At 38.3% G+C, this 144179-nt stretch overlaps 1 protein-coding gene and 4 long non-coding RNA genes across 8 annotated transcripts; 3 read left to right on the top strand and 2 right to left on the bottom strand.

The window, feature by feature from the left end:
• Positions 1 to 9621: 9621 nt before the first annotated feature.
• On the bottom strand, positions 9622 to 11989 carry LOC145789650 (uncharacterized). The gene is made up of 2 exons (XR_014327794.1): positions 11770 to 11989; positions 9622 to 9882 (listed from the first exon to the last, which is right to left on the bottom strand). It is a non-coding gene; the product is annotated as an uncharacterized LOC145789650 (long non-coding RNA).
• A 44281-nt stretch (positions 11990 to 56270) lies between these two features.
• On the top strand, positions 56271 to 140904 carry LOC145823752 (uncharacterized). 4 transcript variants are annotated; one of them, XR_014365887.1, is made up of 4 exons: positions 56271 to 56421; positions 102273 to 102387; positions 104597 to 104689; positions 140528 to 140904. It is a non-coding gene; the product is annotated as an uncharacterized LOC145823752 (long non-coding RNA). The 4 variants fall into 4 exon arrangements; XR_014365885.1 differs by lacking the exon at positions 56271 to 56421 and adding an exon at positions 83941 to 84553; XR_014365886.1 differs by lacking the exon at positions 56271 to 56421 and adding an exon at positions 87058 to 87516.
• LOC114285350 (uncharacterized) lies at positions 63295 to 65412 on the top strand. The gene is made up of 2 exons (XR_003637227.2): positions 63295 to 64844; positions 64929 to 65412. It is a non-coding gene; the product is annotated as an uncharacterized LOC114285350 (long non-coding RNA).
• On the bottom strand, positions 77125 to 79222 carry LOC145823762 (uncharacterized). Its single transcript, XR_014365888.1, has 2 exons — positions 78421 to 79222; positions 77125 to 77384 (listed from the first exon to the last, which is right to left on the bottom strand). It is a non-coding gene; the product is annotated as an uncharacterized LOC145823762 (long non-coding RNA).
• Positions 121520 to 124185, top strand: LOC145790792 (uncharacterized). Its single transcript, XM_082869520.1, has 5 exons — positions 121520 to 122182; positions 122311 to 122472; positions 122566 to 123159; positions 123242 to 123340; positions 123549 to 124185. Exons 1-5 carry the CDS (start codon positions 121520 to 121522, stop codon positions 123990 to 123992), a joined length of 1962 nt encoding a protein of 653 aa, XP_082725646.1. The 3' UTR covers positions 123993 to 124185.
• Positions 140905 to 144179: the final 3275 nt, after the last annotated feature.

Below are 144179 nucleotides of genomic sequence, written 5' to 3'. Positions count from 1 at the left end.
GTTTGGGAGGAGATAGGGGATGGACTCCACTAATACAGCAAATCTGTGTATCATTTGAAATATGAAAATGTTGAAGTATGGAAGTGTTTTAATATGAGTTATATTCTCATGTGAATTGTGAAGTATGTGTTATAGTCTCATTGCATTGTTTGGCTAGGTTCTAAGCCATAATTATGAATCGAGACGGTATAAGTGAAGGAAACTTAAATGAAAAGTAGATGTACTTGATGTTGAATTAAAACGTGTTGTAAGTTGGTTTATAAGTGTCAACCATATATCAAATGCTATTGTTTTAGTTGTTTCTCATACTTGGTTTAGTATATCTCTACTTGGCATTGGCTCACCCTATATGGGACATCATTTTCAGGTTCAGGTGATATGCCACCTCCAAGGATGTAGCTAGGGAGGTTGTAAAAGCTGAAGGCTTACTTTTGTGACTATTTTGTGTATTGCATGTATATCAAGCCAAGGGCTTATTTTGTGTAAAGAGTTAGAACTCCATTTTTGTTGAACCCAAGTGTTGACTTGGAAAGTTGTAAGACTGTAGGGCATTTACTTTTGTTGTCAACATGTAATATCTCTTGTAAGAATACTCTGATGTTGGGAATATGATATCTCTTTCTTGTATCACGAATGTATGATTATGGGTTTATTTTTGAGGGTGTTACAGCTTGTGTGATGGATTTCAAGGGGAATTGGGAGCGACACCTACCGTTGGTAGAGTTCACATACAACAAGAGTTTCCAGGCTTGCATTGACATGGCTCCATTCAAAGCACTGTATGGTCGGCCATGCAGATCACCAATTTGTTGGACTGAAGTTAGAGAAGCGAGCCTATTGGGCCCAGAGATCGTGCAAGAAACTACAAAAAATGTGAAACTTATTCGACAAAGATTAGTGGCAGCTCAAGATCGTCAGAAGAGTTATGCAGATAAGAGGAGAAGACCTCTAACTTTGGCTGTCGGTGATCATGTTGTCATGAAAATTCAGCCCCGCCGAGGGATCATCCGTTTTGGAAAGAAAGGAAAATTATCACCTTGATATATCGGACCCGTCGAGATACTTCAAGAAAATTGAAGAGGTTGCGTACAAATTGGCTTTACCCCCATAGTTGGCTGGAGTACATAATGTTTTCCATGTTTCTATGCTGCGGAAATATATAATGCACCCTTCTCACATCATCAACTGGGAAGAAATCCAACTCAATAAAGATGCTACCTTTGAGGAGGGACCAGTAGCAATTATGGACAGACAAGAAAAGAACTTGCGAGGGAACATAATTCACCTTTTTAAGATACTCTGGCATCACCATGGTATTGAAGAGTTCACCTGGGAACATGAAGACGCGATGTGTGCAAATTATCCACAACTATTTGAGACGTAAGGTATGATTTAATTTCGATGACGAAATATATTTAAGGGGGATAGGTTGTAGAGACCCTAAGTTTATAGCGATCCCGGTTTTTCCCATTTGGTTGTTGTATTCTGGACTTAGGTTCCGTGGTGTTGGTTATTGCATATATCTTGTGTTCATCCTTTAATTCCGTGAATTCGAGTTTTGGGATGTGTTGGTCAGGTTTGTTACAAGTTGGTAGTGAGTTTGAACCTATAGGTGATGCCCATAATTTTGTTCCTTCGCTCGAGCGAGGCTTTTGTCGCTCGAGCAAGCTTGGTGTTTTAGATCCTTCGCTCGAGCCAGGGTTCCTTCGCTCGAGCGAGAGTTGGGTGTTGCATCTGGTGGCTCGAGCGAGAAGTCTTGTGCTCGAGCTTGCGACTGTGTCTGGTTCTGGACCTGAGAGTTGTATTTCTTGGCTCGAGCGAGCGAGCTATTCTTTGCTCGACCGTGTTTCTGGTTGCAGACTTGAAGCTTCGGATTGTTGGCTCGAGCGAGGCTTTCTACGCTCGAGCGAGTTATCTTTGTGTCTGGTCGCTCGAGCGACCAATCCTTCGCTTGAGCGAGCCTCCGTTATATCAGTACGCAGCAGCAGTCCCCTTCATCACTTTTTGATTTCCTTTTCTCCCTCAAACCCTAGATCCGACCTCTCTCTCTCTCTCTCTCTATACATCTTCTCTCTAGGGTTTCATCTATTTCTAGAGTGTTTCTACCCTAGTCTCTTTGTAAAAAAAGATAGAGGGTGGTGTGGGCTTCACTTTAATCTAAAAATTTGTGGATTTGAAGCACCTTGAGTTTCACCTCTCTTCTCCATTCGGTCTCTCCATTTGAGGTAGGGATAACCTACTCTAATCTATGAGTCTTGACATAAATTTTAGTCACTTTGATTAGTTGGTGTTGTTTGGTAATTTTGGAAAAGTTAGGGTTTGATTTGTAATTTATAAAAGAGGGGTTCTTCATGTATGAGTCAAACATGTGTTAAAGACTTGAAATTGGGAGTTGTTTATGAATTATGAGTGAAATATGAGCCTTGGGCGCAATCTTGTGAATAAGGGGAAAATGTCATAATTACATTGAATAATTAATTTGGGAAAATGTGAAATTGGGTTGAGGATAATGAAATTGGGAATTGTGGAAGTAAATGGTGTAGTTGGATAATTTAATCACTCACCTATGAAAATGTCAATATTTTATCTGTTGATAAATTTATTATCTATTTAGAGATAACTGCTTTGGGCTATCGGTTGAGGATAGTCTTGATTGTTGTAAACACTGTATGTTGATTAGAGAAAACTGAAACTAATCGAACGTGTTGTGTCATTGAATATGACGGTTGAAATAATACAGCAAATATGTGTATTGATTGATTATTGTATGTGATGAAGTGCTTAAATACATTATATATGTATATTTGTTAGGGAAGAGATAGGGGATGTACTCCAGTGTGTAGGAGGAGATAGGGGATGTACTCCACACACATATGTGTTCATATACTTTAACACATTGTTTTTGTATTTTTGTTTGGGAGGAGATGGGAGATGTACTCCACATGTGCTTATATGTATCTTTGTTTGGGAGGAGATGGGGGATGTACTCCATAGGTGATTATATGTTTGAATACATTGTATATGTATATTTATTTGGGAGGGGATGGGGAATGTACTCCATAGATAAGTAAGCTGGCCGGAGTGTCCGGGGTAAAAGTCCCGATACTTTATAATTGAAGTACAGGAATGAAGTTGTCAATTGAAGTAGTAACTACGTGAGATGTAGTCTCATTTTGAATTGTAGGAAACAGAGATGTTCATAAGTCGAGTTGTAGTCTCACTTAAATTGTTTGGGTTAGATAGTGAACCATATCTAGGAATTGAATTGGATAAATAAGGGAGGTGGATGGAAACATAGATGTAATTGTTGTTGGGCTATGAGAAGGGTGTGAATTGGTTTACACGTGTTAATCACTTGTCAAATGATAATGTTTGAGTTATTTCTCATATTGGGTTTAGTATATCTCTACTGGGCTTTGGCTCACCCTACTTGGGACACCATTTTCAGGTACCGGAGACGTGCCAAATTCAAGATCTTTGCTTAGGAAGTTTTCGGAATTGAAGACTCAATTTTGTTATTTGTTTTATTGATTTTATGTAAATCCAAGCCGAGGGCTTTACCTGTAAAAGAGTTAGAACTCTTCTTTTGTGTAACCAAGTAACAACTTGGAAAGATGTAAGCCCGTAAGGCATTCTATTATTTTTGTAAACATTTGTAACTTATATGAAATATACTCTTTTGTAATATTAACTCTGATGTATGTATGGAGATGTGATCTATCTATCATGTATATAGAACTGTTGGGTGTTGGGATTATGTATTATTTTGAGGGCGTTACAAAGTTTTTTGTAATTACACTTGAAACCCTGAGCCTTAGGTTAATAGCATTTTAGCCCTAGTTCTGTAAAAGTCTGTGTAAGGGCCCAAATAAAGAATAATTTTTCCGTGTATTACCAAATTTGGAAATACCCTAAAACTTGGTTTTATTTATTTTACCTCCTAATTTCTAAATTAACTCACACATTTTATTTCTATTTCTATTTTTTGTTTTGTTTTGTTGTTCTTTCATTTATTGTTTATTTGAATAGGATACTATTATTTATTTGAATATGTACATAGTTTAAAATATATATATATATATATATAATATTTTGGTGGAAAAGTTGGTTGGATAACAACAAACAAAAAAATAAAAAATATCTAAATATTTAGCTTTCCCTAGTAATTAAGCTAGGATCCCTTATACTCTATAAATTGAGAGCTTGTCCCAAATTCACTCTCACGTTTTCAACAACCCAAGGAGAGGGTGAGAGAGGGAGAGTTGGCTTAAGAGAAGTAGAGAAGTAAGAAGAAAAAAAAAAGAAGAGAAAAAGAAGGAATCAAAAGTGATTCAGGAAGGTGAAGGTAAGAACATCCCTCTCCCTTATCTACTCCAATCCTTTCACCATCTCATCCTATTGTCTAGTATGCCTCTTGTGTTACAAATTAATGGTAAATAGGGTTTTTGGTGTATGTGAAAGTGTGGGTATGATATAGTGTCATTGTCTTGCAAATTTGTGAAATTAGGCACTGCTGCAACTTCTCCAATTTAAAAAGAAATATCAAATCTATCTAATTCTCAAATCTGAATTTATTGTAGGATATTTTGTGTGTTTAGAGCTTGTGATAATTTTATTAGCTCCTAATTGTGTGTTTTTAGGGCTTGGATAATTTGTTCAAAAATCTGGTCCTGAGTCTCTGAAAAATAGTCCACTTTTAGCAATTTTATAAACTTCTAGAAAAATCATCTCGTGTTGATTCTTTTGTCAAAATTTAGAACTCTGAGTCCTCTTTCCAACAGATTTTATTTGAGTGAAAACCATTAGGTAGATTGAGAGAAAAGCTAGGTTTCCCAAAGGGTGACAAATCTGGACAGGTTTTCGAATATAGTTTGTAGATGAATTTTTGGAGGTGCTGTTGGCCGTCCCTTTTGAGGTCCATCAATGCCACTGATAGGTAAATAATCGAAAGGTGGGCATAGGTGTTAAGGTGTGCAAAGCAGTAGAAGGAGGAGTTCTGAATAGTCCGGTGTTCAATCCTTGTGGTTGGGTAGAAGGATCTCTTTGGGGGGATTCTAGATGTCTAGTCTAACTACTAATCCATAGATCCTTGTTGGAAGATTGTATGTTATGTTACTTGATTTGTTCTGTGTATGGTTGATTGATTGGTAGAAGATATGGGGGTGTGTGTGTTTTTACTGGGCATTCCAAGCTCGTGGCGTGTCATGCCAGGTGAGGAAGCAACTTACGACGGGGAAGGTTATCCCGAAGACAATCAAGATGAAGTGTTGGAGCCGTGGTTCACTTGAAAATTTGGATTAGTAGTTTGTTTTTGTTTTCCCTTTTCTTTTATCTTTTGGCTTGACAGTGTTTTGTAAACCTCTAGTGGAACTCAAATTAGTTATCCATGCTATAACTCTGCTTATATGTGTATATTAAAATATTGTGGTTGTCTCTCTTATTTGAGTTGTACTTTACATATATTCATTTACGGTCTCAAATTTTGGGGCATGACACTTTTATATTTTAGCTAGTATCTTTTTTTTATATACACATTGCTTCAAACTCTCAGTTCTAAAATTCTATTTCATTAAAATATTATTTTTTATTCTTTTATCTTTTTCAAACCAGTGCACTAGAGTAGCTATAGCGATCCCGGGTTTTTCCCTTTATGTACAGTATTCCGGACTTAGGTTCCGTGGTGTTGATTGTTGTTTATATCTTGTTTTCGTCCTTCAATACTTTGTATTTGAGTTATAGGATGTGTTGGGCAGGTTTGTTACAGGTTGGGTGTGATTGGGAGCAAATGGTTGCTGCCCAAAATTTTGGTCCTTCGCTCGAGCGATCTTTTTGTCACTCGAGCGAGCTCTTTGTCGCTCGAGCGAGCTCTTTGATTTAGATCCTTCGCTCGAGCCAGGGTTTCTTCACTCGAGCGAGAGTTGAGTGTTGTGTCTGGTGGCTCGAGCCAGGGCGTCTTCGCTCGAGCGTGCGTCTACGTTTGGGTTTGGACCTGAGAGTTGCATTTCTTGGCTCGAGCGAGCTTTCCTTCGCTCGAGCGAGCGAGGTGTATGTTTTGAGTTTCTTCGCTCGAGCGAGCATTCTGTCGCTCAAGCGTGCTTCTGGGTTACAGACCTGAAGCTTCGAATTGTTGGCTCGAGCGAGACTTTCTTCGCTCAAGCGAGGGTTCTTTGTGTCTGGTCGCTCGAGCGACCAATCCTTCGCTCGAGCGAGCCTGTGTTATATCAGTAGACAGCAGCGAGATTACACTTCACTTTTTCATCCCTTTTGATTTCAAAACCCTAGATTCAGCTCCCTCTCTCTCTACACTTAACTTCTCTCTAGGGATTTATCTATTTTTAGTGTGTTGCTACCCTAAGTTCTTTGTAAGAAAGGTAGAGGGTGTTGAGGGCTTCCTTTTAATTTAAAAAATAATGGATTTGGAGCACTTTGGTTTTTCCTCATCTACTCCTTTGAGCTTCTATTTTCGAGGTAGGGATACCCTACTCCATCTTATGAGTTTTGTCTTTAATTTTAGTCATTTTGATTAGTTGGTGATGTTGGGTAATTTTGGGAAAAGTTGGGATTGTTGTGTAATTTATAAAAGAGAGGTTTTCAAATAATAAAACTCATATGTGTGTAAGACATTGAGAAATGGAATTATTGTTGTGTTATTGATGAAAATGAACCTTAGGGTTAATTTTGTAAATTAAGGAAAAATGCCCTAGTTATGTGATTAATTAATTTGAATAATTAATTTGTGGGAATATGAAATTGAGTTGGATATTATGAAATTGGAGAATTATAAAGTTGATTGGTGGAGTTGGATAATTTAATCACTCACCAATGAAATTGTTGATATTATATTTGTTGATGCATTTATTATCTGTTTAGAAATGACTGCTTTGGGCTATCGGTGGAGGATAGGCTTGATTGTTGTAGACATTGCATGTTGATTAGGGAAAATCGAAACTAATCATATTGAATATGTCAATGAATATGACGGTTGAAATAATACATCAAATATGTGTATTGATTAATCCTTGTATATGATAATTGTTTATGTACTTGGAATATGTGTATTGTGTGGGAGGAGATAGGGGATGTACTCCATGGTTTGAGGGAAGATAGGGGATGGACTCTCAAACCTGTTTGGGAGGAGATAGGGGATGGACTCCATAGATACATCAAATACGTGTATCAGATTGAAGTGTTAATACAGCAAATATGTGTATTGAATGGAAGTGATAATACAGCGAATATGTGTATTATTTGAAGTATTGGATGTGTATTAATATGAGTCGCGATCTCATTTGAATTGTAAAGTATGGAAATATTATAACCTGAGACATAGTCTCACTGAATGATTGGCCAGGTTCTGAGCCATGTTTATGAAATGATTGGGTAAGTAAGGGAAAGTGGAATATAACATGGACATGATTGTTATGAGACTGTATAGTGATATAAACTGATTATTAAGTGTTAACCATCCATCAAATGCTATTGTTTTAGTCATTGCTTATAATTGGTTTAGTATATCTCTACTGGGCTGTGGCTCACCCTTTATGGGACATCATTTTCAGGTCCAGGTGATATGCCACCTCCAAGGACATAGCTTGGGAGATTCTAGGAGTTGAAGACTCTTTGTTATTTTGTTATCTTTTGTTATATTACATGTACATTCAAGCCACGGGCTTTATATGATATGAGTTAGTACTCTCTTTTGTGTAACCAAGTGTTGGCTTGGAAAATTGTAAGCCGTTGGACATTTACTTTTGTTGTCAACATGTAATACATTTGTAAGGAATACTCTGGTGAATGGAATTAAGTTTTGTTTACTTATGTCTATGCATGTCTATAATGTGGGTTTCTAAGTATTATTTTGAGGGCGTTACAGTAGCAGAATCACCCGGCCATAGGTTTTGTGACTTGGCTAGATTTTATTTCGGACGTCGGGGGGACGATCGGCCGTAGCATTTTGGCCTAGTTTCGCTTTAGTTCAGTTCTACTTCGCACCGACATCAACTAATACATGATTGAGAGAGAGAGAGAGAGAGAGAGAGAGAGAGAGAGAGAGCCTGATGAACTTGCAAGATGGTGAGAATGAAATTTGTGAGATGGCTCTGGTTAGTGTTGACAATAATGGTGGTATGAGAGATGGTGTTATTGTTGGCGGGAGAAAGAAGCGCGGGAAAGAAAATAAAATAAAAAATAAATTAACCTATGAACAGTGTCTCGCTTAATCAGGTGAGACACTATAGCAAAGTCAAAATGAATGGTTGCTATAGAGAGTCTGATGGAGCACGTATTTATGGCTTTTGCTCTCTACAATAGTTTAAACGCCATTGTAGAGAGCCTGATGTGGATGCTCGTACACTCACCTCTTTCTGATAATTATAAGGATATCTTATAATTTTAATAATTACAAAAACTATTCCTACTTTTAAAACTATTATTAAAATTTCTTTATCGTTAATCTTCTATTAATTTATTTAACAGAATATGATGATATCATGCTGACGTCATATACTACAAGTAAAAAATTTCAAAATTATCCTTATTTATTCAAATAGTAAATTTCATTCACCTCTTTTGAGGTTTTACAAAAAATTAATAAAGACCCACATTATTTTAGTAATGTTAAATAAAATTATTAAATTCTATACAATATTTAAAAAAATTCTAAATTGTTAAGACAAACATATATATATATATATATAGTAGAATAACCAAACATAATCTTATCCCAAAAAAATAAAAAAAAATAAAAAATAGAGTTAATAAACTGATAACCATTAAACCTTATACTAGATTAAATACAATCATTTATTTGAAAATTACGAAACAAAGTATAAAAGATGTTTTATTTTTTAAAAAGGCCACCAATTTTAAAAATAATTATATTGAGAAATTAGAGTTTTAATAAAAAATTTAAAATACATATAGGTATTTGATTCTTTGTCGTACGAAAAATACATATTTGGAGAAATTATCCCTCTCTTTTCATTTTATTTATTTTATTTCTTTCATTTTTTTCTATTTTTTTTCTCATTCATTTTTTATAGTGTCACTGTAGAAAATAGCAACACCATATAATTTATTATTTTTATCATTATTTGTTCTATTCTCTCTATTTTTTCCTCAATTTTTCTCTTTCATCCATGTTACCTAGTGTCACCCAATATCATAGCAACTTACGAAGCATGAATTTTTCTTTCGTTTTGTAAACATATTTGTGTATTAATTTTTTTTTGAAGAAAAATAAACATAATAACATTTCATGTTTATAATAAAAAAAATTGACTTACAAAAATTACCAAATGTTACCTCATAAAACTTTTAAAAATAAATATAAAAGTAAAAAAAATATTTAATCACGTTACAATAAATTAAAATTAAAATTAGATGATGGGAAATGAAAGATAAAAAATTATTTGAGAATAATAAACTATTTAAATTTGTCATTCTTACATCTAATTAAAATAGAAATTTACTTGAAGAAATAAATTATTTGAAAATAATAAAATGCTTAAATAATTTGTTATTTATTACATCTAAAATCTATGCCTTCATCTTTGTTTCTTTCATTTAAATTATTTTTATTAAATTAAATGACACGCCCCACATTTTATTACTCGGAGTCCATTACCAAATTCATTAAGTTTATTCAATTACAGAGATAACATGCAGAAACTCTTTACAACATTTGTAAGAATAAATAAAGATTCTCTCATCCGAAAATGCAACATGTACATAACTAAATAAATCGCCCGCAGGCTTACATCTTTAACACTAAAAGAAAGGGTTTAACCCTTTTACATCAATGGCATTCCACCTACAAATAAAAGGCCCCGTGCCCAACACATAAAGGAGATCCTCAATCTTGAAACCCCTCTCGACGTTTACCTGTAAAAGGAGTGGGATGAACATAAAGTCCAGTAGGGGATCTCAACATGATCCTAAACAATAGCAACATACAGATAGCTATGATCATGAATGCATCAAATCATATCATATACATAATGTGACGGTTTATACAGAAATATACTTATATAGGAACTTTTCTCAAAAACATTATTTTCATTCAACAACATTAGCAATTTACTTTTCTTTCTTCATGTTACTCGTTATGAGAAATAACTAAAATAATAGCATTTGTTATATGGTTGACATATAAACCAACTTACAACACCTTTCAATTCAACATCAAGCACATCCATTTTTCATTTCAGTTTCCTTCACTTATACAGTTTTGATTCATAACTATGGCTCAAAACCTGGTCAAACAATTCAATGAGACTATAACACATATTAAAACACTTGCATACTTCACAATTTACATGAGAATATAACTCATATTAAAACACTTCCATACTTCAACACTTTCATATTTCAAGTGATACACAGATTTGCTGTATCAGTAGAGCCCATCCCCTATCTCCTCCCAAACAGGTTTGAGAGTCCATCCCCTATCTCCTCTCAAACCATGGACACATATACAATGTATTAAAGCATATAATCACACGTATGGAGTACATCCCCTATCTCCTCCCAAACAATAAACATATACAATGTAATAAGCATATAATCACACGTATGGAGCACATCCCCTATCTCCTCTCAAACAAAGGTACATATACAATGTATTAAGGCAAATATGCACATATGGAGTACATCCCCTATCTCCTCCCAAACAATATACATATACAATGTAAAAAAACATATAATCACACGTATGGAGTACATCCCCTATCTCCTCCCAAACAAAGGTACATATACAATGTATTAAGGCAAATATGCACATATAGAGTACATCCCCTATCTCCTCCTAAACAATATACATATACAATGTATTAAACTCTTTATCTTGTACTATGATCAATAAAGGCACATATTCAATGTGTTCTTCCCACTATCATATTCAATGACATTCCAAATGATTAGTTTCAATTCACCTAATCATCATGCAGTTTCTACAACAATCATGACTATCCTCCACCGATAGCCCAAAACATATATTTCTAAACATATATATATATATATATGATTTCCAAATAGATAAACTATTCATACTTTCATAGGTGAGAGATTTCAAATATCCAACCCCACCATTTAAATTCATATCCATCCATATCTACATTTCACACGAAAGAAAAACAAACCCAATTCTCACTAGACGTATAGTCTAATTGTAAAAATAATATGTGAAGAAATTCCAAAATCCAACCACAAGTTCATTATCGATTTACAAAGGGTGATGATTTCATTTTCCTTCAGAAGACCACTTTCCGTTATTTTCCGAACCACACAACCTCAACCATTTTCTAAAAATTCATTCTCATCATTTTACAAAACGAAAACCAAATCCATCACCTTCATTTTACAAAATCAATTCCATAGTACCAAAACCATAACTCAACTCAACATCACGTGATTAGTCTGAAACAATACCAACACCGTGGTTACTTCTCTTTTGTTTTCTTTTGATATGAACACAATTAACCAACCCATATTAGCAAGATATAAAGATTATTCAACTCCCTCACCTTTTTAAATCCATTATATCAATAATAACAAACTAGGGCTTTCCTCACTTTCTTCATAAACATAGTAAATCATTTTCAAAATAACTCAACAACAAACAACTTAACAATACCAATCATGAGTATCAAACCCCTGATCCTCTTTCATGTTTTTCAAGAAAAACCCATCGTGAATATGGTTTTTATGCAATAAAACTACCACATGTCTATCTATAAAAGTAGTATTGAAAAAGACCAAAGAAATCCCTACCTCAAGGTTAGGAGAGAACATCACCCAAAAATCACCGACGCCGAAACCATGAACCACTCGGACCAAAAGGAAGCCCTTGATGAGATCTACAATCCATCTCAAAGGACCATGGTGAAAAGATCACTCTTGGTGAGTAGATCTAGAGATCTTTGAGCAAAAGTGATTTTGAAGAGGGAGAGAGAGTGATGCGGTTTAGAGGGAGAAAAGAGAAGAAGAAAATAAAGAATAGGGTCAAGTGAAAGCCTATTTATAGCACTAGGTAAAATTAGAAATAAGACCCAAAGTCAACCCAAAATATCAAGTCAAAACCCCTAAAAAGTAGGGCCAAAAGTCCGACTAAAATCTGAAAAAAAAAAAATCTGCAGGGGTCGACCCCTGCAACAGTAGTGTCGACACCAAAGAGGAAAATCTGGGAACACTAAGTTTGATTGCATTGCTAGTGTCGACCCTACCCCAGACTGGTGTCTACCCTATGTTTCAGCAACCAACACACAGACAGAAGAGGGTCGACCCTCTCCCAGTCTGGCGTCTACCCTATTTTCTAGCAACACCTCCAGAACTTCATCAACAGGTAAAGGTCGACCCTAGGAAGGCTGGTGTCGACCTAGAATGGAATTTCTAAGTCTCCAAGGAACTTTTGACAAGAATAGGTGCGAACAACCAGACCCAACAAATTTAAATCAATTTGTGCTCCTTCAAAACTAAAGTACAACAACACCAAAGGTTCCCAAAATAGAATAAAGGGTCCAAATACATTTACCAAAAGCTTTAAAAGACACAAGTGTTACATTAAATCTCAAATTTAATTCAAATAAGAAACATGGATATTCTTTCTTAATTTCATTAATGGTTGATTTTTTTTTATTTTAAACTTATAAAAATTCAAAACTTATAGTGGAAAAAAATATAAAGTCAAGGAAATACCAAAAAAAAAAAAAAAATTGTGAGAAATAAAATAATAATTTAATATATAGATAAATTATAATTAAAGAGTATTAAGTGTAAAAGATATTATAGTTATTTGCATAACCAAGTTAATATTGTTTGGCTTAAATTAATAGGAAGAGAGAATCTTCCTAATATAAAAAAAATAGAAATTTTTGTAGTTATTAAAATAATAAGAGAGTTTTTTATAATTGTCAGAAATTTGGGGAGGAGAGGTCAGTTTAATTACTATAAAAAGATGTTCGGACCACCACCGCGTGTATGACAACTGTAAAAGAAAGGGCTGCAATATTCAAAGTAACGAGAATCACGTGGTGTCTTAAAAATTGATGGGAAATACTCCATAATTAAAAAAGAAAAAGTGATAATTTTATATTTTTTTAGTTTTTATTATAAAAAAATTATCATAATTAAATAGAGCATATTGTATAATAAAAATTTTTATAAGTTATAATTAAAATGTCATAATTAAAGAAGAAAATTGATCATAATTAGGTACATATGATATACCTTTTTTCAAGAGATGTATATTAGAATTTCTCTAAATTGATTAAGTAATAAAATTCTTGATAAATTTTTTATTAAGGCCTATTTTGGAAAGTAAGAAAAACATTTCAATTTTTTTTAATATTTTATATAAAAAAATGTGTAAAAAATTAAAGAACGGATGTGATTTAAATAAGCCAATTAGTCAATAAGCAGGATTTTTTCCTAATTGTCAAGATAAAACTAAAAATATATTGTATTTTTAATAAATAAAAAAATGAGTAAAAATGTTAATATTTATAGAATTGTTCCAATTATTGAAAAAATAAATATGGAGAGAACAATTGACAGAGCAAACAGGCTCTTTGTTTTCAATTGTATTAATCCTTACGGGGAGACTCCATTTTATAGGAGTGATTATACAACATTTGCAAGACAATATAATAAAAAACTACTAGACAACATAATGAAAGGCAACAATCATAATTAAAGGCACAACATATAAAACTAAAAGTAGCCGAAAGGAAATGGCACTAACTAAAGCAAATTGCACTATCTAAGGCATCTGATGACTACTAATGACACACAAATATAATATATACATTATATATATTATATATTATTAATAATGAAAAGAAGCTTGATTTCAAACAATTATATTATTCTATGTTTGTTTCAGGTAGTTTAAAATTAAAATTATAAATCAAATTGTGAATGAAGGATTGACAAATAAAGAAATCATACGGTTTGGGGTGGTTTTAGTTTGCTACAATTATGAAACATTTGCATTATATATAATATTAATTTACATAATATTTTTTTTATCTATATAACACAAATTAATTTAATATAATATTTTTCATATATATAACTACTGATTTGTAATAAATTTCACATATTAAATCTTTCTTACACTTAATTTTATTTTAATATTCTATTACAAGTGTAACGCCTTCAAAATAAACACATAAATCATACATTCTGGACATGCTTAAACGTAATAGAATGAAGCCTAATCACATTTCATCAGAGTATTCATTACAAATTGTATTACATGTTGACAATAAAAGTAAATGTCCTATAGGCTTGCAACTTTCTAAGTCAATACTTGGTTACAAAAGGAGAGTACTAACTCTACACAAAAGAAGCACTTGGCTTGATATACATATAATACAAAAATGTAATCACAAGAGATGCTCCAGCCGCTAAGCCTCTCAAGCTACGTCCTTGGAGGTGGCATGCTACCTATACCTGAAAATGATGTTCCATACAGGGTGAGCCAATGCCCAGTAGAAATATGTTAAACATAACATGAGCAATAACTAAAACATTAGCACCAGATAAATGTTTAGCTTGACAAAACTCAACTTATAAACATGGCTCAGAACTTGGCCAAAGAACTGAAATAAGACTACATTTTTACCAACAATACTACAAACTGCCATTTTACGGAAATTGCGTCCCCGGGATTCGGCACCCATGTATTTTGATTCTCTTATGGCCATTTTACGGATATTTCATCGCGGGACTCGGCACCCATGTATAGATATATTCGGATTGCCATTTTACGAAAATTGCGTCCGCGAGATTCCGCACCCATGTATAGATATTCAGATGGCCATTTTACGAAAATTGCATCCGCGGGATTTGGCACCCATGTATTCAAATACACAACTTGATTAGTTTCAATTTACCTAATCATCATGCAGTGTCTACAACAATCAAGACTATCCTCCACCGATAGCCCAAAGCAGTTATTTCTAAACAGATAATAAATGCCCCAACTCGATTTCATAACAAATGCCATTAATTACACTAATGACCCAAATATACCCACTTGTGGCATTTTTTTCCCATCTTCTCAATATTGACCCAAAGGTCCAAATATTAACAACAACTACACTAATCCCCTTTTAGACCCAAAACACATACCTATGAGCCAAAGAAACAAAACCCTTTTTCAACATTAGACATCTCAAACCCTAGCATCCCAAAACCAAACCATTTATACAAAAGCCCAACATTTAGGTTAACACCCATAAAGATGAGTAGGAATCCCTACCTCAAGAGATGAAACCCAAAAGAAATGATGAAGAACTCAAAAATGTTCCAAATCCCAAGATTCTCGGATCAAAATGTAGCCCTTAATGATCAACACACTTTTTACAAAGGCCCAAGGGTAGAAAATCACTCCTACTAGATCAATCCTAAGAGAGAAGGAAGAAGGTAGTGAGAGAGGCTCTCAAAAATGGCTTTTCGGAAAAGTAAGAGAGAGAGTGAGGGTGTAAAAAGTGATTCAAAATAGCCTAGCTGTCAACTGATATACGACATACCCGCTCGAGCGGAGAACAGGACGCTCGAGTGTCAAGCACAAAAACTAGACCCGCTCGAGCACAAGAAGGCCCGCTCGAGCACCCAGACACAAAAATAAAACACATCCGCTCGAGCGCGAAAAACAGTTCGCTCGAGCGTAGATTACGCCCTTCCAGAACTTTTACAAAAAGAGACTATCCGCTCGACCGCCAATAATACCGCTCGAGCGTAAGAAGATCTGCTTGAGCGTGAAAAACACACCTGTAGAAGTTTTGCAGAGGCACGAGATACTGGGAGTGTGTAAACCCTGCTCGAGCGCAATAAGGCCCGCTCGCGCGGACCACCTGAAAACTGGGCAACAAGAAAGGAAACCAAAGCTCAACCCACCTGTAACAACCATGCCCAACATTTCCTCAAACTTATATATATGGAATTAAAGGATAACCACAAGACATACACAACCACTAACTCCACGGAACTGAGTCCGGAATACAACAATCAAGGAAAGGGAAACCGGAATCGCTATAACCTCCCCCCCCCTTAATGAATTTCGCCCCGAAATTAAGTACAAGCTTTTCAAAAACATGTTTTTCTCAATTACCACATTTTACAATGCCAAATTCAACAACTTGACCCATTACCGGTCATCCCATCTCTATTCAAGAGGCAAACTTCCCACATAATCTCCAACATGCATTATCAACATGCATCACAAAACAAATTCAATGCCAAAATTATATTTGCATTTCTAAAACATAGGTAATATATGCAATGTCAAAATAAACTTCCATTACCAGGCAAGTTCCACAATATTCCCATAAACCAAAACATTCACAATGTTTTACAACTTAAGACGTATTTAATGCTCTTAAAGTTCATCAATATTACAAAATCCCAAGACATGGTTAAACATCTACAAACAAGTCTGGATATTTCTCACGGACATCCAGCTCACGTTTCCAAGTGGCTTCCTCCACTCCGTGATGTTTCCACAAAACCTTTACCGAGGGAATGGTCTTGCCTCGCAAGACTTGATCCCGCCTATCCAAGACCTGCACCGGTCTCTCCTCATACGAAGCATCCTCGTCTACCTCTAAGTCGGTCCAATCCAACATGTGCGATGGATCCGGCTCGTACTTCCGAAGCATACTAACATGAAATACGTCATGCACGCCGGACAACTGCGGCGGCAAAGTTAAATGGTAAGTAACCTCCCCAATCCTCTCAAGGATCTCAAAGGGACCAATAAATTGAGGGGACAACTTCCCACGCTTCCCAAACCTCAACAAACCCCGCCTAGGTGATATTTTCAAGAAAACATAATCACCCGTCTCAAATGCCAAAGGCCTCCTCCTATGGTCGGCATAACTCTTTTGGCGACTCTGGGCTGTAACAAGCCTCTTACAGATAAGCTCAATTTTCTTCGTCGTTTCCTTCACCAACTCCGGGCCCAACAAAGGTGCATCACCCACCTCGGCCCAACAAACCGGAGACCTACACGATCGGCCATACAAGGCCTCAAACGGCACCATACCGATACTAGACTGAAAGCTGTTGTTATAGGCAAACTCCACCAAAGGAAAGTGCCTCTCCCATGTCCCACTAAAGTCAAGGACACAACCTCGAACCATATCCTCAAGGATCTGAATTGTACGCTCAGACTGTCCGTCAATCTGAAGATGGTAAGCTGTACTAAAGGTCCGCTTAGTGCCCAAAGAACTCTGCAAACTCTGCCACAGCCTAGCAGTAAAGCGAGGATCTCTATCAGAGACGATCGACACTGGGACCCTGTGCAACCTCACTATGTCCCGAATATACAAGTCGGCAAGATGATCTACCGAATCTCTCACGCGCATAGGAATAAAGTGCGTTGACTTAGTCAACCAGTCTACAACCACCCAAATAGCATCACTACCCCGCTGAGTCCTCGGAAGACCTACAACGAAGTCCGTGATGACATGCTCCCACTTCCACTCGGCAATAGGCAAGGGTTGTAACAAACCCGCTGGCCTTTGATGTTTGGCCTTCACTTGCTGACAGTAAGGCACTTAGACACGAAAACGGCCACATCCTTCTTCATACCCCGCCACCAAAACTGACGACCCAGATCACGATACATCTTGGTGCCTCCCGGATGTACCGCAAGGCACGAATAGTGAAACTCTCGGAGTACTTCCTCTCGGCAAGACTCCGGCCCAAACGGACGGTCTCGGTATCTCACACTCTGGTCGGGATACGTAGTCAAACCCTTCTCAGCCTTCCCACTGGAGATCTTCTCCCGAAGGGATTCTACCTCAAGGTCACCTCTCTGTGCCTCTAACACTCGATTCACAAGTGTAGGCTGCGCAACAACGGAAAACAAGGCCGCAGCCTCAACGGATTCGCCCAGAAGCAAATCAAACTCGCCAAGTGCACCCAACATCCCCCACTCCCGGATGGCTATACAAGCTACTTCACTAATGGATTTCCTACTAAGGGCATCGGCCACAACATTGGCCTTTCCCAGGTGATAGTGCAAGTCAAAGTCATAATCTTTTATGAACTCCATCCACCTTCTCTGCCTCAAATTCAAGTCTCTCTGTGTAAATAGATACTTCAAACTCTTATGGTCCAAGAACACCTCGAACCTCTCACCGTAAAGGTAGTGCCTCGAAATCTTCAAGGCAAAAATCACAGCTGCTAATTCTAGGTCATGTGCAGGGTAAGTCTTCTCGTGTATTTTCAACTGACGTGAGCCATAAGCTACCACTTTTCCCTCTTGCATCAGCACACAACCCAAACCCTCTCGTGAGGCATCATAATAAACTGCATAACCCAAACCTCTCTCCAGAATAATAAAACCGGAGCGGTGGTCAATCTAACCTTCGGCTCCTGGAACGAGTTTTCACAAGTCTCACTCCATACGAACTTGACCGCTTTCCGCGTCAATCTAGTCAACGGTGAAGCTAACCTGGAGAAATCTTTCACAAACTGGCAGTAATACCCAGCTAATCCCAGAAAACTGCGGATCTCAAAAACACTCTTAGGCTGTGCCCAACCCTGCACTGCCTTTATCTTGGATGTATCAACAGACACCCCTCCTTGGAAACCACAAGGCCTAAGAACTTGACCTCTCCTAGCCAGAACTCACACTTCCCAAACTTGGCATACAGCCTATGGGCTCTAAGCAACTCAAGCACCACTCTCAAGTGTTCCTCGTGCTCCTCGTGCTCCTCCTGAAAAGGTGAATAAATCAGGATGCTGTCCACGAAAACGACTACAAAACGATCTAGGAATTCCCGGAATATCCGGTTCATCAAATCCATAAACACTGCCGGTGCATTGGTGAGCCCAAATGGCATCACCAGAAACTCATAGTGGCCATACCCCGTACGGAATGCCGTCTTCAGAGTATCCTCCTCCCTGACTCTCAACTGATGGTAACCCGATCTCAAGTCTATCTTGGAAAAGCAACGGGACCCTTTTAACTGGTCAAACAAGTCATCTATACGGGGCATAGGGGACTTATTCTTAACCGTAGCCCGATTCAATTTCCGGTAATCGATACAAAGTCTCAAGGCACCATCTTTCTTTTTAGCAAAGAGGGTCACCACGGTGAAACACTAGGGCGAACAAAACCCTTATCTAACAACTCCTGGAGCTAAATCTTCAACTCACTCAACTCGGCTGGAGCAAAACGGTATGGTGCTATAGAAATCGGCGCTCCGCCCGGCACTAAATCAATAGAGAACTCTATCTCTCGATGTGGTGGCAAACTAACAAGATCCTCGGGAAAAACATCCGAATACTCGCAAACCACTCTCGGTAACTCAACTCCGGTCTCATCACACTCACTACTCAAAAGGCTAGCGAGAAGACCACTAAGCTCACTCCGCCCTCACGGATCATACATCGGTGGTAACACACTACCAACCCGATCCCCCAAGAAAAGGAAACACTCCCCGCTCAAGGTAAAAGCTGTGACCCTCTGGTGGTAACAATCAATAACTGCCCGGTATGACGATAACCAGTCCATACCCAAAATAACATCGAAACCCGACATGGGCATAACTACAAAAGGAAATGGGAGTCGGCGGCCGGCGACCTCTATGTCACAACCTCTACATCCGTGTTTCAAAATCAATTCGCCCCCAACAGGCGATATAACACAAATAGGAGATGCTAACCGTGCCAACTCCAATCCCAAAATAGATGCGAATGCAGCAGATATAAAGGAATGAGATACACCTATATCAATCAACACATTGGCAACCGAGTTACAAAACAAAAGGTACCTCTCACAACTGATGGAGCCGGTACAAGATCCTACGCGGTAACAGCATACACACACCCTGAAGGCCCCTGATCTACCTGCTCACCTCTCGAAGCAAAGGACTGATGCACAGACTGAGACGATGAAGCCCCCTGATTGCCCCTCGAGGCCTGAACAGACTGTGCTGGCTGCGAACTCTGCGTCTGTCTCAAACCAGACGCACCAGGTGTACCACCCAACTATGGGCAGAACCTCTTCAGGTGTCCTGCCTGACCACACTGATAGCAAGAGGACGATCGGCCTCTGCCCTGACTCTGACTCTGACTCTGAGGTCGAGTTGAAGATGAAGCTGCTCCCTGACCTCCTCCCCTCTGTGGGCAAGCTGGAGACTTGTGGCCCAGTTGACCACACTTGAAACAGGTAAAGTCTCCCTGGTTGCCTCTCCCAGAACCTGAACCCGGTACTGGAAAGGTAGATCTCGCTAAAGCACTCTAGGACTGATGAGGGTTAGAACCCCTCTGCCTCCTGCCATCCCCCTGGCCTTTCTGACTCCTCTTAGAGCCCCTCATCCTCTCCTCCTTCTCCATCATAGACTCCATATGGGTCGCGGCATCCACAAGACGTCCATACTCCCGGATCATGGATCCCCCAACCCTCATCTTGAGGCCATGCCTCAACTTCCTCGCGAACTCAATACAACGGCGTTCCTCCGACGCCACGAGCTCAGATGTGAACCTGGACAAACTGGTAAAGGTGGCCTCAAACTTGGCCACTGACAAACCTAACTGCTTGAGCTAGCAGAACTGGTCCCTCAACTTTTCCCTGATAGCTGGGGCTAAGTACTTCTCCTGGAAAGCATCTACAAAAGCCCCCCAAGTGCCAACAATACGGCCCCTCGTGAACTTCCGCCATTGACCCGCATCTCCCTTAAGCTGGAAAGATGCCAAGGTCACCTTTAATACCCCATCCTCGATACCAATCATCTCAAATGTCTTGGTCATCTGCTCTAACCACTCATCCGCCTTAAGCGGCTCCTTTGGATCCCAACAAACTCCTCCGGATTAGACCGGAAGAACTCCCTCTTCTGAAAGGAAGGCCCTACATCAATAACCTGGGCCTACACTAGAGCCTGAACTGGAGCCTCAGCTCTGAGAATAGCCATGGATTCCCTCAAAGCATCTGCTATCCCACGGGCTAAGGCGCCCATAGCCTGCTGTCCTGCTGGCTCGGCCACATTGGCCTGACCAACCCCTTCCTGCTGCGCCGAAATATCATCCGGTATAGGCATATCCTGCCTCCTAGGCCTACCTCGCCTACCACCACGTCCCCGTCCTAACATCCTAATAAAGGTAACGAAGAACATTAGCACATTCATAAATGTGCCGAAGCTAAAACACTCACGTCCTATTGCAATGGACAACTGTAATTCACTCCACGTAAGCACGTAATCACATAAGCACCTACAAATTTCATTTCCAGAAAATGATAGTCCCGAGGCGTTACTAGAGTTCCGGTTAGAAACAGCATTGATCAAGTGCTTTTCCAACAAGACTCATAGAAACCCAAGGATCCAATCAATATCCTAGAAACTACATCCCATACCCATATAGTCACATAATCATGTTATCACATAAGCATATAATACTACATCTAAGTCTCTATCAAGCGAGACGAACCCATTGTGGTACTAACAACTTCCCGCGTACCCAAAGTATTCGAAGCTGGTACTCTCTGATACCAAGTTGTAACGCCCTCAAAATAAACCCATAAATCATACATTCTGGACATGCTTAAACATAATAGAATGAAACCTAATCACATTTCATCAGAGTATTCATTACAAATTGTATTACATGTTGACAACAAAAGTAAATGCCCTATAGGCTTACAACTTTCCAAGTCAACACTTGGTTACAAAAGGAGAGTACTAACTCTACACAAAAAAAGCCCCTGGCTTGATATACATGTAATACAAAAATGTAATCACAAAAGATGCTCCAGCCACTAAGCCTCTCAAGCTACGTCCTTGAAGGTAGCATGCTACCTGTACCTGAAAATGATGTTCCATATAGGGTGAGCCAATGCCCAGTAGAGATATGCTAAACATAACATGAGCAATAACTAAAACATTAGCACCAGATAAATGTTTAGCTTGACAGAACTCAACTTATAAACATGGCGCAGAACCTGGCCAAAGAACTGAAATAAGACTACATTTCTACCAACAATACTACAAACTGCCATTTTACGGAAATTGCGTCCGCGGGATTCGGCACCCATGTATTTTGATTCTCTTATGGCCATTTTACGGATATTTCATCCGCGGGACTCGGCACCCATGTATAGATATATTCGGATTGCCATTTTACAGAAATTGCATTCGCGGGATTGGGCACCCATGTATAGATATTCAGATGGCCATTTTACGGAAATTGCATCCGCGGGATTCAGCACCTATGTATTCAAATACACAACTTGATTAGTTTCAATTTACCTAATCATCATGCAGTGTCTACAACAATCAAGACTATCCTCCACCGATAGCCCAAAGCAGTTATTTCTAAACAGATAATAAATGCCCCAACTCAATTTCATAACAAATGCCATTAATTACACTAATGACCCAAATATACCCAAATGTGGCATTTTTTTCCCATCTTCTCAATATTGACCCGAAGGACCAAATATTAACAACAACTACACTAATCCCCTTTTAGACCCAAAACACATACCTATGAGCCAAAGAAACAAAACCCCCTTTTCAACATTAGACATCTCAAACCCTAGCATCCCAAAACCAAACCATTTATACAAAAGCCCAACATTTAGGTTAAAACCCATAAAGATGAGTAGGAATCCTACCTCAAGAGATGAAACCCAAAAGAAATGATGAAGAACTCAAAAATGCTCTAAATCCCAACATTCTTGGATCAAAATGTAGCCCTCAATGATCAACACACTTTTTACAAAGGCCCAAGGGTAGAAAATCACTCCTACTAGATCAATCTTAAGAGAGAAGGAAGAAGGTAGTGAGAGAAGCTCTCAAAAATGGCTTTTCGGAAAAGTAAGAGAGAGAGTGAGGATGTAAAAAGTGATTCAAAATAGCCTAGCTGCCAACTGATATACGACATTCCCGCTCGAGCGGAGAACAGGACGTTCGAACGTCAAGCACAAAAACTAGACCCGCTCGAGCACCCAGACACAAAAATAAAACACATCTGCTCGAGCTCGAAAAACAGTTCACTTGAGCGTAGATTACCTCCTTCCAAAACTTTTACAAAAAGAGACTATCCGCTCCAGCGCCAATAATACCGCTCGAGCGTAAAAAGATCCGCTCGAGCGTGAAAAACACACCTGCAGAAGTTTTGCAGAGGCACGAGATACTGGGAGTGTGTAAACCCCGCTCGAGCGCAATAAGGCCCGCTCGAGCGCAATAAGGCCCGCTCGAGCAGACCACCTGAAAACTGGGCAACAAGAAAGGAAACCAAAGCTCAACCCACCTGTAACAATCACGCCCAACATTTCCTAAAAGTTATATATATGGAATTAAAGGATAACCACAAGACATACACAACCACTAACTCCACGGAACCAAATCCGGAATACAACAATCAAAGAAAGGGAAACCGGGATCGCTATAACCCTAAAAAAAAAACCCCTATATGAAGCACGTAAATTTATTATTTTTTTATTATATTATTTTATTTTAAATAATTTATTAATGGTGACTTATATATTGAGGAATTTTTTTTTTTTGTAATTATAAAAATATTCTTGGTCAATTATAAAACAAGTTTTTTCATAATTACGTAAATATTCTTAGTCAATTATGAAATATAAATCTTTTATTTTTGAACAAATTACAAATGCAATCATAAGATTTGTTTAAAATATGATTCGGTCCTATAATACTAGAAATTACAACTATCGTTTATTATAAATTTTAATTAAATACGATACTCAGGAATTTTTTTTTATTCTCCTATGCAATAATAAATTATTAAAATTGTTTATTAAAAAATATTTCTCATATCATTAAAAACTGTTATTTGACTTAATAATTTATTTATTAACAAAATTATTAACTGAAAAATATTTTTCATATTATTAAAAATTGTTGATTTACTTAATGATTTACTTATTAATAAAATTAGTTATTTGTTATGCAAGTATGATTTATGTATTAATAAAAGTAGTCATTTGTATATATATGTATTTTCTTCTACTTCTTTATTAGTTTAGTAAATTATCTTAGTAGTTTTTTTAGATGAGAGAATTATCTTAATATTTGTTTTATATTTATTTGTTGAGAAAAGTCACACACCATAAATTTTTTTTTTTATAAATTTGAAAGAAATGTTAAAAACTCATAAATTCATCTAAAATGATATAGTAATAGAATTGAAGTCTATATTATTAGGTGTATAACAAATCAAAAAATGATACATATCATACCACATAATTCTATCATATATCTAATGATTATTCTATTCAATTTCATAAAACAATATTTTAATTCTTAAAAAATTATCAAAATACAAAATTTAAACATATTGTAATAATAGCTTGTGTGTGGCATGCTTAATTTTTTCTAAAAAGGTCATAACAAAATGTTTGTTTTTGTTTACATATAAAATTCTACCCAAATTCAATTTCAATTATAATAACTAATTTTAGATGTACTCTATTTGAGAAATATTTATTTTCCATATATTTTTCATCATGTATTTAGTTTTGTTGTTGTGAGATTTCATTTATATAGTTGATATTTTAATTTAATTATTAGGATATTTGGAAAAAAAAACTTATGTCAATACACAAATAAATAAATAAATATGACAAAATGTGCTTAATTATATATATCGTATGGATCAAATTAATTTTCTTTTATATTTTATATTTTTTTCTATCTTATTTTGATGTCTTCATATTAATTTATAGGAAAAATTACTCATAAATCCCATTTGGTGAAATATAGCGATCCTGGTCTTCCATCCTTGTTTAGTGTATTCCGGACTCGGTTCGGTAGATGATTGTTGTTGTTAGTGTCACGTTTCCATCCTTTAATTCTTTGTATTTGAGTTTTGGGATGTGTTGGGCAGGTTTGAAACAGGTTGGTTGTGTTAGAAACAAATAGCTTCTGCCCAGATTTTGGCCTCCCCGCTCGAGCGGGACTTTTCACGCTCAAGCGGGCCCTTTTGCAATTGCTCCTCCACTCGAGCGGGCAGTCTGACGCTCGAGCGGGATTCTTCAGCCTTCAGTATTTTTTTTCACAGGTCTGCAGAATCTAGAAGTGTGCTTTCGACGCTCGAGCGTCCGTTTTCACGCTCGAGCGGGAGTCTGTGTCTGACGCTCGAGCGGGGTGTTCCACACTTGAGCGGACTGTGAGTATTTCAGTCCGAGAAGAAGCCATTTTGAATCACTTTTTCGACTCTCTCTCTCTCTCTAAAGCATTCCAAAACCCTAGGTTAAGAGCTTCTCACTCTAGAATACTCTCTCTCTCTACATTTTGATCTTGATTTAGTGAGACCCAATCCTTGTGCATTCATTAAAGTGTTGGAGCTTCTCAAGACCTCCATTTCCATCCGAATAGAAGTTGATTTCGCCACCTTTGGAGTTACCACTTGCTCGGTTCATCTTCTCCTTTGAGCTCCGAAATTTGAGGTAGGGATAACCTATTCCTTTCCTTGAGTTTTAACATAAATGTTGTGTATTTTGTATAGATGGTGTTGTTTGGGAGTTTTGGAAAGGTTAGGATTTGAAATTGAAATTTATAAAAGAGGGGTTTTCTATTTTGGGGGTTCCAAGTGTATGAGTGGTCCCTAAAATGATGTTATTGTTTATGATTGATGAAATTTGGCCTTGGGTGAAATATTTGAGAAAAGGAGGAAGTAGCCCTAATTTAATGTGATTGATTAATTTGTATAATTAATTTGGGAGATATGGAAATGTGAAATTGAGTTGAAAATCATGAAATGAGAAGTTATGAGATTGAATGGTGGAGTTGGATTGATTAATCACTCACCTTTGAAATTGTAGATAATTTATCTATTTGATAATTTACTATCTGTTTAGAAATAATTGTTTTGGGCTATCGGTGAAGGATAATCATGATTGTTGTAGACACTGCATGTTGATTAGGGAAAACTGAAACTAATCGACTGAGTTATGTCATTGAATATGACGGGTGGGTTAATACATCGAATATGTGTATTGATTGATCATTGTATATGATGAAATGTTTAAATACATTGTATATGTATATTTGTGTGGGAGGAGATAAGGGATGTACTCCATCGTTTGGGAGAAGATAAGGGGATGTACTCCAATGTGTGGGAGGAGATAGGGGATGTACACCATTGTTTGGGATGAGATAGTGGATGTACTCTATTGATAATTAAGTTGGTCGGAGTGTCTAGGGTGAAGGTCCCAAAACCTTATATGCATCTGAATGATGTTGATATTGGAAGTATTTTAATATGAGTTGTAGTCTCATGTGAATTGTGTGTATCGGAAGTAATTTAATATGAGTTGTAGTCTCATTTAAATTGTTTGACTAAATAATGGGCCATGTCTATGAATTGAATTGGATAAATAAAGGGAAGTGGAATGAAACAAGAATGTAATTGTCGTTGAACTGGGAAATGTTGTGAGTTGGTTTACAAGTGTTAACCATTTATCAAATGCTAACGTTTTAGTTATTTTTCATGTTTGGTTTAGCATATTTCTACTGGGCTTTGGCTCACCCTATATGGGACATCATTTTCAGGTACAGGTGCTATGCCGCCTCCAAGGTCTTAGCTTGGAAGATTCTTGGGAGTTGAAGACTCTTTTGGTTGTTTTGTTATTTTTGGTGTTACATGTAAATTCAAGCCAAGGGCTTAATGTGTTTAGAGTTAGAACTCTCCTTTTTGTAACCAAGTGTTGGCTTGGCAAGTTGTAAGCCCGTAGGACATTTACTTTTGTTGTCAACATGTAATACTTTTGTAATGAATACTCTGATAAATGAATGTATGTTTATTTTGCTTATGTCTATGGAAGTCAAGAATGATTGGTTTATATGTTTTATTTTGAGGGCATTACAACTTGGTATCAGAGTGTACTGGGTTTGAATACTTTGGGTACGTGGGAAGTGGTTAGTACCACAGTGGTTTTGTCTCGCTTGTTAGAGACTTATGTGCTTATTTGATAACATGTTTACGTGACTAAGTGGGTATGGAATTTAGTTTCTAGGATGTTGATTGGATCCTCGGGTTTCTGGGAGTTCTGTTGGAAAAGCACTTGATCAATGCTGTTTCTAACTGAAACTCTAGCAACGCCACGGGACGGTCATTATCCAGAAATGAAATTCGTAAGTGTTTATGTGATTATACGCTTACGTGGAGTAAATTACAGTTGTTCATGTATTAGGACGCGAGTGAAATAGCTTCGGTCCATTTGTGAATGTGCTAATATTTTTGTTACCTTTATTAGGATGTCAGGTCGAGGACATGGTGGTAGGCGTGGTAGGCCTAGGAGGCAGGAGATGCCTATACTGGATGTGTAACGCCCTCAAAATACGCATATAAACCCACTACCTTGACATGCATAGACGTAAGAGAATAAAGCATATTTTCATTCATCAGAGTATTAAGTACAAAAGTATTACATGTTGACATCAAAAGTAAATGCCCTACGGGTTCACAACTTTCCAAGTCAACACTTGGGTACAACAAAAGAAGAGTTCTAACTCTTTATACAAAATAAGCCCTTGGCTTAATTTACATGTAATACACAAAAGAAGTAACAATAAAAAGATCCTTCAGCCTCTAAGCCTCCCAAGCTACGTCCTTGGAGGTGGCATATCACCTGCACCTGAAAATGATGTCCCATATAGGGTGAGCCAACGCCCAGTAGAGATATGCTAAACATAATATGAGCAATAACTAAAACATTGGCATTTGATAAATGTTTAACTCTTATAAACAATCATACATCTCTTTCCATTTCATTATCCAAACCAATTCATAGATACGGTTCCCCATTCATCCAGACAGTTCAAATGAGACTACAGCTCATATCAACAATACTTCGGTTATGATCAATTAACATGAGACTACAACTCACATAATTAACACTTCAACACTTCAAGTTCGAATGAGACTACAACTCATATTATTAACACTTCAATACTTAAATTTATCTACGTTATGCAAACGCAATAGGATTTTGGGACCTTCACCCTGGACACTCCGGCCAACTTAATTATCACTGGAGTCCATCCCCTATCTCCTCCCAAATCCAGTTTAGGAGTACAACCCCTATCTCCTCCCAAACTGTGGAGTACATCCCCTATCCCCTCCCAAACAATATGCATATACAATGTATTTAAATACTTATCATATACAATGATCAAGCCAAGCACATATTCAATGTGTTATTCCATCCGTCATATTCAATGACTTACTCAATTGATTAGTTTTAATTCACCTAATCATCATGCAGTGTCTACAACAATCAAGACTATCCTCCACCGATAGCCCAAAACAATCATTTCTAAACAGATAATAAATTATCTACAATTTTAGAGGTGAGTGATTAATCAATCCAACTCCACCATTAAATCTCATAATTATCCAATTTCATATTTCCATAACTTTCCCAAATTAATTATACAAATTAATTCATCACAATAGATTAGGGCTTTTCTCCCCCTTTTCTCAACATTGACCCAAAGGTCCAAATATCATCAATAAACATTAATAACCTCATTTTAAAACCCAAATACATATGTATTGTTCAAAAGAACAAAAAACCCCCTTTTCACATTTCAAGATTTGAAATCCTAACATCCAAAATTTTCCAACTTCAACATTACTTCAAAATGACTAAATGTTTATGTCAAAGACCATAAATATGAGTAGTAATCCCTACCTCAAATGAAGAGACCCAAAGGGGATGATGAACAAACTCGAAGGTGCTCCAAACCCACAAATTTTTGAATCAAAATGGAGGTCTTAGAGAGCTCTAACACTTTAATGAAGGCACAAGGGTTGGATCTCACTAAACCAAGATCAAAACGTAGAGAGAGAGAGAGAGAGAGAGAGAGAGAGAGGAGCTCTCAAAATAGGGTTTTGAAAAGCTAGAGAGAGAGAGTAGGTCGAAAGAGTGATTCAAAAAGCTACAACTCCGACTGATATAAAACACAGTCCGCTCGAGCGTCAGACACAGACTCCCGCTCGAGCGTCAAAAGCGCCGCTCGAGCGCTAGATGCACACTTCCAGAAGCTCTGCAGACGAAGGTCCCCGCTCGAGGTTGAAAGTGGACACTCAAGCATCCGATGACCTGCAGAGAAAAGTACTGAGGGTCGAATAATCCCGCTCGAGCGGAGGAACAAAAGCAAAGGGCCCGCTCGAGCGTCAAAAGCCCCACTCAAGCGTGAAGGCCAAAATCTAGGAATCAACTCATTGTTTCTAAACACAACTAACCTATTTCAAACCTGCCCAACACAACCCAAAACTCAAATACAAAGAGTAAAAGATGGAAACGAGAATAAGACAACACCCAGCATCCACGGACCCGAGCCCGGAATACAATTAAACAATGAAGGAAAAATCGGGATCGCTATAACCTTCCCCCCTTAAAGAATTTTGTCCCGAAATTAGATAAATAAGTTTCAAAAACATGATTTCTCAATTCTTAACAACATTACAATCCAATATTCATTATCTTGACCCATTACCGGTCTTCTCATCTCTATTCAAGAGGCAACTCACAATATAACCTTCAACATGCATCATCAACATGCATACCTTTGAAATTCACCAAACACAAGTATTCCACAATTCAATAACATATTCAATGTCAACAATATATTTGCATTTCTAAAACATAATTAACATATGCAATGTTAAAGTAAACTTCCATTTCCGAACCATATTCAATGGCTATAACATTTCCACAATCTAAAACATATATAATGTTTCCAGAATTCATTAACAAATCAAAATTCCCAATACATGGTTAAACATTAACAAACAAGTCCGGGTATTTCCCACGGACCTCCAACTCACGTTCCCAAGTGGCTTCTTCCAGTCCGTGATGCTTCCACAAAACTTTTACCAAGGGAATGGTCTTGCCTCGCAAGACTTGATCCCGCCTATCCAAGACCTACACCGGTCTCTCCTCATACGAGGCATCCTCATTAACCTCTAAGTCGGTCCAATCCAATACATGTGACGGATCCGGCTCGTACTTCCGAAGCATACTAACATGAAACACGTCATGCACTCTGGACAACTGCGGCGGTAAAGCTAAATGGTATGCAACCTCCCCAATCCACTCAAGGATCTCAAAGGGACCAACAAATCGAGGGGACAACTTCCCCCTCTTTCCAAACCTCATCAAACCCTGCCTAGGTGATATTTTCAAAAAAACATAATCACCCTCCTCAAATGCCAAAGGCCTTCTCCTATAGTCGGCGTAGCTCTTTTGGCGACTTTGGGCTGTAACAAGCCTCCTACGGATAAGCTTAACCTTCTCCGTTGTCTCCCGAACCAACTCCGGGCCCAACAAAGGTGCATCACCCACCTCGGCCCAACACACTGGAGACCTACACGGTCGGCCATACATGGCGTCAAACGGTGCCATACTGATACTCGATTGGAAGCTATTGTTATAGGAAAACTCCACCAAGGGAAAATGCCTCTCCTACGTCCCACTAAAATCAAGGGCACAACCTCGAAGCATATCCTCAAGGATCTGAATAGTACGCTCGGACTGTCCGTCAGTCTGAGGATGATAAGCCGTGCTAAAGGTCAATCTAATGCCCAAGGCACTCTGCAAACTTTGCCACAACCTAGCAGTAAAATGTGGATCTCTATCTAAGACGATCGACACTGGGACTCCGTGCAACCTCAATATGTCCCGAATATACAAGTCGGCAAGATGATCTACTGAATCTCTCACGCGCATAAGGATAAAGTGCACCGACTTAGTCAACCGGTCTACAACCACCCAAATAGCATCACTACCCCGTTGAGTCCTCGGAAGACCTACAACAAAGTCCATCGTGGCGTGCTCCCACTTCCACTCGGCAATAGGCAAGGGTTGTAACAAACCCGCTGGCCTCTAATGCTCGGCCGTCACTGGCTGACAAGTAAGGCACTTAGATACAAAAACTGCCACATCTTTCTTCATCCCCCGCCACTAAAACTGGCGACCCAAATTGCGATACATCTTAGTACCTCCCGGATGCACCGCAAGGCGTGAATGGTGAAACTCTCGGAGTACTTCCTTTCGGCAAGACTCCGGCATAAACAAACGGTCTCGGTACCTCACACTCAAGTTAGGATACACAGTCAAACCCTTTTCAACCTTCCCATTGGAAATCTTCTCCCAGAGGGATTCTACCTCAAGGTCACTTCTCTATACCTCTAACACTCGATTCACAAGTGTAAGTTGCGCAACTACAGAAAACAAGGCCACAGACTCCACAGATTCACCCAGAAGCAAATCAAACTCGCCAAGTGCACCCAACATTTCCCACTCCTGGATGGCTATACAAGCTACATCACTAATGGATTTCCTACTAAGGGCTTCGGCCACAACATTAGCCTTTCCCGAGTGATAGTGCAACTCAAAGTCATAATCCTCAATGAACTCCATCCACCTCATCTGCCTCAAATTCAAGTCTTTTTTGTGTAAACTGATACTTCAGACTCTTATGATCCGAGAACACCTCGAATCTCTCACCATACAGGTAATGCCTCCAAATTTTCAAGGCAAAAATTACAGCTGCTAACTCTAGGTCATGTGTAGGGTAGTTTGTCTCATGTGTTTTCAACTGTCGCGAGCCATAGGCTACCACTTTCCCCTCTTGCATCGACACACAACCCAAACCCTCTCGTGAAGCATCACAATACACCGCATAACCCAAGCCTCTCTCCGGAATAATCAAAACAGGAGCAGTGGTAAGTCTAACTTTCAACTCTTGGAACGACTTTTCACAAGTCTCACTCCATACAAATTTGACCCCTTTCCGCGTCAGTCTAGTCAACAGTAAAGCTAGCCTGGAGAAATCTTTCATAAACCGGCGGTAATACCCAGCTAACCCCAGAAAACTGCGGATCTCAAAAACACTCTTAGGTTGTGCCCAATCCTGCACTGCCTCTACCTTGGATGTATCAATAGACACCACTTCCCCGGAGACTACATGGCCTAAGAATTTAATCTCTCTTAGCCAGAACTCACACTTCCCAAACTTAGCATACAGTTTATGGGCTCTAAGCAACTCAAGCACCACTCTCAAGTGTTCCTCGTGCTCTTCCTCAGAAGGTGAATAACTCAGAATGTCGTCCACGAAGACGACCACAAAACGATCTAAGAATGCCCAAAAAATCCGGTTCATCAAGTCCATAAACACTGCCGGTGCATTAGTGAACCCAAAAGGCATCACCAGAAACTGATAATGGGCATACCGCGTACGGAATGCCGTCTTCGGGATATCTTCCTCCGTAACCCTCAATTGATGGTAACCCGATCTCAAGTCTATCTTAGAGAAACAACGAGACCCTTTTAACTAGTCAAACAAATCATCTATACGAGGCATAGGGTACTTGTTCTTAACCGTAGCCCAATTCAATTTCCGGTAATCAACACAAAGTCTCAAAGCCCTATCTTTCTTTTTAGCAAAGAGGGTCAGTGCTCCCCACGGCGAAGTACTAGGGCGAATAAAGCCCTTATCTAGTAACTCCTGGAGTTGATTCTTCAAATCACTCAATTTGACTGGGGCAAAACGATACAGTGCCATTGAAATCGGTGTCGTGCCAGGTACTAAGTCGATAGAGAACTCAATCTCTCGATGAGGTGGCAAACTAACAAGGTCCTCGGGAAAGACGTCTGAGTAATCACAAACCACTCTTGGCAACTCAGCCTCGGTCTCATCATACTCACTACTCAAAAAGATGTTTTGATTAACTTAACCAATGGATCAAAAATCTTTAGCAAATTTGATTGTAAAAGTGGATTTTGGCAAATTCAATTGACTGAAGAGTCAAAAAAAATGACAGCTTTTAGTACACCTAGAGGACATTACCACTGGAATGTTATGCCCTTTGGATTAAATATAGCACCACAGGTATTTCAACGATGGATGGATACAATTTTTAAAGATCTTGAAGATTGTTGTGTAGTGTATATTGATGATATACTTATGTTCTCTAAAACCAAGGATTGTTATGCTCTGATACTAATTACAAAACAAAAAGGAAAGGAGCTTTTTACTATTTTTATTATGGAATTATGGTGGAGTTATGGAATTATGATAGACAAAAGGGAAATCAAAAAGATGGAGAGAAGATTGAGGGAATTTGCATGCTTCATTATGTTGGCATAAGGGCCAATATATAGACTACAAGATGGTGAATACAAACAAAAATACAACTTAATGCATATCTAACATATCTAACTTGGCAAGACTTTACGGCCAAGAGTTGCACAATTTCTAACACCCTAGTTATAGGCTTTATGAAAAGTCTTCTATAAAAGTAAATACAAAGAGACAAAACGGTTAAAGGAAAAACTACAATTATTTGCTCTGTGCTACAGTTTTTACAATTATATACACTGATACACACTGTCTACCCTCCCCGGTTTTCAAAGAGATAGATTGTTGTAGATAAGCTTTGGCTGAGCTGATTTGTCGTGTAGCGTCGGCTGAAAGGATGTGGTTGATCACTTTCCGCCTAATAATGCAGGTTGCTCCACGTGTCCTGATAAGGTTGGAGTCGATCAGGAGACAGCTGCATTTGATAGTGGGGTCCACTATGCTTCCATCCTGTTGATGAGATTGTGATATTCTTCATCAGTCTCTGATGGAGGGGAATCCGGATCTTGGCTGTATTGCTCATTCCGAAAATGTTCTACATCATCCGCGGTCATGGCTAGTTCCAACGGAAGATCCAAATTATTTCTCTTTTCGAGATTTATTAACATGTCAAGAGCCTCATCAATTTGTGTAGGAAACCTTTGATTTGTTATGGGAAAATGGGTTACAAATAATATTCTACCATCTGTAACCATGAATGGCAATTTTGCTGAGCCATGGATGTTGGACGCTGCTTGTGAAACAGATATTAGACTGTCTATCCAATATTCTGTCAAAGAAAGTTTTTGGATATTTTCCAATCGCTCTCTCCGGTGATCTTCATCTAAATAATCATCTTCAAATTCAAAATCTTCAGTTTCTTTAAGATACCAAATCTAGTATGGTTGGAAAAAATGTTCTTGTTCTCGCCAACCAACAGTGCTGGAGATTCAGAAAGTAAAATATTTGCTCCATCGAAAGCCTTTTACTATCCATGAGAGCATTGCTTTGATGATCATTGGATAATCTATCCATTGGATTGGATCTAAAATTTGGAAAATAACTTGATTAGTTATTCCCCAATCTATATCCTCAAAAAACAACATGTCATGGTTTGCCATGATAGTTATTTTGGGAATTCCATCTTTCAAATTTAATTTATCATAAGATCGTTCTAAGATTTATCAAATTTTATCATGATGATCTTCAACTCGATTTTTGATTAACATAAAAATTTCTTTTGGAAGCAAAGTTCTTGCTTTTTCAAAAAGACAAATTCTTTTTATTTGTTCAAAAACTATATAAGAAAACTCATCTGATATGAGGTCTGATAGTTGAAGAAAATTGTTTATTTTTTCAAAATTAAAATCTTCATTCCAATTCATTTGTTTAAGAATATTGAAACAAAGATTTTGCAAATCTTTTAATTTAGTTGTTTGTTCAGCTAATTTGTTGGCCAGAACTCCCATGTGTTTTCGAAATTTCACTTTGTTGTCTACAATGTGAGTTTTCCAAACTCCATTGAGTTCTGTATAAATTTCTCTGGATATACCAGGGTTGAAAAAATCTTTTATCTCAGATTCATCTGGTTTAGATGTCTGAATATTAGTTGGAACTGGGTTAGTTCTCATTTGATTCCTTTGATAAATAGGCATAGCTGGTGCACTGTAAAAAGCTTTTTTAGCTTTGGTCATGCTATCATATGCTTTAAAGCTTGCTCCTAAGTATCCACAAACTTGTGTTTTGAAATCATTTCATTCTGTGTAAATTCCAGGTTGTCTTCCTGCAAACAAAACATAAACTTTTTCTTCTCTGGGGATTGCTTTTTTAGCAATTGTCACCCAATCTCCTTGAGCGGGTTGTTTACCCTTATCCATTGTTTCCTCTTGGTCTAGAGGTCTTCTGGAAAAATTAAATTTACTTGTTTAGCAATTTAATTTTCAAAAACAATTTCTGCTAAGAAAATCTGCAAGAAAATTGTTAGTACCTTTAAGATGTTCTACTTTAAAAGTATATTCAGAAATTTTATTATACCAGGCTAATCTTCTTCCTTGCTCAATAGGTTTTTATTAATCAAGAAATCTCTTACTGCCTTATTATCAGTGCGTACAATAAAATTTTCTAGGGCTAAATAAATATGAAAGCTTCTTATTGCCAATTTTATTGCAAGTAATTCTTTTTCAAAAATAATATATTTCTGTTCATTTGGTTTAAATGTTCCGAATTATATCCGCAAATTAATTCTTCTTTTTGTAATTTTATGGGTATTGGATTTTTTCTTGGTCTAATCCCATTTTCTGATAAAGGTATCTCTTTATCATACCATAAATTACATGGTATTGCTTTAAGAACACATCCCCAGCATGCTTCTGAGGCATCTGTTTCTAAAATTAATTTATCACCTGTTTTAGGAAGATAAACAACTGGTAAAGTTTTAACATTTTCTTTAATTAAAGAAACATCTTCAGCTGTCTATTCAAAAATAACATTTTTTTTAATTTGGTTAACCAAGGAATTTCTATTTTTGAAAGATTTTTGATAAAATTTCGTCCATAATTTAAAATGCCTAATAAACTCTGTAATTGTGTTATATTTTCGAGAGTATCAGAAAAATCTCGTACTTTGGACAAAATATGTTCTTGTAATTTTAAACATTTCTGGTCTAAAATTATTTCCAAAAATTCAATTGATTCTTTTTCTAGTTCAATCCTTTTTGGAGACAAAATAATTCCATGTTTTTGGAATTTTTCACAAAGTAATTTTAAATGTTTCTTATGCTCCTCCATGGTTTTAGAGAAGATAAGTATATCATCAATATACACTACACAACAATCTTTAAGATCTTTAAAAATTGTATCCATCCACCGTTGAAATACCTATGGTGCTATATTTAATCCAAAGGGCATAACATTCCAGTGGTAATGTCCTGTAGATGTACTAAAAGCTGTCAATTTTTTTGACTCTTCAGTCAATTGAATTTGCCAAAATCCACTTTTACAATCAAATTTGCTAAAAAATTTTGATCCTTTGGTTAAGTTAATCAAAACATCTTTTCGTGGAATAAAATATCTATCAAATTCTAAATTTTTATTTAGCCATTTATAGTTGACTACCATTCGGGTTTTTCCTCTTTTAATTTCAGTATGGTTTCTTACCATAAAAGCTGGACTAGAGTGAGGGCTTTTAGTTTCTTCAATTAAGTTTTTGTCTAAAAGTTCCTGGAGTTGAATATCAAATTCATCTATATCTTGTCTAGTATAGATCATTGGTCTTACTCTAATGATAACATTAGGGTCTTTCAATTTTAAACTACAATAACGTGGACTACGTTGCCATAGTTTTAATGGATGTTCACTAAAATTTTCTTCTAAAATTTTATAAATCCAATGTGATTCATCAATAGTTTTGATGATGGGAGTTAAATCACCACGCGGCACGGGCGCAAACTCTTTATCACAAATGTATTTATGTTGTTCTAACAAGGGAATATGAATTAAGACATTGTTTATGCTTAATGAAATGGCTTTTTCCTATATTTGCATTGAAAGATATTTATATATAAAATTATTTCCAAGAAGGAAATCTCCATACATATACGGAAAACATAAAATTTTTGGTATAATGAACTTGCTATCATTTAACCAAATAGCTATATTTTTAACCTTGAATTGTATGGAAGTATGGTTGCCATCTATTCCAGTAACCAAAAATGGATGTTTCATTAATGTCCATTTTTCCTTTGGTATGACATTTTATTTACATGAGCTAACTGTAGCTCCTGTGCCTATGAGAACACTGAGGCTATAAGGTTTATAACCTGCAAAATTAAATGTTCCCAATACATATGTATATCTTCTTTTTCCTTGGCTAGGAGAAAAAATAATATCATCATTTTTTGTTTGAAAATGATACATATATGTAGACTTAATATGTTCAAGTTTTCTTGTTCCTGGAAAAATAGGAATCTGAACATTGTTTGAAGTAATAGATTCTTAATTAGAATTATTACTTGATTCTCCAATGCTTAACTTTGAAAATGATTTGTTAGGAAGATCTTTCTCAAATACAGAAGCTGATCTTTTAATTTTTGGAACTATATTTTCAATATATAAATTTTTTCCTGATGCCTGCATTTGTAATTGTGCAGGCTTTTTTGTTTTAGAAGATTCTCCTTATCCCACTAGGTCTTGGATTAACCATTGTCGAGGGACTTCTAAATCGCTCTAATTCATTAAACGAGGTTGTATTACCATGTCAAATGGTCTTGGTTCAAGGATTTCAATGATTTTATTATCGTTTGATCTTGTTTTTGTATCAAGAAATTTGGTTAATTCGTGAATTGTTTTCCAACGAATAGCCAAATCATGAGAATTTGATTTCATTCCTAATCCTTGTGTTTTAATTCTTATTCTAACTGTATCTTCAAGATTAGGATCATTTATGGAAATAAAGAAATTTGGTCTAACATTAAACCAAACTACTCCATTAGCCAAATTAGACTGAATTCCTCCAATGATTGCTTTCATTGGGTCGAAAAATCTTTTGTCAAAAGTACTGCCAAAATAGGAGTATCTATCCCTTGGCGAAATAAGGCTTACTTGAATTAATGCAATATGAATATATTGAATTTCAGGATATTTCTTTTTCCATCTTGCAACCTTTTTCTTATCAAAAAAAGGAATATCAATATTTCCTTCTTCTGACCATTTTGCTTGAGTGTTACCATTATATTGTTTAAACACTCTTCCTGAAAAGAAGTTAAATTTTGAAAGTTTGTAAATTTCTGGAATAGCAACTTCTTGCATTTTTTTGAATTTTGCTAATTCTTCGTCGGTAAAAGTTTTTTCTTCTCCGATTATATCTCCAAGTCGGATTGCTTGTAATTCTTCTTGAGATATACTATTTGCTTCTTGAGATATTTCTTGACTATTATTAGTATCATGAAGATTAGTTCTTCATCTGAAGTTTCTTCATCACTAGAAATTTCATATAAAATTTCTTCTTCATCAGAAATTTATTCTCCATATATTATTTCAAAATCTTGTTCTTCAAGGACTTTGATCATTTTCTTTTTACTTTTCCCCTTTTTGGGCATTCGGGTGCATAGTGACCTTTTTCGTTACAAATGTAACATTTATAAGTTTTCTTTTTTGAAACACTTGTTGGTTTCTTTTTTCAAATATACTTTTTCTTTTTTGAAAAGGTTTTATTCTTTTTCCAAGGTTTCCATTTATATTTTCTACATTTTTTGGAAAATCCTTTTCTTTTAGGAAATGTATTACAACCAATTTTCCAATTTTCTTTTAAAATTTTATCACAAAATTTTGACTGTATTGTGAGTTGGAAATTTGATTTTTTATTTGTTTTTTCGCCTTTGCTTCTAGACACCGATTTGATATCAGTCTTAGAACATAATTAATGTGAAAACCAAGATTATCATATTCTTCCTTTCCCATTTTTTTGAGAAAATCAGGATATGTTTTAATACATAACTCATCCCATGGATTAGGGAGTTTATGAAAAAATTGATCTAGCCAGGGTTGATTTGCTGGTGGATCAGTAAGATAATAATATTTTTTAAAAGCTTGAACATAGTCTTCAAAAAGACAAATATTACATAATTCTAGTTTAGTCAAAATATAATTTGCATCAACTTGCAAATTAGTATCTCCTGCAAAACCACATAAATTTTGTTTTATGATTTTTGCAAATTTAGCTAAGATTGTGTCAATTGTGAGCAAATTTGTTAACAAAGCCGTTTTTTGACTTTTTCCAATTTCAGATTTTTCCCACTATCTTAACCATTGCAACACATCTCCCTTGAGAGTTGCTGCAATATAATCAAGGAATTTTTCCTTTGACCAACTATTTTATAATTGGTAATAATGATGGACAAGGATTGTGCCCAATCATCTATTGCTTGTGGTTGATCCTTAAATGGAACATGAGACAAGTCTAAATAAGTACCATTTTGAGCTATTGGATACTTATGATTATTATCTTTTCTAGATATTACTAGCTTTGGGTGTAGGATTGGAGGTACTTCCAATGTTAGTATCATTTTTAACTTCATTTGTTTGAATAAAGTCAAAATTTTCTCCATTTCTCCATGTGCCAAATAATTCGGGATCAATTGGCTCTTCTGCCTTTCTTTTCCCTTTATTTATTTCTGATGAAATATCTTGATCGATTGATTCTTCAAATGAGGATGACTGGCTGTCATCATCATTAGTTGATATATTAATATCATAATTAAAGTATTGTAAAAGGGCTCCATTTTCTAGATAAGTTTCTCTTATCTGATCTAGTAGCCTATTTCTTTCATCAATACCTAAGTCTGGGTCTTTATATAATTTTCTTCAATAATCCAATATTTTAACAACATTTTCATATTCAGTCCTATTATAGGTATTGGTTTGAAGTACCATAATATTTTCTGTACCATAAAATAGCCTAGGGATGTCACTATCTCCTGGACTATTCATTCCATCATTGTTTATGAAGGATATAGTTTCTAATTTTGTCACCAAATTGGTTATTTGGTTTTTTACTTCTTTATAAGCCAATATTTATTATAGAACCCAAATTGTCTATTTTAGATTCTATAGACTCAACTTTAGTCTCTAGATAATTTTGATTTATTTTTTGATTTTTATCTAATTTGGAAAACCAAGAACACATAATATCAGTAATATTATTTAAACTAGAACACACACTATTTATATTTGCAGACTCTTTAGTAATATGCAAACTATGATCATATTTATTATTAACATTATTTTTTGTATTTCCAAAGCATATTATATCGTCAGAATTAATTGTCATTTTAGATTGTTGTTGGTACCTAAGACCCTCCTAGTGTATTATCTGGTGCCTAAAACCTCTCTTTATGATCTTAAAGACTTAATTATGGCCAATAGTCAAAAGATCTTAATGAGTATATGGGCTTTGGCATACACTAAGCATATAGGTTTTACAACAACTATAAATGAAACAAATAATTATGAAGATATAAAATACAAAAGATACACAAAAAACTTAGATGAAATTTTTTTTTTTTTTATAACATAAAACACACCATACAAACTTATATATATATCAAAAATTTATACATAGATAGAAATACTTACATAGCTTGATCTTGCTTTCAAAAGCTCTTCACCAAGCTCTGATACCAATTACAAAACAAAAAGGAAAGGAGCTTTTTACTATTTTTATTATGGAATTATGATAGACAAAAGGGAAAGCAAAAAGATGGAGAGAAGATTGAGGGAATTTACATGCTTCATTATGGTGGCATAAGGGCCAATATATAGACTACAAGATGGTGAATACAAACAAAAATACAACTTAATGCATATCTAACATATCTAACTTGGCAAGACTTTACGGCCAAGAGTTGCACAATTTCTAACACCCTAGTTATAGGCTTTATGAAAAGTCTTCTATAAAAGTAAATACAAAGAGACAAAATGGTTAAAGGAAAAACTACAATTATTTGCTCTGTGCTACAGTTTTTACAACGGCTAAATGAAAATTTAGAATTTGATAGATATTTTATTTCACGAAAAGATGTTTTGATTAACTTAACCAAAGGATCAAAAATCTCTAGCAAATTTGATTGTAAAAGTGGATTTGTACTGAAATCAATGTAATTGAAGGTTGTGGGTACTAAAAATTTTTCGTTTGGTCCAAAAATGGTCTAAGACGTAAAAAGATTAATTTAAGCAAAATCAACTTTTATTAAAACTTTTCAAAACTATTTTCGATATGGATCACAACTAGACACGCCCGAGATCTATCACTGAGATGTACAACCCCGGATTCCAGCAACTGGAAAGTTGCCCCTAATCTGAATAGCACTGCACTAGAGATCACAACCAAGCTCTTGAATGTAGAATAGACAAAGATGACCAACAAGATCACATGGACAAAGTTGATCGGGGAAGTGTTTATGGCTGGAGTTCAGGATGAAATTACCTACGTATCCCAAAGATGGGAATCAAGCCTTACGTAGTTCGGTTTGGGTTCACTCATGTATTAGCCCTCTCCTTTTACGCTCTAACTTTTGCCAAGGTTGCCCTTTCTGGGTTTTCAACCTTGTGAGCTCAGTTTTTATTATTTCAAATTTTTCATGCTCTAACTTTTGCCTAGGTCGCCCTTTTGGGTTTTCGGCCTAGCGAGCCACTCAGGGGAAGTATATCTTCAACTTGTCCATGTTGATTGGTTGGGAGAACTCTAGGCCATCTAGGTCCATCAGAATGACAGCTCCACCCGACCAGATTGACTTGATGATGTAAGGGCCAGTCCAATTGGGTCTGAACTTGCCCCTAGGGTCGTGGATGGGAGCTCGGTTGTCTTTGAGCACTAGATCCCCTTCCTTCAAATTCCTGGACTTAACCTTCTTGTTGAAAGCCATGGCAATTCTTCATTGATAACCTTAGACGTAATACAGTGCTTTCAGCCTTCTTTCATCAAAGAGCATGAGTTCTTCGAACCTGCTTTGCTGCCAATCTGCCTCAGCTATCTGACACTCAGCCAATACTCGTAATGATAGAACCTCAACTTCGATAGGCAGAACAGCCTCCATTCCATAAACCAAGGAATACGGAGTAGCCCCAGTAGAAGTTCGAATTGAAGTCTGGTAGCCCGAAAGAGCAAATGGCAACTTATCTAGCCAGTCCCGGTAGGTTTCCACCATCTTCTACAGAATGCGCTTGATGTTCTTGTTGGCAGCCTTAACTACTTCGTTGGTTTGCAGCCAATATGTAGATGACTTATGAAAAGCCACGTTGTACTTCTCCAACAAGTCGATCACCTCCTTCTTGAAGTGGGAACCATTATCCGAAATAATCTCATTTGGGACCCCATAACGACAAATGATGTTATTTCTGATGAACTTAGCGACATGCGATGCCTTCAACACCGCGTAAGATTGGGCCTCAACCCACTTTGTGAAGTAGTCTATCGCTACCAAAATGTACTCATGCCAGTTGGACCCCTTCAGAGTGACAGCCCCAATTACATCAATCTCCCAGACTGAAAATGGCCACAACGAAGTCATGTTGTACAGCTTCGACGGCGGAATGTTCATGCGGTTTGCATGGATCTGACATTTGTGGCATCGCCGAACAAAGCCAATACAATCCTCCTCCATGGTTGACCAATAATAACCCTGTCTAAGGATCTTCTGGGCTAGCATCACCCCGTTCATGTGCGCTCCGCACTCTCCTCCATGGATGGCCTCCATCAGGCGCTTGGATTCTTCAGCATCAACACACAGTTTATGCATCCCGAGATGACCCCTCTTGTACAGTCTACCCCTGCAGACGATGAACTGAGTAGCCATTCTTCGAATTGCCCTCTTATCCTTGGCATTTGCCCCTGGTGGATACGTCTGTTTTTCCAAAAAGTTCCAGACATCGTAATACCAGGGATTCTCATCTTGTACCTCATCTATGGCAGCAATCAGCTCGTAGGCTGGCACGAATTTCTGTTTAATGATGATCGGACGCATCCGAACTCCGAAAGGGATGTCTATCATAGAAGATAGAGTTGCTAATGAATCAGCGAACTTGTTGTTCTCGCTTAACAGATGAGTGAAATTCAATTTTTCAAACCGAGAAATCAGAACGTCCAAGGTTTGGTGGTAGATTCTCATCTTTTCTTCTTTAACTTTCCAATCTCCTTTAGCTTGAGATACAACAAGGTTCGAGTCCCCGATGACGTCCAACCGTTTTGCCCCTAGTTCCAGGGCGGCTTCCAAACCAGCAATACATGCCTCATATTCTGCCTCATTGTTTGATACTCTAAACCGGAGTTTGAATGCTAGAGGTATACGGGAATTGTCGAGGGCTATCAGCAACACCCCTATCCCATGCTCGTATTGGTTTGACGCTCCGTCAAAGTACATCATCTAAGTCTCTTCTTTGACATACAGAATGGCTTCATCTGGGAACAGATACTCAACTGCTTCATCCCCTTCAACTGGGTGATCGACTAGGAACTCCGCTATCGCTCTCCCTTTCACTGACTTGCGCGTCATGTACTTCAAATCGAATTTGGAAAGCAGAAGCAACCAACAGGCTAGCCTACCCGTAAGTGCCGGTTTCTCAAAGAGATATTTGATGGGATCTAATATCGAAACCAGTATTACAAAGTGAGCTAACAAGTAGTGCCTTAGCTTCCTAGTAGCCCATACCAAGGCCAGACAAGCCTTCTCCAGCAGAGTGTAGCGGGTCTCATAATCCAGCATTTTCTTGCTCAGGTAGTAGACAGCCTTCTCCACTTTGTCCTCAGACTCTTGTGCAAGCATGCAGCCCATTGTAGTTTCAGTCACTGAAAGATACAGAATCAACGGTTTTCCCGGCTCAGGCAGTGACATCACAGGCTAGTTCTGTAAATATTGCTTGATCTGCTCGAAAGCAACTTGGCATCGGTCGTCCCATTGGAACTTCTTTCCTTTTTTCAGGAGACCAAAGAGTGGTTCACAAGTCAAGGTTAATTTTGCAATAAACCGTCTTATAAATTGCACTTTACCCAGAAAGCCTCGCACCTCCTTTTCAGTCCTCGGTGGTGGCATTTCTAAGATGGCCTTGATTTTGGAAGGATCGACCTCGATACCTCTCTATGTGATCAAGAACCCCAGCATTTTCCTTATTGTAACCCTAAACGTACATTTCTGAGGATTCAGCCACAACCGATACTCTCTGATCCGTTGAAAGAATTTTTGCAAGGCAGTGTAGTGGCCCTCTCTTTCCTTGGACTTGACAATCATTTCGTCCACGTACACCTCAACCTCTTTATGGATCATGTCGTGCAAAATCGTGGTAGCAGCCCGTTGATATGTAGCTCCAGCATTCTTCAGCCCAAACGACATCACCCTATAACAATAGGTTCCCCACGGGGTGGTGAAAGCAGTCTTCTCCCGGTCTTCGGGTGCCATCAAAATCTGATTGTAGCCTGAAAATCCATCCATCAACGAGAGCAGCGCATGCCCAGCAGTGAAATCCACTAATTCGTCGATATGCAGCAGAGGAAAGTCGTCCTTCGGACTAGCTTTGTTCAAAGCCCTGAAGTCCACACATACCAGAATTCTGTCATCCTTCTTCGGCACAGGAACTATATTGGCCAACTAAGTTGGGTATTCAGATACCGGCAGGAACCCTGCATCAATTTGCTTGGTGACCTCTTCTTTGCTCTTCAGAGCCCAGTCCGGGCGGATCTTTCGGAGCTTCTGCTTAATAGGTCAGGCCTCTAGGTCAAGAGGGATCCGGTACTGTACAATCTCAGGATCGATTCCAGGCATGTCTTCGTAGGACCACGCGAAAACATCTTTGAAATCTTTTAACAAAGTGAGTAAATGCTCGCACTCCTCCAAAGACAACGTGGACCCGATCTGGACCAGTCGTGGGTCCTTCTCAGTACCAACATTAATTGTGGTGATTTGATCAACCAGCGGTTTTACAAACCTCTCCTGCTCTTGATCAAGCAAATATTTCAAAACCGGAGGATTTTCTTCCTCATCGTTTTCATCGAAATTTTGAAAGTCTTGATTAATGCAATAAATTAAGAGCACAAAAAAGTACTCGAAGGCCATAGCCGCAGAATTCTCATTAATCACTTCCAAATCGCCTAATTCCTCTGTTATAACAGACTCAAAGAAAAAAGAAAAAGATGACCTAAACAGGACTGTGGCATCCGGGTTGTCACCCCCAAGAATACCGAACTCTGACACAGAGGAGCTGGAACCTGATTCTGACTCCACAGACTCGGTGGAATCAGATTCTGGTTCACTACCTGACCTGGTGCTGCTCGATAAAAAGCCCTCCTCATATTGCCAGACGAGGGAGGGTGCGATGGACGCATCCAGAATGTTTGAAGATGGGCTCACAGCCGCTTCATTCCTAATCATAGAAACTGAGTTATCCCCCAAGCACTCCTGTACGATCTGAGGATCTGAGAGTAGACAAGACAGTGCTACCCCTATTTCAATTTATGTGCTCTCGGAATCCTCCTCCTTGCACTGCTCATCCTCAGCTAGTGGGTCTGTCTGCTCTTCGGCAACGTCATCCCCGGACAATTGCAAGTCAAAGAAAATCTCAAACCCTGGCAAGTGCCGCCTCTCTGCATTTAGCCATGGCTCTGGGAAGTCGCAGAATGGAAAGTCTTCCCCCTCCCAGACGAAGCTTCCGTTTAGAGTGCCCTGGATAGGCCGGTGTACCAATTCATAAGGCTTCTCGGCCTACTTGGCTCTGGCTCTTCCAGCCATCTCTTTGCCTTTCCTTGCCCAATCCTCTCTGGTAGGCAGATAACCTAAGCCAAAGGTATGTGGGTTGTGCGGCACTTTGGCCAATGCTGTAATGCCCTTCTGGCCACTTTTTCCTAATCCCATCCCGGGGATGTGCTGGAGCATGTTCATGAGGTACATAGACTGCGCACTGACATATAGCCCCTCATCAACAACTAGTATGTTCTATACAACCCGGGCCTCGGCTAGGGTAAATCCTGACAGGAACACATCCTCCGCACCATGCTCAATATCCAGAACTGGTATAGAAACCTCTGGCGATGGATGTATTGACGAATTCCCAAAAACTATAGCCACCCCCTTCCCGTGGGGGTACTTCAACATTTGGTGTAGAGTGGAAAAGACCGCCTTCACCTGGTGCAGCCACGGCCGCCCCAGGAGTAGATTGAAGGTTACGGGAACGTCCAAGACATGAAAGTCAATATCCTATTGTGCCTGACCAACCTGATTCTGAATCTGCACAGTCCCTATCACCTCTCTACTGGTATTTTCATATGCCCTTATCACCTGGGTAGTTGGCACAAAATCTGCAGGCTTCAAACTGATAGCATATGTCGTCCTCAATGGACACACGTTGATAGCAGATCCTGTGTCGACAAGAACCACTGGTATCCATTTCTCTCTGCACTCCACAGAGATGTAAAGAGGTTTGTTATGGTTTGAGCCCTCAGGCGGCAACACTTTGTCAGTAAAGGTCAACGTCGAGGAAGCTCCTCCTGGAAAAACCAACCCTACCAATTGTTCGGGCGTGGTGTCAATTGAAAGTTTGGCCTTGTCCATCGCAGAAAGGACAGCTTGTCTATGAACTCTTGAGGCCATAAGCAGTCCCCAGATGGAGATGTCTGGTTGGATTTTCTTAAGCTGTTTCAGCACAGCCTCCTCCTCAAGCAGTTTTTCTTTCTGCTTCTCCGCTTCTTTGTCCTTTCCAGACGCCTCTGGTTGATCCAAGTGCAGGGGCTTAAAATACCGCCCACTCCTGGTCATATGGTCAACCTCGCCAACATACCAGGTATCATCCGGTTGGGTCTCCCCCCAATCTTTGTCTGTGTGGGCAAGACATAGGTCGTCATCTTCCCACCACATGCTATCAGCAACTGAACGACACCTGTCCGGTTCCGTTACAACAACTTCTGTGCGCACAGCACATTTCGTTCTTGTGCTCATAGCACATTCCATCCCCACAGGGGCTTTGGCCTTTCTAGCTCTCTCCAGATCTTCGATCTTTTCCTGCTCAAACTGCCTCAGTATAGCTTGTTGTTCAGTATCTTCTGTATTCAAACTGCCCGGATCCCGAGCGAAATTCTTAGCACCGGTGCTCTCCGGCGGTCCATCCTGTTCCTCGGCCCTTCCGGCCGCTGTTGATATCCCAGCTCCTGATTGCCCCTACTTTGGCTGAGGTACCTCAACAACATCCAGCTCGTCGCTGAGCCACCCAGTAGCTTCTGCTGACCCTTCCAGATCAAACCAGTTGACAATCACGTCCCCCGGATCCTGTTCATTGAAGAACTAAAGGTTGGCAATGTCCTCCTCCAACCCTGCTAGATCATCTAGCCCCTGATTAGGTCCATCCTCTTGAACTACACAGATCTTTGCCCCAACCGGTAGCTCTACCCTCGGCCTAGCCTGGCCTGCCGATGTGATGTAACCGCTCGGGTTGTACATGAAGCTCGTAGACCCCTCAGGCTCTGTATCATCATTCCTATCAGCCTCCACAGTCGACCCAATTCTATCTTCGATAGTCATCACCACAGGTTCCGGTTGGTTTTGGGAGATCTCCAACATGCACAAGTTTGTGATGTTTGAAATGAACACCTCCAGCTTGGATAGGTGGGAAAGGGTGATATATATGCTCGGGTCATATGGAATGATCGAGGTTTGGATCAGGTTAATGCGTTTGGGAAGTGGAGCTTGGTTATGTGGTGGGAGTGGGTTGGTGGTGACATTCGACTTCTCTGGAGGCACGATCACCCTGTTGTCAATGAGATCTTGAATCTCATGACGCAATCTATAGCACTGGTCGGTGTCATGACCATGCTGTTGGTGAAAGGCACAGTACTTGGCCGAGTTATAGGAGGAAGGAAGCTTGTCCAGTAATGGCTATGGCTCCAGGGGCTTCAAGTGCCCTTTCCTGATCAAGACCCCCAAAGATTTGGACAGAGACATGTACAGTAGGGTAAAGGTTCTTTGGCCTCGGGGTGGATACCTGGCGGTTTGTGAGCTACTTCCGGACGCACCGGTGAATGGTGTAGCTGTAAGGGTTTTTGAGGGGGGGGGGTGGTGACCATACCCACATCTGAAGTTCTGGCAGCTACAGCACTGTTTGTGCCTACATTCGTACTGAGGTTGAATGCCCTCTTGGGCTACTCTCTCTCATGGTCGATTAGACCCTGTTTCATGGCGTCCTCGATCTGTACCCCAATTTCGTGCAAGTCCGCAAAGGTGGGAAAGGGTAGGACGATCATCTTTTGCATGAGCTTGGGTTGGAGGTTGCGCACAACCATCCGTATCTAATCTTTGTCAACCGGCCTAATGGTCATCATCGAGGCCTTGGCCCTCTAACAGGTTACGAAGTCGGAAAAGCTCTCTTTTGGCTCCTGCCTAGTTGTCTCGAGATCACGAGTTGTGACCTCGATTTATGTATTGTAGGAGTATTGAGCTATAAAGGCCTCAGCCATCTCCTCCCAGCTTCTCTTGACAGAGTCCTCCAGTTTTGCATACCAAATAGCCGCAACACCCGACAGGGTTCGGCCGAAAAGGACAAGCTTCTGCAATCTGGAGAGGCCCATCGGCCTTAGGATATCCGAAAATAGTCGCAGGTGCACCATAGGATCTCCAGAACCGTCAAAATGATCTATGTGCGGCATCTTAAACCGGTCCGGTAATGTCACAGCTGAGTCGGTATATCCATCCTTTATATCCGGAATGGATTTCATGCCTTGAGCCTTCTTGAAAAGCTTTTCTAGCTTGCTCACTTTTAGTGCTGTTGGATCCACCTCGAACTCAAATGGTGTATCCACTAGGTTGGTGGGCGCTTTGGATAACTGAGGTAGGATCGGGGGCAGAGCTGGCCCTGTTGGAACGTTCGTATTTTCCTGAACGTTTGCAGTCTCCCCGAGTGTTGGGAGAGGAGGTGGGTGCGAAGCAGATGCTCCGGCTTGCTATGGTTGTTGCTGCTGCTGAAGTCTGACAATCAGCTCTGTCTGTTGGGCCACAACCTCGGCCTGACGTGTGGCGAACTCTGCTTGGCAGGCAGCATCCCGCTGCATGGCTTGCATAGTTTCTTGGAGCTGACGAAGCATCTCTTCCATGCCTGCCATAATGTGCTGATCCAACTGAACAACTGGTATATCTGTCTCTGCAGTAGAAACTGAAATCTCAGCCCAACTACTCAAGGACCACTGATCTAGCAACCGTTGTACTGATGCACTGTGCCTAACCGACCTCCGCCTAGCAACCGGGGGTAAAGAAAGGAACACTGCTTGTCCGTCTATTAGATCCGCGAATCGATGAAGTTTGCGACCTCTAACCCAGAGTGCTTGAGGAATATCAGCCTGGTCAGATGCAATTGTGCTAAACTACCTTGCAAAAAGATAAATAAAGCATAATAAGGAAACAATAAGCAGAAAAACGGACAACATAACGACTTAAATTAAGACAACACACAGTTGGCATTTGTAAGCTGAATACATTGTTCTCAAACACTAATCACTGTTCCCAAATCACTGCCCCAGATTTGATACCCTCAGGTAAATCTGATTCCCCAAATACTGATGCCCGCAGGCCTGATACCCAGACTTGCAAACAGATACATGCATTCCTGTAGAGGCACACTCTAAAAGCACATAGCAAGCAAATGAGAGCCAAAACACTCCTATGGACGGGTAGGGTTTCGCTATCCTATTTTGTCAGGAGCTAAGGTTTCACTATGCACACAACGGTTTCGAACAACCTACAATCGGGTAAACAACCTGTCCTAGTTTGGAATAGTCACTATGGATTCCGATATGCAACTAGGTCGAATGGTCAAAAAGGGTGCCTCGGAAAAACCGAGGTATGTGTTCCCATCGTGGCAGAGCCTGTAACCGATCTGCCTTATGGCATGCAGCCTCCGGCAAACCGTTCAGGAATAGCAGACGGCGAACACGGTGTCTTAGGCACACCAATGCAAATGCAATGCAAAGAAACACATAAGTGTAGTCAAAACAAAATATCATAAGTTCGAGTCAAGTTCTCTAATTCCCCAGCGGAGTCGCCAGAAACTGTAGACTGCCCAGAACTCTGCTCTCCGCGCGTGGGGGCGTGAATCATTTTGTTCTTAACTACTACAGTTCGGACTCATGTCACGATTTTGAATCTAATCTCACAAAGTGTAATGCAAGACTGATAAATTACCAAAGAGTCCATATCCGACAAATCATTTTGGAAAATTGATTTTAATAAAGAAGTGCCAAACATAGACTGCTTTGCCAGATACAGAGTTGCCACCTAAATGTTTTATTTTGGGAAATTTAGGAAACCCTAACTCATGCCTAAGGCCACATGTCCGTCATCACCAAAGTTGCCTCAACTCGGGAACTTGGGTACGAGAGGGGAAGGTCATGTAATGAGCACCCCCGCTCACCCGATCAAAGATCGGCCTTTACTAACATGATATTTTGTTTTTGAAAACACATGTGTTCTTATTCCGGTTATTAATCTAGAATTACTATGTGACACGCACAGCATACAAGTATAGACTAGATCGCCTAAGTTGGAACAAAACATTTCATGTTCGTTTGTTTGAAAATGATTTGAAGATTGCTACTCGCAAGTAGGCGAAGACGCGGATTTTGCCACCCTCAAGTGGGCTTAGAAAACATGGTGATTTTCCACTTCAAGTGGGCTTAAAACTCGCATTTCAATGAATTGTTCCAACTCAAGCAATGAAGCCTATATCCACAGGCATTCATGCAGTTATATCAGTTAAGCAAATAGCCTCATGGTAAGCATGCTAGCATGGCAACATACACATCTCATGCAGTATGCTAAAACATAAACACTCACAGTGTACTCCGAGCCAAAACAGAGAACTAGTTAGAAATCATGCATGATCCTAGTTCATGTTGAGATGGCTAATGCAACACATGCAAAAATGCAACTAAGATAGGCTCGGCTATTCTAAGATGTCATGTGAATGCAACACTTCATACATGTATTCAAATAGGAATTGAAACACAATGCAGTTTGTATGGTGCGCCGAGCCTGGTGCATGCAAGACAGATGAATGATGCACGCATGCAAACATAAGTATGCTAATTGAAATATGCCCTAAAACTAACCATCAAAAGTTGGTAAATAAAAGGGAGGAAGGCGTGGGGTTGGAAGACATGCATCACACACATGCACGCTTATTACAACAGTTTTCCCTCTCGACGGAGGGTCCGAATGAATTTTAGCTAACTAGCTATGCTAATTAAACTAATTATTACAAAACAACCAATTAACTAACTTAGCTAATTAATTATTACAAAACATTAACTAATTAATCAAATTAATTAAATTACAAAACCAAATAAGTAAGAAACTAAATAGGCAGCCACAGCTCTGCCTCGGAATGATGAATGGTGCATGCTCGGTCGTGTCCTCCCGAAAATCCACCACCATGTCTTGTGATGCCTCTGTTTGCACTGTTTTAGACTTCTGAAAATCATGCCAACCTCCAAAATACTTCTGATCCACCTCATGGACAAACTGAGAGGTGGTCGGCCAAGAGGAATGGCCATCGGCCATGTGTCATAGTCATCGGCCAAATTTCAAGGCTATCGGCCAATTTTGATAGCTGATCGGCACACTTGATAGCCGATCGGCCACTTCTTCCTGCAAACTTCTCCTTTTGCTGCAACAGAGCACAAACAGAGGCATGACAGTGTATTTTCAAGAAAATGTGTGCGTAACCACACTCCTTATCATGTCTCAAGCTCAAAGGAGTGTAGTGCTCGGCTCTCGAGCCATCAATCACGCATCTCGATACATGATGGCCAAAGAGGCCGAGTTGCACAAGTCAATGGCAAATGAATGCACAAAAACACATAAATGCCTTAACCTCTATCATGCATGATCAAGAGGGTCAGCGACCGAGAATTGAGGCACGTTTCATCACTTCAAGTATGAAATATTCCTCGTTTCTCGTGTTTGGACTAACACCCTATCCAAACATAATGCAATGCATGCACAAGATTCTAAACGCAATGCAACATATGCACACATAATGCAATGTAACATGAACAACCTATCAATGCTAATGGCATGCAAACATGAGGCAATGCAACAAGCATGTAAACTCAATGTAATGCAACAAGCATGTAACAATATTCAAACCACATGCTCAATGGACTTAGACCGAATATGGACAAACCTCAATCATGCCCAAAATAGTGGCCAATAGTGTTGAAACGATGGCATGAAGAGCATGAAAAGGCAAGACAAGCATGCATGCCAATTGGCTCAAGAATTAAGGCATAAAGATGCAACTCTTAAGAGCACTTAAAGAGTGAAAAGCATGAACGTATGACAACACTATAAGCTCTGAAATCATGTATGGAATGGTGTCAAACCACTCAAACAACACAAGTATGGCATGCAAGAGGGCTCAAAGCTTGAAACTAGCATAGGTACTTGCACTATAGCTAGACAAAACATGAAGCATATGGCCAAGACAACCCAAAACAATCCTAGAACATGTCAAAATGAGACTAAAACATGCATGGAAGGAAGCCAAAATAAGCTAGCATGGTGAGCATGAAGCATGAAATATGCAAGGCCAAAAGGGAGGATTACACTACACCTACTAAGACTAAGCATGGGATGGCTTTGCCAACAAAAATTAGAGTTATATCATGGCAAAATAACCCCAAAAACACACTGAAATGATTGCTGACAAGCTTAGGCATGAAGGCATACACAATGACTCATGTTTAAGGCATAAAGCATGAACCTTCCAAAGCATGGAAAGAGTGACAAATGCAAGTGTATGACCACACTACATGCACTGAAATCACGTGTGAAATGATGCCAAATCATGTTAATAGCCCAAGCAATGCATGCTAGTGGCTTGGAAACTCAAGGCTAATGAGCTAGAATGAACCATGGCTATACAAAGTAATCCATGCATGACCAAAAAAACACAAATTAGACCTTAAGCATGGTAAAACATGGCCAAAAGCTTCTTGGAGTTAAGCCAAAGCATGCTAGAATAATGGTCCAAACACATAATGCATGTTGGGCTATTATGCAAGGTTGCACTACAAGTATGTAAAGCATGCAAGATGCTATCAAACCAACCTAAAAAAGAGTTGAGGCATGCTAAAATAACACCAAAAACTTGCTAAAATAGAACCAATACATGCTAGACAAACATGCCACTTTGATGAGCCATCTATGCAAGCATGCAAGACACAAGGAGAGGGGGTGACCCTCTCCTATTTAAGACATCAAAATACACTTTCCACCACTGAAATTCCTTTGGAATTCAGTGGTAGAAAGGTCATGCAAAGACTAAAACAAAAGCCTAAAAAGGTGGCCCAAAACAAGGCAAAACAAGGCACAAATGGGGGTAGACCACCCCCAACACCAACAAGACCTTAAGAAATTATTTCAAACACATGAAAATGAAGCTTTTTACAGTTGAGAGTTAAGCCAAAATAAGCATGTAAATAAGGCTAAGTAAGCAATGAACACAAAGCTTAAAAGAGGATTAGTGACTCACCCTTGTAGAACAACTTCAAAGAGGCTACTCCAGCAACTTTCTGAGCTAAAAACCAAACTCTGAGTTCAAACAAAACCCTCAAGTCCCTCAGCAACAAGAGTATGGTGTTTGAGTAGGTGCTTTAGTGCAAAAGTGTGAAGAAATTACACTTTTGAGCACAAACAAGTGCAAATATAGAGAGAGAGGAAGGAATATAGAGAGAGAGTGATATATATCTTGTATATCAAATTTCAGAACCTCTGGAAAGGAAGAGGGGCCTCCCTTCTTATAGAAAATCAAGTCCCAAGCTTGTTGAGCAAGCTTGGAGCTTGTTAAAATCCATCCATACACGTGTATGGAGGATACACCAAGTGACCAACAGCTGGCACCAGCTGGAAAAAAAATATCTGCAAAAGCACAAAAAAGGGGTCTCGGCCAAAAAAATGGCCGATTGACCAAAAAGAGTGCCGACCGGCCAACACTTATGGCCGATGGCAAGAAAGAGGGGCCGATAGGCACAGGGCCTGGCCGATAGGTTGTGGGGCTGACCAACAAGCCACCCTATTCCTTCAGAAACAAAATCACAAGCTCTTGGTCCACAACCAAGCACAAAACAGACAAGTTGAAAGGCTCCAAGGCAAGGCGCGCGGCCAAGACCTTCAGAAACTCAAAACGAACACGAGCATGGATGATCATCGAGTGTTCAAACGATGACGTCCAAGTCTTGAGGACGGTCAAAAATGGGGTGTCTACAGCACCTTATAACTAAAAAGAAGAATGACATAATTTCAATTTTCTGAGGCATAACTAAAAAAAGAAAAAGATCATAACTAAACCCAACATGAGTCATAACTAAAGAATTTATGAGTAATAACCAAAATAATGTCATAATTAAAAAAAACTAATCATAACTTTTTTTTTTTTTTTTTTTGCATAACTCGGGATGCATATGGTACACCCATTTTAAATGAGTGTATATTAAAATTTCCCTTTTACGTTACATAAAAAATTACATGTGTCAATTCAGTGTTTAAAAATACATTAAATAATTTTTGAGATATAAATATATTTTAATAATGATATAATAGATATTAGATATATTTTAAAAATAAATGTATAATTTTTGAATTAAAATTTGAAAATTTTAAGAAATATACCAAAATAATATTTGTATATATATATTTTCTATTTATGTTATAAAAAAATATTTTAAAATATACTTACAAATTAAAATTTAAATAAATATATTGGCCAAGTAACTTATGGATTGGATATAAACCAAGATAATTCTTTAAGGATTAGGTTTGGGCCAAGAGTTGTTGTCATAAAATTTGGCTCAAACTCGGTTTTTAGGCTATTTTCAGTATTTAATTCAATATTGAAAATTTCAAACTAATTCATACCCATCACAACTTGAGAAACTATGATATAATGTAAACATAAAGTTCAAATTTATTATTATCAAATATTTTTACTAATTAACTGATCAATTCTTTAGATTAGTTGTAAGGCTAGGGTTAGAATATGCCTCAAAATTTAAGACAACCCGATAGTAGATAATTTTTCATACATAAATATAACTAACTATTCATTTAATAGTTCTTGACATCAGTGGGCCCACAAAAGGTTTTGGCCCACGATTTAAAGCCCAATTCACGGTTCAAGTACTAAAGTTCAGTACCCTTGAGAACCCAATGTTGAACCAGAGACCAATGGTATCTAAACACTTGTCAAGCAGGGAACTGGCCACGTAAGCAGACAAAGATCTACAAAGTTATTGCACCCATACATCAACCATTAATGAGACCCTGGTAGCATTAAATGTGGCATCTCTTTCACATCGGAGAAAACAGGCTCATCGTGAATTAGGTCAGCTAAACCTTAGACTTACGGTCGACGAGACAGTAGGGAAGGGACAAGGAAATGATGAATGAAAAAGATAAAAGGCTTCAAAAGAGCGACATAGGTTAAGTTTTCTCTCACTCCTCTCATACATTATCTCTCTAAAAACCTTCTTACCTTGAACTAACTTGATCGTCAGAGTGTCTGCCGAGGGACTTCCCCTCATTGGACCGTTTTTGCATGTGTGTTTTGCGAACTATAAGCCCAACAGACCTATCTGAAGTGTGGATCAATCTGGCTCATCCTTCCTCCAAGTTTATAGTATCATCAGTTGGCGCCGTCTGTGGGAAATCACAACTCCGGTTGACAGTTGTGCTCATTGTTGCCAGAGACCCATTTCCAGTTACTTCTCCTTCTCTCTCGTCGGGGTGGATGGTTACAACAAGATCCATGGCTTCTCAACACAATGTCATCGACCCCAAGCAGAGCCTTTTTACCCAAATAACCCACCACAGTACTTCACGGAGCTCGCCAACAGCATCAACTGCTTGACCGAGCAAAACCAGGCCTTGATCAACGTTTTACTCCAATGAAATCTCCCTATCCCTGCTCTACCATCACAAGACATCCCTTCCAATCAAGAACAGACCCCGAGCCATCCTTTCCAACAAGCCCATCTTTCTAACCTGGAGGGTCTACGGGCTCCACATCAAGACCTACACCCACCACCTCAGGGCTTGCATCCATCAAATCACGCACCTGTCCTGCTCCGAGAGGTGAGCAAGTAGATCAGAGACCTTCAGGGCATGTGTATGTTGTTACTGCGCAGGATCTTGTACCGACTCTATCTGTTGTGAGAGGTACCATTTTGTTTTGCAACTCGGTTGCTAATGTGTTGATTAAAACAGGTGCATCCCATTAGCTCCTTCGCTCGAGCCAGGGTTCTTTCGCTCGTGCGTCTGCGTCTGGTTCTGGACCTGAGAGTTGCATTTCTTAGCTCGAGCGAGTGAGGACTATGTTTTGGGTTTCTTCGCTCGAGCGAGCTTTTCTTCGCTCGAGCGTGCTTCTGGGTTGCAGACCAGAAGCTTCGATTTGTTGGCTCAAGCGAGGCTTTCTGTGCTCGAGCGAGGTTTCTTTGTGTCTGGTCGCTCGAGCAACCATTCCTTTGCTCGAGCGAGCCTTGAATATATCAGTTGGCAGCAGCAGGGTTACACTTCATTTCTTCACCATCTCTTTTACACAAACCCTAGATCCAGCTGCTCTTCTCTCTCTACATACCTTCTCTCTAAGATTCCATCTACTTCTAGAGTGTTTCTACCCTAATCTCTTTGTAAGAAAGATAGAGGGCGGTTTGGGCTTCACTTTAATCTGAAAAATAGTGGATTTGGAGCACTTTGAGTTTTCTTCATCTACTCCTTTGGGCTTCTAACTTCGAGGTAGGGATAACCTACTCCATTCTATGAGTTTTAACATAAATTTTAGTCATTTTGATTAGATAGCGTTGTTGGGTAATTTCGGGAAAAGTTAGGGTTTGATGTGTAATTTATAAAAGGGAGTTTTCAAATGTTAAACTCCATGTGTATGTGAGACCTTGGAAAATGGGATTATTGTTGTTAAATTTATGAAATTGAACCTTAGGGTTGATAATGGAAAAAGGCAAAAATTGCCCTAGTTATGTTGAATAATTAATTTGGGGAAATGTGAAATTGGGTTGGAAATCATGAAATTGGATGGAATTGTAATTGAATGGTGTGGTTGGATTAATTTATCACCCACTTAAGAAATTGTTGATTAGTTATATGTTCGATAAATTTATTATCTGTTTAGAGATAACTGCTTTGGGCTATCGATGGAGGATAGTCTTGATTGTTGTAGACATTGTATGATGATTAGTGAAAACTGAAACTAATCACATTGAATATGTTATTGAATATGACGGTTGGAATAATACCGCAAATGTGTGTATTGATTGATCATTGTACATGATAAGTGTTTAAATATATTGTATATGTATGTTGTTTGGGAGGAGATAGGGGATGTTCTCCATGGTTTGAGAGGAGATAGGGGATGGAATCTCAAACCTGTTTGGGAGGAGATAGGGGATGGACTCCACTGATACAGCAAATCTGTGTATCATTTGAAATATGAAAGTGTTTTAATATGAGTTATATTCTCATGTGAATTATGAAGTATGGAAGTGTTTTAATATGTGTTATAGTCTCATTGAATTGTTTGGCCTGGTTCTGAGCCATAATTATAAATCGAAACTGTATAAGTGAAGGAAACTAAAATGAAAAATGGATGTACTTGATGTTGAATTGAAAAGTGTTGTAAGTTGGTTTATAAGTGTCAACCATACATCAAATACTATTGTTTTAGTTATTTCTCATACTTGGTTTAGTATATCTCTACTGGCATTGGCTCACCCTATATGGGACATCATTTTCTGGTTCAGGTGATATGCCACCCCCAAGGACATAGCTTGGGAGGCTTAGAGGCTGAAGATCCCTTTTTTGTTGTTTACCTTTTTGTGTATTACATGTAAATTCAAGCCGACGGCTTAATGTGTATAAGTTAGTACTCTCTTCTTTTTTTTTTTTGCAACCAAGTGTTGGCTTGGAAAGTTGTAAACTCGTAGGGCATTTACTTTTGTTGTCAACATGTAATACTTTTGTGATAAATACTATGATAAATAGATGTACACTTTATTCTCTTGAATATATTGTATCATGAATGTATGAATTATGGGTTTATTTTGAGGGCGTTACAGAAACAAAGATGAAGATATAGATTTTAGATGTAATAAATAAGAAATTATTTAAGCATTTTATTATTTTCAAATAATTTATTTCTTCAAGTAAAATTCTCTTTTAATTAGATGTAAGAATGACAAATTTAAATAGTTTATTATTCTCAAATAATTTTTTATCTTTCATTTCCCATCATCTAATTTTAATTTATTGTAACGTGATTAAATATTTTTTTTACTTTTATATTTATTTTTAAAAGTTTTATGAGGTAACATTTGGTAATTTTTATAAGTCAATTTTTTTATTATAAATATGAAATGTTATTATGTTTATTTTTCTTTTAAAAAAAATTAATACACAAATATGTTTACAAAACAAAAGAAAAATTCATGCTTCGTAAGTTGCTATGATATTGGGTGATACTAGGTAACATTGATGAAAGAGAAAATTTGAGAAAAAGAATAGAGAATAGAGAATAGAACAAATAATGATGATAATAATAAATTATATGGTGTTGCTATTTTCTACAGTGACACTATAAAAAATGAATGAGAAAATAAATAGAAAAAAATGAAAGAAATAAAATAAATAAAATGAAAAGAGAGAGATAATTTGTAACGCCCTCAAAAATAAACCCATCATAACATACATTCACTTTAAATAGAAGAGATTTCATATTACAATCATCAGAGTATTCTTACAAAAGGTATTACATGTTGACAATAAAGTAAATGCCCTATAGGCTTACAACTTTCCAAGTCAACACTTGGTTACAAAAAAGAGAGTACTAACTCTACACAAAATAAGCCCTTGGCTTGATATACATGTAATATAACAAAAAGGAGTCTGACAGCCTCAAGCCTCCCAAGCTACGTCCTTGGAGGTGGCATAATACTTGTACCTGAAAATTATGTCCCATATAGGGTGAGCCAACGCCCAATAAAGATATGCTAAACATAATATGAGCAATAACTAAAACATCAGCATTTGATAAACGTTTAACTCATATAAACCAACATACAATACAATCCAGTTCCATAATCCTTTACTTAACAACACTCAACCTATAACACGGCTCAGAACCTGGCCAAACAACTTAAGTGAGACTACATCTCATGCCGACAATACTTCAAACTGCCATTTCACGGAAATTGCATCCGCGGGATTCGGCACCCATATGTAATTATTTTCTTATGGCCATTTTATGGAAATTTCATCCGCGGGACCCAGCACCCATGTATAGATATTTTCGGATTGCCATTTTACGGAAATATCATCCGCAGGATTCGGCACCTATGTATAATTATATTTGAATTGCCATTTTACAGAGATTTCATCCGCCGGATTCGGCACCCATATATAATCATTTTTGAATTGCCATTTTACGGAGATTTCATCCGGGAAATTCGGCACCCATGTATTCAAATACTCAATGACATACTTAAATTGATTAGTTTTAATTCACCTAATCATCATGCATTGTCTACAAGAATCAAGACTATCCTCCACCGATAGCCCAAAGCAGTTATTTCTAAACAGATAATAAATGCACCAATAGATAAATTATCAACATTTTCAAAGGTGAGTGATTAATGAATCCAACTCCACCATTCTATCTCATAATGAGCCAATTTACTCATTCCCAACTCAATTTCATATTTCCATAACATTCCCAAATTAATTATATAAATTAATTCATAACATCAAATTAGGGCTTTTCTCCCTCTTTCTCAATATTGACCCAAAGGCCCAAAATATCTTCAATAACATCAATACCCTCATTCATGACCCAAAATACACAAGTGTGGGCCAAAATAACAAAATCCCTCTTTCTCATTTTGAAAACCCTAACACCCAAAATTACCCAACATCAACATTATATCAAAATGACTAAAAATTTATGTCAAAGACCATAAGAATGAGTAGTTATCCCTACCTCAAATTCGGAGCTCAAAGGGAGAAAATGAAGAATTTCGAGATGCTCCAAATCCCAAGATTTTCGGATCAAAATGTAGCCCACAACGAGATCAACACTTTTTACAAAGGCCCAATTGTAGAGGATCACTCCTACTAGATCAAACCCTAAAGAGAAGTTGTGTTTGAGAGAGAGAGGCACTCCAATGGAGGTTTTGAAAAGTAAGAGAGAGAAAAGGAGTTGAAAAAGTGATCCAAAAATTCGAACTTCGGACTGATATACACGTCGCCCCGCTCGAGCGTAGAACTCCCCGCTCGAGCATCAGACACAGACTCACGCTCAAGCGTGAAAATCGCCACTCGAGCGTCGATTGCATACTTCTAGAAGTTTTGCAGACCATGGTCTCCGCTCAAGCGTCAAACTCCCTACTCGAACGGAGGAACAAAAACAAAAGGTCCCGCTCGAGCGTCAAAACTCCCGCTCGAGCATACGACGACTTGCAGAGACAAAATACTGGGAGATAAATATTCACGCTCGAGCGTCAAAACGCCCGCTCGAGCGAAGAAGCAACAACAAATGGCCCGCTCGAGCGTCAAAAGCCCCGCTCGAGCGTGAAGGCCAAAATCTGGGCATCAACTTTAGGTTTCTAAACACAACCAACCTGTTTCAAACCTGCCCAACATAACCCAAGACTGAAATACAAAAAGTAAAGGATGAAAATGAGAATAAGACAACAACATAACCACGGAACCAAGTCCGGAATACAATAAACAAAGGAAGGGAAAACCGGGATCGCTATATAATTTCTCCAAATATGTATTTTTCATACAACAAAAAATCAAATACCTATATGTATTTTTAAATTTTTATTAAAACTCTAATTTCTCAATATAATTATTTTTAAAATTGGTGGCCTTCTTAAAAATAAAACATCTTTTATACTTTGTTTCGTAATTTTCAAATAAATGATTGTATTTAATCTAGTATAAGGTTTAACGGTTATCAATTTATTAACTCTATTTTTTTTTTTTTTGGAGGGGGGGGGGGGATAAATAATGTTTGGTTATTCTACTATATATATGTTTGTCTTAACAATTTAGAATTTTTTTAAATATTGTATGGAATATGATAATTTTATTTAACATTATTAAAATAATGTGGGTCTTTATTAATTTTTTGTAAAACCTCAAAAGAGGTGAATGAAATTTACTATTTGAATATATAAGGGTAATTTTGAAATTTTTTACTTGTAGTATATGACGTCAGCATGATATCATCATATTCTGTTAAATAAATTAATAGAAGATTAACGATAAAGAAATTTTAATAATAGTTTTAAAAGTAAGAATAGTTTTTGTAATTATTAAAATTATAAGATATCCTTATAATTATCAGAAAGAGGTGAGTGTAAGAGCATCCACATCAGGCTCTCTACAATAGCGTTGAAGCTATTGTAGAGAGCAAAAGCTATAAATATGTGCTCCATCAGACTCTCTATAGCAACCATTCATTTTGATTTGCTACAGTGTCTCACCTAATTAGACGAGACACTGTTCATAGGTTAATTTATTTTTTATTTTATTTTCTTTCCTGCGCTTCTTTCTCCCCCCAACAATAACACCATCTCTCATACCACCATTACTGTCAACACTTACCAGAGCCATCTCACAAATTTCATTCTTACCATCTTGCAAGTTCATCAAGCTCTCTCTCTCTCTCTCTCTCTCAATCATGTATTAGTTGATGCCGGTGCGAAGTAGAACTGAATTGAAGTGAAACTGGGCCAAAATGCCATGGCCAATCGTCCTCCTGATGTCCGAAATGAAATCTAGCCAAGTCACAAAACCAATGGCCGGGTGATTCTGCTACTCTAGTCCACTGGTTTGAAAAAGATAAAAGAATAAAAAATAATATTTTAATGAAATAGAATTTTAGAATTGAGAGTTTGATGGAGTGTGTATATAAAAAAAAGATACTAGCTAAAATATAAAAGTAGATTTTAGATTATAATTTGACTCAAAATTTGCCAAGACTTATGCGGATGCTATAATTTAGGGTTCATTTGGTAATGACTTTTTTAGTTGGCTTTTTAATTTTTTTGACTTTTTTAGCCTAAAACTTTTAATTTTTTGATTTTTTTGCTTGACTTTTTACTTGTGAATGCCAATTTTTTTTGTTTGACTTTTTAATTTTTTTAATAATAATAATTATTATTATTATTATTATTATTATTATTATTATTATTATTATTATTATTATTATTATTATCTATATATAATTATTTAGCCGAATAAGAAAACCAAACCGGGGCTTGCTCTTTTATCTTTTTAACCATTTTGATCACCAAAAAAAACTGCATGATCCTCGTTCATTTGAATGTTGCAGCTTTTTCTTTTACAGTTGTCAATACACATGGTGGCAGTCGGAAAATCTTTTTATCTTTTTGACCATTTTGATTGCCAAACAACAGGCCTATTTGGTAGGGCTTATAAGCTAATTATTTCAGCTTTTAACTTAATTTAAGTTAAAATAGTGTGTTTGGTACAGCTTAAGTTACCAACTTGTAGCTTAAACTAAGTTATTTTTCAACTTATATCAAAAGTTGGTGATGGGGTGCTTAAGGATTTCGACTTAAGCGCGCAGCTGGGATTGGGGGGTTAAATGACTTAAATGTCCCTTCCAAACTTCAATATTTACAAAACTGCCATTATATATACCCGTTATCTCTGTTGCCCTAAACACACTCTCGTTTCTCATAGTCTTCTCTTCTCTTCTGCTCTCCTCTCCAGCAACTAAGAAGAACAGTCGTCCGCTTCTTGATCGCAGTAGATCGGTGCTTGTAGAACATCGTCTACCTCTCCAAGAACAGTCGTCCCCTATTTTTCGTTCATCTGCATCGAAAAGGTAACATTTCATGACTGTGATATATACAAATACACATATATATATATATATGTATATATGTATATGGACATCGATTAGGGTTGATTTCATGACTGAGAAGTTATATACAATACATATATATATATATATATATATATATAAGATTTCTCTCTCTAATTACTACGAAATGTCCCTCTTCTTCACTCTGTGATTAGGGTTGAAAACGCCTCTCTCTTCTTCACTCTTTGATTACGGTTGAAAACCCACCTTTTACTGTGATCTATTATTTATTTATTTAATCCTTAAATGTTTTTCAATTTTAAATGCATAAATTTGGTTCCATGTAACTGACTGAGCTCTTATAATTGTTTTCTTTCTGTATATGTTGGGCAAAATCTACTTTACAAAATCAAATTTCAAAGAAAAAAGATCCAAAAATGACAATTTTTTAAAACTACACTAACCTTTGAATCATGTTAGTTTAATTGGTTGTTCAGCTCTGGTTGACTTTGTGGATTGCAAGGAATATATTTGTGGGTTAATGCTAAAAATTATTTTCCATACATGCTCATTAGTTTTTCTGTATGATATATACATGTATTTACGCTTGTAGTGTTATTCGCTAAAAATGCGGAAACAATTATGTTTGTGACTAGAAGGGTGGTGAATAGGCCAAACTCTTAAACAAATTAGCAATTAAAATTTACCAAGTGGATTAATCTATTTAATTAGCTAGTTCTAATTATTCACATGATGCTTTTTATTGCCCATTTTCACCATTTATATTGCATAACTATAATTTTTATGGTTTGAGTTGACTTCACTAATGCCTAACAAGGGGGGCATGGGCTCACCAGGGGTTGGGGATTTGGAATTTGAATTTCCATTCTATTCTATTACTCATGATAGGATCATGTGGATACATACAGTAGGGAATATCTATGACAAATCTTCTCAACTTTTGGTTGACTGGCCTTTTTGGAACAAAGGAAATGCAGTCTTTGAGAACTCCATGCCTTTCTGTTAAAGTAAAGGGTTTGAATTAAAAAATTGTTGTGGATTGCGCTCATAACTATGTGGAATGGTTTAAAAGAGTTCAAATGTGACATTTTTGTATTAGTTGAATTAATCGATTATTTGTAGAGTTCAAATTCCATTTTCAACCAATTCGTAAGTAAGCATTACAATGTTAAAAGATACCTCAAATGTTCTTTTCTTTTTCTTTTGTCAATCATTTCTACTTTTAAAGTACTAGTAGTAGTAGTAGCAATTAACTTGATGATTCACCTAATTTCTTGCTTGTGAAATTTACTTGGAGTATCATCTGTCCATTTTTTTTTCTAAAATAAATAAATAAATTCCTCTACATTGGTTAAAAAAATTCTTCCTGAATGAGACTCAAGCTTGAGACACTTCCTCACACAGAGAAAGCATTATAAGTTTTTTCAAGTAGGCCAAATGCCAATTGTGGATGGCTATATTTTCTAATTTGTGTTTATCGTGTTTTGTTTTTTGATTGATGCCTATATATCAATTAAATTGGCTTAGCGAACCTTTGATAGATTGAAACTGAAAATGAGCGATACTATTTCTTTTGCAATAGAATTGCTTCAAGTGATGTCACTTGGCTAGGCAAGTAGTAAAAGTTTAAAGACATGTTTGAGGATTTTCGGAGACTACTTTGTAATTTATTTCTGTGGAGTTCTACAGAGAACCTAGCTTAGAGGATGTAGTTCACCCTTACTTATAGTAAGGCATTTAGGTATCTTGATAGAGAGGAATTTGGATATATGGCATCTAGATTGTAGTGCCAATTTGCAAGTTCTTTTTTTTATTATTCACTTTGTCTATGTTTTCATATAAGAATCTTGCTAGTAAAGAGTTTATAATTATGTGAGTTGACTTGGGTTGTGATATTCATTCATTAAGGTTAAGTAAAAAGTATAATAAAAAACTGGGTTGTGATATTCATTGATTGAGGTTAGGTAAAAGGTATAATAAAAAACTTAATAGTTGCTTATAGAACTCCGAAAAAAACTTATAAAAAACTAGGTTGTCAATGTGTTTTTGGACATGTGTTGTTATCAAATTTGAAATCCAACCACTACTTTGGACTTGTGCTGTTATCATAACCCAATCTGCTAGCTTGCTGGATAACAACATTCACTGATATAATACCATAGTACCTATTAATGGTGCTACATGTTTTTGGACTTAGCATTAACATGGATTGTCCTGAGGCTTATTAGGGATGGTTTTGAAGCCTCTCTCTGTAGAACTTCCTGGCCTGCTACCATTGGTCGCCCTTCAGGTCTCTTTCTCTCTCTCATCTCTCTCTTTGTGGATTTTGGTAAGGACCCATTTCTGATATGCGTGTGGTGTTGTGTTCATGAAGTGTTTGAATTTACAGGTGATTATGAATATATAGATGTTTTGATGAAGGACAACAATGGTGGTGGTGATGAAACAGAGAGGTTGATAGTGGACATGGATTTCAGGTCTTAGTTTCATCTAGCAAGGCCTACTTCAACATACACAGAGCTCACAGCTTCTCTGCCTTCCATAATTGTTGGGAGTGAAGAGAAACTAATGGAGATAATATGTTTGGTTTGCTTAGCAAATAGCATCAACAATTTTCTCAAGACTACTCAGAGATGGAATTTAAATTTGATTGTATTGTTCAGCTACTGCCAAATTTAGGGGATGTTTGTTATAGCTTTTTGTTTTTTGAAAAGAAAAAAAAATAAAAATCATGAAAACTTGTTTGATAGAAGTATTGTTTTCGTGTTCCTATATGAATTGTTGAGGCTATGCCTCAAAGTTTTGTTCTTTTATTGTTACCTTTAAAAAGGAAAAAGTTTTGATGATTTTTCTGGCAATTATCCATTTTAATGTCCTCTAGTTGTTTCTCTATTTTATTTTATTTGCTAATTTTGCTCTCATCACAAGTTTATCCAATTTGATCAAATAGCATTCAGGTTATAAAGTATAAATAAGAAGAGAAAACGCTATGTATGAACCATATATATCTTATAATTAAATATATATATATATATATATATATCACAATTAAATACAATATGAGGTATAACAAAAGAAATTATGAGTAAGGGCTAGGCTTCTCTTGTGAACCCAATATTAAAATTTTAAAAAAAAAAAAATTTGAGGTAACGGAAAAATGTACCAAATTAGGTACTAATTATATTAACTTCCATTAATGAAATAACTTTTTCAAAATTTAAAATGAAGAAAATGACAAAATTATAATTTTTATTTTCATAAGGGCAAAAATGACAATTATACAGCAAAAAGCTATTTTACAGCTTATTTATCAAACACTACTCTGCTGCTTAAATCCATAATCTCACAGCTGCACCAAACAGGTTACCAGCTTATGTTTACAGCTGTAAGTTATAATCTGTTAAGCTATAATCTATAATCACTTTCCCACAACTCTGCCAAACCGGGCCAAAGTAGAACTATCAACATGGACGAGAAATTATTTAATTTCTATGTTTGTCAAAAACATAGTAGATAAATTATTGAACATTGACATTTAATTAATTGTCTTTTAAAATTTTAATATAAAATTAGTAGGTCCTACAATTTAGACAAATCATTATTATTTTAAAATATTATTTAGTGTGTTTGATTTTAATTTTTTTAGATTTAATTTTTTTTAATTTAAATTTTTTATTTTTTTTGTGTTTCTTTATTTTTAGTGAATATTTCTAAAATTTTAAGTAATTTTTTTTATTTTTTAAATGCACCTTACTTAGATGTATTTAAAAACTAATTATATTTGTAAACAAATATTTTAAAAAATTAATAAATTTATTACCCAAACGGCAATCCAAGAGAGGGTGAATTGGATTTCTATAAATAAAAATTAATAATCCCCCAATAAAAATAACTAGTACAACAAATGATTAACTGAGGATAAATTGATGAATAACAATTAATGATTAATCACAATGAACAACTTTATCAGTGTAAGCAGCTAATCACAGTAAATAGTTATATTAGTTAAGTAAAGAGATTAGGGAAGAAGAAACAAACAGATTTATAGTGATTCCGTTTTAACCAAGCCTACATCCACTCCTCAAGTTTCACTTGAGATTTTCCACTATCTTCTAGCTTTACAAGAGTACTAGTAACCTCTTTACAAAATGGAGCAAACCTCCATAGATTTTACATAGACTTTCCAAGTCCTAAACCCTGCACTTTATAGATAATTCTCAATCACTCTCAAGGAATCAAGAACACTGAATGTACCACACTCTTACAAGATTTAATGAAGGTGCTTTTGTTTTCAAAGAAAGCTACAAGGATAATTTCTCAAAGATAGCTATAAAATGTTGAAGCTCTGTATGTGTATCAGTAAACCTCATACAAGTAAATGGGCTCAAAGCTATAAGACTCAATGTATAATTTTTGAGAGAAAAATGAAAACTAGATAAAGAACTTCCCAAATGATCAAAGAAAATGAGATTAATGAAAGATCAGAAATATTTTCTTACTTGTGTTGTTGTTGTCTTTCTTCAGCATAAGCACTTCTATTTATTAAGGAGAAATTCATCGACCGTTGTCTATTGCTTGTGTTGAGAAGATTGAGTGAGATTTTGGTTAAATCTACTCTACTCTACTCAAACTTGCATTTCCCATACATGATTAGATGTTGAAAGATGGGTCTGATTAATGACAAGAACATTTGAAAAAGAGCCGTTACAATACAGAGTGGTCGTCCACCCAGATGTTCCAGATGAAGTTTTGTTCTTGGCGGTCGTCCGCCCGAACGTCCTCCCAGATGTCTGGTCAAGTCCCGGTCGTCAAGGATGACAACCGCTGTTGTCGAGCATACTGTTGGTTTGACAACCGGAGCGAAGCAGAGCTGAAATTACCCACCGGTCATCCGCCCAATGTCCTCTCGAATGTCCACCCGGATGTCCCTGCAGAGAAGCAAAAGTTTGCTGAAAATTGGCCTGACCGGTTAATCGCCTAGTCGTCCGATCGGTCAACCGACCGATCGACCGGCCCCTCAGTTGGCTGCTCTCTTTTTGCTGCAGCTTTGAGTTGCTGCTGTTACATTGCTGCTTTGGGCTGTTTTGCTGTCATTTTTGGGTTGATTTGTTGTTATTTTTGGGCTGATTTATCATATGTTTAAGCTTCATTTTGAACTCAAAAAACAACAAAATTAGAGCATCAAATAATCAATTAATCTAAGATGATTTAAGGAACTTAGATCAGGCAAGATTGAATTTCATTTTGATCTTCAAAAATAGCATTATGATAGGATAGATTAATATGAATAATTTGAGATATGTCAATCAAATTAATTCTTTCAAATAATCAAAAACATAATCAAAATAAAAACAAATTATCAAAATCAAATATGTCTAACAAAATACATAAGAATACGAAAAGTGTAGTGAATTTTTGTATTTTTTTTATTCATGTTTTTGATAATTAGTGAATTTTTTAAAGATTTTTTTACAAATATTATACTTTTTAAGTATATTTATGTTAGGTGTATCTAAAAATTTTAAAAAATTACTTAGAATATTAAAAAAATTTAGTGAAAAAAAAATGAAAAAAAAAAAATTCAATTTTTTAAAAAGTGAATCCTGAAAATTTAAACCAAACAAACTAAATTTGTTGTTAGAGTATTAAATAATTTCTCTATAAGTGCTTGTCAATTTTAATACTTCTTTTAAAATCTTAAGATTGATATTTAAACTCATTAAATTGGATCAGGATTATTTTTTAAAGTTTTTCTTAGATGGGTTGGATTTGGAAATGTTTCTTCCTGCTCGCCCTAGCATGATTATTAATATATATTATGTACATGTAAAATTTTACTATAAATACTTCTTATCGTATGTATTCTTAAATTTATATTATACTTTTAAGTTATACAAATTTCTTTTTCAGTAATGGTTAATTTTTTTTCTTTAGTTGCGATCTTATTTTAGTTATGACTCATAAGATTTTTGGTTATATCTCATATATTATTTGGTTATGACTTCTTTTTTTTTTTTTTACAGTTATGACTTTAAAGTATGACGTTGTCATTTTTTTTAAGTTATAAGGTGCATACGATACATACCCTTTAAATTTTTCTCGTATGTACATATTAATACGTGTATATATATAATTTACTAAATTTTACTTTTTTTAAATAAAAAGATGTACTTAAAATGAAAAATGTATTTATTTAAGTTAATATTCAAGATGTAACGACTAAATATTAAGGTGTAATTTTAATTAGCTCGATTTTGATTTTAAATTTTTAACTTTGTCTCAATTTGGTCAAATGGATTACAACTATTAATATTTTTTAACAAAAAATATGTACATAAGTGTCATGTGTCTCAAAATTATGAATTTATCTAACTCAGTAAGTGAACCTCAACTAATTTAGTGATAATTTTTCTCAAAAAACACTGATGATATTATTAATTTGATCAAATTGACGTAAAATCTAAAATTAAGGATCAAAATCAAATCAATTAAAAATGTAAAAATCAAAATAAAACAAAAGATAAAATATAAGGACATCAGCGTAATTTACCCACAAAATTATCGGCCTTGTTTGGTTTGTTTCTCAAAAAAAATTTTGAAAAAAATTCTCTACAAATAAATTTTCAAGAGTAATCAAATTAAACAAATTTTTTCAATAAAAATCTCAAAATTTTGTTTGGTTACCTACTTTCCAAAATTACTCTCTCTCATACACATCAAATCAATCTCTTTTTTTAAAACTCTCTTTCCAAAATAATTTTCCAAAACCATTTCTAAAAAAAGACAAATCAAACAAGTTTTCATACTTTTTATCTCAGAAACTACTCTACAAACACAAACCAAATACACCCATCATTTTTCAATTTTATAATATTTATAGTTGTTTATATGAGTTTGTTGGGCAAGTTCGAGATTGTACAAGTAAGATTTTAAGGCTAGCTTGGGAGGGATTTTGAATTTGTTTGATTTGTATCTCGTGATATAATTTCTAAATTTTTTTTTAAAATTTTGTTTGCTTTAAATTTTTTGAATTTTTTTTTTCAAAATCACTTTCTTTTTCGTATATATCAATCAATCACTTTTTCTCTCTTTTCTTTTCTTCTCAATCATTTTTTTTCTCTTACACACATCTACTCAAACTACAATAAAATATCAAATCATCACAAACTCCCAAACTCTAAAATTATTTTCAAAACAAACCAAAAAAATTTCTAAACTCCCTCTCCAAAAAAAAAAAATTAAAAATTTATCTCAAAATAAAAACCAAACACACCTTTTTAGTTTCAAAAACTGAAAAAAATATTTGGTGTTATTGGACGTCACGTGACGTACTACTTACCAATAATAATATATCATGTTTTTATTATCTTTTAATCACTTAATATAAAATTATAAGTCTCATTTTTTTTATTAATTAAAATACTTTTGTGGCATCACGTGACAATACCTCAAAATCAACCAATAATTTCTCTCCCAGTCGGGCCGGGTCAGATTTGGATTAAGAGATTTTTCTTTTTTTTTTTTCAAAAAAAAAATTCCTAACTTAGGCCTAGCCAAACACCCAGACTATAGATAGGCTTTCAGGCCATTATTCACATCACCACTGTGGTAGCTGGCCTCTTTGCTATAAAAATTAGTCACTATGCTTGGTTTTCTTTTTCATTTTCCTTTACAAAAAAATACTTTTCAAAAAATTTTATATTCTTAATTTTTATATTTTATATTTTTACTGATTTTTTTTAATATTTTAAGTAATTTTTTAAATTTTTAGACATACTTAACTTAGATGCATCTAAAAAGTAAAAAATTTGTGAAGAAAACCTTTTAAAAATTCACTAAATACCCAAAACACAAAAAAAAATATCAGAATTCAGTATATTTTTTATATTTTTATGTATTTATTAATTTTTTAAAATATTTTTTCACAAATTTTTTACTTTTTAAATACATCTAAGTAAGGTACATCTAAAAAATAAAAAAATATATTTAAAATTTTAAAAATATTTACTAAAAACAAAGAAAAAATACTTTTAATTTTCAAAAAATTTAATTTAAAAAACTCAAACTAAACACACTGAGTATTTTTCTGAGTATTTTCAGGTTATTCATATTCATATCACTGCTGTGGTAGCTGGCCACTTTGCTATAAAAATTACTTTTCTGACGAGGCATGGAGCTAGCTACTGTCAAAGCTCTGTTGTTGCTTTCTTTCTTTATCTCTTGTTCCTGGTTGAATTAGTTGAAAGAAGGAGAAGACTTCAGCGACTATGGCAGAAACTATAGCTGGGCCTTTTGTAGACTTTGTGGTAAAAAGGTTGGGAGATGTACTCATTCAATAGGAGTGTTCGCGGATCGGTTTTGTGCGGTTTGCGGTTCGGTTTTGACCCGCCCGCATCTATGCGGTTTGGGAAAAAGTCAACCCGCAACCGCCCGCAGTGCGGTTTGCGGTTTGTGCGGATAGGATTTGCAAATGTGCGGGCGGTTGCGGGCGGTTTGCGGTTTACACTTTTTTCTTTAAAAGTTAATTTTCAAGTTTTTTTTTTCCAGCGAATTTAGGCATCAGATTCATTTTATATATTTGTGATAACAATTTTTTGATGAGTTTACAAATAAAAATTGAATATCAATGCATTAAATGAAAGTACCCAAAACAAAGAGACCCTACACTAGCATTTTTGCTATGAAAAAAATGTATATCAATGCATTAAGGTTGTACTCAATTAGAATTGCCAGTTCAGTAATCAATAATCAAACTATAAGTTCCATCGACCATTAGAAGGAAAATTTTATTAGGAAAAAGTGAATGAATCACCAATGAAAATCAAATAAGAAACCAAGTTTAGGACTTTATAATTCTACGGCATTAAGAAAGTTGAGAAATACTTAAAAATAATGATCCTAGTGTCATAGAGAATATAATAGTACTCCTGTAAAAGTTACAAAGTTGGTATATAAAGAATAATAATAATAATAATAATAATAATAATAATTAAAGTGCGGGCGGTTTTTACAGGTTGCGGGTTTAAACCGCGACCCGCCCGCAACCCGCAAATTTGTCATATTTCAAACCGCAACCGCCCGCATTATGTTTGCGAAACCGCCCATTTATATGCGGGTTGGGCGGGTTGGGCGGTTTGAGCGGTTCGGATAAACCGTTGCCCACCCCTATCATTCAAACACAGAATTGCCCCCCTTGGTTTGGTTTGGTCGGTGAGTTATTATTGTCTTGTGACCGAATTGATATTATAGACTCCACACAAAACAACAATAATTTAGATCATTAAAAAATATATTATTAATAATATTAATACATTAAAAATAGTAATAAAATAAAAATAAGTCATAGAAAGTAAACGAAACTCACTGTCACATCATTAGTGCTCTCTCTAGTGATACTTTTTTAATGTTTCCAAACATTTTTCCCACACAAAATGCAATAATCCAGACACCCCCATCTCCACCTTCTGATTGGCCCCATCAACCATCATCCCCTCTTTTTTGGATTATATTACATAGATATATAATACATTTCTAAGAAATTCATTACATACACACCCAGAAACAAAACAACAGAGAATGAATGGCCACAAATAAAAGCATCATATGGTGAATCCAAACATGATCATCACGTGGACTTGAAAGGGTTGGCACGACTTGGTGGTACAATCTCTCAATGCTTTATTACTTTTCAATAATGCTTTAGACCATTAAAAATGGTGCTCTAAAAGTATCACTAGTAATGTGGCAGTGAACGGGACCTATTATTTGCGTCTTGTGTTTTTTTTTTTTATTATTTAAGTGTTTGCCAACTCATTAACGGTATTTTAAAACACCACTTTTAATAAGATGTATCATTACCCATTATTTTTACATGTGTGGACCCTAAATGAGTGGTTTACTTACGTGGTCACCCCAAGCGCGGTCCTTGTTGAAGACGATTGCAGCACCAAGACTCCTTGCTGGGTTGATACCCGTGCCGGTTATGGGGATAGTGGCTAAGTAATTAATTAATCAATTTTAATTTGTAATTAATTAATTAATATAATTAATTAGTTAGTTTCATAGAATAGTTATAGTTAATTAGTTGATTTTGTAATAATTAACTTAGTTAGTTAGTTTATTCGGTTTGTAATAATTAAGTTAATTCGTAATAATTAGCTTAGCTAGTTAGTTTATTCGGACCTCCTGCACGAGGGTACAAATTGTAATAATGTGTATGTCTTCCAACTCCACATCTTTTTTCTTTTTATTTACTTGCTTATGATGGTTAGTTTAGGGCATCATGTTTCGTTTAGCATCTCTCATGTCTTGCATCCATTGCCTTGCATGTATTAAGCTTGGCGCATCATTCCAACTTGCATTGTTAGTTAATACTTCTTTGAATACTTACTTAGACCGCAGTAATTGCATATCGTATGCGTTGCATTAGCCATATTGCATAGTTAGGATCATGCATTTTTTTCTAACTCTTTTATCTTTTTAGCTTGGAATACTATGTGAGCTTTTATTTTGCTTTAGCATGATTGCATGAGTGTGAATGTTGCCATGTCAAAGCATGTCCACCATGAGGCTAAATGCTTAAGTGATAAACTGTTTGAATGTCTGTGGATAAAGGCTAATTGCTTGAATTTGAATAATTTGAATACTGTTCATATGCGATCACTTTTTCAAGTGGTACATATTCAAAACTTTTTTCAAACAAAACATGAAATCAAATGTTCTAATTTTCGCAAATTAATCTATACTTGTGCACATCACATAGTAAGGTTAACCTAATAATCGGAACAAAAGCATATAATGTAAATAAGAATTACATCATGATTAGTAGAGACCGATCTTTGATCGGGCAAGCGGGGGTGCTCAATTCATGACCTTCTCCTCTGGTAAATAAGCTCCCGAGCCGAAACAATCTTGATGATGATGGACACATGGATTTCCTAAATTTCTCAAAAATATTTAGGTGGCAACTCAGTATCTGGCAAACCAGTCCATTTTCGACAATTTGATTCAAAATCGATTTTCCAAAAGATTTGTCCGATTTGGACTCTTTTATGTTTATCTATTTCACATTGCACTTGTGAGATCAGATTCAGAACCGTAGGAGTCCGATACTGTAGGGCTGTTCGTCTTTCGAAAGGAGCGCGAAAAGTTGAGCTACACCATGACATCATCAACTCTTTTACCAAAGCTGGCAAGTATAGTAACCATGTGGTGATCTACATCCTTGGCTCTCAGGAAATAACGACCTTACCGACCGGTTGACTTTGCCATAATGTAGCAGTGCTGAATAGTTGGGATTCTTAGGTTAAGTCTCAACTGCTGGTTCAATTCTACTATACACATAATCATTCGATAAAAGTTCACATTAGGCTCGGAAGGGATTAACTCCCAATAACGTAGAACGGTCCTAAGAAGAGGATGGAGGGAGAAACGGACCCCACCCTCAGCGATTAACAGAAGAGAGAAGATAATGGTGTTCGTATCAGCCCTCTCCGTATCAACTACGGTGTCTGCAACAAGTGATAGTTGGACGTCGTCAAGGATTGAAAAATGACAATGTTGTGACTCGCTCCTCAAAGAGGCTTTGCTTTCAAATGTTTTGCCATTAACGATGGAATAAAAACAAAATGTGTACTAAATAAGACACAGGGACTGGAATGAGCGCAGAGGAAGAGAAGAGGGAACTTACAGGTTAAAGAAGAAGTTGAACAGTGGGAAGCGGAATCAAAATTGCAGAAGTCTTGAAGAAGAAAGGTTGATGTGAAGAATACCAAAGGAAGGAGCGAAGAGCCTTTCGATTCAAAGCATACGGAGTGATAGTTTTCAAATCGCATTAAATGAATGTTAGATACGATGGGACGGGAAGTTGTAATGATTTCACATCGCGTCGGAAGTTGTTATGATTTCACATCGCGTCGGAAGTTGTAATGTTGAATTATAATGTGTTGAGAATTGGAAAAGATCACAATTTTGAAACTTACTTATCTAATTTCGAGGACGAAATTCTTTAAAGGAGAGAGGTTATAGAGATCCCGGTTTTCCCTTCATTGTTTATTGTATTCCGGACTCGGTTCCGTGGATGATTGTTGTTATCCGTATCGTATTTTCGTCCTTTAATTCTTTATATTTGAGTTTTGGGATGTGTTGAGCAGGTTTGAAACAGGTTGGTTGTGTTTAGAAACAAATAGCTTATGCCCAGATTTTGGCCTTCACGCTCGAGCGTGGCTTTTCATGCTCAAGCGGGCCTTTTTGCATTTGCTCCTCCGCTCAAGCGGGCAGTTTGACGCTCAAGCGGGATTATTCAGCCTCCAATATTTTTCCTGCAAGACATCGGACGCTCGAGCGTCCACTTTCAAGCTTGAGCGAGGGCCTTCGTCTGCAGAACTTCTGGAAGTGTGCATTCCATGCTCGAGCAGCGCTTTTCACGCTCAAGCGAGAGTCTGTGTCTGACGCTCGAGCGAGGCGTTCCATACTCAAGCGGACTGTGATGTATATCAATCCAAGAAGAAGCTTTTTGGATCACTTTTTCAACTTTCTCTCTCTCTCCCTAGCATTTCTAAACCCTATTTTGAGAGCTTCTCTCTACATACACCTTCTCTCTAGAAAAACACTTGGTTCTTGGGTGTCTCAACCCTAGTCTCTTTGAAGAAAATGTAGAGCTTGGTGTGGGCTTCGCTTTGATCCGAAAAACATTGGGTTTGGAGCACTTTCGAGTTTGTTCATCATCTCCTTTGAGTCTCTTCACTTGAGGTAGGGATAACTACTCATATTTATGGCCTTTGACATAAGCACGTAGTCATTTTGATTTAATGTTGAAGTTGGAGATTTTGGGGTGTTAGGGTTTCAAAACTTGAAATGTATAAAGAGGGGTTTTGTTCTTTTTGAACTATACATGTGTATATGGGTCTTAAAATGAGGTTATTGATGTTTATTGATGATATTTGGACCTTTGGGTCAATGTTGAGAAAATTGGAAAAATGCCTTAGTTGGGTTTAATCGAGTCATTAGTGTAATTAATGAAATTAATTATGAGAATGTGAAATTGGTTTGGAAATAATAAAATTGGAAAGTTATGAGGTGGAATGGTGTAGTTGGATTGATCAATCACTAGCCTATGAAAATGTTGATAATTTATCTGTTTGATAATTTATTATCTGTTTAGAAATAATTGTTTTGGGCTATCGGTGGAGGATAGTCTTGATTGTTGTAGACACTGCATGTTGTTTAGGTAAATTAAAACTAATCAGTTGAGTATGTCATTGAATATGACGGATGGAACAACACATTGAATATGTGCTTTGCTTGATCATTGTATATGATGAGTGTTTAAATACATTGTATATGTATATTGTTTGGGATGAGATAGGGGATGTACTCCACGGTTTGGGAGGAGATATGGGATGTACTCCTAAACCGGTTTGGCAGGAGATAGGGGATGGACTCCATTGATAACTAAGTTAGCCGGAGTGTCCAGGGTGAAAGTCCCGAAATCTTGATTACGTTTGCATAACGTAGATGAATTGAAGTGTTGAAGTATTATTAATATGAGTTGTAGCCTCATTTAGAATTGATGTATGGAAATGTTAATGATATGAGTTCTAGGCTCATTTTAATTGATCATGATCGAAGTATTGTTAACATGAGTTGTAGCCTCATTATAAACTGTCTGGATGAATAGAGAACCATAGCTATGAATTGGTTTGGATAATGAAACGAAAAAATGATTGATATACTTATAAATATCTGTGAATATGGATTGGTTATGAAAGAGATGTACGTCTGTTTATATGAGTTAAACATTTATCAAAAGCTAATGTTTTAGTTATCGTTCATATTATGTTTAGCATATCTCTACTGGGCATTGGCTCCACCCTATATGGGACATCGCTTTCAGGTACAGGTGATTTGCCGCCTCCAAGGCCTTAGCTTGGAAGGTTTTGGGAGTTGAAGACTCTTTTGGTTGTTTTGTTATTTTTGGTGTTACATGTAAATTCAAGTCAAGGGCTTAATGTGTTTAGATTTAAAACTCTATTTTTTTGTAACCAAATGTTGGCTTGGAAAGTTGTAAGCCCGTAAGGCATTTACTTTTGTTGTTAACATGTAATACTTTTGAACTAAATACTCTGATGAATGGAAATATGTTTTATTCTTTTATGTCTATGGATGTCTTGAATGATTGGTTTATATGTATTATTTTGAGGGCGTTACAGGCTGTTAATTGTCGGGGGATTGTCGAACTATGTCGATGTTATGTTATGTGGTTGGTGTTTGGTACTAATATTATAGATTGTTAGTGGGAGGCTTAATGGTATGACAATGCGGCTTTGGGATGATGTTTTGTAGGTAAATGAGAACGTTACAACCTATACACCTCCCCAAGAAAACGCAAATGATTTAACATCAATAATGTAACACCAAGTAGGTAACATCAAAAATCCCCACAATCACTCCACAAGATCCCAAAAAAAATGAAAATGTTAAATCATATCTTATCCACATGCACTTCATCCCAAAATGTAACGCCCTCAAAATAAAACATATAAACCAATCATTCTTGACATCCATAGACATAAGCGAAATAAACATATATTCATTTATCAGAGTATTCATTACAAAAGCATTACATGTTGACAACAAAAGTAAATGCCCTACGGGCTTACAACTTTCCAAGCAAACACTTGGTTACAAAAAGGAGAGTTCTAACTCTAAACGCATTAAGCCATTGGCTTGAATTTACATGTAACACCAAAAATAACAAAACAACCAAAAGAGCCTTCAACTCCCAAGAATCTTCCAAGCTAAGACCTTGGAGGCGGCATAGCACCTGTACCTGAAAATGATGTCCCATATAGGGTAAGTCAAAGCCCAGTAGAAATATGCTAAACCAAACATGAAAAATAACTAAAACGTTAGCATTTGATAAATGGTTAACACTTGTAAACCAACTCACAACATTTCCCAGTTCAACGACAATTACATTCTTGTTTCATTCCACTTCCCTTTATTTATCCAATTCAATTCATAGACATGGCCCATTATTCAGTCAAACAATTTAAATGAGACTACAACTCATATTAAATTACTTCCGATACACACAATTCACATGAGACTACAACTCATATTAAAATACTTCCAATATCAACATCATTCAGATGCATATAAGGTTTTGGGACCTTCACCCTAGACACTCCGGCCAACTTAATTATCAATAGAGTACATCCACTATCTCCTCCCAAACAATGGAGTATATCCCCTATCTCCTCCCACACAAATATACATATGCAATGTATTTAAACACTTCATCATATACAATGATTAATCAATACACATATTCGATATATTAATCCATCCGTCATATTCAATGACATAACTCAGTCGATTAGTTTCAGTTTTCCCTATCAACATGCAGTGTCTACAACAACCAAGACTATCTTTCACCGATAGCCTAAAACAATTATTTCTAAATAGATAATAAATTATCAAACAGATAAATTATCTACAATTTCAAAGGTGAGTGATTAATCAATCCAACTCCACCATTCAATCTCATAACTTCCCATTTCATGATTTTCAATCAATTTTACATTTTCATATCTCCCAAATTAATTATACAAATTAATCAATCACATTAAATTAGGGCTACTTCCCCATTTTCTCAAATATTGCACCCAAGGCCAAATTTCATCAATCATACACAATAACATCAAGGGACCACTCATACACTTGGAACCCCAAAAATAGAAAACCCCTCTTTTATAAATTTCAATTTCAAACCCTAACCTTTCCAAAACTCCCAAACAACACCATTTATACAAAATACATAACATTTATATTAAAACTTATGGAAAGGAGTAGGTTATCCATACCTCAAATTTCGGAGCTCAAAGGAGAAGATGAACCAAGCAAGTGGTGACTCCAAAGGTGGCGAAATCAACTTCTATTCGGATGGAAATAGAGGTCTTGAGAAGCTCCAACACTTTAATGAAAGCACAAGGATTGGGTCTCACTAAATCAAGATCAAAATGTAGAGAGAGAGAGAGAGAGTATTCTAGAGTGAGAAGCTCTCAACCTAGGGTTTTGGAATGCTTTAGAGAGAGAGAGAGTCGAAAAAGTGATTCAAAATGGCTTCTTCTCGAACTGAAATACACACAGTCCGCTCGAGCGTGGAACGCCCCGCTCGAGCATCAGACACAGACTCCCGCTAGAGCGTGAAAACGGACGCTTGAGCGTCGAAAGCACACTTCCAGATTCTGCAGACCTTCGGAAAAAACATACTGAAGGCTAAAGAATCCTGTTCGAGCGTCAAACTACCCGCTCGAGCAGAGGAGCAATTGCAAAAGGGCCCGCTCGAGTGGGGAGGTCAAAATCTCGGCAGAACCTATTTGTTTCTAACACAACCAACCTGCTTCAAACCTGCTCAACACATTCCAAAACTCAAATACAAAGAATTAAAGAACAGAAACGCGACACTGACAACAACAATCATTCACGGAACAAAGTCCGGAATACACTAAATAACGGAGGGAAGACCGGGATCGCTATACAAAAAAACATCAAAAACATAATCACAATAAGGGACAAACAAGTAAACTCAAATTTTACTAAATCTAACCAATAATACATATTACAAATAAAAATGACTATTTGGTTTATAAAAAAACATGTAGGACTAAATGGACTAACATTTTTCCAAATGGGATTTATGAGTAATTTTACCTATAAATTAATATGAAGACATCAAAATAAGATAAAATATATATATAAAATACAAAAGAAAATTAATTTGATCCATACGATATATATAATTAAGCACATTTTGTCATATTTATTTATTTATTTGTATATTGACATAAGTTTTTTTTCAAATATCATAATAATTAAATTAAAATATCAACTATATAAAGGAAATCTCACAACGACAAAACTAAATACATGATGAAAAATATATGAAAAATAAATATTTCTCAAATAGAGTACATCTAAAATTAGTTATTATAATTGAAATTCAATTTGTGTAGAATTTTATATGTAAACAAAAACAAACATATTGATATGACTTTTTTAGAAAAAATTAAGGGCAAATTACATATACACCCCTTGAGGTTTGGCTAAATTACAGATACACCCCTGAGGTTTCGGAAATTACATCCCGCCCCCTGAGGTTTGTATTTTTATAACAATTTGCCCCCTGAGGTTTATATTTCATAACAAATTACCCCCTAATTTCTTATGCAAATATAGCATTCAGGGGGGAATTCGTAATTTCTCAAACCTCAGGGGGGCATTTGTAATTTAGCCAAACCTCGAGGGGTGTATATGTAATTTGCCCAAAAATTATTAAGCATGCCACACACGATTATTACAATATGTTTAAATTTTGTATTTTGATAATTTTTTAAAAATTAAAATATTGTTCTATGAAATTGAATAGAATAATCATTAGATATATGATAGAATTATGTGATATGATATGTATCATTTTTTGATTTGTTATACAACTAATAATATAGACTCCAATTCTATTACTATATCAGTTTAGATTAATTTATGAGTTTTTAACATTTCTTTCGAATTTATAAAAAATAAAATAAAATAAAATAAAAATTATGGTGTGTAACATTTCTCAACAAATAAATATAAAACAAATATTAAGATAATTCTCTCATCCAAAAAAACTACTAAGATAATTCATTAAACTAATAAAGAAGTAGAAGAAAATACATATATATACAAATGACTAATTTTTTTAATACATAAATCATACTTGCATAACAAATAACTAATTTTGTTAATAAGTAAATCAACAATTTTTAATAATATGAAAAATATTTTTCAATTAATAATTTTGTTAATAAATAAATTATTAAGTCAAATAACAGTTTTTAATGATATGAGAAATATTTTTTAATAAACAACATTGATAATTTATTATTGCCTAGGAGATTAAAAAAAATTCCTGAGTATTGTATTAAATTAAAATTTATAATAAACGATAGTTGTAATTTCTAGTATTATAGGACCGAATCATATTTTAAACAAATCTTATGATTGTATTTGTAATTTGTTCAAAAATAAAAGATTGATATTTCATAATTAACTAAGAATATTTACGTAATTATGAAAAAACTTATTTCATAATTGATCAAGAATATTTTTATAATTACAAAAAAAAAATTCCTCAATATATAAGTCACCATTAATAAATTATTTAAAATAAAATAATATAATAAAAAAATAATAAATTTAAACGCTTCATATATATATATATATGATATAATTTAAAAAAATGCTTGAGAACACTAAAAAGGGATCACTAGATGGAGTACTAATGATGTGGCAGTGTCCCGCTCACTTTCTATGTCTTGCTTTTATTTTTTTATGAAAAATGCTTGGGAGCACTAATTAGTGCTCCTACTAATTAGGTGGCAGTGGGTCCCGCCATTAATGATGTGATGTTTTGGTCTTGGAGTTGTGTTTTTTTTTTTTTTTTTTTACTTTTTTAATGCATTAGTGCTATTAGTGGTGATGTTTTTAGTGAGATGAATCATTGTTGTTTTTTTATTATTTTTTTGTCATTTCTAATATATTAGTGTTATTAGTGATATATTTTTTAGTAGTTTAAATTATTATTATATAATTTATGGACTCTCCATGTGACATGGTACAGAAACAACAAAATTAGTGGGCCTTCAAGTCTATGTTTGTCGGGGAGTCATTCTTGCCAATGTCGATGCCATCTGCACAAGCATTATTGAGTTGTCTTTAAGGGGTTGTTTGGCTTAGAGTTATATTAGTATATTTTTTAACACTTCTCAAATAATCTTTAAAATTAAAATATACAGGCTTCAAGTTGTCTTTATTTATTTTTAACTCCGTAATAAAGTTGATTTATATAGTGAATGAGGCCTTTGTCAATCTTGCCAACAATCAATAATGGGGAAATTGTAAAATGGGGAAATTGTAAAAAGTCTAGTACATTTTTATAATAGTGTAATTCTCTCGTGTGCATGATATAAATTTATTTATGTGTTTTTTTATAAATTCAAAATTTATTTTTGTGCTTGATGCAATTCTTTCTACGTGTTAAAATTTTAAAAATATATATATATATATATATTCTTATTTATAATATAATTATTTTGTAACTATATCGTCTATCTACAAGGAATTGGGGTCACTGCTGTGACAAAGGCCCAGCAGTGACTGTTGTGCTTCATTTTGTGATGTATTATGAGATTATTTTTATGATATGAACCATTCATTTTGTAGGGTTTGTTGAGTACTTTAAGCCTACCAAAAATTATATTAATCGGATACCAATAACTATATGATTGATAACCAAAAAAACAAACAAGAAGTTTTTCTTTTAAAAAATAGTATAAAAATATGCAATTCGATCATATAGTTGTTGATATCCGATTAATATGATTTTTGGTAGGCTTGAAGTTCTCAACAAATCCTACAAAATGAACGATTCAGATCATAAAAATAATCTCACAATACATCACAAAATGAACCACAATAATTATTACTGTGCGTTTGCCACAGCTGTGACCCAAGTCTCCTATCTACAATTTTTCTATCAATAATTGTGGGTTGTCCATGACGTAGGCCAACTGTAACCACGTGGTTCATATAACAAGTACACGCGTTATTAAAATGAGAAATGTTGGGGATCCGAAAGACTTTTCATGAAAATAATCATGAAAGATTTATAATTTTTAAATTACCTTAATTAGTGTGTGATATTTTATTCTAAGTATAATTCAAATGTCACAAATCTTTCATGATCATTATACCTAGTATTGCTATATTAAAATTATATAAAATATCATCAAATCTGTTAAAATTACGTCGATTCATATTATTTTATTTACTAATTACAAATTAAATTTTAAATTTTATAATTTTTCTTCAAAATTAATTCGTTCCGTTATAGTTAATATATATATATATTAACTTCTAACAAAATATTAAAATAAAATTAAGTGTAAGAAAGTTTTAATATGTAAAATTTATTACAAATTAGTAGTTATATATATGAAAAATATTATATAAAATTAATTTGTGTTATATATATATAAATATTATGTAAATTAATATTATATATAATGCAAATGTTTCATAATTGTAGCAAACTATTATGAAGAATATTTTCAATTAATTAGCAAACTAAAACCACCCCAAACCGTATAATTTCTTTATTTGTCAATCCTTCATTCACAATTTCATTTATAATTTTAATTTTAAACTACCTGAAACAAACATAGAATAATATAATTGGAACAATTCTATAAATATTAACATTTTTACTGGTTTTTTTTATATTAAAAATACAATATATTTTTAGTTTTATCTTGACAATTAGGAAAAAATCCAACTTATTGACTAATTGGCTTATTTAAATCAATCAGTTCTTTAATTTTTTACACATTTTTTTTTATAAAAAATATTAAAAAAATTAAAATATTTTTCTTACTTTCTAAAATAGGCCTTAAGAAAAATTTTATTAAGAATTTTATTACTCAATCAATTTAGAGAAATTCTAATATACATCTCTTGAAAAAAGGTATATCATATGTACTCTAATTATGATCAATTTTCTTTTTTAGTTATGACATTTTAATTATAACTTATAAAATTTTTTATTATACATTATGTTCTATTTAATTATGATAATTTTTTTATAATAAAAACTAAAAAAAATATAAAAGTATCACTTTTTCTTTTTTAATTACGGAGTATTTCCCATCAAGTTTTAAGACACCACGTGATTCTGTTGCTGTCAATATTGCAGCCCTTTCTTTTACAGTTGTCATACACGTGGTGGTGGTCCGAACATCTTTTTATAGTAAATTAAACTTACCTCCCCTCCCGAAATTTCTGACAATTATAAAAAATTCTCTTATTATTTTAATAATTACAAAAAAAATTTTTATTTTTTTGTTGGATATTGTTAAGTTTTTCTCTGCCTATTAATTTAAGCCAAACAATGTTAACTTGGTTATGTAAATAATCATAATATCCTTTACACTTAATACTCTTTAATTATAATTTATCTATATATTAAATTATTATTTTATTTCTCACAACAATTTTTAATTTTTTTTAATTTTATTTATTTATTTTTTTTTTGTATTCCCTTGACTTTATATTTTTTTCCACTATAAGTTTTGAATTTTTATAAGTTTAAAATAAAAAAATCATCCATTAATGAAATTAAGAAAGAATATCCATATTTTTTATTTGAATTAAATTTGAGATTTAATTTAATAAAAATAATTTAAATGAAAGAAATTATAGCGATCCCGGATTTCCCTCCATTTGGTTGTCGTATTCTGGACTTAGGTTCCATAGTGTTGGTTGTTGTATATATCTTGTTTTCATCCTTTAATTATCTGTATGCGAGTTTTGAGATGTATTGTGCAGATTTGTTACAGGTAAGTAGTGAGTTTAAACCAATAGTTGCTGCCCAGAATTTTGTTTGTTCGCTCGAGCGAGCTCTGTGTTTTAGCTCCTTCACTCGAGCCAGGGTTCCTTCGCTCGAGCGTGCATCTGCGTCTGCGTCTGGTTCTGAACCTGAGAGTTGCATTTCTTGGCTCGAGCGAGCGAGGACTATGTTTTGGGTTTCTTCGCTCGAGCATGCTTCTGGGTTTCAGACCTGAAGCTTCGATTTGTTGGATCAAGCGAGGCTTTCTACGCTCGAGCGAGGTTTCTTTGTGTCTGGTCGCTCGAGCGAGCCTTGAATATATCAGTTGGCAGCAGCGGGGTTACACTTCATTTCTTCACCATCTTTTTTACCCAAACCCTAGATCCGGCTGCTCCCTCTCTCTCTACATACCTTCTCTCTAAGATTCCATCTACTTCTCGAGTGTTTCTACCCTAATCTCTTTGTAAAAAAGATAGAGGGCGGTGTGGGCTTCACTTTAATCTGAAAAATAGTGGATTTGGAGCACTTTGGGTTTTCTTCATCTACTCCTTTGGGCTTCTAACTACGAGGTAGGGATAACCTACTCCATTCTATGAGTTTTAACATAAATTTTAGTCATTTTGATTAGATGGTGTTGTTGGGTAATTTCGAAAAAAGTTAGGGTTTGATGTGTAATTTATAAAAGGGAGTTTTCAAATGTTAAACTTCATGTGTATGTGAGACCTTGGAAAATGGGATTATTGTTGTTAAATTGATGAAATTGAACATTAGGGTTGATAATGAAAAAAGGGAAAAAATGCCCTAATTATGTTGAATAATTAATTTGGGGAAATGTGAAATTGGGTTGGAAATCATGAAATTGGATGGAATTGTAATTTAATGGTGTGGTTGGATTAATTTATCACCCACTTTATGAAATTGTTGATTATTTATCTGTTCGATAAATTTATTATCTGTTTAGAGACAACTGCTTTGGGCTATCGGTGGAGGATAGTCTTGATTGTTGCAGACATTGTATGATGATTAGGGAAAACTGAAACTAATCACATTGAATATGTCATTGAATATGACGGTTGGAATAATACAGCAAATGTGTGTATTGATTGATCATTGTATATGATAAGTGTTTAAATACATTGTATATGTATGTTGTTTGGGAGGAGATATGGGATGTACTCCATGGTTTGAGAGGAGATACGGGATGGACTCTCAAACCTGTTTGGGAGGAGATAGAAGATGGACTCCACTGATACAGCAAATCTTTGTATCATTTGAAATATGGAAGTGTTTTAATATGAGTTATATTCTTATGTGAATTATGAAGTATGGAAGTGTTTTAATATGTGTTATAGTCTCATTGAATTGTTTGGCCAGGTTCTGAGCCATAATTATGAATCGAAACTGTATAAGTGAAGGAAACTGAAATGAAAAATGGATGTACTTGATGTTGAATTAAAAAGTGTTGTAAGTTGGTTTATAAGTGTTAACCATACATCAAATGCTATTGTTTTAGTTATTTCTCATACTTGGTTTAGTATATCTCTACTGGACATTGACTCACCCTATATAGGACATCATTTTCAGGTTCAGGTGATATACCACCTCCAAGGACATAGCTTAGGAGGCTGAAGATCCCTTTTTTGTTGTTTACCTTTTTGTGTATTACATGTAAATTCAAGCCGATGGCTTAATGTGTATGAGTTAGTACTCTCTTTTTTGTTTTGCAACCAAGTGTTGGCTTGGAAAGTTGTAAGCCCGTAGGACATTTACTTTTGTTGTCAACATGTAATACTTTTGTGATAAATACTCTGATAAATAGATGTACATTTTATTCTCTTGAATATATTGTCAATTTCTTGTATCATGAATGTATAAATTATGAGTTTATTTTGAGGGCGTTACAGAAACAAAGATGAAGATATAGATTTTAGATGTAATAAATAACAAATTATTTAAGCATTTTATTATTTTCAAATAATTTATTTCTTCAAGTAAAATTCTATTTTAATTAGATGTAAGAATGACAAATTTAAAAAGTTTATTATTCTCAAATAATTTTTTATCTTTCATTTCCCATCATCTAATTTTAATTTAATGTAACGTGATTAAATATTTTTTTTACTTTTATATTTATTTTTATAAGTTTTATGAGGTAACATTTGGTAATTTTTATAAGTCAATTTTTTTATTATAAATATGAAACGTTATTATATTTATTTTTCTTTTAAGAAAAATTAATACACAAATATGTTTACAAAACGAAAGAAAAATTCATGCTTCGTAAGTTGCTATGATATCAGGTGATACTAGGTAACATTGATGAAAGAGAAAAATTGAGAAAAAAATAGAGAGAATAGAACAAATAATGATGATAATAATAAATTATATGGTGTTGCAATTTTCTACAGTGACACTATAAAAAATGAATGAGAAAATAAATAGAAAAAAATGAAAGAAATAAAATAAATAAAATGAAAAGAGAGGGATAATTTCTCCAAATATGTATTTTTCATACGACAAAAAATCAAATACTTATATGTATTTTGAAATTTTTATTAAAATTCTAATTTCTCAATATAATTATTTTTAAAATTGGTGGCCTTTTTAAAAAATAAAACATCTTTTATACTTTGTTTCGTAATTTTCAAATAAATGATTGTATTTAATGTAGTATAAGGTTTAATGGTTATCAATTTATTAACTCTATTTTTTTTTTTTTGGGGGGGGGGATAAATAACGTTTGGTTATTCTACTATATATATGTTTGCCTTAACAATTTAGAATTTTTTTAAATATTGTATAGAATTTGATAATTTTATTTAACATTATTAAAATAATGCGGGTCTTTATTAATTTTTTGTAAAACCTCAAAAGAGGTGAATGAAATTTACTATTTGAATATATAAGGGTAATTTTGAAATTTTTTTCTTGTAGTATATGACGTCCGCTTGATATCATCATATTCTGTTAAATAAATTAATAGAAGATTAACGATAAAGAAATTTTAATAATAGTTTTAAAAGTAAGAATAGTTTTTGTAATTATTAAAATTATAAGATATCCTTATAATTATCAGAAAGAGGTGAGTGTAAGAGCATCCACATCAGGCTCTCTACAATAGCGTTGAAGCTATTGTAGAGAGCAAAAGCTATAAATACGTGCTCCATCAGACTCTCTATAGCAACCATTCATTTTGACTTTGCTATAGTGTCTCACCTGATTAAGCGAGACACTGTTCATAGGTTAATTTATTTTTTATTTTATTTTCTTTCCTGCTCTTCTTTCTCTCGCCAACAATAACACCATCTCTCATACCACCATTACTGTCAACACTTACCAGAGCCATCTCACAAATTTCATTCTTACCATCTTGCAAGTTCATCAGGCTCTCTCTCTCTCTCTCAATCATGTATTAGTTGATGCCTGTGCGAAGTAGAACTGAACTGAAGCGAAACTAGGCCAAAATGCTATGGCCAATCGTCCCCCCGATGTCTGAAATGAAATCTAGCCAAGTCACAAAACCAATGGCTGGGTGATTCTGCTACTCTAGTGCACTGGTTTGAAAAAGATAAAAGAATAAAAAATAATATTTTAATGAAATAGAATCTTAGAATTAAGAATTTGATGGAGTGCGTATATAAAAAAAAAAAGATACTAGCTAAAATATAAAAGTAGATTTTAGATTATAATTTAACACAAAATTTGCCAAGACTTATGCAGATGCTATAATTTAGGGTTCATTTGGCAATGACTTTTTTAGTTGGCTTTTTAAATTTTTTGACTTTTTTAGCCTAAGACTTTTAATTTTTTGATTTTTTTGCTTGACTTTTTATTTGTGAATGCCAATTTTTTTTGTTTGACTTTTTAATTTTTTTAATAATAATAATAATTATTATTATTATTATTATTATTATTGTCTATATATAATTATTTAGCCGAATAAGAAAACCAAAGCAGGGCTTGCTCTTTTATCTTTTTGACCATTTTGATCAACAAACAAAACTGCATGATTCTCGTTCATTTGAATGTTGCAGCTTTTTCTTTTACAGTTGTCAATACACATAGTGGCGGTCGGAAAACCTTTTTATCTTTTTGACCATTTTGATTGCCAAACAAAAGACCTATTTGGTAAGGCTTATAAGCTGATTATTTCAGCTTTTAACTTAATTTAAGTTAAAATAGTGTGTTTGGTACAACTTAAGTTACCAACTTGTAGCTTAAACTAAGTGTAGACACCCCATTTTGACCGGCCCTAAGACTTGGGCGCTTTCTTTTGATTACACAATGATGAAAACAGGAATATGCTATCTCACAAAATTCTCAGTAAAAAGATGGAATATAAACTTTAATCCTAGTCTTACACCTGTTTTGCCAAATTATTTTAGACTCCTTCTCCATTTTCTTTCCCTTTATTATGTATTATATATATATATATATATATTATGTTATATTATTATATAATATTTTATTAAATTTATTCAGTACCCTGGTTTCACCCACGCACCATACTTTTGTATATATATAATATTATATTATATAAGGGTATTATTCCTCATTTGAAAAAAAAAAAGAAAAATTCACTACACTCCCATCGTGCGTCTTTTTGTTTTCTGTGCCTTTAGACCCGCTTTGGTCAAATTATGTTGCATATTTGGCCTACTAAAATATATTTTATTAGTCCACGTATTTTAATTTTACGTATTTGTGTGTTTTTATATATTTTTCTGGGTATTTGTACATGTATTTATGCTAATAATCTCTTTTATATATTATTATATTGTAAAGTGCATAGTAATTTTACTGTGCATTTCACAGTAAAATCACTGTGCATCTTTTGAAATCAATTCCTTCCACCACCGTTTCTTCTTTTGTCTTTTTCTTAGAATTATTTTCTATAAAAGGGGGAAGATCAGAGAAGGAATGAAGGATTTTTTGGGCAGGGGGAGAGATTACAAGAGTCAAAAAATTGGGAGAGAGAATAAAAAAAAAGGGAATTGGTGCGAGGGAATATTGAGAGAAAAAGAATCAGAAAGAAGGAACTGTTAAAGTTGTAATTCCAAATTTTAACTGAGAATTGATAACACATTCCACAGACTTGAGGGTAATCAAAAGAAAGTTTGTGAATCAGAAAATTCATCATGTCCCCGAAAGGTGAGTTTTCGCAAACTTTCATTTAATTTCAAAATGTGATATAATTTGTTTAAGTACTTTATTTATTGTTTTTCATAATATTTTTTTTTATCGCTTTAAATGGTCGGTTGAACCACCTAATTTTACTACTTTATCTGCTGTAATTTACGGTTGTATATAAACTGCTGTAATTTACATAAAATGTTGTAGTTTACTATTTATAAATTGTTGTAATTTTATCGCTTTAAATGGTCGATTGAACCACCTAATTTTATTACTTTATCTGCTGTAATTTACGGTTGTATATAAACTGTTGTAATTTACATAAAATGTTGTAGTTTGCTATTTATAAATTGTTGTAATTTTATCACTTTAAATGGTTGGTCGAACCACCTAATTTGTTAAAAGATGTGACCCCGCCAAATGAATAGTGATCGGTGGTGAATAGTAACCTCCGGCGGTAAATAGTAACTTCCGGCGGTGAATAGTAACCCCGACGATGAATAGTACCTCCGGCGATGAATAGTACCTCCGGCGATGAATAGTAACAGCGGATGAAAAATGCCCGGTAAGATGAATAACGATCAAGAAAGGTGAATAGTAATTGTCATGATGAATAGTAACTTCCGGCAGTGAATAGTATCTCGGGATGAATAGTGCTCCCGCAAAAATAAGTTTCCCCGAACAAAACGGAGCAGTCTTCCTACGTCAAGCAAAATATTTTCAGGCGCACATGAAGTTTCTTTATTTTATTTTATTTTATTTTATTTTATTTTATTTTATTTTATTTTTTATATTTTGAGAGTTTGTGAGGTTTTTATTTTGTTGTAATATTCCTTTCTCTCTCTCTTATCTGGTTTGTAATAATTTATTCAGAGCGTTGTAATAATTCCCCGCCCCGCTTCTTTCTATCCCGTTCTTTTACTTGCTTTCTTTATTTGTACATAAACATCATATTTATTTTTCATCATAGTTATGCTTCGCATCCATGTTTCATGCATCTTGATTCGGCTAAGTTTGCATTTGTGGATTTAATCAATTCCTATGTGATTATGTGCGCTACCTCATGTTCTTGAGATGATTCACATATCATATTTTAGAGGCTGAATCTTTAGTTGCATCTCATGAGTGAATTGCATTAGGATTTTGTATATAAGATCATGCATGTTTTACTAACTTTGTTTTGTAGCTTGTTCGCGGGTCGCCAAACATATAAGTTTTTATGCTTTAGCATCCCGTTTGTGTATGTTTTTCTTACTATGTTTAAGCATCCTACCATGTGGCTATTTGCTTATGTGATATAATTGTATGAATGCCAGTGGATGGAGGTTGTGTCGCTTAATTTGGAATGATGTTGATTTTCATGTTTGTAAACTCAATTTATTTGAGTTATACATTTTCAAAACTCTTTCAAAACTACATGAAATCAAGTTGTTCCAAAATGGGTGACATAGTCTATACTTGTATGCTTCACATAGTAAATTTTAGGATTTATTAACTAATCAGAACATGAACATATAAATAAAATAAAATTCATATCATGGTTAGTAAAGGCCGATCTTTGATCGGGTGGGCGGGGGTGCTCATTATTGACCTTCCCCTCTCATACCTAAGGTTCCGAGCCAAGCATCCTTGGTAACGACGAACAGTGGCCTTGGCACGAGTCATGGGTTTCCTAATTTTCCCAAAATAAATATTAGGTGGCGACTCTGAGATCTGATGACGCAGTCCATTTTTGACAAAATTGTAATAAAATGGATTTTCAATAAAAGTTGCCAAATCTGGACTCTCATCTATGTTTCACATTGCACTCGTGAGAATAGATCAAAGAGATCTCGGGAGTCCGAACTGTTTAACGCGCACGGGCACCCCCCGGGCATGTTACAGTTTCTGGCGACTCTGCTGGGGATTTTATGAAACCTTGACTCGAACTCCATGATATGACCTTTATTTTCAATTATATGTCCATTGCATTACATTCATTGGTGCACTTCAAGTCCTTGTGTTGCCCAGATACTGGTGGGAGCACAGGTAAGCTTTTTGTGACACTACACCTATTTTTACGATACTTTAGAGGCCTTGTGTTGTAACCTTTTGAGATTTGTCAAAAGGGTAGCTTTGCTATGTAGCCCTGCTATCTAGCTTTGCTATCTAAGGTTCTCAGACTCCGAAGAGAGGCTATTTGACTCTTCTGATTTCCTGGGATCTTTATTGGTTATGACCCAAAGGACTCTTTGGTAACGTCACCTTGGCTTCAACCCGTAAAATAGAGCCAACCTTGTACATATGGTGAGCTATAGTACCTTTCAAATTAGGACAGGATGCTTTCCCGTTTCTAGGATGTATGATACCGCTTGTGTGAATAGTGAAACCCTAGATCATTCCAAGCTAGGACAGGATAACCCTACCCTCTTTAGGGGTGTTTGTTCTCTTTCTTGCTTTATGTGCAATGTATTGGATCTATACAGGGGTTCTCAAATTTGAATGAGTGGTTCAGGATGTTCAGTTTAGCATCATTACTTCCACAAAAAAAATATATATATATATATATATATATATAACAAAAACATAAAAATCAAAAAACAAAATAAAAAAAAAAAAAAAAACTCCAATATCCTACAAAGTCGACCATTGTAAATAAATAGAACTTGTGGGGTATCCGACCATCTCTGTGATTGGGGAGTGACCACCTGTTGATTGGACGGGTTTTATTTTGAATATTGCGAATGGCCCACACGTTGATAGGCAATTTGAGAATGGTTTTATTTTGAGTTCTGAACTGAGTATTCAGTCTAAGTTTGATTCCACCAAGTTTGTAGAGTTGGGATCAGACTCGAGTCATTCTAGAGAGTCAGTCTATTGATTTCGATAGTGCTAACCTAGACATTTCTGTCCTGTCTAGGTCTTCTTTGTCATTTTCTTTTGAGTCTGTTGTTAAAAGTTTGTTGCCATTGCTGAATCATAGTCTCTTTTCAATAAAAAAAAAAAAAAATGCCATAGAGTCTGCCTACTTCTCTGTGCCTTTAAATCATAGCATTGACCAAAGTTTTTCAAAACTTTTTCCAAAATCTGATAAAAACAAAGAGGAAGTATTTCCTCGGGATTTGCAAATTTTGATCAACTGAGAGAAAGAGAGGTGTGCTAAGCCTTTGATGAATAAAATCATTTTTGTTAATGTGGATACTGAGAAAGATCCTGGCTTGGTCCAAATTGGTTCTATCTTGTCTTCGTAAGAGTACGAGTAATTAGTCACTTTGTGAAAAGATTTCAAAAAACTGTTTTTGCGTGGTCCTACAAAGACATGCCTGGAATTGATTATACAGCATAGGATCCCTCTTGACTTGAGGTCCGACCTCCTTAGCTCCTTAGCTTTCAAACCTTAATTCGAAGTATTCAATGATCATTCAAAGTGTAAGGCTTGCGTAGCCGAATTGGAAATATCCCTTGAATTAGAGGCCATGATGTGATTCAAATGGAGGCAGCCCTTCAACTAGGGGCAAGAAGGTCGAATGTGATTCAGATTTGAAACAGCCCTTGAACTAGGGGCAAAAGTATGAGGCTTGCATAGCTGAAATGGAGGTAGCCCTTGAACTAGGGGCAATAAGGTACCACCCTTGAGAGGCTCGCTGGGCCGAAAACCCGAAAGGGCGACCTAGGCAAAAGTTAGAGCACAAAAAAAAAAAAAAATTAATAAATAAATAAAAAAGAAGGAAAAATAAAAAGAAAAATGAAAAGCTCGCAAGATTGAAAACCCGAAAGGGCGGCTTTGGCAAAAGTTAGAGCGTAAAAGGAGAGTGTCAATACCCGAGTGAACCTTAGCCAAAACTATGTAGGGCCTGTGATTCAGATTGGAAACAGCCCTTGAACCAGGGGCAAGAAGGTTGGATGTGATTTGAAGCAGTCCTTGAACTAGGGGCAAAAGGTTGAATGTGATCAAAGAGTTAAAACTGAATCGTTTCCCAATGAAGACCACCCATAAAGGCAAAACCCAGAATTTGAGAGAATGAATTTTATTATTGAAGGACAGTCGAGTTCCTATCCATTACACTAGGGGCAAATTCAGACCCAATTAGCCTAGTCCCTACATCATCATATCTACTGGTCAAGTGTAGCAGTCATTGGCCTAGAGATTTCACACCCAATCAACATGGACAAGCTAAAATAAAAGTATCATCCTTGAGAGGCTCGTTGGGTTGAAAACCTGGAAGGGCGACCCAGGCAAAATTTAGAGCAGAAAAAAAAAATCAAAAAAAAAAATTATGAAAAACAAAAAAAAGAAATGAACAAAATGAAAAAAATAGAAAAATGAAAAAATGAAAAGCTCGCAAGGTTGAAAACCCGAAAGGGCGGCTTTGGCAAAAGTTAGAGCACAAAAGGAGAGTGTCAATACCCGAGTGACCCTCAACCCGGAACTACGATGGCCTGATTCCTATCTTGAGGATACGTAGGTAGCTTCATCTTGAAGTTCGGCCCTAATGATTTTTCAACTCATTCATCTCGTCCATGTTTGCTTGGTGTGTCTTTAGTCGACTTGGTTGTCCTATCCGTGTTTGATTGGTGTATCTTCATTCTGCTCAGTTCAATTGGTTTGATTTAACTTGGTTCAGTTCGGCTCGATTCGATTTGGCGGTTCGGTTCGGTCTGGTCTAGTTTTGCTCGACTTCATTCGGTTCGGATTGGCTTGGTTCGGTTGGCTTGGTTCAGATATCACCTTTGATTATCTGGTTTGGGACTATGCACCCCAATGGTTGATTCCATGTTAGTTGAGTAGTGGCCATTTGCAAAAATAGGTTTTGATTAATTTGAATGAAGCTGACTAATTTTTCTCAAAAATTGTTCCATTTTTGCAAAACTTAGACCATTCTTTGGATTTGAAAAGGGAAAATTTTCAGTGCTCACAGTTTAGCTTACATGATTTGAAACAGAAAATGGAATAAGTATGCTAATCTAACTGTCATGTTGATCAAAACATTTTTATGAAAAAAAAAAATCAAAAAAAAAAAAAATCAAAAAAATTCAAGGTAATGAATTAGGGGCATAGTCGAGTTAGAGATTCTGTCTTCTCCATCACTCGAGTCAACTCCTCGGTGTATGTGAGTGTGTATTCATACCAGTCAAGGTATTCATACCAGTCAGTGTATATAAGTGTGTATTCATACCAGTTAGTGTATTCATACCAATCAGGGTATTCATACCAGTCAGTGTATATAAGGGTGTTCCTTTCATACCAGTCAGTATATTTATACCAGTCGGTGTATTCATACCAGTCAGTGTATATAAGTGTGTTTGGATTTTGTTTTTGCTTCGCTCTTCTTTCATTAAATCATTCTTTGATTCAGGTCAGCATAGAATCAATGTTCAATTCAGAGTTCAAAATTCAATCACTCTCAAATTCAATCAAACAAAAATGTTTCCAAGTTCAAAGTGATATGCCAGTCACGCCATTGATGTGCAAAAACTAAACTAATTTTATTGCAGTCAGGGGAGGACATCCCCGATCACAGAGACACAAAACAAAAACAAAACAAAACAAAAAAACAAAAAAAAAAAAAAACAAAAACAAAAACAAAAAAACAAAAAAACAAAAAAAGAGAGTGTAGCATTTTCTCAGTTTTCCGGCAGTAACCCGGCGGCGAAGATTGCAACCGGCTTCATTTGCACACAACTTCATTGCCTGACTTTACCGTCAGCTGCCTCGCTTCATCTTTACTCCTTCGAAGCTTTTGAAGACTCTGCCTCGACCTTGGCAGAGTTTCCAAAGGAGATTATTCCCCGCCGGCCATCAAATTGGTTGTGCGAAGAAACTCCGAATCGAGTCACGGAGGTCGTCAGTCGTTTCAATTCTTTGTTCTGTTTTTTCAGCACACCAATTTCTACCCGAGCGTCTTTGTACATACGTTGGAGGAGGGAGAGTTGTGCATTTAACCGATGTACCTCACACAGCCTGTTCTGCAGCCGACGGGACAAGTTGGAGACCGCTGTCACGGTCTCTACACATGACCTCAGCGTATACGAGTTTGCTTCGATGTCAGACTGTGCCGCCATGATTTGATCAACTGACATCGCTGGAAAGTTGAAAACAGGGGAAGGAGGAGGAGCCCGTGGTTGAGGTTCAGGGGAGTCAGAATTGGTCATCTCTATCGTGGACTCGTTCAGGTCTGGAAAAAGAGTGAGAGAACCATGTGAAGAGGCCATGACAGAGGAGAGTAATGCAAAAGAAAGAGGTTGCAAAGTGGTGGCAGAGAAAGTTTGCAGGCTTTGGCTCTGCTTCTCTCTCGCAGGCCTCAACTTAAGAAGAGAGCGAAGGAGAGGACAAAGAGGGAAGAAGGCTGAGATGATCATTGACAATCGGGGCACGATTGGATAGCCTGTCGATCAGGCGCCGCGATTGTTGAAATCGTGTGCCAGACACAACGCTCGAAGAAGATGACGGAAGAGAGAGTGAGACAAAAACAGAGAGAGAGGCGGGAGAATTGTATATTTATACATATATGTATATATATTGTATATCTATGTATTATATATATTTGTTTGAACGTTTTGGTCACAAGAGTGGTTTGGGTTCAGTGGTTTGGCTCAGTGATTGAAGGCTGGAAGGTTGAGCCCGAGGTCAGGGGTTCGAACCCTATAATACAAATGTTTCTTTTGTTTTGTTTTGGTCTTATGAATATATATGTCTCGTATACCTATATATATATATTTGTTTGAATATTTTGTCACAAGAGTGGCATGGCTCAGTGGTCGAGGACTTGAAGGCCAAACTTGAGATCAGAGGGTCGAACCCCCGTGTCTATGCATTTTGCATTTTTCCTTTCTTTTTTTGCGTGTTTTGCGTACGTGCGTTGACGTCAGCAAACGGAATATGCCTTCTCAGTAACGGTATCTTTCGGTTGATGGCTGCAAACAGAATATTCCCTGAATCTATGTATGTATACCGTACATGCATGTCTGTATATTGCCGTATTTGTATGTATTTTGTCTGTATATAGTATATGTATACGGTATTTGGTTCGAGCATACAATTCATTCTTTCATTCTGTGCATCTATCGCACAATAATCTCATTTCGAGCATCTATCACACAATTCCAATTCAATCGCGCTATCTTGCGCATCACACTGTCTTGTGCACCAATTTTAATCACATTATCTTGGGCATCGCACTATCTTGTGCATCAAATTCAATCGCACTGTCTTGCGCATCGCACTATCTTGTGCATCCCTACATCGCACTATCTTGTGCACCCCCCACTCGCACTGTCTTGTGCACCCGTATTGTGCTATCTTGCGCATTCACCCATATCGCACTGTCTTGTGCACCCGCATTGTGCTTCACTAGGCTATTCTGTGCATCCACTCAAATCGGTTAAAAACAGTCAGGTGAGTCTATCTGTTTACACCACCCCGGTTAAAATACAGTCAGGTGACCCTGTCTGTTTACACCACCTCGGTTAAAAACAGCAGGTACGCCTGTCTGTTTACACCACCCAAATCAGTTAAAAAACAGCAGGTGAGCCTGTCTGTTTACACTACCCAAATCGGTTAAAAACAGCAGGTGAGCCTGTCTGTTTACACCAACCATCCTCCTCTCGTGTGAGACGCGTTAGGATTGCAAATCGGTTAAAAACAGCAGGTGTGCCTGGTGTTTACACCATCTTTCCTCCTTACATTCTGTGCATCTAACGCATCTATCGCACAATTTCGATTCCATTGCACTGTCTTATGCAATTTCAATTTAATCGCGCTATCTTGCGCATCACACCATCTTGTGCACTCCCTAGGTCTAGGAGACCTTAAATCCTCTGAAGGTGCAATTCCTTTGGTGTTTGTCGTGCCCGAACGACTTCAATGGTCTAAGAATGGTCTAGGAGACCTTAAATCCTCTAAAGGTGCAATTCCTTTGGTGTTTGTCGTGCCCGAACGACTTCAGATGGTCTGGTATAGTCACCTGCCTGTGATTGCAATGAGTTCCTAGGAGACCAACTGCGACGGTGGAAACTAGAGTTCGAATGGCAATGCCTAGAACGCAAAAGGTTTGGAATTTCCGAGACTAAAGTCTGGTTTAAATACCCAGGGGTGTATCCTCGGCTTGAAATCTGTATGGAAGCCCCATAGGTTGAGGTAGCATGTATGCGCCTCAATTCTGGATACTGAACCAACCTAGTCTGTCACCCCGTTGGAGAATAGGGAAAGTTGTGAATATGATCAGGAAGAAAAGCAGCATCGGTGGCTTCTACATGTAGAGGTTACCCCTTGTCATTCTACCATACCTTCTTCCACTTGCGTAAGACGCGTTTGGATTTCGAATCCACCTTTACTCCTTTCACGTGAAACGTGTTAGGATGTGACGTTCTCCTTGGTTAAAACTTTCCCCCTTTCCGTATAAAATACGGATAGGTACGCCTGTTGGTTACACCATTATCATTCTCGTTGGTTAAAACCTTCCCTCTCTTCGTATAAAATACGTTGAGATACGCCTGTTGGTTACACCATTGTCATTTTCTACTTGGTTAAAACCTTCCCCCTCTCCGTATAAAATACGGATAGGTACGCCTGTTGGTTACACCATTATCATTCTCGTTGGTTAAAACCTTCCCTCTCTTCGTATAAAATACGTTGAGATACGCCTGTTGGTTACACCATTGTCATTTTCTACTTGGTTAAAACCTTCCCCCTCTCCGTATAAAATACGGATAGGTACGCCTGTTGGTTACACCATTATCATTCTCGTTGGTTAAAACCTTCCCTCTCTTCGTATAAAATACGTTGAGATACGCCTGTTGGTTACACCATTGTCATTTTCTACTTGGTTAAAACCTTCCCCCTCTCCGTATAAAATACGGATAGGTACGCCTGTTGGTTACACCATTATCATTCTCGTTGGTTAAAACCTTCCCTCTCTTCGTATAAAATACGTTGAGATACGCCTGTTGGTTACACCATTGTCATTTTCTACTTGGTTAAAACCTTCCCCCTCTCCGTATAAAATACGGATAGGTACGCATGTTGGTTACACCATTATCATTTTCTTTGGTTAAAACCTTCCCTCTCTCCGTATAAAATACGTTGAGATACGCCTGTTGGTTACACCATTGTTGTTCTACTTGGTTAAAACCTTCCCCCTCTCCGTATAAAATACGGTTAGGTACGCCTGTTGGTTACACCGTTGCCATTTTCTACTTGGTTAAAACCTTCCCCCTCTCCGTATAAAATACGGTTAGGTACGCCTGTTGGTTACACCATTGCCATTTTCTACTTGGTTAAAACCTTCCCCCTCTCCGTATAAAATACGGTTAGGTACGCCTGTTGGTTACACCATTGTCATTTTCTCTGGTTAAAACCTTCCCTCTCTTCGTATAAAATACGTTGAGATACGCCTGTTGGTTACACCAATGTCATTTTCTCTGGTTAAAACCTTCCCTCTCTTCGTATAAAATACGTTGAGATACGCCTGTTGGTTACACCATTGTCATTTTCTCTGGTTAAAACCTTCCCTCTCTTCGTATAAAATACGTTGAGATACGCCTGTTGGTTACACCATTGTCATTTTCTACTTGGTTAATACCTTCTTCCTCTCCGTATGAGATTGTTGGTTATACTGCCATTCCTCCTATCGCGTGAAACGCGTTGGGATTACAAGTTTACTCGGTTAAAAACATCAAGTGCATCTGGTGTTTACACCATCTTTCCTCCTTTCGCGTGAGACGTGTTAGGCTGTTGTTTCACTCGGTTAAAATTATGTTGTGACACATTTGTATGTGATCTTGTGGCACATTTAATGCAATGCACCCCCTGTTATGTTTCATATCATTTGCACGAAGCTTTCCTTTTCATTGTTGTCATCTTCATATCTTTATCATCACTCCATGGCATGGTATTGCATTGCATAATCATGAATTTTCAAACAACTGGCTTCGCGAAGCGTGTAAGTCCAACCTTCAAACTGCATTTTGAGCATGTCACTTCCATTCTGCCCCTGAACTACGCTGGTTTGATTCCTTGCAAAAGGATACGTAGGCAACCTTCGGGTTCAACCACTTGCATTGCATCTTGTTTGCTTGCCCAAGTCTTACGGCCTTGTCAAAAGGGTCGTCTTTGGGCTTTGACATTCACTCACGTCATGAAATGACTTTGAGCTCTGTCAAAGAGGGGCAACTGTAGACACCCCATTTTGACCGGCCCTAAGACTTGGGCGCTTTCTTTTGATTACACAATGATGAAAACAGGAATATGCTATCTCACAAAATTCTCAGTAAAAAGATGGAATATAAACTTTAATCCTAGTCTTACACCTGTTTTGCCAAATTATTTTAGACTCCTTCTCCATTTTCTTTCCCTTTATTATGTATTATATATATATATATATATTATGTTATATTATTATATAATATTTTATTAAATTTATTCAGTACCCTGGTTTCACCCACGCACCATACTTTTGTATATATATAATATTATATTATATAAGGGTATTATTCCTCATTTGAAAAAAAAAAGAAAAATTCACTACACTCCCATCGTGCGTCTTTTTGTTTTCTGTGCCTTTAGACCCGCTTTGGTCAAATTATGTTGCATATTTGGCCTACTAAAATATATTTTATTAGTCCACGTATTTTAATTTTACGTATTTGTGTGTTTTTATATATTTTTCTGGGTATTTGTACATGTATTTATGCTAATAATCTCTTTTATATATTATTATATTGTAAAGTGCATAGTAATTTTACTGTGCATTTCACAGTAAAATCACTGTGCATCTTTTGAAATCAATTCCTTCCACCACCGTTTCTTCTTTTGTCTTTTTCTTAGAATTATTTTCTATAAAAGGGGGAAGATCAGAGAAGGAATGAAGGATTTTTTGGGCAGGGGGAGAGATTACAAGAGTCAAAAAATTGGGAGAGAGAATAAAAAAAAAGGGAATTGGTGCGAGGGAATATTGAGAGAAAAAGAATCAGAAAGAAGGAACTGTTAAAGTTGTAATTCCAAATTTTAACTGAGAATTGATAACACATTCCACAGACTTGAGGGTAATCAAAAGAAAGTTTGTGAATCAGAAAATTCATCATGTCCCCGAAAGGTGAGTTTTCGCAAACTTTCATTTAATTTCAAAATGTGATATAATTTGTTTAAGTACTTTATTTATTGTTTTTCATAATATTTTTTTTTTATCGCTTTAAATGGTCGGTTGAACCACCTAATTTTACTACTTTATCTGCTGTAATTTACGGTTGTATATAAACTGCTGTAATTTACATAAAATGTTGTAGTTTACTATTTATAAATTGTTGTAATTTTATCGCTTTAAATGGTCGGTTGAACCACCTAATTTTATTACTTTATCTGCTGTAATTTACGGTTGTATATAAACTGTTGTAATTTACATAAAATGTTGTAGTTTGCTATTTATAAATTGTTGTAATTTTATCACTTTAAATGGTTGGTCGAACCACCTAATTTGTTAAAAGATGTGACCCCGCCAAATGAATAGTGATCGGTGGTGAATAGTAACCTCCGGCGGTAAATAGTAACTTCCGGCGGTGAATAGTAACCCCGACGATGAATAGTACCTCCGGCGATGAATAGTACCTCCGGCGATGAATAGTAACAGCGGATGAAAAATGCCCGGTAAGATGAATAACGATCAAGAAAGGTGAATAGTAATTGTCATGATGAATAGTAACTTCCGGCAGTGAATAGTATCTCGGGATGAATAGTGCTCCCGCAAAAATAAGTTTCCCCGAACAAAACGGAGCAGTCTTCCTACGTCAAGCAAAATATTTTCAGGCGCACATGAAGTTTCTTTATTTTATTTTATTTTATTTTATTTTATTTTATTTTATTTTATTTTTTATATTTTGAGAGTTTGTGAGGTTTTTATTTTGTTGTAATATTCCTTTCTCTCTCTCTTATCTGGTTTGTAATAATTTATTCAGAGCGTTGTAATAATTCCCCGCCCCGCTTCTTTCTATCCCGTTCTTTTACTTGCTTTCTTTATTTGTACATAAACATCATATTTATTTTTCATCATAGTTATGCTTCGCATCCATGTTTCATGCATCTTGATTCGGCTAAGTTTGCATTTGTGGATTTAATCAATTCCTATGTGATTATGTGCGCTACCTCATGTTCTTGAGATGATTCACATATCATATTTTAGAGGCTGAATCTTTAGTTGCATCTCATGAGTGAATTGCATTAGGATTTTGTATATAAGATCATGCATGTTTTACTAACTTTGTTTTGTAGCTTGTTCGCGGGTCGCCAAACATATAAGTTTTTATGCTTTAGCATCCCGTTTGTGTATGTTTTTCTTACTATGTTTAAGCATCCTACCATGTGGCTATTTGCTTATGTGATATAATTGTATGAATGCCAGTGGATGGAGGTTGTGTCGCTTAATTTGGAATGATGTTGATTTTCATGTTTGTAAACTCAATTTATTTGAGTTATACATTTTCAAAACTCTTTCAAAACTACATGAAATCAAGTTGTTCCAAAATGGGTGACATAGTCTATACTTGTATGCTTCACATAGTAAATTTTAGGATTTATTAACTAATCAGAACATGAACATATAAATAAAATAAAATTCATATCATGGTTAGTAAAGGCCGATCTTTGATCGGGTGGGCGGGGGTGCTCATTATTGACCTTCCCCTCTCATACCTAAGGTTCCGAGCCAAGCATCCTTGGTAACGACGAACAGTGGCCTTGGCACGAGTCATGGGTTTCCTAATTTTCCCAAAATAAATATTAGGTGGCGACTCTGAGATCTGATGACGCAGTCCATTTTTGACAAAATTGTAATAAAATGGATTTTCAATAAAAGTTGCCAAATCTGGACTCTCATCTATGTTTCACATTGCACTCGTGAGAATAGATCAAAGAGATCTCGGGAGTCCGAACTGTTTAACGCGCACGGGCACCCCCCCGGGCATGTTACACTAAGCTATTTTTCAATTTATATTAAAAGTTGGTGATGGGGTGCTTAAGGATTTCGACTTAAGCACGCAACTGGGATTGGGGGGTTAAATGACTTAAATGTCCCTCTCAAACTTCAATATTTACGAAACTGCCATTATATATACCCGTTATCTCTATTGCCCTAAACACACTCTCGCTTCTCATAGTCTTCTCTCCTCTTCTCCTCTCCTCTCCAGCAACCGAGAAGAACAGTTGTCCGCTTCTTGATCGCAGCAGATCGGTGCTTGTAGAACATTGTCTACCTCTCCAAGAACAGTTGTCCCCTATTTTTCGTTCATCTGCATCGAAAAGGTAACATTTCATGACTGTGATATATACAAATACATATATATATATATATATATATATATGTATATGTATATGGACATCGATTAGGGTTGATTTCATGACTGAGAAGTTATATACAATACATATTTATATATATATATATATATATATAAGATTTCTCTCTCTAATTACTATGAAATGTCCCTCTTCTTCACTCTGTGATTAGGGTTGAAAATGCCTCTCTCTTCTTCACTCTTTGATTACGGTTGAAAACCCACCTTTTACTGTGATCTGTTATTTATTTATTTAATCCTTAGATGTTTTTCAATTTTAAATGCATAAATTTGGTTCCATGTGACTGACTGAGCTCTTATAATTGTTTTCTTTCTATATATGTTGGGCAAAATCTACTTTACAAAATCAAATTTCAAAGAAAAAAGATCCAAAAATGACAATTTTTTAAAACTACACTAACCTTTGAATCATGTTAGTTTAATTGGTTGTTCAGCTCTGGTTGACTTTGTGGATTGCAAGGAATATATTTGTGGGTTAATGCTAAAAATTATTTTCCATACATGCTCATTAGTTTTTCTGTATGATACATACATGTATTTACGCTTGTAGTGTTATTCGCTAAAAATGTGGAAACAGTTATGTTTGTGCCTAGAAGGGGGGTGAATAGGCCAAACTCTTAAACAAATTAGCAATTAAAATTTACCAAGTGGATTAATCTATTTAATTAGCCAGTTCTAATTATTCACATGATGCTTTTTGTTGCCCATTTGCACCATTTATATTGCATAACTATAATTTTTATGGTTTGAGTTGACTTCACTAATGCCTAACAAGGGGGGTATGGGCTCACCAGGGGTTGGGGATTTGGAATTTGAATTTTCATTCTATTCTGTTACTCATGATAGGATCATGTGGATACATACAGTAGGGAATATCTATGACAAATCTTCTCAACTTTTGGTTGATTGGCCATTTTGGAACAAAGGAAATGCAGTCTTTGAGAACTCCATACCTTTCTATTAAAGTAAAGGGTTTGAATTAAAAAATTGTTGTGGATTGCGCTCATAACTATGTGGAATGGTTTAAAAGAGTTCAAATGTGACATTTTTGTATTAGTTGAATTAATCGATTATTTGTAGAGTTCAAATTCCATTTTCAACCAGTTCGTAAGTATGCATTACAATGTTAAAAGATACCTCAAATGTTCTTTTCTTTTTCTTTTGTCAATCATTTCTACTTTTAAAGTACTAGTAGTAGTAGTAGTAGTAGTAGCAATTAACTTGATGATTCACCTTATTTCTTGCTTATGAAATTTACTTGGAGTATCATCTGTCCATTTTTTTTTCTAAAATAAATAAATAAATTCCTCTACATTGGTTAAAAAAATTCTTCCTGAATGAGACTCAAGCTTGAGACACTTCCTCACACAGAGAAAGCATTATAATTTTTTTCAAGTAGGCCAAATGCCAATTGTGGATGGCTATATTTTCTAATTTGTGTTTATTGTGTTTTGTTTTTTGATTGTTGCCTATATATCAATTAAATTGGCTGAGCGAACCTTTGATAGATTGAAACTGAAAATGAGCGATACTATTTCTTTTGCAATAGAATTGCTTCAAGTGATGTCACTTGGCTAGGCAAGTAGTAAAAGTTTAAAGACATGTTTGAGGATTTTCGGAGACAACTTTGTAATTTATTTCTGTGGAGTTTTACAGAGAACCTAAGAGGATGTAGTGCACCCTTACTTACAGTAAGGCATTTAGGTCTCTTGATAGAGAGGAATTTGGATATATGGCATCTAGATTGTAGTGCCAATTTGCAAGTTCTTTTTTATATTATTCACTTTGTCTATGTTTTCATATAAGAATCTTGCTAGTAAAGAGTTTATAATTATGTGAGTTGACTTGGGTTGTGATATTCATTCATTAAGGTTAAGTAAAAAGTATAACAAAAAACTGGGTTGTGATATTCATTGATTGAGGTTAGGTAAAACGTATAATAAAAAACTTAATTGTTGCTTATAGAACTCCAAAAAAACTTATAAAAAACTGGGTTGTCAATGTGTTTTTGGAGTTGTGTTGTTATCAAATTTGAAATCCTACCACTACTTTGGACTTGTGCTGTTATCATAACCCAATCTGCTAGCTTGCTGGATAACAACATTCATTGATATAATACCTTGGTACCTATTAATGGTGCTGCATGTTTTTGGACTTAGCATCAACATGGATTGTCCTGAGGCTTATTAGGGATGGTTTTGAAGCCTCTCTCTGTAGAACTTCCTGGCCTGCTACCATTGGTCGCCCTTCAGGTCTCTTTCTCTCTCTCATCTCTCTCTCTCTGTGTAATAACCCTCACCACTGCTTACCGTTAAACACTGACTACCGTTAAACTGAACTGATTATGACTGATAATTGAACTGATTAAAGTACTGAACTGACTGATTGAAAACTGGAACTGAATTGACTGAGTATGTACGTTTGAATTGCATTCTATCTGTTGATTGTTTATTTGATCTGTGCGTATTTTAGTGTTTAAACTGCTAATTGAAGGCCTTATCGGCGACCGAATTCGGAATTGATTGATGTTTTATGATCCTCATAATTAATGTGAATTTATGGTATAATTATCTGAAAACTGATTAGGTATGATTAAATTAGATCGAATGGTACCAAATTACATGAATTGGACTTATTTACAACCTTGCCCTTGAGTGGGCCACTACCTATACACCTTTGAGTTCATTACACTTGAAGCAAAACGTTTTCCTCAGCCTTCTTCCTTGCCTTGCCGACCATAGAGAGAGAGAGAGACTAGAGGAGTGGATTTCATCTCAATTTTGTTTGTAAATTGCTTGGTAATTGAAGGAATTGGAACATAGGTTGCAAATTAAGCTTCCTCACCTTGTAACTAAAGCTCTAGGTAAGGAATTCAACCCCTCTTTGTTGTGTTCAAGCTTATTCATGCAAGATTCTTGAGCCTCTAGTGATTTAAGTCTAGAATTGGTTCATTGTTATTGATTTGAAGCTCATTTCATGCATGCATGTTTGTGATGTAGATGTTTGAGTTGTTTTCATGGAAAAGGTTACATGCATGTTCATAATTATGTTTAAGTCCATGATTTCATCATGTTTTGAAAAGAATTGGCTCCTTAGAGCATCGAATTGGAGCTTCAAAATGATTTAAATTCATGCACGTTTGCATGTCCTCCATGTTCATGAAATTGGTTTGAAATTGAGTTTGAATTAAACACCCTTGGGCCTTGATTTCTCAAAATTGAGCTTTGAACCATGTCATTCTATATGCTTACAAGTGTTTTCTGGAAATTCAGCCCAAGAGGATCGGTTTTGATGCATTTAAACTTGGTTTTGAGCTTGGCGGTGCAATTTGGAATTTCCAGATTTTGCACTTCCGCTCGAGCGGGGAAAGTGGCGCTCGAGCGTGGAATCCGAACATCCAGCATTTCTCTGCACTGTTTTACAGTCCGCTCGAGCGGAGGATTGGGCGTTCGAGCGGAGTCATGTGTCTCAAGCTCAAGCAGGCGTCGAGTGGAGATTTCACCCATCCAGTACTTTTACAGTACGCTCGAGCGGAGTATTATACGCTCGAGCGTGTACCTTTGTTGCATGACCGCTCGAGCGAGACTATGTTTTTCTGTAAATTTCGAAATTGCTTTTTGAGTACATCTTTGCATCCTCATCCCATCCTAGGCATGCTTAAGCCTAGTTTAAGGCATCTTATTGAGGATATAGATGTAGAACACACCGAGGCATTAGGGGTTAAGTTATTATCTTTCCCAACTGTGTAGCTTAGTGTGTTCAATCTGTTAAGTGTGTAGGGTTGGCGACTGGGAAGACACGCCCTAGCATACTGTAGCCCAGAACTCTGTGAGTAACGTTTGTGTAAAGATATGTTCACAAATGATTATCTTCTGAACAACTGAACTGTACTGTTTTCTGAACTGATTACTGTTAACTGAATGAATGTATGTCCTATATTTTGAACTGTATTGTGGCATCCTTAGCACCTACTGTTTACTGTTACTGTTACAGAGATCTCTGTCGGTTCCCTCGTTGGAACCACTACTGTTTACTGACTGATGGCCATCATTACTGCTCGGTCTTTTAAGACCTACTGTTGACTGTACTGTTATGCTAATGGGTGTACCACATACGACTGTACTGACTGAACAACTGAAATACTGCTTAAATGAACTGTTTTCATACTGTAAGGACATTCATTCTTAACCTCTTTACGTATTATGTTATTCACTGGGCTTTAGCTCACTGCTCATATATATATGTAGCTGTACAGGCACTAGACCGCGGCTAGGAGCGTCAGGGTTACTCCAGTTTTGTCAAGCCAACTACTGTGCCTCACTGCGAGGTTCTGAGCCTATTATGTCAAGGCTTAGGGGCGTTTTGCAATTCCCCCTTCTGTACCGTCTTACTGTTTTGTATAAACTGAATGTTTATTGTACTGTTATGCAGGGATTGAGTCCCTAGTCTGAATGATTATGTAAATATTGTGCATACTGTTCTGTACTGTTTATGTACATATGTATGAAAGTCTTTTTGCATACAGACTGTCACAGCTCATTGGGCATTGTTTATTTACTATATTGGCTTCCGCCAGGCCCTGTACTCTGTTTTACTGTACTACTGTTCTGCAGGCCTTCGGTAATCTCGGATTACTGGCCGGTTACGGTGCTAAACCCATAGGGCCGGGTTTGGGTCGTGACAGAGTGGTATCAGAGCGATACTTACCACGAGTTATACCGCACACACGTGTCCAAATGAGCTATAGGATGTCCTAGAAAAGTGATTAGGGCATTTCATGAGCATGATAAGTGTGTGGTTATGTTATGATTGAATATATGTTAACGTATGAAAACTGTTAAACAAGTGACTGCTTTTGTTTAAAACTGTTATAACTGCTTATAGTGAAATGGATAACGCAAACACTGCAAATGAAACTGAAACCTCATCCTCTGAGGCCAGAATGGCCAGACTGGAACAAATGATGGAACTGATAACTGCAAGACTGGACCAACAACTAAATCAACAGCCCCCACCTCCTCCTCCGGTTGTACCGGAACAGAATGTGAATGTGAATGAACAGAATGTGAATGTAAATGATGGGGACATAATCCCTCTCACCCAGAAGTTCAGCAAAATGAAACCGCCATCCTTTCAGGGAGGCCTTGAACCGTTAAAAGCTGAAGCTTGGGTTCTGGAGACTGAAAAATTATTTGAGGTTTTTCCGTGCTCTGAAGCACACAAGGTACTGTTAGCCACCTTTACATTGCAAGAAGAAGCTAGAAGGTGGTGGATGCTCATCCGTGATGAAAATACCGTTCTGACTTGGGCTCAATTCAAAGGAGCCTTCTTTGAAAAGTACTTCCCTCAGTGTGTAAGGGACAGAAAGGTGACTGAGTTTGAACAACTGAGACAAGGAGCAATGTCTGTTGCTGAATATTAGACGAAATTCACCGAGCTTACTAGATATGCACCGCATATGGTGGATACTGATTACAGAAGGCCAGAAAATTTGAAGGCGGCCTTAATGTTGCAATTCTTGACCGAATAAATGTTCTGAAACTACCGAACTATGTGAACGTCCTCGACCTAGCCTTAATGGCTGAATCAAACATTGAAGCACTGAAAACTGAAACACCAACGTCGGAATGGCGTGGTAAGAGGCAGGGTTTTAAATTCAAGAAAGGCAAGAACAACCCGTTGAACAAAAAGAAAAACACAGGGTCAACGACTACTTCTAGTCAAGGAAACCGTACAATACTGCCCTGTTCTGAATGTGGTAAAAACCATAAGGGAGTTTGTTATAAATTATCTGGAGCTTGTTACAGGTGTGGCAAGGTGGGCCACATGGTTAAAGACTGTCCCTCTGCTCCACAAGCTAGTAGTAAAGCTACACCAAGCGTAGCGGCATCGACTGTTACACCGAAACCGAACCCCAAAGCTACCGGGAAAGAGCCTATGAGGCAGGGCCGAGTGTTCGCCCTAGTACCGGGAGACGTCCAGAATACCGAGACCGTTGTGTCAGGTATTCTCTCTATTTGTACTCAGAATGCTTATGTACTGATTGATTCGGGGTCTATGCATTCTTATGTGTCGCGTGCTTTTTCGCGTAAATTGAATAGACCCTTAGAACCTATGAATTATCTGTTAGCTGTATCATCACCCGTTGGGGGATCTATGACCTGTGCATACATGTACCCTGCTTGTGAAATCATTGTCGGAGATGCACATCTGTTTATCGATTTACTGCCATTGAACATTGACCATTTTGATGTAATATTGGGGATGGACTGGTTAACGAAATATCATGCCACCATAGACTGTGTAACGAAACAAGTAGTTTTCCATCCACCTGGTCGACCTGAATTTGTGTTTAATGGGGTTGGAGTAGTACCTCCCCCGTATCTGATTTCATCTGTGAAAGCTGTAAAATTGATTAGAAAGGACTGTAAGGGATATCTGTGTTCTGTATTGACTGTGTCTACTGATGATAATACTAATGTGAACTGTATTCCTGTTGTCAGAGAATTCCCAGATGTTTTTCCAGATAATCTTCCAGGAGATTTGATTGACAGGGAGATTGAGTTTACTGTTGATGTGGTTCCCGGAACACAGCCAGTTTCTAAAGCTCCTTACCGAATGGCTCCAACTGAACTGAAAGAACTGAAAGTGCAATTGCAAGAACTGTTAGACAAAAAGTTCATCAGACCTAGTACCTCACCGTGGGGCGCACCTGTTTTGTTTGTAAAGAAGAAAGACGGCTCACTGAGATTGTGCATTGATTATCGTGAACTGAATAAGGTAACTGTAAAGAATAAATACCCATTACTACGTATTGATGACCTGTTTGATCAGTTGCAGGGTGCTAGAGTGTTTTCGAAGATTGATCTCAGATCCGGATACCATCAGTTGAAAGTTAAATCAGATGACATTGATAAAACTGCTTTTAGAACGAGGTATGTACATTACGAATTTTTAGTTATGCCTTTCGGAGTTACCAATGCACCAGCTGCATTTATGGACCTTATGAACAGAATCTTTAAACCGTACCTTGACAATTTTATTGTTGTATTTATTGATGACATATTGATTTACTCCAAGAGTATAGAAGAACATGAACATCATCTGAGACTTACTCTACAAACCTTAAGAGAACAGAAACTGTATGCTAAACTGTCTAAATGTGAATTTTGGCTTGACCATGTTATGTTTTTGGGGCATGTTGTTAGCAAAGATGGAATTTCTGTTGATCCGCAGAAAATCGAAGCTGTAGTGAACTGGCCTAGACCAACCAACGTGACTGAAGTCCGAAGCTTTTTGGGTTTGGCTGGATATTACAGAAGATTTGTCAGAGATTTCTCCAAAATTGCTTTACCGTTGACTCAACTGACTCAAAAGGGGATATCTTTTGACTGGACTGACCAAAGAGAATCTGTTTTCCAGGAGTTGAAAACTCGATTAGTGACTGCACCTGTTCTTACCTTACCTTCTGGTACGGATGGTTATACTGTATATAGTGATGCTTCTCACAAGGGTTTGGGATGTGTTTTAATGCAGAATGGGAGAGTAATTGCCTATGCTTCCCGACAACTGAGACTGCATGAAAAGAACTACCCGACCCATGATCTGGAACTTGCTGCAGTAGTATTTGCATTGAAAATCCGGCGTCACTATCTGTACGGGGTGACATGTGAAGTATACACCGACCACAAGAGTTTGAAATATTTCTTCACATAGAAAGAAATGAACATGAGACAGCGAAGATGGCTAGAACTGATAAAAGATTATGACCTACAGATATTGTATCATCCCGGAAAAGCCAACACCGTTGCCGATGCATTAAGCCGGAAATCGACTGGAAACTTAGCATGTTTGCTTACCGGACAGAAAGAGTTGCTTTGTGACCTTAAAAAATCTGAAATTGAAATTGTTTTACGAGAACAATGTGGAACCTTAGCTGCTATTTCTGCTCAACCGGCACTGATTGAGGAGATTAAAGAAAAACAGCAACTGGATGACTTCTTGAAGAAGATCATCGAAGAAAGAGAATCTAAACCTAGACCGGGTTTCAAATTTGAGAACAATGTACTGAAATTTCAAGAAAGACTGTGTGTACCGAATGATACTGAACTGAAAAGAAGAGTTCTGCAAGAGGGCCACAATTCAAAACTATCTATCCATCCAGGGAATACGAAAATGTACCAAGACCTGAAATTGAATTTCTGGTGGCCGGGAATGAAGAAAGAAATTGCTGATTTTGTATCGAAATGTCTTCATTGCCAACAAATTAAAGCTGAACATCAACAACCCGCAGGCTTATTGCAGCCCTTACCAATACCGGAGTGGAAATGGGAACATATTACTATGGATTTCATCGTTGGGTTGCCTCGCTCCAGTAAAGGTATGGACTCGATTTGGGTTATTGTTGATAGACTGACTAAATTTGCTCACTTCTTACCTGTTAAGACAATTTATAATGCGGACAAATTGGCTATACTCTATATTGATGAAATTGTTAGACTGCATGGAGTGCCTGTGTCCATTGTTTCTAACAGGGATTCGAAGTTTACATCGAGGTTCTGGCAAAGCTTACAGACTGCATTGGGTACTAAACTGAGACTGAGTAGTGCCTATCATCCTCAGACAGATGGCCAGTCAGAAAGGACCATCCAGACTCTGGAGGATTTACTGAGAATGTGTGTCCTTGATTTTCAGGGAAACTGGGAAAGTCATTTGCCCTTAGCTGAATTTGCTTACAACAACGACTATCACTCGAGTATTGGCATGGCGCCTTTCGAGGCATTGTATGGAAGAAAATGCAGATCTCCGATTTGCTGGGCAGAAGTTGGAGATGGGCCTTTGTTCGGGCCCGAGATTGTATATGAAACGACTGAGAAAGTGAAACTGATACAACAGAGACTGAAAACTGCGTAGAGCAGACAGAAGGGTTATGCTGATGTCAGAAGACGAGACAGAGAGTATGAAGTGGGTGATCACGTATTTGTGAAAGTGACACCGATGAAAGGCCAGACTCGTTTTGGAGTAAAAGGCAAGTTAGCACCGAGATACGTCGGACCATATGAGATTATTGAGAAAATCAATCCGGTGGCGTATCAAGTTGCGTTTCCTCCTGAAATGGAGCATATGCATAATGTCTTCCACATTTCTATGTTGAGAGACTACCTACGGGATCCTTTCCATGTAATAGAGCCTACTCGTATAGTGCTGAGTGAGAACTACACTTACGAGGAACGGCCTATACAGATTGTAAACAGACGGATCAAGAAACTGAGAAACAAAAAAATCCCGTTGGTAAAAGTCGACTGGCAAAACCATGGTGGTGTGTATGCCACCTGGGAAAGGGAAGAGGACATGGCTAAAAGATATCCTGAACTGTTTCCACTGAATCCTGTTTTCTTCCAGAATGAAGGTAACTCGAGTTTAGAGGACTAAACTCTTTTTAAGGAGGGGAGACTGTAATAATCCTCACCACTGCTTACCGTTAAACACTGACTACCGTTAAAATGAGCTGATTATGACTGATAATTGATCTGATTAAAGTACTGAACTGACTGACTGAAAACTGGAACTGAATTGACTGAGTATGTACGTTTGAATTGCATTCTATCTGTTGATTGTTTATTTGATCTGTGCGCATTTTAGTGTTTAAACTGCTAATTGAAGATCTTATCGGCGGCCGAATTCGGAATTGATTGATGTTTTATGATCCTCATAATTAATGTGAATTTATGGTATAATTATCTGAAGGTATGATTAAATTAGATCGAATGGTACCAAATTACATGAATTGGACTTATTTACAACCTTGCCCTTGAGTGGGCCACTACCTATACACCTTTGAGTTCATTACACTTGAATCAAAACGTTTTCCTCAGCCTTCTTCCTTGCCTTGCCGACCATAGAGAGAGAGAGAGACTAGAGGAGTGGATTTCATCTCAATTTTGTTTGTAAATTGCTTGGTAATTGAAGGAATTGGAACATAGGTTGCAAATTAAGCTTCCTCACCTTGTAACTAAAGCTCTAGGTAAGGAATTCAACCCCTCTTTGTTGTGTTTAAGCTTATTCATGCAAGATTCTTGAGCCTCTAGTGATTTAAGTCTAGAATTGGTTCATTGTTGTTGATTTGAAGCTCATTTCATGCATGCATGTTTGTAATGTAGATGTTTGAGTTGTTTTCATGGCAAAGGTTACATGCATGTTCATAATTATGTTTAAGTCCATGATTTCATCATGTTTTGAAAAGAATTGGCTCCTTAGAGCATCGAATTGGAGCTTCAAAATGATTTAAATTCATGCATGTTTGCATGTCCTTCATGTTCATGAAATTGGTTTGAAATTGAGTTTGAATTAAACACCCTTGGGCCTTGATTTCTCAAAATTGAGCTTTGAACCATGTCATTCTATATGCTTACAAGTGTTTTCTGGAAATTCAGCCCAAGAGGATCGGCTTTGATGCATTTAAACTTGGTTTTGAGCTTGGCAGTGCAATTTGGAATTTCCAGATTTTGCACTTCCGCTCGAGCGGGGAAAGTGGCGCTCGAGCGTGGAATCCGAACATCCAGCATTTCTCTGCACTGTTTTATAGTCTGCTCGAGCGGAGGATTGGGCGTTCGAGCGGAGTCATGTGTCTCAAGCTCGAGCAGGCGTCGAGCGGAGATTTCACCCATCCAGTACTTTTACAGTACGCTCGAGCGGAGTATTATACGCTCGAGCGTGTACCTTTGTTGCATGACCGCTCGAGCGGGAAAACCTGCGCTCGAGCGGGAGTATGTTTTTCTGTAAATTTCGAAATTGCTTTTTGAGTACATCTTTGCATCCTCATCCCATCCTAGGCATGCTTAAGCCTAGTTTAAGGCATCTTATTGAGGATATAGATGTAGAACACACCGAGGCATTAGGGGTTAAGTTATTATCTTTTCCAACTGTGTAGCTTAGTGTGTTCAATCTGTTAACTGTGTAGGGTTGGCGACTGGGAAGACACGCCCTAGCATACTGTAGCCCAGAACTCTATGAGTAACGTTTGTGTAAAGATATGTTCACAAATGATTATCTTCTGAACAACTGAACTGTACTGTTTTCTGAACTGATTACTGTTAACTGAATGAATGTATGTCCTATATTCTGAACTGTATTGTGGCATCCTTAGCACCTACTGTTTACTGTTACTGTTACAGAGATCTCTGTCGGTTCCCTCGTTGGAACCACTACTGTTTACTGACTGATGGCCATCGTTACTGCTCGGTCTTTTAAGACCTACTGTTGACTGTACTGTTATGCTAATGGGTGTACCACATACGACTGTACTGACTGAACAACTGAAATACTACTTAAACGAACTGTTTTCATACTGTAAGGACATTCATTCTTAACCTCTTTACGCATTATGTTATTCACTGGGCTTTAGCTCACTGCTCATATATATATGTAGCTGTACAGGTGTAACAAGCCTGCGGGGGACCTCGCTACAGCTCGGACTCGATTTGTGGTCACGGTTCTAAGTCTGAACCAAAGAGTCCAAATCCGACAAATCGTTTTGAGAAAACAGATTTTTGAAAGAAGTGCCAAACATGGACTGCTTTGCCAGATACAGAGTCGCCACCTAAATATTTTATTTTGGGAAATTTAGGAAACCCTGACTCGGTGCCAAAAGGCCACGTGTCCGTCATCACCAAAGTTGCCTCGGCTCGAGAACTTGGGTACGATTGGGGAAGGTCACTTCGTGAGCACCCCCGCTCGCCCGGTCATTGACCGGCCTCTACTAACCATGATATCTATTTTTGAAAACATTGTATGTTCTTATTCCGGTTATTAGCCTAGGTTACTATGTGATGCGCACAGCATACAAGTATAGACTGGATCGCCTGAATTGGAACAAAACATTTCATGTTCGCTTTTTGAAAATGGTTTGCTACCCGCAGGTAGGCTTGAAACATTTGATGATTTATTCCAATTTAAGTAACCCAACCTTCACCCACAGGCATTCAGGCAGATATATCATGTAAGCACATAGCCTCATGGTAAGCATGCTATCATGGCAGTCACTCACACGCATGCAAGGATGCTAAAGCATAAAGCTTACTGAGTACTCCAAGCCAAAACAGAAACTCATTAGAAATCATGCATGAATCCTAAGTATACAGAAATGCCTAATGCAACACATGCAAGAATGCAAACTATAGCAGGCTCGGCTATTCTAAACATGGCATATGAGATGCTACAACTATCATGTATTCAATTTAGATTTGAAAAATACAATGCAGTTAGTATGATGCGCCGAGCCCGGTGCATGCAAAACAAATGAATGATGCAAACATGCTGTCATACTGTATACTAATTGAAATATGCCCTAATCTAACCATCATAAGCGGATAAATAAAAGGGAGAAAGACGTGGGGTTGGAAGACATACAACACACACACGCACACTTATTACAGTTGTGCCCTCGCGCAGAGGGTCCGAATAATACAGTCCCGAATAAAAGAATATTACAGTCCAAATAATACAGTCCAAATAATATACAAATTCCTAATTAATTAATGAATTAACTAAGAAAGCAAATAAAACTGGCCTGCAAGCCCGGGATTGCCTTGCTTCTGATGGATGATGTACATTTGGGCTGCCTTGCGCGGAAATCCACCGGGATGCCCCAATTAGCCTCTGTTTAGCAGTTATCCTTGGAAAATGCGCCAAGTCCCGAAAAGTTGCTGATTCTTCATTTTGCTGCAACAGAGAGCAGGAAAGGGGCATAGCAATGTATTTTCACAAATATATGCATGCCTCGATCCTCGCGCCGCCAATCACGCACACCGATGCATGATGGCCGAGGAGTCGAATTGCACAATTTAATATGGAATGAATGCACATGAAAACACAACAAGACCTAACTCCATCATGGATGATCCGGAGTGTCGGTGGCTGGGGAATTGAGACACATTCCGTCACTCGGAGTACGAAATGCACCTCGTTTCCTGCGCCCGGGCTAACTCCTATCTCGAACACGATGCAATATGCATGACATGCATGGAATGCAACTAAGATACAGCCTAACATGCACAATGCTGTGAAAATGAGATGCCTCGAAGTGCGTGCACACAGGCACGCAAACCGAGAAAATGACAGAATGCGATCTAAGATACAACCTAGCATGCACTATAGCGTGAAAATGAGATGCCTCGAAATGCGTGCACACGGGCACGCAAATCGAGGCGATAGCATACGCAATGCAATATGGCTAAAATGGCATGGAAAATGTAACATGGACTTATACTAACATGAGAGAGCCTCAGCCACACTCACATAAGAAGCCGATGGATGAAAATGAAGTGCCTCGAAATGTGTGCACACGGGCACGCAAACCGAGGAAATGACAGAATGCGATGCAATGGCATGGAAATGGCATATAGAATGCAACATGGAATTTAGGCACTGAAATATGGGGGAAAACAGCCCCGAAATGAGGCGAAATCACACCCGATGCATGGAGTTTCTCCCGAAATGCAAAATTAGGCACCCGAAATGGCCTATAGCTATACCAAACATGCATAATTGGCACATGGAATGAAAAGACAGAAGTAAGGAAGCCCCGAAATAAGCATTTTACTAGTACAAAACATGGCCAAACAGCAAACCAAGATAGGGCAAAACTAGCATGCAAGAAATGGCCCTAAACATGGGATTAAGAAGCAACTCATAGGTGATGTCATCAAACAGGTTAGGGCCCTTCAACAAAGTTGAAGAGGGGCCCAAAATATGATGTTTTCCAGAACTGTAAAAACCCCAAAAACAAACACAGGTATGGCTGCACTCCCATGCAAGAAAAAGGGCCAAAAGGTGGCCAAAGAGGCAAGTGGTATATGCAAAGCCCAAAATGAAAAATTCCCTTCTACAACATTGAAGAGGGACCAAAAATATGACTATTTTCAGAACTGTAAAAACTCCAAAACAGTATACAAACATGCTAGAAATGCAATGCAAAATGAGGCTCAAAAGTGGCTATAACACAAAGTATACAAAATATTCCACAAACGGCCAAAGACCCTTAATGAAACATGAAGAATGGGCCAAAATAAGACTATTTTCAGAACTGTAAAATGGCCAAAAACAAAAGAATGATAGGCTAACAAAACATGCAAGAATGGGGACCAAAAGAGAGATATAACATGAAGTGGCATATGGAGGTCCCAAACCATGAAAGGCCCTAAATTAAACATGAAGAATGGACCAAAATGAGACTATTTTCAGTGCTGTAAAATGGCCAAAAACCAAAGCACAATAGGCTGCCAAAGCATGCAAAAATGGGACCGAAAAGGGAGTATAAAGGCAAGTACAACATGGAAGTCCCAAACAGTGTTGAGCCCTTCTTCAATGTTGAAGAGGGGCTCAAAATAAGCCTATTATCAGTTTACCACATGCTCCAAAACAAATCACACACAAGCTAAAAATATCATGCAAGAAAATGACATTTTAGAGGGATAATGAAGCAAGTGCAAGATGGAGGGCTCAAACAGGGTTGAGCCCTTAATGAGACATGAAAATGAGCTCAAAATAAGGCCACTTTCAGTTATGGCCGGAGCTCAAAGCAAAAAGCATAGATGGTTAAGAAATGTTGCAAAGAAAAGCTCAAAAAAGGGGAAATGGCAACTCACCCTTGGAGACAAGTCTTTTGTTGCTTCTTGGACCAAGTTGCAGCACCTTTAGCCTTTGAGAAACCCTCCTTGTTGCTGGAAATGGAGTGGTGATGGTGGTGCTTGGTGGTGATGAAGAAATGAAGTATAGAACTTGGATGTTTTTGAGGAAATGAGAGAGATAGAGGGAGGTTTGAATGTATATGCTTGAAGGCAATTTCTCTAACCTCAAAAATAAGTGTTGGCCCTTGGTTATATGGAACAAAAGAGGGTGTAAAGGTGGGGGGAAAAGGAGGCAAACTTTCCCCCACAAAATATCCCCCGGATATAGATATTTTCTGGGGGATAAAGCTATACAGCTGTAAAGTGAACAGTGTGAGGATCATGGCCGGCCAAGTATTTTTGTTGTAGGTGGCCGGCTGGCCACATCCCCTAGCCGGCCGGCTAGGGGTCAAAAGGGTCAAGCTGGTTTAGTGGCCGGCCACCACATGATGGTGTCCTCCCATGTGTGTACAATACAACCCTGTGGTTAAAAGTCCAAGAAAGTGGCTCAAGGGTGTTCAACATTAGCTCGGAAGGAGGGGTTCAAAAGGGTCAGGTGGAACTACTGGCCGGCCACCAACTTTTAGGGTCCTCCCATGTGTGTACATCACAAATATGTGGTTCAAAGTTCAAGAAAGTGGCCCCAAGGTGTTCAACATTAGCCCGGAAGGAGGGGTTCAAAAGGGTCAAGTAACATTAGTGGCTGGCCACCAACTTTTAGGGTCCTCCCATGTGTGTACATCACAAATATGTGGTTCAAGGTTCAAGAAAGTGGCCCCAAGGTGTTCAACATTAGCCCGGAAGTGTGAAAAACGGGCGTCGGAGGGTGTCGGAGGATATATAACTGGTTGCTGCAACAATTACTGGCCTCCCACCCTTCAGTGACCTTCCCAGTGATAAAATAGAGGTACCTGCCAAAAATGAACGAAAACCGTTGCAAAACGAATGTTCGGGGGCCAAAACGCGCAGTTCGAGGTCCCTGTTAAGCACCGAAAGTGGCATTCGGCCACGAAGTGGGTTTCTCAGACCCCAGTGTCCCTCAAAAGGGAGTAGAAAGGAAGTATGCCAAAAATCAGAACAAACGGAGATGGTTAGGCGGTCCCGAACCGAGGCACACGGCCAACGGCTCCGAAAACCGGGAACCGGACTCCGGAATGGGCAAAATGGCCTGCGGCCACAAAATGTAGCCTACGCCACTGAGAGATGGTCTACGGGACCTCTCCCTCCCCTCAGAAAAAGGAACAGCGAAAACCGAGCCTGGTTCGCAAACCGAGACAAAGCACAAAAGAGGGTTCGGAAGTCCGGAGGTAGGGCTCACGGCCGCGACTCTGAAACTTCTGAACGAGCACATTATGTAATATCACCAAGCACTCAATCGGTGACGTCTGAGTCTTAAGGTCGGTCAAAAATGGGGTGTCTATAGTTGCCCCTCTTTGACAGAACTCGGAAGTCGCAGGTGACGGGAGTGAATGTCAAAGCCCAGAGACGACCCATTTTTGACAAGGCCGAAGACTTAGACAAACAGACAAGATAGACAGAGATGTGCCCGCAGGCAGGCCCGCAGGCAGGGGGGCAAAATGCAAAGCGATATGCAAGAAGCCAGACATAACTCAATGATCATGCAAATGCAGCAGGCTGTAATGAAGCAAGTATTCGCAAATAGATGCAACAGTTTTAAGCAAGAATGCAAAGCAACAACTACATTTCATGCAGTTAAGAATGCGGAGAATTATTCAATCCTCGCCAAGTCTCACACGGAGAAGATACGATACCTGCGCGATTCGTCTGGTCGCACCAGCCTCAATTGAACCGTACATACAATATCGTGCCTGCAAAAGAGAGAAATTGCAACAAGTACAATATGCTACCAACATATATCCAATGTGATTCTGGAAGTCTGACACACGCAGTGCCGGCGAGTGAACGCATCGCAATGCAAGAGTGGAACATGCGTGACAACGCATGCTCAAGCATAGAGGTATGCCAATATCAAGAAATGTGCATAAAAAATGTGAGTATGCTCATGAGAATGCAAGTTATGTGCACGATAGTGCAAAGCGAGCATAAATCAGGGTGCCCGTTTGTCATGAAATAACGAGTACGGAAATGCGTGTTTCGGCGAAGGCGACTCAATCACGGCCCCCGATCTACTTCCTGGAAAGGCTACAACTCATTCAAAAAGGATACACTTTGATTTTGATGAATGATGATGAGACACATGTCAGATCTTGAAGCTGAAGTTCCGGCGGAGCAATTTCGCGACCGGAAGTGTACTTTTCTTGAACTTTTTCAGGTCCCGGGAACTCCAATCTTCCTCAAAATTTGCAGGGAGCTAGGTGAGCCTGTGAGGGACATGGCCGGCCAGTTTTATGAGGGATAGGAGGTGGCCGGCTGGTTTTACAAAAAGTGAATGGCTGGCTGGCCGGTTTTCCAAAAAGGAAATGGCTGGCCTTCTAGAAAAGGTGGCCGGCCGGCCATATGCCCAAATCCGAGGGCATTTTGGTCCTTTCACCTCCTTTCTTCATGCTCCTTTATCCCAAGACTTGGAGCCTATATAATGCAGCCGAGATCTTCTCCTCTCTTGCCTCCTACAACACTTTCTTCTCCAGATCTGAGTTCTATACGCGTTTTCCAACGCCCCACGCAAGTTGTTTCCACAAAAATATTCAGTTTCAAGCACTTTGAAGCGATTAAATTTCGGTTTCGGAGCTTCTTTTCTCATTTCCGCCACTTGAGGTGAGTTTGTCTCAACATTTGGAAGATTTTCCCGAGGGTTGACTTTTGTTGACTTTTTCATTTCCCGAGAGTTGACTTTTGTTGACTTTTTCCAATTTTGGCTAATTTTCGCTCATTTTTGCTCTTTTTGCAGATCTTCTGAAAATGGCGGGTAATTCTCCCCACGGCGGAGGCTTTCCAGGTGCCGGAGACGATTTTGATCCCATGACTCTACCCCCGAGGGTCCGCCCTTTTATTCCTGGGAGGTACGCTCCGCCAGCACATGTCCTTCCGCGTGCCGTTTTCCGTCATTTCACTAATTTTGATGAGTGAGCACCTGGGGATCTGCTTCTCCGAGAGCCAGAGCATCACCTCTCTCATGAAGCCCGAGAGGTATTTACTTCATTTTCTGCATTTTTCGTATATTTCGCACCTTTGCCATGCTTGAACACGCAGTTTAGCTTATGACATAGTACTTTGCTTGCATCCTGAACATGTAGTTTAAACACTCGAATTTCTGAACACTCGGCTCATTAATTAATTGCGAACGCACAGTACACATTAGTTAAGAGGTGAATACACGGCTCAAACACTGATTTGTCGAACACACAGCCCGAATTCGAAAGTGGACACACGGCCTACACTTTAAATTTTCTGAACACACAGCCCAGATTAGAATAGTGAACACGCAGCCCACACTGATTGAAAGTTGAACACGCAGCCCAAACTTTAAATTTTCTGAACACGCAGCCCAGATTAGAATAGTGAACACGCAGCCCACACTGATTGAAAGTTGAACACGCAGCCCAAACTTTAAATTTTCTGAACACGCAGCCCAGATTAGAATAGTGAGCACGCAGCCCACACTGATTGAAAGTTGAACACGCAGCCCAAACTTTAAATTTTCTGAACACGCAGCCCAGATTAGAATAGTGAACACGCAGCCCACACTGATTGAAAGTTGAACATGCAGCCCAAACTTTAAATTTTCTGAACAAGCAGCCCAGATTAGAATAGTGAACACGCAGCCCACACTGATTGAAAGTTGAATACGCAGCCCAAACTTTAAATTTTCTGAACACGCAGCCCAGATTAGAATAGTGAACACGCAGCCCACACTGATTGAAAGTTGAACACGCAGCCCAAACTTTAAATTTTCTGAACACGCAGCCCAGATTAGAATAGTGAACACGCAACCCACACTGATTGAAAGTTGAACACGCAGCCCAAACTTCAAATTTTCTGAACACACGGCCCAGATTAGAATAGTGAACACGCAGCCCACACTGATTGAAATTTGAACACGCAGCCCAAACTTCAAATTTTCTGAACACACGGCCCAGATTAGAATAGTGAACACGCAGCCCACACTGATTGAAAGTTGAACACGCAGCCCAAACTTCAAATTTTCTGAACACACAGCCCAGATTAGAATAGTGAACACGCAGCCCACACTGATTGAAAGTTGCTTATACTGAACACACAGTTCGTACACTTCACTTCTGAACACACGGCTACTTCATTTTATTTGCATGCAGCTTATTTCACTTCATCGGCACACAGCCCATTTCATTCCATTGGCACGCAGCCCAGTTCATTTCATTGGCACGCAGCCCATTTCATTGCATCGGCACACAGCCCATTTCATCTCACTGGCACACAGCCCATTCATTTCATTATTGACACATGTATTCATTCTGAATGCAGGTTGGTTCTCGCAGTGTACGGGGATATGGCTCCACTGCCGCGAGGGATTGGTATGCTGAGCTCCCGGAGGCTGTCTGGGATTTAGTAGACTTGGCAGGGTTCGGGGCCTTCTGCATTGGATTGTCACGTTGTCCTGCCAGGAGGGCACTGATGGCAGCCTTGGTAGAGAGATGGTGGGACACCACCAACTCCTTTCATTTCTCTGCCACTGGAGACATGACCATGACACCTCTAGACTTTGCTGTGCTGACCGGCCTGGACATAGGGGGTTGGTCCATCCCCTATGATGAGGATATGGGCGAGTGGAAGACCGCTTGGATGTATCTATTGGGGGCTCGCCCGCCTGTTGACAGGGTTTCTGGGAGAGTCCGATACACTTGGTTCTCTTCCCACTTCCGGCGGGCGGAGATGGTGCCCGAGACTCCGGAGGAGACGGAGCAGTACGCCCGTGGTTTCCTTATGTTCCTCTTCGGGACTACCCTGTTCGCCGATAGAGGGAACACAGTCGGGCTATACCTGCTGAGCGCTCTAGTTGACCTATCACAGGTCAGTCGAAATGACTGGGGTGGTGCCGGCCTGGCTACCCTTTACTTTTATATGAGCGCGACCTCCCGCCGGCGGGGAGATTTACTTGGCGGCTACTGGAGAGCCTGGGAGGTACTTTTCTGTCCCCTTGATTTACATTTCTGCTCTTCATTACTTGTACATTGCACACACAGCGCACTTTTACAGTCTGTATTTTGCTCTCAGCATTTCGTACTTACATTCTACACTGCTTTTCTCAGCTATGGGTCTATGTATACTTCCCAGCATTAGCCCCAGAGTTGGAGGTGGCAGGGCCCCCCATGACCCCATATTCACTAGTGTTCGAGGGCCCGCACCGGCCGAGACCCCGAGAGACCCTCATTTACTTGCGACAGTATTTTGACACTGTGCGGCAGTCGGAGGTACTTTAGAACTTTCAGTTCCTTTCATTTTCATATTTGATTTGCTCTGTATATTCCCGATTTCTTATTGGTTTATGCATTTATCATCCGCAGATCACATGGCAGCCTTGGGCGCCCCTGGGTGATGGTCTCCGACTTCAGTATACCGGAGGGTCGGACACCTCCCAGTATAGGGTCCTGCTCGAAGGGCCGGTTGGCAGGGCATGGTTTCTGGGGGAACGCTTTCTGCGTCAGGTATGGGGGTATCTTTCTCAGGATCCTCCCGCAGTACCCCCAGTCAGTATGCGGACTGCTGACAGGCTCTCTTTCTCGGAGGTAGTCGGCGCTATGCTGGGTAGCGATGCTTTACTATATCTCGAGGAGGGGGATTACGGCACTTACCGTCATACATATTTGATGCCTCCATTGACGGGAGCTCGTACCCCGATGACGAGGCCTGCTGGTATGTCATCCTCGGGCCAGGCCCGGGCTCGGGCTGCAGATGCCCCTCCCACCAGCGGGGCTGGTGCATCTAGAGGTGGGGGTAGACCGGTTCCTCCGATTCCGTCGACTTATCCTCATCCTGGATGGCCAGATATGCCAACCGAGTTGATGGCGTGGCAGTATGGGGCTATCTCTCCGACCCCGATCCCGCTAGAGCCTCCGATGCCCAGTGATCGATACGCCATTGATCCTGACTCACCGCTGGTATGCTCCACTGTTTTTCATTCATCATTCAGATGTTTAGACATTCTTTTGTTCACTGATGATTATGAGCTCATATTTGCAGCCACCGCGAGGGTACATGGAGGAGGTGGTTGGACTGGTGGCCACACTCGAGGGCATGGTCCTGCGGAGGGAGGCACAGTTGTCTATCGCGGGCATTCAGGTACCCTTCAGTTTTCTGGCGTTTATCATACTTCTGATGACATGCTGATTTCTACTGCATCGATAGACTACTTGTGTAGAGCACATCTGACACACACCCCACTTGTACACTGTATTTACATGCACCCACTTCACGTAGCCTTTGCTTGTATTTGCATCTGATGTATATATTTGGACTGATGTATTTGAATTGAACTCTTTGTTTTCAGATGCCTTCATGGTCCGGTCAGCCGGAGGCCAGGCCACCTGGGCCTCCTTGGGGAGCTGGGCCATCTGGGCCTTTTCAGGGAGTTGGGTCATCCGGGCCTTTTCAGGGGGCTGGGCCATCCCGGCCTTTTCGAGGAGCCGGGCCATCTAGGCCTTTTCGAGGAGCTCGAGGAGGGCCTGTCTGCAGACACAGGGCTCACGTTGTAGAGGTGGAGCCTGATGAGGAGGAGGAGGAGGAGGATGATGAGGAGGAGGAGGAGGCTACCGACCGTCAGTCAGAGACATCTGCTGAGGAGGGGGGCTCCGGTCTTGGTTCGGGGAACAGAGGCGAGGCTGAGGGGGATCCTGAGGATGACAGCTCCGACCCAGATGATGATGATGGTGCAGAGGTTGTCCCGCAGAAGAGGATGAGGAGTGCTTCTCATTCCCGCTCCCGAGGACATTGATGCTGCTGTTTCCTGCTATATTTTTCTTTTTGCTAGTAGTTTGTAGCACTTTGCACATTGTTAGGCAGTCTTATTTTTTGTAAAACTTGTACCTTTATTCGTTGTAAAACATGATGGAATGAAACAGCTTTTGAAAAGGTGTTTGTATTTTAAACTTTAGCATCGTATCGCATCATTTTATTTTGCACAAAAATGAAATTGAATGGGAATGTGCATTGTGTAATCACCAAGTCAGGTAGTGAACCGACGCAACAAACTAAGCAACTCAACTTACTAAGATATAACAGAACCTTAGGAAGTTTACAACTCGATAAGCAAAAACAACAGTGTTGACAACGTAAATAAACAAGACTTAAACAAAGATTGTTTAATCAGAGAGCAATGACTCGAAAACACGAAATACGTCCGCTCGACAAACAACTCGATAAGCAAAACAACAACTCGATAATCAAAACAACAACTCGATAAACAAAACTCAACAACAACAGAGTGTACTTCGGACGATCTGGGCACCGGAACGCATCCGAAACAGAGGGAAATGAAGGCCTTTGACTCTCCCGTTTGCACGGAAATGCTTGAAACTTTCCCTCGAAGGGTAAAACAGGGCCAAGGAGATATACTGGAGCATTGCCGGCCACCTTTGGGAGCCAGCCGACCAATTTTATGGAGAGTGGGAGCCGGCCGGCCAGTTTTTGAAAAAGAGAATGGCCGGCCAGCCAGTAAAGGTGGCCGGCCGGCCACTTATTCCTGCAGCCACCTGGTTTTTGACACGTGTCTCCGTGAATAGTGTTTTTCCCTCTATAAAAGTCTCAACTTCGGGAACATTCATTTCATCTTAGTTTTACACAAAGATGGAGGCGTTTCTCGCAGAAAATCTCACATCTTGGATCTCTTCTCTAGATGGCTCGGAAAAGCTGAACTTCCGGGGTTTCGGCTTGAATGCACTATTCACGCTGAGCCGTACTCCACTACAGCTCCCTTTTCTCCATGCCGCGGCAAGGTTCTGGAACCTAGTGACGCACGTTTTTAGCTTTGGCGGCCAAGAGGTATGTCCCACTTTCGAAGATTTTCAGGTTTTGATGGAGTCTGAATGCTCTGAAGTCATCTTGCCCCAGCTCCATTTTGGTCATGCCCAGGCTTTAGGGCGGATGTGTGGGCTCACGGCGCATGATGCTCGATCTCTGATCTGCAGTGGGGAACTGGACATCCTCGGCTTAATCCATCGTTTTTCCGACGCCGGTGACCGCAGCAACCATTATTGGCAGGGTTTCCGGCAACACGCCCTCTGCTTGTGTTTGTTGTCTCACTTTCTGCTTTCCTCGGGCTTCGGCGGAGCTAACATTCGCCTGATTGAAGTTGCCCAAGGCTTGAGAGAAGGAAAGAGCTGTATTGCCGTGACCTTGGCCGAGACACTGATGGGCTTAGATTCTGTCTATCGCCGGGAGGCGACTAGGTTTGCTGGGAGTCCACTGCTGCTGCAGGTAATGTTTCCCACCCGTCCTCACATATATATTTGCTCACATCACTCGACCCTCTGGCTCGGTTTTTCTCACAAAACCCTTGTCTTACTTTTCTCTCATCGTACATCTCTCTGTTCTTTATTCTCTCATTTTCCATCCCTCCCCCAGGTATGGTTAATGGACAAGTTGTAGGTTGTGGACTCTTGCCCGGCCTATTCAGCTCGAGGCTACTTCTTTCGGCAGCGCCTAGTCAATGCTCTTGACAAAAGGTGATGGTTTGATTGGATGTGCAATTTGTCCGCAGACAGCATTGCTTGGCGTTGTCCTTGGCTCAACCTCCCGGCAATGAGCTATAGTATGTCCCGGCTGATTGGGATCCAATTGATTGGTCTAACCCACTGCGTATTCTATTTTCCATTCCGGTTCCTGCGTCAGTTTGGTCATGATCAGACCTGCCCACCGGAGGGGATTGAGTACCCAGCTGCTTTCCCGGTCCGGGGTGCACAGCTTGCCCGATATGCCACAGCATGGAGGACTAGAGAGCTCCTGGCCCCTGCTTCTACTTTCAGTTGCACTTTGTCCGATGAGTGCTTGGATTGGCTCAACGAGGAGGCACAGGTTGGGCCTAGCTTGGCATCAGATGCTTCGTCCAGCTCTGGGAGGGGACACAGAGATACTTGACTCAACTATGCCCCAAATTTATTGCTTATTTAGCATTTTCAAGTTTTCTTTGAATGTAATAAAAAAGCAACCTCGATTGTATGCAAGAGCAGGAGAACTCTGTTTTGAAATCAATGAAATTGAAGGTTGTGGTACTGAAAATTTTCCGCTTTGGTCCAAAAATGGTCTAAGTCGTAAAAAGATTAATTTGAACAAAGTCGATTTTTATTAAAACTTTTCAAAACCATTTTCGATGTGGATCAGAACTGGACACGCCGAAGATCTGTCACTGAGATGCACAACCCCAGATCCCTGCAACTGGAAAGTTGCCCCTAGTCTGAAGAACAATGCGGCACTTCATGGCAACGGAAAGTTGCCCCTAGTCTGAACAGCACTGTACCGGAGATCGCGATAAATGCTGATGGATAAAGATGACTGAGATGATCGAAATGGACAGAGTTGATCGGGGAAAAGTTTATGGCTGAACTTCAAGGTGAAGTTGCCTACGTATCCCAAAGATGGGAATCAAGCCTTACGTAGTTCAGGCCCAGGTTCACTCGAGTATTTTCACTCTCCTTTTGCGCTCTAACTTTTGCCAAGGCCGCCCTTTGCGGGTTTTCAACCTTGCGAGCTCAGTTTTTATATTTTCTAATTTTTTATGCTCTGACTTTTGCCTAGGTCGCCCTTTCGGGTTTTCGGCCTAGCGAGCCTCTCAAGGGTAATATTTCTTCAACTTGTCCATATTGATCGGTTGTGAGAACTCCAAGCCATCTAGATCCATCAGAACCACAGCTCCACCTAACCAGATAGCTTTGATGATGTAAGGACCAGTCTAATTAGGTTTGAACTTGCCCCTTGGGTCGTGGATAGGAGCTCAGTTGTCTTTGAGTACCAAATCTCCTTCTTTCAGATTCCTGGACTTAACCTTCTTGTTGAAAGCCCGGGCAATTCTGCGTTGATAGCCTTGGATGTGGTACAGTGCTTTCAGTCTTCTTTCATCAAAGAGCATGAGTTCTTCGAATCTGCTTTGCTGCCAATCTGCTTCGGCTATTTGGCATTCAGCCAATACTCATAACGACGGAACCTCAATCTCGATGGGTAGAACAGCCTCCATTCCATAGACCAATGAATATGGAGTCGCCCCAGTAGAAGTTCTGATTGAAGTCCTGTAGCCCCACAGAGCAAATGGCAGCTTGTCTGGCCAATCCCGGTAGGTTCCCACCATCTTCTGCAGTATATGCTTGATATTCTTGTTGGCGGCCTCGACCGCTCCGTTGGTTTGCGGCCGGTATGTAGATGACTTATGAAAAGCCACATTGTATTTTTCCAACAAGTCTATCACTTCCTTCTTGAAGTGGGAACCATTATCTGAAATTATCTCGTTTGGCACCCCGTAGCGACAGATGATGTTGTTTCTGATGAACTTTGCGACGTGCGACGCCTTCAACACCGCGTATGATTGGGCCTCGACCCACTTTGTGAAATAATCTATCGCTACTAAGATAAACTCATGCCCGTTTGACCCCTTCGGGGTAACAGCTCCGATCACATCAATTCCCCAAACCGAAAAAGGCCATGGTGAAGTCATGTTGTACAGCTTTGACGGCGGGATGTTCATGCGGTTTGCATGAATTTGACACTTGTGGCATCGCCGAACAAAACTAATACTATCCTCCTCCATGGTTGACCAGTAGTAGCCCTGTCTGAGGATCTTTCTGGCCAGCATTACTCCATTCATGTGTGCACCGCACTCCCCCCCATGGATGGCCTCCATCAGGCGCTTCGACTCTTCAGCTTCTACACAGAGCTTATGCATTCCCAGATGACCCCTTTTGTACAGCTTACCCCCGCAGATGATGAACTGAGCAGCCATTCTTCTGATGGCCCTCTTATCCTTGGCATTTGCCCCTAGTGGATACGTCTCCTTTTCCAAGAAGTTCCAGATGTCGTAATACCAGGGGTTGCCATCTTGAGCCTCATCTATAGCGGAAATCGACTCGTATGCTGGCGCAAACTTTTGATCAATAATGACTGGACGCATCCAGACTCTGGACGGGATGTCTATCATGGAAGATAGAGTTGCTAGTGAATCTGCGAACCTGTTGTTCTCTCTTACGAGGTGGGTGAAATTTAGCTTCTCAAACCGAGGAATTAACAAATCCAAGGTTTGGTGGTAAATTATCATCCTTTCCTCCTTGACTTTCCAATCTCCTTTTGCTTGAGATACAACTAGGTTTGAGTCCCCAATGACGTCCAACCGTCTTGCCCCTAGTTCTAGGGCTGCTTCCAGGCCAGCAATACATGCCTCGTACTCTGCCTCATTGTTCGAGACTTTGAACCGGATCTTGAATGCTAAAGGGATACGGGAATCGTCAGGCGCTATCAGCAACACCCCTATCCCATACCCATACTGGTTTGACGCTCCGTCAATGTACATCGTCCAAGTTTCATCTTCGACGTGCAGAATGGCTTCATCTAGGAACAGATACTCAACCGCTTCATCCCCCTCAACCGGGTGGTCGGCAAGGAACTCTGCTACCGCTCTTCCTTTTACTGACTTGCGCGTTACATACTTCAAATCAAATTCGGAGAGCAACAGCAGCCAACGAGCTAGCCTACCCGTAAGTGCTGGTTTCTCGAAAAGATATTTGATGGGATCCAAACGTGAAACCAACATTACAGAGTAAGCTAACAGGTAGTGCCGCAGCTTCCTGGTAGCCCATACCAAGGCCAAACAAGCCTTCTCCAGCGGTGTATAGCGGGTCTCGTAATCCAGCATCTTTTTGCTCAGATAGTAGATGGCCCTTTCCACTTTGTCTTCCGACTCCTGCGCGAGCATGCAGCCCATGGTAGTCTCAGTTACCGAAAGGTACAATATCAACGGTCTTCCCGGCTCTGGTGGTGACAACACGGGCGGGTTCTGTAGATATTCTTTGATCTGCTCAAAAGCTGCTTGACATCGGCCGTCCCATTGGAATTTCTTTCCTTTCTTCAGGAGACCAAAAAGTGGTTCACAAGTCAAGGTTAATTTAGAGATAAACCGTCTTATGAATTGCACTTTGCCTAGAAAGCCTCGCACCTCCTTTTCAGTCCTTGGTGGTGGCATTTCTAAGATGGCCTTGATCTTGGAAGGGTCGACCTCGATGCCCCTTTGTGTAATCAGAAACCCTAGCATCTTCCCTGCTGTAACACCAAACGTGCACTTCTGGGGATTCAATCGCAGCCGAAACTCTCTGATCCTTTGAAAGAATTTTTGTAAGGTGGTGTAGTGGCCCTCTCTTTCTTTGGACTTGACAATCATGTCGTCCACATACACCTCGACCTCTTTATGGAACATATCATGCAATATTGTAGTTGCTGCCCGTTGATACGTAGCTCCAGCATTTTTCAACCCGAATGGCATCACTCTATAACAATATGTACCCCACGGGGTAGTGAATGCAGTCTTCTCCTGGTCTTCGAGTGCCATCACTATCTGATTATAGCCTGAGAAACCATCCATAAACGAAAGCAAAGCGTGTCCTGCCGTGAAATCCACCAATTCATCGATGTGTGGTAAGGGAAAGTCGTCCTTCGGACTGGCCCTGTTCAAATCTCTGAAGTCTACACAGACCCGAATTCTGCCGTCCTTCTTTGGCACCGAAACAATGTTGGCCAACCAAGTTGGGTATTCAGATACCAGCAGGAACCCTGCGTCAATTTGCTTGGTGACTTCTTCCTTAATTTTGAGAGCCCAGTCCGGGCGAATCCTTCTGAGTTTCTGTTTGACAGGGCGGGCCTCGGGATCCAGAGGGATCCGATGCTGTACAATCTCAGGATCGATTCCAGGCATGTCTTCGTAGGACCACGCAAAAACATCTTTGAAATCTTTTAATAAAGCGACTAAGCGCTCGCGCTCCTCTGAAGACAACGTGGACCCGATCTGGACCAGCCGCGGGTCCTTCTCAGTACCAACATTCACAGTAGTGATTTCATCCATTAAAGGTTTAACAAATCTTTCCTGCTCTTGATCAATTAACCGTTGCAAAACTGGGGGAATTTCTCCCTCGTTGTTTTCATCAAAATTTTGAAAATCCTGATTTAAGCAATAAATCAAAGGCACAGAAAAATACTCAGAAACCACATCCACATCATTCTCATTAAATATTTCCAAGCCGTCAGATTCCTCTGTTACAACAGACTCAAACGAAAATGAAAATGACGACCTAGACAGGACTGTGGCATCCGGGTTATCACCTCCAGGAATACCGGACTCAGACTCAGTCGAGCTGGAATCTGATTCCGACGCACAAGATTCGGTGGAATCAGATTCCGGCTCACTACCTGACCCGGAGCTGCTAGATAAAAAGCCTTCTTCATATTGCCAGATGAGAGAAGGTACGATAGATGCATCCAAGATCGGCGCTGGGAAGCCCGCAGCTATTTCATCTCCAATCATAGAAACCGAAGAGTTATCCCCCAAGCACTCTTGGCTGATCGGAGGATCTGATAGTAGACACGCCAGTGCTACCCCCATTTCAAGCTCTGTGCTCTCAGGATCCACTGTTCTACACTGCTCAACCTCAGTTGGTGGGTCTGTCTGCGCTTCGGCAACATCATCCCCAGATAATTGTATGTCGAAGAAGATTTCAAAACCAGGCACGCGCTTCCTTTCCGCGTTCAGCCATGGCTCTGGGAAGCCGCAGAATGGAAAATCTTCCCCCTCCCGGACGAAGCGTCCGTTTAGGGTACCCTAGATGGGCCTATGCATTAACTCAAATGGCTTCCCAACCTTCTTTGCCCTGGCTCTTCCGGCCATTTCTTTTCCTTTCCTCACCTAGTCCTCTTTGGTGGGCAGATAACCCAGTCCAAAGGTGTGAAGGTTGTGTGGCACTTCGGCCAACACTGAGACGCCCTTCCGGCCGCTTCTCCCTAATCCCATCCCGGGAGTATGTTTTAGCTTGTTCATGAGGTAGATAGATTGAGCACTAACGTACATACCCTCATTCACAGCCATGACATTCTGCACCACTTAAGCCTTGGCCAAAGTGAACCCCGACAAAAACACATCCTCCGTGCCGTGCTCGATCTCCAAGACAGGTGTGGACACTTCCAGCGGCGGATGGATTGATGAATTCCCAAAAACGATCGCTACCCCTTTCCCGTGAGGGTACTTTAGCATCTGATGTAGAGTGGAAGAGACTGCTTTGACCTGGTGCAACCACGGTCGCCCCAAAAGTAGGTTAAAGGTTGCGGGAACGTCCAAGATATGAAATTCAATGTTGTGTTGTCCTGGACCAACCTTGGTTTGAATTTTAACAGTCCCCATCACTTCTCTGCTGGTATTGTCGTATGCTCTGATCACTTGAGTAGTTGGGACGAAGTCCACGGGCTTCAACCCGATTGCATATGCCGTTCTGGTCGGGTAGACATTAATCGCAGACCCGGTATCAACAAGTACCACCGGTATCCACTTATCTCTACATTCCACAGAAATATAGAGAGGTCTGTTATGATTTGTGCCCTCAGGCGGTAGTTCCTTGTCCGAAAAGGTTAATGCCGGGGAACCTCCTCCCGGAAAAACCAGCCCAACCAGCTGTTCAGGCGTGGTATCTATAGAGAGTTTGGACTTGTCCATAGCAGACAGGACAGCTTCTCTATGTACTCGTGATGCCATTAGCAGTCCCCAGATGGAGATGTCTGCTTGTATCTTTTTTAACTGTTTCAGCACAGCTTCCTCTTCAATCTGCTTCTCCTTCTGTTTCTCCGCTTCTCTATCCTTCCCGGATGCCTCGGGTTGGTCCAGGTGTGGGGGTTTGAAGTACCGTCCACTTCTCGTCATATGATCAACCTCATCAACTTCCCCAGTCTTCGTCCGTGTGGGCAAGACATAAGTCATCGTCTTCCCACCACATTCCGTCGGCAGCCAACAGACACCTGTCTGGCTCCGGTTTAGTTGCACTCGCAGTACTCCCTGTCCACATGCTCGAGCATTCTCTATCTTCGTGCACACAGCACTTTCAGTCCCCTCAGGGCCTTTAGCTTTCCTAATTCTCTCAGCCTCCTCAAACTTTTCTTGTTCCAGCTGCCTTAGTACAGCTGGTTGTTCAACAATTCCTGTATCCATAATGCCCAAGTCTCGAGCGGAATTCTTAGCACCGGCGCTCTCCGGCGATACAACTTGACTTCCGGCCATTCCGGCCACAGCTGATACTCCTGCCCCTACCGGGCTCTGTTCTGGTTGGGCTTCCCCCACTTCATCTGGTTGATCCTCGAGCCATCCAGTGGCCTCTGCCGATTCCTCATAGTCGAACCAGTTGATTGACGCATCCCCCGGTTCCTGGTCATCGAAAAATTGCAGGTTGGCAAAGTCCTCCTCTACGGCTGTCAGATCATCTGCCCCTAGCCCAGATCCATCCCCCCGGATCATGCATAGCTCTCCTGTCTCTGGAAATTCTATACCTAGCCCAATTCGGCTCGTTGATAGGATGTACTTGCTTGGATCATAGGCTCCCCCAGTAAAACTCTGTCCAGTCCCAGATTCAACAATCTCATTCTCTCCTGAAATCTTCCCTGCCCCGTCTTCGACGGTCACCACCATCGGTTCTGGTTGGGTTTTGGAGATGTCCACCATGCACAAGAAGTCAGTGCAATCGGGGAGGAGCACCTCCGGCTTGGGTAGGTGGGTGGGCGTAATATAGATGCTAGGATCGTAAGATGCGACCCCAGTCTGGATAAAATTGATTCTATTGGGAGGAGGAGCTTGGTTATGTGGTGGGAGAGGGTTGGTTGTGACATTGGGTTTATCAGGAGGCGCGATCACCTGCTTGTCAATAAGATCCTGGATCTCATGACGCAATCTGTAACAACGGTCGGTGTCGTGACCGTGTTGTTGGTGATACGCACAGTACTTTGCTGGGTCATGAGAGGGAGGGAGTGGATTTGGTAGTGGCTTTGGCTCCAGGGGTTTCAAATGCTTTTTCCTGATCAATACCCCTAGAGCTTTGGACAGGGGCATATATAGTGGGGTAAAGGTTCTTTGGCCTCGCGGTTGGAATCTGTTGGTTTGTGTGTTGCTTCCGGACGCGCCGAAGAAGGGTGTGGCAGCCATGGGCCTTGGAGGGGGAGGGGGAGTGGTGGTGACCATACTGACTTCCGAGGCTCTTGTATTTGCAGCGCCACTCGGGCCCGCATTGTTGTTACGGTTGAAAGTCCTCCTCGGTTGTTCCCTGTCGTGGTCAAACAGACCTTGTTTCATTGCATCTTCGATTTGCACCCCCATCTCATGTAAATCTGAGAAAGTAGGAAAGGGGATTACAATCATTCTCTGCATCAACTTTGGGTGGAGATTGCGCACAATCATCCGGATTTGGTCCTTATCCGTGGGCCTTAGAGTCATCATTGGCGCCTTTGCCCTCCATCGGATTACAAAGTCCGAGAAAGTTTCCTTGGGCTCTTGCCTTGTCGTTTCGAGATCACGAGTTGTAATCTCGATCTGAGTGTTGTACGAATATTGCGCGACAAAGGCCTCAGCCATTTCATCCCAATTCTTCTTCACTTCGTCCTCTAACTTTGCGTACCAGTGGGCGGCCACACCCGACAGGGTTCGGCCGAATAGTGAAAGCTTCTGTGGTCGTGTTAGGCCCATTGGCCGCAAGATGTCTGCGAACAGTCGGAGATGGACCATGGGGTCGCCGGACCCGTCAAAGTGGTCGATTTGTGGCATTTTGAACCTATCGGGGAGTGTCACGGCCTCCTCGGTATATCCATCTTCGATATCCGGCATAGCCTTGACCCCTTGGGATTTCTTGAAAAGCTTCTCAAGTTTGCTCATTTTCAGAGCTGTATGATCAACCTCGAACTCGAAGGGAGAGTCGGGGCGATTGGGTGTATGGACCTTGGACAGTTGTGGTGGAAGCGGGGGCGGAGCTGGCCCCGTTGGAAGATTCGTGTCCTCTTGTAAGTTTTGGATATTCGGCAGGGCATTCTGGGCATTTGGTGGGGCGTTCTGAACAGTAGGTGCCTGCTCAGGTAATGGAGCCCCTGCCGGAGGAGGGACTTGATGTGAAGCAGATGCAGCATTCTACTGTTGCAGTCGGGTAATCAGCTCAGCCTGCTGGGTCATAATCTCGGCCTGTTGCTTGGCGAGTTCATCTCGGCAAACGGCATCCTGCTGCATGGCCCGCATGGTTTCTTGCATTTGGCGCACCATCTCCTCAACTCCTGTTGGCGTTGCCATACTGTTTTGATCTATCTGAACTACTGGCAGATCTGTCTCAATGGGGATCTCAATCCGACTGTCCACTGATGGGGGAAACCACTGTTCTGGTGATCTCTGTTCAGATACACTGCGCTTTTTCTGCTTTCTTCTGGTAACAGGGGGTAGAGAATGGAACACTGGCTGTCCGTCGATTAGATCCTCAGATCAATTGAGTCGACGACCTCGTGTCCAAAGTGCTTGGGGAATGCCTGCTGGGTTGGAAGCAATTGTGCTAGAACTGACCTAGCAAAAGATAAATAAAGCGAAAAGGAAATAAATAAACAGATAAACGGACAGCATAACAGCTTAAAATAAAATGCATGACACACAGACGGGCATAACAACACACAGTTGGTAAGCTGAATACACACTGTCCTCAAACACTGATTATTATCCCTGTATCACTGTCCCCTAAAACAGAATCTGATATCCGCAGATAACTAATTCTCAAATACTGGCTGATGCCCGCAGGCCTGATACCCATAATACTGAACTGATGCCCGCAGGCCTGATGCCCAAACTCATATACTGAACTGATGCCCGCAGGCCTGATGCCCAAACTCATATACTGATACATGCATTCCTGTAGAGACGCACTCTAAAGCACATAACAGATAAGTGAGAGCCAAAACACCCCTATGTTGGGGTAGGGTTTCCCTGTCCTATTTTGTCAAGAGCTAGGGTTTCACTACGCACAGAGTGGTTTCAAACAACCTATAAACGGGTAAGCAACCTGTCCTAGTTTGGAATGGTCACTATGGATCCGAATATGCACTAGGTCGAATGGTCAAAGAGGGTGCCCCGGTAAAACCGGGGTTTGTGTTCCCACACTGGCAGAGCCCACAACCGGTCAGCCTTATGGTCATACCTTGACAAGACAAGCCTCCGGCAAACCGTTCAGGAATAGCAGATGGCAAACACGGTGTCCTAGGCGCACCAATGCAAATGCAATGCAAAGAAACACACCAGTGTAGTCAAAAACAGATATCATGAGTTCGAGTCAAGTTCTCTAACTCCCCAGCAGAGTCGCCAGAAACTGTAACAAGCCCGCGGGGGACCTCGCTACAGCTCGGACTCGATTTGTGGTCACGGTTCTAAGTCTGAACCAAAGAGTCCAAATCCGGCAAATCGTTTTGAGAAAACAGATTTTTGAAAGAAGTGCCAAACATGGACTGCTTTGCCAAATACAGAGTCGCCACCTAAATATTTTATTTTGGGAAATTTAGGAAACCCTGACTCGGTGCCAAAAGGCCACGTGTCCGTCATCACCAAAGTTGCCTCGGCTCGGGAACTTGGGTACGGTTGGGGAAGGTCACTTCGTGAGCACCCCCGCTCGCCCGGTCATAGACCGGCCTCTACTAACCATGATATCTATTTTTGAAAACATTGTATGTTCTTATTCCGGTTATTAGCCTAGGTTACTATGTGATGCGCACAGTATACAAGTATAGACTGGATCGCCTGAATTGGAACAAAACATTTCATGTTCGCTTTTTGAAAATGGTTTGCTACCCGCAGGTAGGCTTGAAACATTTGATGATTTATTCCAATTTAAGTAACCCAACCTTCACCCACAGGCATTCAGGCAGATATATCATGTAAGCACATAGCCTCATGGTAAGCATGCTATCATGGCAGTCACTCACACGCATGCAAGGATGCTAAAGCATAAAGCTTACCGAGTACTCCAAGCCAAAACAGAAACTCATTAGAAATCATGCATGAATCCTAAGTATACAGAAATGCCTAATGCAACACATGCAAGAATGCAAACTATAGCAGGCTCGGCTATTCTAAACATGGCATATGAGATGCTACAACTATCATGTATTCAATTTAGATTTGAAAAATACAATGCAGTTAGTATGATGCGCCGAGCCCGGTGCATGCAAAACAAATGAATGATGCAAACATGCTGTCATACTGTATACTAATTGAAATATGCCCTAATCTAACCATCATAAGCGGATAAATAAAAGGGAGAAAGACGTGGGGTTGGAAGACATACAACACACACACGCACACTTATTACAGTTGTGCCCTCGCGTAGAGGGTCCGAATAATACAGTCCCGAATAAAAGAATATTACAGTCCAAATAATACAGTCCAAATAATATACAAATTCCTAATTAATTAATGAATTAACTAAGAAAGCAAATAAAACTGGCCTGCAAGCCCGGGATTGCCTTGCTTCTGATGGATGATGTACATTTGGGCTGCCTTGCGCGGAAATCCACCGGGATGCCCCAATTAGCCTCTGTTTAGCAGTTATCCTTGGAAAATGCGCCAAGTCCCGAAAAGTTGCTGATTCTTCATTTTGCTGCAACAGAGAGCAGGAAAGGGGCATAGCAATGTATTTTCACAAATATATGCATGCCTCGATCCTCGCGCCACCAATCACGCATACTGATGCATGATGGCCGAGGAGTCGAATTGCACAATTTAATATGGGATGAATGCACATGAAAACACAACAAGACCTAACTCCATCATGGATGATCCGGAGTGTCGGTGGCTGGGGAATTGAGACACATTCCGTCACTCGGAGTACGAAATGCACCTCGTTTCCCGCGTCCGGGCTAACTCCTATCCCGAACACGATGCAATATGCATGACATACATGGAATGCAACTAAGATACAGCCTAACATGCACAATGCTGTGAAAATGAGATGTCTCGAAGTGCGTGCACACGGGCATGCAAACCGAGGAAATGATAGATGCGATCTAAGATACAACCTAGCATGCACTATACCGTGAAAATGAGATGCCTCGAAATGCGTGCACACGGGCACGCAAATCGAGGCGATGGCATACGCAATGCAATATGGCTAAAATGGCATGGAAAATGTAGCATGGACTTATACTAACATGAGAGAGCCTCAGCCACACTCACATAAGAAGCCGATGGATGAAAATGAAGTGCCTCGAAATGCATGCACACGGGCACGCAAACCGAGAAAATGACAGAATGCGATGCAATGGCATGAAAATGGCATATAGAATGCAATATGGAATTTAGGCACTGAAATATGGGGGAAAACAGCCCCGAAATGAGGCGAAATCACACCCGATGCATGGAGTTTCTCCCGAAATGCAAAATTAGGCACCCGAAATGGCCTATAGCTATACCAAACATGCATAATTGGCACATGGAATGAAAAGACAGAAGCAAGGAAGCCCCGAAATAAGCATTTTACTAGTACAAAACATGGCCAAACAGCAAACCAAGATAGGGCAAAACTAGCATGCAAGAAATGGCCCTAAACATGGGATTAAGAAGCAACTCATAGCTGATGTCATCAAACAGGTTAGGGCCCTTCAACAAAGTTGAAGAGGGGCCCAAAATATGATGTTTTCCAGAACTGTAAAAACCCCAAAAACAAACACAGGTATGGCTGCACTCCCATGCAAGAAAAAGGGCCAAAAGGTGGCCAAAGAGGCAAGTGGTATATGAAAAGCCCAAACTGAAAAATTCCCTTCTACAACATTGAAGAGGGACAAAAAATATGACTATTTTCAGAACTGTAAAAACTCCAAAACAGTATACAAACATGCTAGAAATGCAATGCAAAATGAGGCTCAAAAGTGGCTATAACACAAAGTATACAAAATATTCCACAAACGGCCAAAGACCCTTAATGAAACATGAAGAATGGGCCAAAATAAGACTATTTTCAGAACTGTAAAATGGCCAAAAACAAAAGAATGATAGGCTAACAAAACATGCAAGAATGGGGACCAAAAGAGAGATATAACATGAAGTGGCATATGGAGGTCCCAAACCATGAAAGGCCCTAAATGAAACATGAAGAATGGACCAAAATTAGACTATTTTCAGTGCTGTAAAATGGCCAAAAACCAAAGCACAATAGGCTGCCAAAGCATGCAAAAATGGGACCGAAAAGGGAGTATAAAGGCAAGTACAACATGGAAGTCCCAAACAGTGTTGAGCCCTTCTTCAATGTTGAAGAGGGGCTCAAAATAAGCCTATTATCAGTTTACCACATGCTCCAAAACAAATCACACACAAGCTAAAAATATCATGCAAGAAAATGACATTTTAGAGGGATATTGAAGCAAGTGCAAGATGGAGGGCTCAAACAGGGTTGAGCCCTTAATGAGACATGAAAATGAGCTCAAAATAAGGCCACTTTAAGTTATGGCCGGAGCTCAAATAAAAAAGCATAGATGGTTAAGAAATGTTGCAAAGAAAAGCTCAAAAAATGGGAAATGGCAACTCACCCTTGGAGACAAGTCTTTTGTTGCTTCTTGGACCAAGTTGCAGCACCTTTAGCCTTTGAGAAACCCTTCTTGTTGCTGGAAATAGAGTGGTGATGGTGGTGCTTGGTGGTGATGAAGAAATGAAGTATAGAACTTGGATGTTTTTGAGGAAATGAGAGAGATAGAGGGAGGTTTGAATGTATATGCTTGAAGGCAATTTCTCTAACCTCAAAAATAAGTGTTGGCCCTTGGTTATATGGAACAAAAGAGGGTGTAAAGGTGGGGAAAAAAGGAGGCAAACTTCCCCCACAAAATATCCCCCGGATATAGATATTTTCTGGGGGATAAAGCTATACAGCTGTAAAGTGAACAGTGTGAGGATCATGGCCGGCCAAGTATTTTTGTTGCAGGTGGCCGGCCGGCCACATCCCCTAGCCGGACGGCTAGGGGTCAAAAGGGTCAAGCTGGTTTAGTGGCCGGCCACCACATGATGGTGTCCTCCCATGTGTGTACAATACAACCCTGTGGTTAAAAGTCCAAGAAAGTGGCTCAAGGGTGTTCAACATTAGCTCAGAAGGAGGGGTTCAAAAGGGTCAGGTGGAATTATTGGCCGGCCACCAACTTTTAGGGTCCTCCCATGTGTGTACATCACAAATATGTGGTTCAAAGTTCAAGAAAGTGGCCCCAAGGTGTTCAACATTAGCCCGGAAGGAGGGGTTCAAAAGGGTCAAGTAACATTAGTGGCCGGCCACCAACTTTTAGGGTCCTCCCATGTGTGTACATCACAAATATGTGGTTCAAAGTTCAAGAAAGTGGCCCCAAGGTGTTCAACATTAGCCCGGAAGTGTGAAAAACGGGCGTCGGAGGGCGTCGGAGGATATATAACTGGTTGCTGCAACAATTACTGGCCTCTCACCCTTCAGTGACCTTCCCAGTGATAAAACAGAGGTACCTGCCAAAAATGAACGAAAACCGTTGCAAAACGAATGTTCGGGGGCCAAAACGCGCAGTTTGAGGTCCCTGTTAAGCACCGAAAGTGGCATTCGGCCACGAAGTGGGTTTCTCAGACCCCAGTGTCCCTCAAAAGGGAGTAGAAAGGAAGTATGCCAAAAATCAGAACAAACAGAGATGGTTCGGCGGTCCCGAACCGAGGCACACGGCCAACGGCTCCGAAAATCGGGAACCGAACTCCGGAATGGGCAAAATGGCCTGCGGCCACAAAATGTAGCCTACGGCCACTGAGAGATGGTCTACGGGACCTCTCCCTCCCCTCAGAAAAAGGAACAGCGAAAACCGAGCCTAGTTCGCAAACCGAGGCAAAGCACAAAAGAGGGTTCGGAAGTCCGGAGGTAGGGCTCACGGCCGCGACTCTGAAACTTCTGAACGAGCACATTATGTAATATCACCAAGCACTCAATCGGTGACGTCTGAGTCTTAAGGTCGGTCAAAAATGGGGTGTCTACAACAGGCACCAGACCGCGGCTAGGAGCGTCAGGGTTACTCCAGTTTTGTCAAGCCAACTACTGTGCCTCACTGCGAGGTTCCGAGCCTATTATGTCAAGGCTTAGGGGCGTTTTGCAATTCCCCCTTCTGTACCGTCTTACTGCTCTGTATAAACTGAATGTTTACTGTACTGTTATGCAGGGATTGAGTCCCTAGTCTGAATGATTATGTAAATATTGTGCATACTGTTCTGTACTGTTTATGTACATATGTATGAAAGTCTTTTTGCATACAGACTGTCACAGCTCATTGGGCATTGTTTATTTACTGTATTGGCTTCCGCCAGGCCCTGTACTCTGTTTTACTGTACTACTGTTCTGCAGGCCTTCGGTAATCTCAGATTACTGGCCGGTTACGGTGCTAAACCCATAGGGCTGGGTTTGGGTCGTGACACTGTGAATTTTGGTAAGGACCCATTTCTGATATGTGTGCGGTGTTGTGTTCATGAAGTGTTTGAATTTACAGGTGATTATGAATATATAGATGTTTTGATGAAGGACAACAATGGTGTTGGTGATGAAACAGAGAGGTTGATAGTGGACATGGATTTCAGGTCTCAGTTTGAGTTAGCAAGGCCTACTTCAATATACACAGAGCTCATAGCTTCTCTGCCTTCCATATTTGTTGGGAGTGAAGAGAAACTAATGGAGACAATATGTTTGGTTTGCTTTGCAAATAGCATCAACAGTTTTCTCAAGACTACTCAGAGATGAAATTTAAATTTGATTGTATTGTTCAGCTACTGCCAAATTTAGGGGATGTTTGTTATAGTTTTTTGTTTTTTGAATAGAAAAAAAATAAAAATCATGAAAACTTGTTTGATAGAAGTATTGTTTTCGTGTTCCTATATGAATTGTTGAGGCTATGCCTCAAAGTTTTGTTCTTTTATTGTTACCTTTAAAAAGGAAAAAAGTTTTGATGATTTTTCTGGCAATTATCCATTTTAATGTCCTCTAGTTGTTTCTCTATTTTATTTTATTTACTAATTTTGCTCTCATCACAAGTTTATCCAATTTGATCAAATAGCATTCAGGTTCTAAAGTATAAATAAGAAAAGGAAACGCTATGTATGAACCATATATGTCTTATAATTAAATATATATATATATATATATATATATCATAATTAAATACAATATGAGATATAACAAAAGAAATTATGAGTAAGGGCTAGGCTTCTCTTGTGAACTCAATATTAAAATTTAAAAAAAAAAAATCGAGGTAACGAAAAAATGTATCAAATTAGGTACTAATTATATTAACTTCCGTTAATGAAATAACTTTTTCAAAATTTAAAGTGAAGAAAATGACAAAATTACAATTTTTATTTTCATAAGGGCAAAAATGACAATTATACAGCAAAAGCTATTTTACAGCTTACTTATGAAACACTACTCTGCTGCTTAAATCCATAATTCCACAGCTGCACCAAACAGGTTACCAGCTTATGTTTACAGCTGTAAGTTATAATCTGTTAAGGTATAATCTATAATCACTTTTCCACAGCTCTACCAAACCGGGCCAAAGTAGAACTATCAACATGGACGAGAAATTATTTAATTTCTATGTTTGTCAAAAACATAGTAGGTAAATTATTGAACATTGACATTTAATTAATTGTCTTTTAAAATTTTAATATAAAATTAGTAGGTCCTACAATTTAGACAAATCATTATTATTTTAAAATATTATTTAGTGTGTTTGATTTTAATTTTTTTAGATTTAATTTTTTTAAATTTAATTTTTTTATTTTTTTGTGTTTCTTTATTTTCAATGAATATTTCTAAAATTTTAAGTAATTTTTTTTATTTTTTAAATGCACCTTACTTAGATGTATTTAAAAACTAATTATATTTGTAAACAAATATTTTAAAAAATTAATAAGTATATTATCCAAAAGGCAATCCAAGAGAGGGTGAATTGGATTTCTATAAATAAAAATTAATAATACCCCAATAAAAATAACTAGTACGACAAATGATTAACTAAGGATAAATTGATGAATAGCAATTAATGATTAATCACAATGAACAACTTTAACAATGTAAGCAGCTAGTAACAGTAAATAGTTATATCAGTTAAGTAAAGAGATTATGGAAAAAGAAACAAACAAATTTATAGTTATTCAGTTTCAACCAAGCCTACATCCACTCCTCAAGTTTCACTTGAGATTTTCACTATCTTCTAGCTTTACAAGAGTACTAGCAATCTCTTTACAAAATGGAGCAAACCTCCACAGATTTTACATAGACTTTCCAAGTCCTAAACCCTGCACTTTTTAAGTAATTCTCAATCACTCTCAAGGAATCAAGAACACTGAATATACCACTCTTACAAGATTTAATAAAGGCACTTTTGTTTTCAAAGAAAGCTACAAGGATAATTTCTCAAAGATAGATATAAAATGTTGAAGCTCTGTATGTGTATTAGTAAACCTCATACAAGTAAATGGGCTCAAAGCTATAAGACTCAATGTATAATTTCTGAGAGAAAAATGAAAACCAGATAAAGAACTTCTCAAATGATCAGAGAGAATGAGATTGATGAAAGATCAAAAATATTTTCTTACTTGTGTTGTTGCTATCTTTCTTCAGCAGGAGCACTTCTATTTATTAAAGAGAAATTCATCGACGGTTGTCTATTGCTTGTGTTGAGAAAATTGAGTGAGATTTTGGTTAAATCTACTCTACTCTACTCAAACTTGCATTTCCCATACATGATTAGATGTTGAAAGATGGGTCTGATTAATGACAAGAACATTTGAAAAAAAGCCGTTACAATACAGAGTGGTCGTCCACCCAGATGTTCCAGATGAAGTTTTGTTCTTGGTGGTCGTCTGCCCGGACGTCCTCCCGGATGTCCGGTCAAGTCCCGGTCATCAAGGATGACTGTCACGGTTGCCGAGTATACTACTGGTTTGACAACCGGAGCGAAGCAGAGCTGAAATTACCCACCGGTCATCCGCCCAATGTCCTCTCGAATGTCCACCCGGATGTCTCCGCAGAGAAGCAAAAGTTTGCTGAAAATTGGCCTGACCAGTTAATCGCCTAGTCGTCCGATCAGTCAACCGACCAATCGACCGCCCCCTCAGTTGGCTGCTCTTCTTTTGCTGCAGCTTTGAGCTGCTGCTGTTACGTTGCTGCTTTGGGCTGTTTTGCTGTCATTTTTGGGTTGATTTGTTGTTATTTTTGGGCTGATTTATCAAGCTTCATTTTGAACTCAAAAAAACAAAAAAAAACAAAATTAGAGCATCAAATAATCAATTAATCTAAAGATGATTTAAGGAACTTATATCAGGCAAGGTTGAATTTCATTTTGATCTTCAAAAATAACATTATTGATAGGATAGATTAATATGAATAATTTGAGATATGCCAATCAAATTAATTCTTTCAAATAATGAAAAACATAATCAAAACAAAAACAAATTATCAAAATCAAATATGTCTAACAAGATACATAAGAATACGAAAAGTGTACTGAATTTTTTTTTTATTTATATTTTTGGTAATTAGTGAATTTTTTAAAGATTTTTTTTACAAATATTATACTTTTTAAGTATATTTATGTTAGGTGTATCTAAAAATTTTAAAAAATTGCTTAGAATATTAAAAAAAATATAGTGAAAACAAAAAATATATATATACGAAAAATAAAAAATTTCAATTTTCTAAAAAGTGAATCCTAAAAATTCAAACCAAACAAACTAAATTTGTTGTTAGAGTATTAAATAATTTCTCTATAAGTGTTTGTCAATTTTAATACTTCTTTTAAAGTCTTAAGATTGATATTTAAACTCATTAAATTGGATCAGAATTATTTTTTAAAGTTTTTCGTAGATGGATTGGATTTGGAAATGTTTCTTCCTACTCGCCCTAGCGTGATTATTAATATATATTATGTACATGTAAAATTTTACTATAAATACTTCTTATCATATGTATTCTTAACTTATATTGTACTTTTAAGTTATACAAATTTCTTTTTCAGTAATGATTAATTTTTTTTCTTTAGTTCTGATCTTATTTTTGTTATGACTCATAAGATCTTTGGTTATATCTCATGTATTATTTGGTTATGACTTTTTTTTTTTTTTGCAGTT

The sequence above is a fragment of the Camellia sinensis genome, chromosome 1, assembly GCF_055761805.1.
Source record: "Camellia sinensis isolate YWXY chromosome 1, ASM5576180v1, whole genome shotgun sequence".
In the NCBI taxonomy this organism is placed as follows: Eukaryota; Viridiplantae; Streptophyta; class Magnoliopsida; order Ericales; family Theaceae; genus Camellia; species Camellia sinensis.
Note: the sequence above shows the minus strand (reverse complement) of the source record. Positions and strands in the feature narration are given on the sequence as shown.

Bases quoted from the DNA above. Each gene is read 5' to 3' on its own strand.
- LOC145790792 (XM_082869520.1), top strand. From the start codon at position 121,520: ATGCAGGTTGGTTCTCGCAGTGTACGGGGATATGGCTCCACTGCCGCG. The intron at 122,183-122,310 runs GTACTTTTCTGT...TGCTTTTCTCAG, and splicing joins GCTACTGGAGAGCCTGGGAG to CTATGGGTCTATGTATACTT. The intron at 123,160-123,241 runs GTATGCTCCACT...TCATATTTGCAG, and splicing joins TTGATCCTGACTCACCGCTG to CCACCGCGAGGGTACATGGA.